The sequence below is a fragment of the Lissotriton vulgaris genome, chromosome 4_1, assembly GCF_964263255.1.
Source record: "Lissotriton vulgaris chromosome 4_1, aLisVul1.2, whole genome shotgun sequence".
Classification (NCBI taxonomy): domain Eukaryota; kingdom Metazoa; phylum Chordata; class Amphibia; order Caudata; family Salamandridae; genus Lissotriton; species Lissotriton vulgaris.
In genome coordinates this window covers 862,977,326-863,121,504 of record NC_141691.1, presented here as the reverse complement: position 1 = coordinate 863,121,504, position 144,179 = coordinate 862,977,326, and positions in this window count along the sequence as shown.

The window sequence follows — 144,179 nt, the reverse complement described above, 5'->3', positions numbered from 1 at the left end:
ACAGACTTCACCCACCAGCTCCCCAAGAGTTCTTTGGAAGTGCCTGCAGTTGTGCTGGGCTTTCTGAGGGACTGCGTGTCGCAAGGAGCTGGAAATGTGACACCCGAAGAAGAAGTGTGTCTCCGCCGCTGCCACTGTTGCTTCACAATGCGAAAGCGCCTCACATCACCAGAGAAGAGGATCGACATTGCACCAGACGCCACTGCATCATCGGAGAAGAGTGTCAACCTCTAGCTGCCGTAGTCTCATCGCTGGGAAAGAGTGTCACTGCTGCAGCTGTTGCATCATTGCTGAAGCGCCTCGCATCACTGCAGAACAGCCACGAACCGTGGAGGGATATACGGTGGGGCAGGAAAGCGGGGCAGGGAAAGGCAGGGTGCGGGTGCTAAAAAAACAGAATATGGATAATTGGAGGTAAGTAAAAATGTAATTAATAAAACGAATTTCATAGCGCACACTGCATCACATTTTGCAGGGCGCGCTACAAAATTAGTTTTCTTTAATAAATTGTTTACTTACCTTCAATTATCCACATTCTGGTAGCCCACTACACGGGCCGCGGCTGCCGGAGAAGAGGATCGGCGTCGCATCAGATGCCGCTGCCTCACCGGGAAGCATGTCACAGGGTCTGTTGCGGCCCAAAAGAAGTGTTGAGTCGCCGCACAGCCGAGCGTGCACGCATCATGTTGCATCAAAGAGAAGATGACATTTTTCTTCATTGCACCGGATCTTCATCGCATCACGGCACTCTTGGTCGCATCGACACAGACGCGAAGTAAGAAACCGACGCATCACCTTCCCACCCTCAGAAGAACCGACACATCCCCTACGCATTAGTAGGGACCCCTATGCATCACTGTTCTTGCATGTAAGGAACCAATGCATCACCTTCCCTGCAACACTTTTGCTGTATAGCATTATGCATCCAAAGGTACATTGAACTCAAAGTATAGCATTTTACATCTTAAGAGAAGTAAGCTAATTCTACCCTTTGTAAAGTATAGTACTGTGGATTATTGTTGTTTGTGGTCTTGTGTTAAGTCTATAGAAAAATACTTATTTTTATACTACAACTTGTGTGGTGTCCATCTGTAGTGTTCTCACTGGGTTACTGTATGTGTTTACAAATGCTTTACACACCGCCTCTGAGATAAGCCTGTCTGCTCATGCCAAGCTACCAAGGGAGTGAGCAGGGGTTATTTTAGGAGTGTACCACCTTACCCTGACTTGACGCAAGGGTCCCTATTTGGTCAAAGGTACCTATCTCCACCAACTAGAGACTCCCAAATCTAACACTCTGTAACCTTTTCAAGTACTGTTTTTGAAGATTTACATAAAGTCCATTACAACTGACCAGTTCGGTGAGAATTAGTGGTGTAATAAATGTTTTCCTTAAGTTGAGGGAAATAAAAGCAAAGATCTTCCTGATAATTCTCAGGGTGTTAAAAATAGAAGAAATAGCTGAGGTAATATGTTTATTAAAATTCAAGTTATCATCTATAAGTATTCCTAGATTTTTCACTTTTTGAACCGGAGTGGGGAGTGTTCCTAGCTCAGAAGGCCAATACGACGGCCTCCAGCAATGTGATCTACTACCGAAAAGAATGACCTTGGTTTTATCAGAGTTGAATTGTAGGCAGTGTTTGTCCATTCAATCGCTGACAACTCTCATACAGTTATGAAACTGGGGGATTGTGTCATTAACATTGTCAGAAGCTGACACAAAGATCTGCGTTTTATCAGCATAAGAGGCGAGGAAAAACCCAAAAGATCTAATCAAGGAAGCCAGTTTGGTGACATAGATATTGAAGAGTAAAGGGCTCAATAAAGATCCATGAGGAACCCAAGAAGGAAGAGAAATCGACCTAGATGAAAATGTCTCCAGCATTACTGAGTATTCAAAAAACACTGAAGTAGAGCAAGATCTTTGTTGGTATTGACAAGTTTTTTGAGCTGAGCAATGAGAGAGGCATGATCATACGTGTTGAAGGCCGCCGACAAGTTGATAAGAATGAGTGCTGGAGAGCCTCCTTTATTCAGGATAGTTATTAACTCATCAGTGGTCATAATTAATGTAGTCTCTTTGCTATGCTTGGCCCTGAAGCCGAATTGTGTAGGGCCCAGTAAATGATTTAAATGAATGAACTGTGTCAGTTGAGTATTTATTCGTTTTTCCACTATTGTTGCAGGAAATGGTAATCTGAAGATGGGACGATAATTTGCTGGATTATCTGGGCTTCTTAAGAAGTGGCCGAAGAGAAGCCTTTTTCCATATTTTAGGAATGATCCCAGTACTGAACATCCCAGTAAAGATGTTGGTCAGATACGAGGCAACAGGAACAGGGTTCTCTTTAAGAATAGAGGTGGCAGGGGTTGTAATGTGACTCAGATTTGGTGGACTTGATCAAATTAAGGACTTCTGATACTGTGTTAAAATTAAAGTGACTGAGTTTAAATAGTTAGCTGCTGACAGGTAGATTAGAGTCACAGCCCACTCCTGGGGTGAAACGGAAGGCAGTACAGAGGGAGCAGGATGGATGTATCCAATCTAATCCATCTGGCATAGAAGTCAGCAGCCCCATAAACATGTCTAGGATTTCCCTTTATAAGCGACTGATGCAGGGCATGGCCAATCTTCTTGCACCCCTGACACAAAAATTGAGCCAGATAGAAGGTAGATTGGGCAAATTAGAACAGGTTTTATTACAACTTTCCCCCATCCTAGCAACAGCTCAGATAGCAGGTGGGTGTGCTGCTTTACATGGGATAGGTGGCAAACAGCCAGCAAGAGGGGTTGTCCCGAAAGAACAAAATATTCCTGATCTAGCCTCTGTTTCTAGTCATCCAGCCCCAGATCCACAGGGGGGGTGTTCTTTAATAGGGCTGCATTCTGCTTCAATGGCTTCCCGTTTATGTCCCTCCATCCCATTGGGTCCTTTTGATGCTCCAAATGAGCCCTCCTTTTTGCACCTTCCCCCGGATGCCACCCCTTATAACATAGTTTTGGGCAATGTCCCCAAGTTGGCGCCGTCGGTAACTGAAGACTGGCCGGCTTTAAGAAATAAGGCCTTACACCTACTGAGTTTAAGGACGGGGCTTAACAACCAACTGTTTAAAGAATTTAAAATGGTTCGTAGAGTACCCTGAGTTGGGAAGGCACCCAAGTCACTTTGGGGTGATTGTGTGGTTCTAAGCTTTGGCTTTCCTGGTTTGGTGCAGCAAGTTCTGGAGAGGGCGGGGCAGCTATTGGCCGAGATGGTATCTCCCTGGGGTATTTTTACTGTCCTAACCCCGTTCCTAGCTATGACGAAAGGCAAAGGCCCTTGCAGCCACCTGGCCAAAGTAACCACGCCATTCCCCTTCATAACCAATTTAATGCCCCAGCTTCACTTGAAGATATAGACTGACTGCCAGGCTCAGATCTTAGTACCCCCACTGGGCACTGTCCTCACAGGGTCACGAAAGGCCCGGGACATGGCCCGTACTCTTGCAAAACACCGAAGCACCCTATTAGATACAGAGAAATCTCTCTAGTGAGGGATGCACCGCCTATTAATTTAAGTTATCAAGGTAGAGACTGTTATTTTCATGAACAACAGAGTAGGGAAGTGCAGGTAAAAAGTGTCACTCAGTATCCACCGGGTCACATACTTATTCAGTCCAATCTGGGATGTGGTACTCAGGTGGAAAAGGAACCAAAGTCCCTCTCCCCCCAGGGTGTACCAGGTCAGACAACCCCTTGTCCGTTATGACAGTTGGTTCCTGGAGCATCGCAGGTTTACAATCCAAAACTGTATCGGAGGAATGGGCTGCGTTTATCGAACAGTTTGATCATCTGGCATTCCAGGAGACTTGGTCTGTAGACCAAGTCCATCGTTCTTAAATTTCTCAAAGGCAGCGATACGGGGTCGGAGGGGTGGACCTTCCGGTGGTCTCATTTGCTGGGTGAGACAGCAAAGTGGGTTAATGATTGAGGAGGTCACCATTGACAGTCTTGATATCCTGGCCCTACGGCTTCGGATAAACCAGGCCCCCATGACCCTGGTTATTAATGTGTACACCAGAGGGAGGGAAGCGATCTGAGACTGTTGATCACTTGGACAGCCTCATAGAGTATCGGAGGGCAGGGTGCAATTTGATAATTATGGGTCACTTTAATTGCACCTTTGAACCATTGGATTCAGAGGATTGTAACTTAAGTGCAGATGAGGACAAGCAGTGAGGAATTCCGTGTTTAGATCTGTGCCCAGTTAAAAAATGGACAGAAGCAGGCCTTCAACTTAAAGGGTTGTGTCTGGAAAGGGGTGTGGGTGCCAATAATGGGAGGACTGACTCAGATAGGATGGGTGCTTCCACTTACAATACCAGTGGGAGGAGTAGTCGTATTGACTCTATTTTCCTAAATGTTGAATCCTGGGGCGTGGTCACGGAGGCAACTAATATGGCCGCCTTTGTTTGAAGCTTCGCCGTCTGGGCGGCCTGAACACGACATCCTGAGGGCCTGAGGCTTCTTTAACTCCACTCTCCACAACCATCCTGCAGCCGCTGCGATTTGCCGCCGTTTGACACCAGACTTGGGCTCGGGGGTGCCCGAAGGGGACACACCGGCGGAGGAGCGGATCACCACCCACCGGCAACTGCTCTCCCTGCGCCTGGATCGCGGGTAAGTTTTGTGCCGGGGCGCTACGCCTGCTGTCCGGGGTCCGCTTTGGGTGCCGGGGGCTTGGGCTTGCTTATTGGGTGCCTGCCTGGGGGTTTGTCCGTGCTGGCTCTGTGGTTCCGGGCCGCGTGAAGTCTCGGGCCTAGTGCGCGGGCCGGAGCCAGGGGCTTGAGTTGCGGCTGCCCCGGGCGGGGATCGGGAGGCGGGCAGGACCCGGATGCCGTGAGGGGATGCCTGGGCGGGGTTGGGCTCCCTTCAGTTCGGAGCTGCCGCGAGGCTGGGCGGCCCCGCCTCCCCACCCAATGGAGGTTCCCCCAGTGCCCGTCAGCAACATGGAGCGGGGCAAAAACCGGACTCTCAGCGGACTACCAGCCCTGATCTGCCATCTTACCTGGAGGTCCCGCCAGAAGCGCTGTGGGCGCTCTACCGCCTAGCAACAACACATTAGCCTTACCGCCAGCGCAGTTGGAAGAGAGCCGTGGCCCAGTTCCATGGCCAGTGGTGGTGAGCTGGAAGACTCATCCCCTGGACGCTGGCTGCCCTGATGACCGCCGGGAACCAGATTTAACAGCCCATTCTTTGTTGCCTAACACGGCCGGCACATTGCGAGAACTCTGAACGCCAAGAGCATTGACAGACAATTGCCACATTACCCTGCTCGCCTAGCACATTCACACTAGGCCTCAGCACTTGTCCCCCGCCTGGCTAGTTAGCTGCCGCACGCGGCAGACGGACCATCGGCCAACATGGGGAAAAGAGACCCTAACCAGCGTAAGCTCAGTTTTGATAAGGCCTCCCTGCTGAGTAATGACACTACGACAGGCTCCACGTTGGAAGCGGTGCCCCCTACTCTGCAGGACAGCACCACTACATTGGTCGCGACAATGATGTCCGAAATGAGATCTGGGTTCAAGGCACTGGACAATAGATTTGATACGCTGGAACAAAAACTCGCAGACATGGGATCTAAAGTACAGGCCCATGATCACCGTCTGGACGTGGCCGAAGCCCGCATTTCTGATATTGAAGACACGGGCTCTAAAACGCTGAAACGTCTTGATAGAGTTGAAAAGATCTTGAAGGAGGTGGCCATAAAAAATGAGGCCTTGGAGGCGCGCAGACGACGCAATAACGTTCGCATTTTGGGTGTTGCGGAATCGACCCAAACCGGCCAAATGGACGTCTTTGTGGAAAAGCTTCTCATTGATCTGTTCGGAAGGGACCAGTTTACTCCGGGGTTTGTGGTGGAGAGGGCCCACCGGTCCCGGGGTCCACGACCACAACCAGCCCTGCCACCACGCCCTATCATCGCCAAGATCATGAACTTCAGGGACCGAGATGCAACCCTGCGTGCCGCCCGGGAGAAGGGGGAAATACGATGGCAAGGTGACTCTCTGTCATTGTACCCTGACTTCACCGCCATGGTCCAGGAGGCACGTCGGAAATACACCGGGGTTAAGGCTACTCTGCGAAATCTGGTCCTCAAATACGGTATGCTTTACCCCGCACGCCTCAGGGTGTAGATAGCCAGCAGGGCTCGCGTCTTTGACTCCCCATTGGAGGTGCAGGAATTTTGTCACACCTATAAATCCAAACGTTCCCAGAGCACAACCAACTCCAGGGCACCGTCACCGGCTCAGGGAGACACTCAACAAAGCGTGGATCTGTTCACGGACACTGGTCATGGCTGACAACTGTACTCTTAAGCTTGCTTATACTTTCATATTTTGGACAATCGGCTTTACTACTGGAGACTCACTGGATTGACTACTACACAATAGTGATTTGATAGCCCGGATGTTGAGGCGTCGCTACCCCCCCTGGCGATTGCCGTTCTGCTTGGGGAATTGCTTGTTTTTTTCATTACGGAGGTTTCAGTTGCAATTGCGCTTCTACTGTTCATAATGTTTCATTTTACCTCCGCGCAGGGTGGGATGTTCCTCTTTGGGGTTTGCAAGAGGTTGGGTGCGGGGTTGGAATGAGGTTTTTTTTTTTTTTTTTTTTTGCAGGTGTCCAGAAGTCTTCGCAATTACAGTTTTGGTACTAAACTGCTCATGCTATAGGTCATTTAGCCCTACCTTGCTCCCATGGCCAGATTAGGATTGCAGTCGGGCCCCTCGGAATTGTCAATGATGACCTGGAATGTTAGGGGACTGAACAACGACAGAAAGTTTAAGCAGGTGTTTAATTATATAGCCAGGCATAAAATAGACATTGTCTTCCTGCAGGAGACTCATTTGACCACCGACTCCGCCACAAGAGTGGCCAGAAGTTGGGGTGCACATCGCTTCTTTGCTCACTACAACAGATACTCCAGGGGGGTGGCAATTTGCATTCACAAGCGACTACCATTTAAACTGCACCACACTGTCATCGACAAGGATGCCAGATATGTCATCATTACGGGAACCCTAATGGGGTGCAGGATCACGCTCGTTGGGATGTACGGCCCTAACACTGATACTCCAACTTTCTTCAATGATCTACAGGTACAATTGTTGAACTCGGAACCAGGCCTAATACTGATTGGCGGTGATTTTAATATGCTTCTCGATCCGTCATTGGACAGCACGGCAGCTACCCCGGACACGAGACCCCAATCACGTCCAGTCCTGCGTGACATCTGTGTACACTTCTCTCTAGTAGACATTGAAGCGTTGTTGCACACTACCACGCCGGCTTATTCCCACTACTCTGGGTTTCACGACACATGGACCAGAATCGACTATTGGCTGATATCCCTGGAGGTGGTTTGGTGGGTAATGGGCCTACTTACACTGCCACGCACGCTATCAGATTATTCTCCCATAGTGCTGAGGTTGAGGGTCCCACGGGAGGGGGGTTATGAAAGAAGGTGGCGCTTGCCTGGGAAGGCTATAATGGATCCAGTTTTCACAGAAGAAATCAGAGAGGCCATTGTAGAATATTTTGACTTAAACACGGGCACAGTGGACACATGGGCTGTCCTCTGGGAGGGATTTAAGGCAACCATTAGGGGAGTGTGCATCGCTAAACATACTGGAATGCTCTCGCATAGAGCGCGACATAGCGGCGCTGGACGCGGAACAGCTTCAACACCACACAGAGGAGAGGGAGCGCAGGCGCTTACAACTGATGGTGGAGTTTAGGGAAGAAGCAGAACGAGAGCTCTGATTCTTGACCAGATCATACACGGCCAGACAACATGGGGAGGGCGAAAGACCTGGCTGGCTATTAGCACACTTACTCCGTCCACCTCACTTCTCTTCATATATCACGGAGCTTAGAGGACCGACGGTAGACATATTATGCACCACGCCTGAGATCTGTGACACTTTTCTATCCAACTACACCAAACTATACACCTCCACATTGACTGACGATGCTTCTGAGCGAGGGGATTACCTGAATGAGATTGCAATGGTGTACTTAGATAAATGAATGATTGACTTTTTGGCGGATCCCATAACATCGGATAGTGTAGAGAAGGCCATTGACTCCATGAAGAGTTCTTCGGCCCCTGGACTGGATGGGTTTTCAGCCGATTTCTACAAGGCTTACAAGGATCTGCTGGTTCCCCATCTGGTAGAAATGTACGCTGAGGCACTTGAATCTGGTTGTCTGCCCCCCACTCTAAGAGAGGCGGTCATCATGCTGTTACCTAAGCCGGGCAAAGACACTGCGCTTTGTGAATCTTACCGCCCTCTGTCCCTACTGAATCTCGATTACAAGATCTTAGCGAAAGTTCTTGCCATTTGCCTCTCACTCCTGATGGAATCCATAGTCTCTCCTGACCAATCAGGCTTTTTCCCACACCGCTCCACATCCCTCAACCTCTGCACCCTTTTCTCCATTCTACACCGGGTAGACCCCGATACACCGGCGGCAGCGATACTGTTGGGTGCCGAAAAGGCGTTTGACTCCTTAGAGTGGCCTTTTCTCATGTCTGTGATGGGCCGCATGGGAATTCCGGAATGCTTGGTCAAAACAGTGGAATTACTGTATACTCTTCCCGTCGCTCGACTGCGCTTAAATGGTACAATCACTGCCCAGTTCCGACTAGTGCGTACGAGGCAGGGCTTCCCCCTGTCCCCACTGTAATATATTCTGGGAATGGACCCATTGGTCCGTCATTTCCAGGAAAGGCATTTGCACCGAGGCCTCCAATTTTGCACTGGCCCACTTTCCGATTTCGCAATATGCGGATGATACCATCCTCTATGTCAGGCAGCCCCAAACCAACCTAGAGCCATTACTCTTGGAAATTACCCGATTTGGCAAATAATCTGGCCTTCGTATTAACTGGCACAAGTCGGTCATATTCCCGCTTACGCCCAGTACTGTCGAATGGCCCAACTCTTTCCCCCTCGCATGGTGCCGGGATTCTGTGAGATACTTAGGCATCCATATACATTTGGAGACAGAATCCATTATCAGATTAAATTATAGAACTGCGCTGACGGCCCTTGAGGGGCAGGTTGAAAGATGGAATAGACTCCCATTGTCCATGGCCGGCCGCGTTGCTATCATCAAAATGATTGTACTGCCAAGGTTTCTATACCTGTTCAATAATATACCTATACCCCTCACCAAAGTTTTCTTCATGCAGCTCGGCTCTTTACTCCTGAAAATGGTGTGGGGCAGCAAGACCCCACGTGTGACTTGGCGCGTACTATCCCTCCCATATGAACGGGGTGGGTTGGGCGTCCCTGATTTTTATCTCTATTTTCTGGTGGCGCAGTGCTCATACGCATATCCATGGTTTCACCCTGACGCCAGGATCCCATACCTGAAACCGGAGGCCGATTTGGTGCTGCCGGGTTCACTGTCTACCACACTCCCGTCGGGCTTCCCTAGAGATCCAAAAGATATCCAAACGGTTTCAGCTATATGCTGGGCATGGGGAAGACTCGGCCGCCTTGTCGGCATTTTGCAGCTGTATTCCCAGGCCCTTCCGTTACCCAACGCCAGTTGGCTCCCGATAACTGGGGAGACTGCGGTGCGACAAAAGTTGACCAAGTTCCACATAACCTTCATCGGGGATTTGTTCCCGGGAGGTCATGCATTCACACTGACAGAGGATCACCGTTTTTCGGAGAGGACGTTCATGAACTCATTTGTTCTTACCAGAATGCGCTCCCTGCTGCGCACTTCTTTCTCTTCGTTCCCTCTCCCCCCCAAGGAGATGACGGCCCTCACTTTTATCATACAACACCCTTTGGGCGCACACTTGGTCTCTAAGTTGTATCAGATGTGCTGCGACCTCCTACCCTCTTGAGATCAGGTAGTGCGTGCTGCTTGGGAGACAGATTTGGGGTACACCATCTCGGATTATCAATGGCAGTGGTGCTGTAGAGCGACCAAAAACGTCTCTATCCAGTTTCTGGGTAGGCTGTACTTCACACCAGCGCGACTCCACAGGATAGACCCATCAAGATCTCACGCCTGTCCCAAATGCGGTGTCCCATTCTCAGATTCCGCTCACCTTTCATGGACCTGCCCTAAGTTGGATGAATATTGGTCCCGAGTACACAGCACACTCAGTGACATGCTACACTTAGCCCTGGCCCCAATCCCGGAGATCGCTCTCCTGGGATACGTGGCTGAATTTCCAAAGTCAGTGCGCAGGCTGGCGGCACTGAGTCTTCTGCTAGCCAAACGAGAAGTTGCACTGAGATGGTGCGACCGACGACCCCTGCTACACAGCTCCTGGCTCCGGAGCATGGCACACTGCAATCTTAACAGTACCGAATACTCAGACATGGTCCCTGCCACATCCAGGCTGGTCGACATTTGGGGCCCTTACCGGGCAAATATATAGCAGGCACCATTGAGAATAGTCAACACAACCCTTTAGCTGCGATGGCCCCCGAGGGTATTGGTTGAGGGATGTGGGGGTACCCCGATATTGACCATTTGATCACTGCACACTTTGTGGGATCTCCCCGCCCCCTTTTGTCCGGGCGCCTCGCTGAACTGGGGAATTGCATTTTGTGCATGCACGGATGAGAATGTTGAGTGGTAATGTTGCCTTAAGTGATTAGGGTAGATATGTTTCCCCACTCTGGGACTTTATCCCTATCTTGGCCGTGCAATTTGAGTATGTTCAGAAGATTGTACAATTAATGATTGTGACTACAGTGACACCTTATGAAACGTCATTGTATATTGAATTTTCATACTTCTCTTAATTTTTGTATTTCTTTTGGAAAATAATTAATAAATTTCAAGTATGTTTATACACGAGAAACTAAAAAATGTTCTACTGTAATGCCATGTCAGATATGTTTTGCACAAGGTACATAATGTGTAACAAATATTAATACCAAACGCCACCGGAACTCTGGGTTGTCGGTAACAAGGCTGTGTCTAACCGTTAAATACATCATTATCGCCACAACTGACATGCTAGCAGCCCCAGAGTTGTAGGTGCAAAAGCGGTGTACCGTATGAAAGATGCAAACCACAGTTTGAACGCTCAAAAAAAAAAAATTTTGAATCCTGGAACTCCTTAATTGACATGGGGGTTCAGGGACGCCCGGAAAGTTACCACGATCCATTGATCCTGCTAATAAAGGCCTTGACATCTTACAACCACCGTATAGAGCAGATAGGCGAACCCCTGCCAGCAATTTCCCTATCTAATGATATGAGGAGAGTAAGATGATCCAGGCTTATTGACAAAGAAGGGGATCTTGCTGCAATGAAGGACCTGGTTGCTAAATCAATCTCCCTCTTCCAAAGCGACCCCACACAGCCGGACATTGATTTCATTTCCCCGCAGGTCCATTGTGACCTATTCTCTAACTTAAATTTTTTTTTTATTAAAACATTTTTTTTAAAGGTAGAGGTTGGGGCTATAAAGGCCTCCTGGTCCCAAAAAAACTGCAGAGAGGCGTATAACACATTGTCCAGGGCCATCAGATCCAAAGACATGGGTGAGGTGAAAGCCACCAGGCCAATTACAAGGCAATCCAACTTAAGGCCAAAAAAAAGTGGGATGAGGATCGTTAACGATATTCTCCAAGCGAGCAAAGAGAAGATAATGACCAACTTCTGGCAGCTGGTGAAACGGGGGAGCGACATGACAGCTTTTAAACCAATTAATTATGTCCCGCCAGATCAGTGGGCCGAGTATTTTACAGCCCAATTCTCCATCACCAATACCAATTTAGACAGATTCAAAATAACCAGTCCAGTTCCAGCTTTGACATTTACCAACTCTGAGGTTGAGACTGTCCTTTCCCTTGTTCCAAGAGGCCGATTGTGTGCCTGAAGATCTATTCATCCATGATAAGGACAACTGGGTGATCTATATTACTTACTTTGCTAACTCCATTTCCAGTGGTGCGTGTATCCCTGACACTTGGACTGGAGCGGTAATTATACGGCATAGAACTATGGGGGCATGAGGACCTAAATCATCTGGCCATAGCCTAAAACAAATTTATGAGGGCCTTAACAGGACTACCGAAATCTTCCCCCTTGGTGCCCTTGATTCTGGACCTGGGCTGTCACCATATCGAGGACTTAGCTAGATTCAGGCCCTTAGCCCTCTTGAGAAGGTTGTGGGCCACCCATGAACTTGATCTTTATACTAGAGCCCTTCTTGATTTCAGGGGGGTTGGGACAACATCGAAGATTAAAAGGCTTCAGTATATTAAAGATACCCTGACTACCATGGGAATGGGTATCTTGTGGGATTATCCAGACTCTACTTCTTTTCCTTCTAAAAAAGGAGTTTAAGGCCACTTATATGGATTTTGTGAAGGTGAAACACTTTTCTTGTATAACAGGTCCTTTTCTAACCAGAGACTTCCTATCCATAAAGCATGAACCTGTGTTTGACACCTACTGGGACCTTATCTTGAAATCACTGGATAGGAAGCTATATCACCTGTTTAGGGTAGACTCCCTGCCTACAGGAGCCTTCACTAGCAGATGGCTGAGGCCCAGCCTCAAGCCTGTTGTGCCAGGCTTACCCTGAAACCATCTCCCATATGTTCTTTGTTTGTCCGGCCTCAGCCTCCCGAGGAGGAAATGGCTTAAACCTATCTGTCTTGCCCTTGGCACAAGGGTTGCCATTGAAGCCCTGAGGATTTTATTGACAAGCCCTAAGGATGCCATTGTTAGCGCCATCGCTAAATTCCTAGGGTGGACGTGGAGGATTCAGAAAAACAAACTCATGGTTTAATGATTTGGTTAATCCACAGTGACTTTAGCCGTGGGGTAGCATGAATTGCTTTTACCTTTCTCTATCTGTACAAAGTGTTAGATGCTGTGTGGTTTTTAATTTACCTATCCTTTGTGCATCAACTTCTGTTTTAAATTAAGAGTCTTGGTTGTGTTTTAATACTCGTTTTAGGGAATCTTGTGTATGTCTTAACTATTGATATTTATGTAAGTTAATGGACTCACTTTATTGTTCGTATCTGTCTTTTATGGTTTTACAATCGAAATAAAAACTCTATGATGATGATGATTAATGAATGAGTGTGCAGTGCTTTACACTTAGAATCACTGTAAACATAACTCATTGTCGTGAAAATGTGTGTGTTTAATTTAGTCAAGGTTTAACTCAAATACCATTATCCTGTCACAACAATTATTTGAGGTTTCTTATTTCAGCAACTCTACATGCCTGAATATAGGTTATAAAGCTATGCAATTATTATTACACTTAATTATGGGAACAAAGTAACTTATTAAAGTTCATCATAGAATATACAGAAGGGAAAAAAGGGGTGATTAGGCAACATAGTAAGTAATGAAATTCCTTTTCTTCATTAAAACCAAATGCATAAGTGTGGAGTTTGAAAATCTAAAAGCTATTTCTTTCTAGTAGTCTTTTTTGATGATCTCCACCTCTTCTTTGTGGTCTAATAGTTTCAATTTAGATACAGAAATCCTACCTTTACTACTACTAAATGCCTTTTGTAAATACCAAAAATCGTAAAGTAAGGTTTTTTTCTCAGTTTAGTAGTAGTAAAATCAGGAATACTAACTTTACTACTGCTAAATGCCTTTTGTAAATACCAACAGTCATAAAGTTAGGATTTTGTCTCAGATTACTTTTGTGAATCGGGTCCATAATCTATAAACCTAAACCATAATAGTCCATTGTTCTTAAAACTGATTGAAGGATCACCCTATCTCATCTTAATTTCGAAATTGCCCATAAACAATGATGCATAGTACGGCGTGAACCTAGAACCCATTGCAGTTCCGCAAGTCTGATGGAACAAAGATTTTTCGCAGAAAAAGTAGTTATTGCATTATACAAAATTAACCATTCCTCCCAACATCCTACTTTGTGGTAATAGATTCCCTCTTCTGCTGCTAAGATAATATTTCTTATTTTTTATGCCACCTCCTATAAAAAACACAAAGAAGACAGCCCCAGCCACCGACATCAAAAACAGCACCAGAAAATGCCTGTTCAACATAGTCAGGAGTTCATTGATCCAGCAGCAATGGCAAACACCATCATACCCTCGTAAGCCCCTCTGCGACACCCTCTTGGACTTTTTCCACAACAAAATCAACACCTTCTACCAAGACTTCACATCTCAACTCCCGACAGAGGACAACATCAACCTCCTCATACCAGCTGACACCTACCCACACCAACTCACCATGTGGAACACCCTCACTTAGAAAGAAATGGCTTTCATTGTGAGATCCATCTACTCTGGAGCTCCAGCAGACCCTGCCCCAGCACAATTTCAACCTCAACAATCAACCCATCAGCAAAGAACTCACCAAGGTCCTCTACTCCTCAATCACCAAGGTCTACTTACCCCAGAAATGGAAGCATGGTGATGTGAAGCTATTGCTGAAGAAACCTACCACGGACCAAGCAGAACTCAAGAACTGCCAACTCATCTCCCTTCTCCCCTTCCCAGCCAAGGTCATCACAAAAGTCATCAACATCCAGCTAACTAGACGGCTGGAAAACCACAACTTTCTGGACCCCTCTCAAGTCAGTTTGAGAGCAAACCACAGCACCAAGAGTGCCTCACCAGACTGCATTACCTAAAAGACTAGACTGCTAAACAGCGGTATGCTGTTGCAGTGTCAGAATTTTGGCAGCCATGTTGGAGTTTCTACAGTGCCAACTAGCGCTCCAGCTAAAGGGATTAACTGTGCTTTGATGAGTTTGCAATGAAAGAATAGTAGCCACAGTGGAGGTTGGGGGCGAAAACCTCCTATGATCCCCGACAGTACCCCCTCACAACGGGGTTTCCTCCTGTCGGGGTTTGGTAGGGAATTTGGCATGGAAAACTTTAATTATTCGGGGGCATGGACATCAGTGCTTTTTTCTCAAGAACGTTTATCAGGTCCATAACCCTTCCAATCAATGAGGTAGAAGAGTTCATTGTGGATGAGTTTGGAATCTAAAATTCGTTTAACTTTGTACTCCGCCTCACCAATAAGGATTAAAGGGTCAGGAGGGAAAGACATACGCAACCCGGGGTGAATTGGTATTAGGAGAGAAAATGAAAGACAGTATGAATTTTGATAGTGCTAGGAAGAGATAGTCGATAGGTGACTGCATTAATGACCTTCTCAATTGGATACAGGCACATAAAACGAGGCTGGAATTTACAAGGACCCTTGAGTCTGAGATTTTTTGTACACAACCAAAATAAATCTCCTACATGAAGCTCAGGTTCTTTTTTACATTTTCGGTCAGCCAAGTGTGTGTAACGAGCCTTCGTGATCGACAAATTCTGGGTTACTGAGTGATGGATCATGGTTAACTGTCGGGCAATATCTTGAACAACAGAGATGTTAGCATTATCAAAATTAACATGAGAATTAGGATGTCTACCTGAGTTTATAAAGAAAGGGGAGCAGCCTGTGGATACATTAAGGGCGTTATTGTAGACATACTCTGCAGTCCATAAATGATCAGGCCAGTCACCCTCCTCATCTAACAAATATAGTCTAAGGTGTTGTTCTAGTTCTTGGTTAATGCGTTCGGTCTGACCATCATTTTCCGGGAGAAAACTAGTAGAGTAACGATGGTCAATGTTAAGACCTTTGATATAAGCCTTTGAAAATCGTGATAGAAACTGGGAGCCCCTGTCTGAAATGAGTGTCTTAGGAATCTCATGAAGGCGAATTATGTGTTGATTGAAAAGTTGTGACAGTTGTTTGGAAGTGGGTGTACCCTTGAAGGGTATAAAGTGCACCATTTTGCTAAAGTGGTCAACAACTACAAGAATGGTGTCATAACCATGGGAAGATTGTAGATCAACAGTTAAATCTAGCGAGACCGTGTGCCAAGGATATGGGGGAGGGGGCATGGGTTGTAAGAGACCTTTTGGGGCCTGCCTGTCTGAGTTCATAATTCAAAACATATTGACGAATATCGCAGTACATTTATGGCCACCAGTAATTTCGTTTAAGTAAATCTTCAGTTTTTAAGATGCCCCTGTACCAGCCAGAGGGTTGTATTGACATTCCTGCATTGTTTTTAACTGAAGTTTCTTGGTGGGTCGATAGAGAGTGGAGCCTTGGTAGGGAAGACTGTTGTGAATGAAACGTTGTGGATCTTTAGTGGCCAAAATCTCCATATCCAGATCCATCATCAAATTCCAAACATGATTCTCAAAGGGTTCCAAAGAAATTGCTCCAATGAATTTGTCATTGGGTATGATTTGCTGATTGTCGTGTCTAGTCCAGAAGGAATATTGGACTATCCGTTCTTAGATCCCGGACGAAAGGTGATAACAAAGTCAAAGTCCGCGAACAACAGAGACAAATTCAAGTGAGTGAGTGTGCGAGCAGATCGCAAACATTGTAAGTTGCGGTGGTCTGTAAACACCATTACAGTCTGTTTATCTCCCATTAAATAATGCCTCCAACCCTTGAACCGTAATGAAAACTGGGTTTGGGCTCACGGGCAATACAGATAAGCCTCACTAATAACCAAAAACCAAAACGAGCACCAATATTGCCAACTACTTTCTACTGGGGCTTCAGGTGGCCACTCGACCTACCGAACTAAACAGTAAGTCTCAGGACACTTTTTTCAGTCCAGAATGAATCAATTATTTTTTATTCTCAAATTTCAGCAAAACATATTTAGAAAAAATTTCACAAAATTAGAAAACATTGCTTACTTCACTCCACAATTACTCATAAACACAATTCTCTCATACAAAAAAAGCATTCATTCACTCAACCATACAATCTATCCAACTCTTGAAGGCATCCTTAATTGCCAAGAGTTCTTTTTCTGTAATAGTATAGTTGCATTCCACAGGGCGTAGTTTGTGTGACCGATAAACCACTATGTTTTTAAGCCTCTGAGAAAGTATTCCTCCGATGGCTAGGTCTAAAGTGTCTGTCTCCAAATAGAAGGGCTCAAAGGGATCCGCATGGAGTAACACTGGTGCCGTGGTGAAACTGTTTTTCATTAAACGAAAGGCTTCTTCCGCCTCTTCAGACCATTGGAATTGATCACCTTTCTTCAGAAGACGAGTCAGAGAGAGTATCTAAGAAGAGAACCCATGAATGAATTGTCTGTAAAAATTGGTGAAGCCGATGAAGCTTTGAACTTCCTTGATAGTGGTAAGAGATTTTCCAGTCCGTTATCGCTTTCACGTTCTGCTCATCCATTTGAACTCCATTAGACAAAAGCACAAAGCTTAGAAATTCCACTGTATCAGTGTTTAACAGGCATTTCTCCAATTTTACATATAGCAAGTTTTCTTGTAGACGTTGTAGAACAGCTCTGACCTGGTCATAATGTTCTTCTGTCGTGTTCGAATAAATCAGGATGTCATCGATGTAGACTCTAGCACACTGATCAATTAATTAACTTAAAACATCATTGATAAAGTACTGGAAGGCCACAGGCACGTTACAAAGACCATACAGCATTACTAGGTACTCATAGAGCCCGAATTTGGTCCTGAACGTGGTCTTCCACTCGTCGCTTTCTCGGAGTCTGATCAAATGGTACGCTCCTCGTAGATCTAGGCTAGTGTAAATCTTTGCTTCCTTCACTTGAGCAAAGAGTACTGAAATGAGGGGTAACGGGTATCGTTTTTTGACAGTTATCCTGTTAATCGCTCTAAAGTCAATACAAGCCCTGAGATCCCTCTTTTTCGGTACAAAAAAAGGGGGGGAAGAGACGGGGACTGGGACGGTCTAATAAAACCATTCTCCAGATTCTTCGTTAGATATTCCTTCAAGTGGATATTTTCCTTCTCAGTTAAGGCGTAAACTCTAATGCAAGGTTGATTAGCTTCAGGTTCCAGGTCAATTACGCAGTCGTAGGGCCAATGGGTAAGGAATGTCTCGGATTTGATTTTGTTAAAAATGTCTGCAAAGTCTTGGTATGGTTCTGGTATCCCAGTTGTTTGAATCTCACATACAGACCTCCATTTGTGCCTAACTGAGTGATCGCACTGGTTACTGTAGTATTTGTCAAACCTTCAAAACAGTGTCTTGTACAGTATTCTGAATTTAATTGAATAGTTCAGGCTCCCCAATCTTTCAACAGGTTGTGTTCAGTCAGCCATAGTAGACCTAAAATTAGTTGAAATTGGGGAGCGTCTATTAAATTAAACTGTAATATTTCTTAATGTCCTTCAATTGTGGTCATATGTACCAATTCCATGTGACTGGCCCTGAAGTTAATTCTGTATCATCCACTGCTCGAACCTTCTCACTTTTCTCCTTTTTGATAGCTTGTAATCCGCGAAGACTCCGGACAAAATTATACCCCTAAACCTTAGTGTTACAATCATTACTAAATGGGGTGAAGAGACTTGTAAGGTGTTTGCCAATTGGTGACCTATTAGAGTTGTTGCTCCATTCACACCCACAGGTCCAGCTTTGCTTACCTGTGGTGCCTCTAGTTTTCTTTCTCCTTTGCTGGCAACTTAAGTTTTTTAAACAGTTCTTGACAAAATGTCCACTTCCTCCACAGTATAAACACAATCTATTTAATCTTCTTTTCTCTTTCTCCTCCTTAGAAAGTGGACCTCTGACTACTCCAATTTGCATGGGTTCTGTTCCTGCAGAATTCTCTGCAGTTTGTGTGGATTCAGTTTTGACTCGGTCGAAGCGAGGAACACTAGCTCCAAAATCTCTTGTACGTTCTCCTTTTCGCTCACTTTGTCGATAATCAATCTCTAAGGTTGAATCCACTAAGGCAGAGATGTTGGTAGGTCGATTCGGGATTTGGTATAGGGTGTCCTTCAGTTCTTCTTGCAATTCCCTGTAAAATACTGCGCTCCTTTATCTTCGGGCTAGTTGGTCTCAACCACTAGTTTATTAAATTTGGCTAGGTAAGCCACAAGTTCTTGGTTACCCTCTTTTAATTCTAACAATTCATTGTCGGACACCTGAGATGCTGTTCTTCGATGGAAAATGTGGAGGAATTCCTTCTTGAAGTCGTCTAAGCTGTATAAAATTGGGTCACCCTTGGACACTAGTGTTATGGACCATGAGGTGGCGTCCCCACTAAGGTAGGATAGGATGATGGCACACAGGATTGAGCATTGGGAAAGATCGTTGGGCGGCACATAAAGTGCAGCGAACACTGGGTCAAAAAAATGTGTGCTTTCTGCAGGTCTCCATTAAATCTCTCTGGAGGGGCAAAAGGAATTACTGGGGATAATAAGTGGATGACTTGAGTGGGAACAAAGGACGGAGTGCTAGTGTTTGGATTCTGAGTTCCGAAGGATGTGGTAGTTTGGCTGGTACCCAGAACTGGTGTTTAAAAGTTATAATCTCTTTTCTTAATATCTTATTTTCCTCTTTCACTGCCTCCAAATCCCTTTGTATGTTACTCAAAATCTTGCCTACATTTTTTAGGTCCGGACCTTCCGCCACCCTGCTCAGGTGCTTGTACCAACTTGGGCTCATCACTCTGTCAACCTGTACCTTAACTAGTTGTACCACACAGGAGCAGAATGATGCTAAGTCCCAATGCCCTGCTCAGAACCCTCCTGCGAGGTATTTTAATATTCCATCGCAGGTAATTATTAAGGGGGGAAAGGGGGTTGGGACAGAGAAGAGACTGCTCCAAAACTCTGCCTGTTCTGCTTTGTCTTTTCTTCTTCTGGTTGATCAGGCTAAAAACATTTACATATGTCAGCTATAACTGTTTCACCTTAAACTTACTTTATTTTAAGCATTAGATTACTGTTCTTACCAGAAAGTAGTTTTGGGCTTGCCTCTCTTCTTACTTCTCTTATGTGTTGTAGTGTTGTATCGTAAGAAGCCTTCACTCTAATCACTTGGTTTTTTCTTTTACAGGTAGTTCTATTTTCAGACTATGCTCTGTGTTGGCATAAGAAAACAAGTAAGTATATATATTTATATCTTTCCCAATTCTATACTCACTAGGACACTTTAAAGAGATTACTCTAACTGGGGCTCTGAATAATTGTACTGTGTCTTTTGTTTTCTCTTCCAAAACCAATCACATTACCAGCCTTTTATTAGTATTTTCTGTTAAGGGTATAGGGTCACATTACTCATATTGTTATTCTTTCAATGAATTAGTGTACGAAACAACTTTATTCAGGAGTGTGCCAAGAATGCTCATCTCATGTATTTATTCTAACGTGGCGCGCTAAGAGACCCGCCCGCGTTTTGTTTACATTGTCCTGGGGAGAGTCAAACAAGGCGTGAAGGAAGTCGTGTGAGCGTTTGAATCTCGGCTTTAATTAAAGTACAAACGCGGCACCGGGAAGGAGAGTGCCCGCGTTTGTTTTCACAAGTTCCAATTCTATCAAGCCTCAGGAATACATTATGAGGCACGAAGTGTCACGTGCGCGCGTCTTTTATTATTAAAGTGTTTAAGTGGTCAAGTGCGGCACGGAAAAAAACGGAGCACATGTTTGACCTACTTATTTTATTTATTTCAGTTTAACTCCAAGGAAACTTTTCTCACAGACGCGGTGTGTTGAAAGGTCACGCCCGCGTCTTCCTAACTCGGGGCTTTTCAGCAACTATTAGTAAGGTTAAGAAAATATTAATTCAATTTAATATTCTTGCTAAATTAACTTGAACCTTTTAACATTGCTAATTCTCTAGTTTGAGCATTGCTTTAAGCCTTGAAGTTTTTTATTAGCAAATATTCAAGAATCTTCTTGCTGACTTTCGGATATTATTAATTGAATTCAGCACTAACCTGAATTCTTTGACTCTATGATGTACCAACAAAACGAACTCCATTAATTCCGCGACTACCCTGACTAACTTCCACGATGCTTGAGAAACAGGTGCTCTTCCAGTAAATTCTTCAGTGAAGTGCGCAGTAGAATTTTACACCAGATTAGATCAGATTCTTCTATTGATCCATTTAAGTCATCTGATTTGGAGGTCAAAGTAGCTCTGTATGTAGATGATATGTTATCACCAGTAGTAGTTTACTTTATTCGATAAAAAATTTCATCATAAAAGTGTACAATTTATACAGTACATTAAGAAAAAATAAAAGAGCAGGGACCCACCAATCCTATGTAAACATACATCATCCCATACTACTCAATTTTGTTTAAAATTACTAGGATATAACTGTACAGTTTATACAGTACATTAAAAGATAAAAATGGGGGGCGTGGCCAAGATGGCAAGGTGAGCGGACGCACTCTATGCAAGCTCCTCCGACCCCAGGGCCCTAGGCCGTAATTTTTCGCAGATCTCCCCCCGAACTGTTGCGGGGCAGTGGCGGAATTGTAGGAGCAGCCGACGATCCATTGATGGGCCTCCGCTCTGCTCGGAGTTCGCAGTCAGAGGACTCTTGGGAGCGGCAGAAGCAGAAGGGCGGCTGTGGCGAAGCTCCAGGCAAAGACGCGCCGGCGAGAGGAGGAATAACGGGTCCGGTGAGGAGTGAAAGTGAAAGTGAATTTTTTTTATTGTTTCAGTTAATTAAAACCACAACAATACATTTTAAAAGAGTCGACTAATATGTTTAAAAATTTCTTGATATATAAGTGCGATCTCTGTTGGTATATTCTAGAGCATTCTCAGTCTAATACCAAGTTTGTTATTTAAAATAGAATAACGTGTAATTGAAATACAGTCTATCTAACTTAGTGCAGAAGTTATTGGTTTTTTTCTCTTTCAATGTTCCAGAGAGCTCTCTCTCCGAGCTACCACAGTTATGTTATCCTTTTGTGGACAGGGTGCCCGGGTGTGCTTTAGCGCTTGGGTGTGGGCTGCAAGGAACTTTAGTAGTAGGCAGTTCAATCGTGTGTCTTCTGGGTTCAAGGTTGCCATAATTGCAGATCTGCAAGTTCTTATGCCTCGCTCGTTCATTGACTTTTTTAAAAGAGAGCTTCGAGCTTGAGCTAGATTCGGGCAGATACAAACAAGATGGATGAAGTCCTCATTACTCCTCCCGCATAGTCTACAGATTTTGGGTCCGTCATACACCCAGATTGGTTGGTCCATAGTTGATGGAAATTTCCCCAGACGGAGTCCCATTAATTTCTGTTTTCTATGAGCTGGAAATGTGATTGTTAGATAGGGGGCTGCCACAAGTGTTTTATAGTTTGATATGACCATCCATGCGTGTTTTCTGGCACTAAACGTAGCTTTATCGAGTAAGAGGGAGTGAAATTTTGTTGACTTATTTATAGCATGTTTGAACGGCGGGTAAGGCAAGTTGAGTTCCCAAAGTTTTTTTGTTCCGGTCTCAGTTATGGCCTTTTCAAGATACTGATTGTATGGGGAATTAGCATCAGATCTTATTTCTTCCCATAGTGCTTGGTGCAATTCCGAGGCTGACGTGTTCTGTTTCAGTGTGTACCAGTACTTAATGCTTGCGTACTTTCTTCCCAGTGTCTCGTTTATTATTCCGAATTCTAACCTCGTCTGAGCTGGTGAGGCTCCCTGATGTATGTGGAAGGTGGATTTGAAGATGGCTGTCTGCATTTTATTAAGCAGATCTGCGTCTTTTCCATGCAATCCTACACTGCCATATGACAGGGTTGGAAGAACTTTTGCTTTTATTGTTGCCAGTAGAGGTTTGTATGACGGCCCGAGAGCTTTTTAGCCAAAGATCGAAAAGCAAATGAGAGTGAGTTTGATCTCTGAGTGATGTACAACATTTGCTGCTGGTGGCTTTGTCGGTTATCAAAGTAGAAGCCCAGGTACTTGAAGTTGGACACAGCCTCTAGCTTTGTTCCCTCCAGGTAGATGTATGCACTGGCTGTCCGCCGCCTGGTGATGAGCATTGTTTTTGTTTTTGTTGTGTTTATCTCCAGGTTGTTGTTTGTTATGAATTCTGCCAGCCCTGCTAATAGCCTTTGGATGCCAATCTTCGTTAGGTTCAACAGTACCACATCGTCCGCATAAGATAGATGAGTTAGCGGGAAGGAGCCAAGTTTAGGTGGATGGGATGGGATCTTATTCAGACTTGGTGTTAGGTCTGCCATAAAAAGATTAAAAAGATGGGGGGCTAGGACACAGCCCTGCTTTAGACCTTTACTGGTATTAATTTTCCTTGAGAGCCGTGTTCCATTCCCCAGTTTAACTGCCATCCAAGTGTTGGAATAAAGGAGTAAGATCCCTCTCAGGATTTTATCCGGGATGTTCCAACTGCGCAATTTCCTCCATAAGATGTTCCGATCTACACTGTCGAATGCTGCCTTTAGGTCAATAAAACACAGGTGAAGGGGCTGTTTTCTTCGAAGATATTTATCGGCTAGCACTGAGAGAGACATGATATTTGTCAGTGTCCCAGTTCCTTTCCTGAAGCCTGTTTGGTTCAACGGTATTCTCTTTGTGTCGTCGGACCAGTTTATTAGATCTTCCAGGACGAGGGATGCAAAGTACTTCGCCTCCACGTCTAGGAGGGCGATCAGTCTGTAATTAGCTGGGGATGTTCTGTCTCCTCCTTTAAAAATTGGTGAGATTATGGAGCCCTGCCAACTTGACGGTATTTTGTTTACAGTTGTTATCTCATCGAATAATCTTTTTAGTTCCCTGCACCAAAAGTCTGGATCAGTTTTGTAGACTATTGGAGGTATCCCATTCGGCCCTGGAGCTCCGTTGCCACGTGACTTCCTTATGATTCTTCTTATGTCCTCTTCACTGTACCTTGCTTGTTTGACCTTGTTTGTTACGTCCTTATTTTCCCGTGGGCTAACCACGTCACGGTAAAGCCTGATTACTAAAAGATCCCCGTCTGGTGATGGATTTTCTCTGCGTTCATCTTTATTGTTTGATGATTGCATGCAAGATGTTCTTATTCCACCGCTGGGAGTGATACTCCCTTTTCTTTCTTGGGCCACTTCATTAGTGGTTTGTTGGATTGCCCCCGAGTTAAGCTGGTCTAGTGTTGTCTCTGAGAACCTCTCTGTTAAAAACGCGACCCAGTCCGCTTCTTGGACATTAGATGATGTTGGATTTGAGGGGTGGTTTAAGCTGTTAATGATCCTCCAAAATGCGTTTGAGTTGGTGTTCTTGGCGGTGCAGAGTAGTTTTGCCCAGAAGTCATCTGTCAGAGATCTTTTGTGTTCCCACATTTTCTTTTTATATTCTTTCTTGAGGTTTTGTCTTTGGACCCAGTCTTTGGATGACGTAGTTGTCTTCTTTAACGCTCTGGCATTTCTCCTTATCTCTATTTTGAGTTTTGCCAAAATCTTTGGCAGAGGAATTTTCTTATTCGGAGGTTGTGCTTTATTTGGAACGGACGTACTTGCTGGTAATTTTTCAGTAAAGCTCTCCCATTTTTGTATTTGGGTACCTGTTGTTCCCTCACCCTCTATTTTTAGTCTCTGCACATTTGCCTGCAGCTCATCAATATTGGCCGTTGTCCAGTTAAGTCGTTTTAAATTGGTGGTCGTGAGGTTATCTCCCTCTGTGTTACAACTGTGATATGTGGTCAATTTTAAGTTGAAATAAATATGCTGATATGAATGATCACTTTTTGAGGTGTGTTCTATTGAAAATTGCTGGACAAATGGCAATAGTGGGAGAGAGACTGCTGTGTAATCGAGCCTTGATGCCGTCGAAGTTCCTAGATGGGTGTACTGTGGTGGATTGTCACCTTTGGTTCTTCCGTTAAGGAACCGCAGCCCTAGGAATTCCAGGCTAGTTACCAGTTTTCGACCAATTGGATCGAATCGCTCTGTTTGCAGCTGAGTTTGAGGTTTGACATTCCAGAATTCGTTGTCAGCTGCTATGATCTCATCGTCCTCGGGCGTATAGATTAAATTTGAATTAAAGTCACCTGTTACTATGATATCCCAGGGTGGATTATTGTTACGAATATCCCTGATTATGGATACTAGCTGATCCAATGTGGCTTGTTTCTCTTTCGCCTTTGGAGGTGCATAGAGGTTAACCAGTAGTGTCGGAGTTGGTCTGCCTGGCATAGTTAGTTTTATCAATTGCATGTTTGGCCCATGTGGGGCTATTTGTTCTGAGTTAATTTTGATGTCCAACGCGATATAAACTGATAATCCCCCTTTCGGTCGACCGTAGAGGAAATTTTTCTTTGCTGGTATATTGAAGTGGGTGTACCCAACAAGAGGTAGCTCCTCCAATGCCCATGTTTCTTGGAGGGCAATGATATCACATGCTGTCCAATTGTGAGGGGGCAAGCCTTCTTCCATCCATTTCCTTGCTCCGGCTATATTCCAGGACAATAGGTGGAAGGTTTCCTGGGTGCTATCCTTTTGAGGTTTTTTGGGAGGTCAATTATTTTTCTGTTTGTTTAATGTATCTGTTAGCCAGCGCCAGTAGGCGGCGTCATCTTTGGAGTTTATTTGATTACCTGTTGTAGTTAGCGGATGGGTTGTTGATGAAGGGCTGTTCCCTCTAGCATTCCGTAGTACTGAAATTGCTTGCTCCTTTCTTTCTATCCGATTTTCTTTTTTCCCTTTTGTCGCCGGACGAGCTTCAAGAGGGCCTGGGTAACGTGGTTTTGCCGGCCTGGAAAGTCTTATACCCCATAGATCGAACCTCTCTCTGAAGGACAGTATTAACTCGGCAGTTTCTACTGTTCGCCATGTTGTTAGTGTTTGTTCTAATGAGCTAGTTGTGTCTTGCTTACAGAATTTGACTGAGAGTAGGTCCGTATTAGTTAGGTGCTGAAGCCCTTCAATATTGGCATAAAGTTTAAACAAATTTCCCCTGTTGAGAATGTCGTGCTGCCCCTGAGTTTCGTATTCCGGGGTGAAAAAGATTTGTTGGAGATGCAAGTTGTCATTGCTAGACCAGTTCTCAGGGTCTTTCCCTAATTCCAGTGTGTTGTCTGGGCTGATTTTACAGAGTGGCACGGTCCCGGCAGATGTTTGTGTTCCGTGCGTATTGATTACTTGTGCGCGCTGGGATGCCGTGGTCATTATGGTCTGGTTATTTTCTTTTGTTGAGCCTCCATTTGTGGCTGTGTTTATCTGGGGGGTTCTGATATAATCAGACTCTGTTCCTCTCCCTGGAGTGACATCCTCGTTGTGGTTCAAGTTTATATGACGGACTCCGTGCCTTAGTAATATTTTTACACCCACGGTGGGGGGTAAATTTTTTCCACCCCAGACCTGGCTTTTACTGTTTACGGTTCTTTCATTTATTTTTGATGGTACCTCCTGGTTGTTATTTACGATAGTAGGTATGCCCTCTGTTGTGGAATCTTGTAACGTGCCCTGAGGCCTACTTTGTCTTAGAGTTATTTCTTCTCTGCCTTGTAGGCAGTGTTTCGTTCCTTCTTGTCGTTTTTCTTGGGAGACGTCGCATCCTTGTCTGGCTGATGTTTGTTTTTTGTTCTCGGCCGCCTCTTGGCGGTGAGGAGTGGCGAAGAGGGCTCCAGACCGCCCGACGACAAGAGATAGGCACTGGCGGAGTCCCAGGTCAGGCCCAGGTGCCGAGCGACGCTCAGCAGCAGCCGACGGCAACGCCGATACCCCCCACCGGCCAGAAGCACTCACGCAAGACCGGAGACGCGGCCTATCGATGGGGCGTCCTGGGCCCCTGCTGCAGCCAGATGGCCGAGGAGCGGCCGACGCCAACGAGAGATGGACACAGGCGGTGCCCCAGGTCAGGCCCAGGCACTGAGAGAAGCCTGGAGGAAGCCGGCAGCCGGCGGCGGCACCGATAGGCCAGGCCGGTAGGAAGCCCCCACGCGAGGCCGGGGACGCGGCCTGTTGACGGAGCATCTCGGGCCCCTGCAGCGGGCCAGACTGCCGAGGAGCAGCCGAACCCAAAAGAGGCGGCTACCAGAGGCGCCCCAGGTCAGTCCCAGGTGAAGTGAGCAGCCCTGAGGCAGTCGGCGGCGGCACCGTTATATCCGGCAGTAGAAAGGCCTCACGCAAGGGCAGGACACGGCCTATGGACCGAGTGTACTAGGCCCCCGCCGCTGACCAGACTGCCGGGGAGCAGCCAGAAGCGGGGTACCTACAGACACAGGGAGCATTGTGGAGGCCGATCCCCAGGGGAGAGGTGGTGCAGCGACCGACGGAGGGGATAGAGCATGACCCGGCCCCCGCCTTACCAGCGGAGCGTCTTGGAATGCTCCCGAAGTTGCAGCCGACCTTGAGCTGAAGGGCACACTCGGACACCAAGCCCTCGCAGACCTGGCCCGGCGCTGGGAGTGGGACGGAGCCAACTGCGGAGGTGACCCCCAGTGGAAAAGACACCTGCGGGAAGAAGCCCTGGGTAAAGATTAGCAGCCCATCCCCCACCTTTTTAGCGGCAGCCAGACCAAGCGGACTGGCTTAGCCCCAAACCACAGGCCTCACCAAAAGACGACCCGCCAAAGTGCTGGGCTGCTGACAACCGCAAACAAGAGACAGCGACCACTCTCTGGAGCCTCCCTGACTGCACGGGTAAGAGGACCACTAAGCCTGCCGGGAGTGAACCCGTTTGGGAGTTGGAGCACAACGCTGCGTACCAGGGGGCTCGGGGCTGCTCACCTCACAGGTGCCCAAGACGGAGGGAACGGTTGGCCAACAACAGTGGCGGGAGGCCTGAAAAAGACCTAGCGGTGCGCCGACCAGAGGTCTCAGACCACGGGTGCGGGAGACTACGAGGTCCCGATTGCACCACCACAGTCTCCCGGAATGACAACCTGCACCTGGGGAGGACTGGTGAACTACTGAAGGAAAGGTCGGTCTACAACGTCAGCCAGGAAGGGCAGGCTGCATAACAGAGCCCGAGGAGGCGGTCCCCCCCCGGTTTGACACTAGCTTGCACACCAGCGCTCCTTACTGCGGCCTGGACACTCCGGCGGTCCCCCCCATGCTCCGCCAACCTTGGCAATGGCTGGCAACAGAGGGAACAAGAAAGGGTAACGGACACTACCCGAAAGGATGAACAGGGGTCCACCGAAAGCTGACAAAGGACAACACTCACCGGGCCCCTCAAGAAGCTTGCTGGAAGCAGAAGGGAGGGAGCCACCAGTCACCAGATCCTTTTTGGAATCTTTCTTCAGTTCCCTACGTGACGACTTCCAGACACTGAAACAGGAGGTAGCAGGAGAAGTCAGAGAAGTACGGAGAGAAGTAGACAGCCTGGGCAAGAGAGTGGCTACTGTGGAAGAAGCCGGACACTCCAGAGATAATGAGATCGTACAACTGCAGCAGGAAGTGCTCTGCTTGCAGGATCAGCAATTGGACCTCCAGGCGCACAATGAGGATCTCGAAAACTGGTCTCGCCGGAACAATATCCGGGTCCGGGGAGTGCCATCCAAGGAAGAAGGAGAGGACATTGCCTTGTATCTCCAAAGCATGTTCAGGGAAATACTGGGGGAATCGGAGGACTTTCCCATCAGGATTGACAGGGCGCATAGAGTGGGCTCGGCGCGAAGGACCTCAGCGCCGCCACCTGATATCCTGGCCTTCCTGCCGGACTACCCGCTTAAGGAGCGAATCCTCCGTGAAGCTAGGAAACAGCAGTTGTTGCATTTTCGAGGACACCCAGTCGCACTCTTCCAGGATTTATCTGTGATTACGCTCCAAAAACGCAAGACATTCAAAATAGCGACTGACTTTCTGAGAAGCCACGGGACACAGTACTCATGGGGGCACTCTTTCAGGCTTATCTTCCAATGGAACGGCAACCTGCACCAGCTCCGATCTCTCCAGGACACGTGCAAGGTACTGGGCATCACCGCGTCGGACGAAGAGCCACACACACTGCGTCGCAGACGCAAAACCAGGGACGGCTGGCAGCGGATCCCGGATCACAGGTCTTCTGTCTCGTCCGCCCAGCCAGATTCGCCTACTATCTGAGCTGGAATGGACAGAGCGGTACAAGAGGCGGCCAGGGACTCAGTCACAAATGAAGTCGCACTGACCACTTAGGACGATTCCGGGGGAGATCATCGCAGCCTTTCTATAACGCAGGTTAGGGGGTTCGGGGGGGGGGGGCGGGGGCGGACGGGAGTGCAGTGGCCGGACGTCCACTTCAGTTTCCAACCACAGTCTTGTCCTTGAGGGACCGGATTGGGACTATGATTCTTTGGAATCCGTTGTGGGGGAGGGGAGAAGGGAGGTGGGGAATGTTGGGGTTGTTTCTGATGTTCTGGGACTTGTTGAAGGTCACGGAGAGGAGAGGGGGGTTGGTTGAGGGTAGAGAAGTTGGGGAAGAGAGGGAAGGGGGGGTACGTCCAGTGCACTATGCAGGTCTTAGCCGTGTTAGCGGCATATGTACATTTTGTCCTGCTCCGGCGGGAGTTATATGCTCTACCTTTTAACACGTTACATGCCTCCTACATCTCTTAAGATAGTGACCCTAAATGTCCGGGGCCTCAACAACCCAGTTAAACGGAGAGCAGTACTATCTTTGTTAGAGAATAGGCAAGCAGATATCTGCCTCCTTCAGGAGACCCACCTACTATCGAGTGATTCCCATAGGCTTCGCTCTCCTAAGTTCCAGACACAATTTTTCTCCTCCAACAATACCAAGACCGCGGGGGTGGCAATCCTAGTAGCATGACATTTCAAGGGGGAGGTCCTTCACAAACATGCAGAACACAAAGGCAGACTGCTTGCTTACAGATTTAAGATTTGGGGACTTCCATTCACAGTTGGATCCCTGTATAGCCCTAATGACCAGCAGGAGCACTTCTTACGGTCGGCGTTGGTGGATATCACTGCCTCACCGGACAGGCATATTGTCATCGGAGGCGATTTGAATATGGTCTTCGATTCAGCCCTAGATAGGTCAGCGCAACGTACCCCACAGACTGGGGAATTCTCAACCGGGTGTAAGGCACAACTATCCAAACTCGACCTTCAAGATCTATGGCGTTGTATACACCGCACCGATAGAGAATACTCATACTACTCCCATGCGCACAAGACATATGCGAGATGGGACCACCTCCTGGTCACGACCCAGGTGAGGACGTTGGCGTCGGCGGTCGAGATGGGAGTAATCTCCATATCGGACCACGCCCCGGTACTCGCTACACTAGCCCTGCCGCCGATGACTTGCCCTCCCAGGGTATGGCACCTTAGGGACACACTACTGCATAGAAAAGAGGTGGTTAAACGCGTAACAGAGGCTACTCAGGAGTATCTGGCCCACAATGACAACCTCGACACCTCATTAGCGACACGGTGGTCTGCCCTGAAGGCAGTACTCAGAGGGGAGTTCATAGCCATCGCATCAGCCAAAAATAGGGAAAGGCAGAGTAAACGGGAGGAACTCACCCAATGGGTCCACGAACTCGAGCAAATACACCGCCGGACCGGGGCCACCAGGGTGTGGAGGCAGTTTAAGGGAGCGCGGAAACTCTTGACGGCTCTAGATATGGATCGCGCGGAATACGCTGCATTACGTCTGCGTCATGCCTACTACACCGGGGGAGACCGTTGTGGCCGCCTATTGGCAAACAGGCTGCGGGTACAACGTCAGCGACACATGGTAAAGGAGGTCTCAGACCCCACCAGGTTGATGGCCATGGAGAACGCCCAAATAGCCGAAACCTTCTGAAGGTTTTACTCTAATCTCTATGCAGGAGATCCACCAAATTAACCTGCAATGATGGCATACCTGGACTCCGTCACCATCCCGTCCTTAGCCCACTCGCAAGCTGCACATTTAGATAGGGATATTCATGTAGAGAAGGTGATCTCTGCTATCGCCAGACTCAAGCATGGCAAGGCCCCAGGTCCGGACGGCTATACGTCCCTATTCTATAAAACATTCTGTGCACAGTTAGCCCCGTTCCTCACGCGCCTATTTAATTCGTTCGCGGCCCCAGGGGCCATCGCCCCCGATCTCCTGCGGGCCTCTCTTACAGTCATCCCCAAACCAGGGAAAGACAGGACGCTATGCGGTTCTTATCGGCCAATATCCCTCCTGAATGTAGGCATTAAATTGTACACTGGGATCCTCGCGGCCCGACTGGCCCCCCACTTGCCGGGACTTATAGACCCAGATCAGGCGGGCTTCGTTCCTGGGAGGCAAACGGTGGACAACACCAAAAGGATTGTCCACCTCATTGAGAAAGCATCCCGGATACCCGGAGAAAGAATGATGTTAGCGGTGGACGCTGAGAAGGCGTTTGACCGGATGCACTGGCCATATTTAGAAAAGGTCCTACTGAAGGTGGGCATTGGAGAGAAATTTCTCTCCCTAGTCCTTAATTGCTACAAACTCCCAACGGCAGTGGTGCGGGTGAACGGCTACAGTTCACGGGACTTTGGCATCGAGAGAGCACTAGACAGGGGTGTCCACTTTCGCCTCTACTCTTCGCTCTTTATATGGAGCCCTTGGCCTAACGGATACGCACAAACCCGTCAGCGAAGGGGATACGGTTTGGAGGTTTTACCCACACCATAAGCCTCTATGCTGACGATATTATTCTGTCGCTGGATACACCCCGGACCGCCCTCCCGGCCTGCATTGAGGAATTAGACACCTTTGCTGCTGTCGCAGGCTTTAAAATGAACATGGGGAAATCGGTGGCATTGGATGTAACCCTTGCACCTGCCACAAGGACGTATCTACATAACAGGTTCCCCATGCTTTCGTCGTTGGAGCTGGTACCTTACCTGGGGATCCAGTTGGCCCCTACTCTGCCGGCCATGGTGACAGCCAACTATGCCGTCCTGGGCAGGAATATCCGGGAGGAGCTCGGGCAATGGAATCGCAGCACCATCTCCTGGTTGGGAAGAATGCTAGCCCTTGAGGCGGGAGGTCTTGGGATTCCGGACCTCCGCAAGTATTTTCAGGCAACACAGTTGCGCTGTCTGGTAGAATGGAGCAGGTGGGAGTCAGATAAGCACTGGCTCTTCCAGGACCAGGCGGAAGCAGGCCGGCCTTTGCAGGAGGTGCCGTTTCTTCGCCGGGCTCACCGGCCCGCGAATCTTTATGCATCATCAGTCACAGAGTGCCCCTGTGGGTGTGGGACGCGACAAACACCACTCACAATCTCACTACGTTTCCTTCGCCACTTACACCGATTGTAGATAATCCAGACTTCACCCCGGGCACTGACAGAGGGGCCTTTACTCATTGGAGAATGGCCGGATGCCGGGCCCTGTGTCATATATACGACTCAGAAGGTGTCGTTCCCTTTCCACGCTTCCGACAGGATTATTCCTTTCAAGAGACCGAGAGGATTCGCTATATGCAAGTACGCCACTGGGCGCTGCACCCACAGGTGCGAGAGGCAGCAGATAGACGGCTCCTCCCTTATGAGAAGTGGCTTCTGACTCGCTCGTTGGATGCAAAACTGATCACGGACCATTACAAACTATTACAATCACCGTCTTCACACCTATATCATCCGGGGAGGGAGCGTTGGGAGCGGGAATTGGGCAGACAATTGAGTCACAAAGAGTGGGAGCAGATTTCATACAGAGCACGGCACTCCGCATACCATATGGGGCTCACCGACACATTGACTAAAGTCTCCACCTATTTGTAGTACACCCCACAACGTATGCATGAGATGGACCGGAATAGGGATAGCGCTTGCTGGAGAGGATGCGGACAGGTGGGCAGGCTGACACATATATTATGGGACTGTCCACTCCTAGAGTCTTATTGGAAAGAGGTGATAGATGAGGTTGACTCCCATTTTGACACAGAACTGCCTCGCTTCCCAGCTTATATCTTGCTGGGCCTCCCAAATGGGTTGATGTATCCCCTTAAGTCTCGTAGGGGCAGACAAATGGCGATTGCACTGGGATCAGCGGTACAAAACATCTTACTACACTGGTGCACTACCACTCTTCCTACCATCACGGGCTGGCTTCACAGAATGTGGCATGTGTTGGGGATGGAGAAACTGTCGCTTACAGTGGCGGGGGACATAGAGCAATTTGATGACCTCTGGCAACCATTCCGGTCTCTGCTGCTCGCCGAATTTAGGGAGATCACATGCCCCAGATACCTACGCCTTTTGAGGCTTACGACACCTGAAGAACCAACCTCTTGATTACCTGTTGAACTAACTCTTTCTCGCAGGAAGGAGACCAGGGCGGAGGACGAAGGGCGGGCCTGCGCACTGGACGGGGGGAGGGAGGGGAGGGGTTTGAGGGGGGGTTTTGTGGGGGTGTTCGGAGAGAGGGACGGTTTGTGTCTGGTGATACCTTATCCCTTAGGGGTGGCTGAAGAGGGGTTTTTCAGTTAAAATGCCTTTTGGACATTTAATGCTGTGTATGCAACCCTGGCCGCAACGATCTGATGTCATAAATGCTATGTATGTCCTGTCTCTTTCTGTTGTGTTGATAATAATAAAAACACTTAAACCTAAAAGATAAAAATGCAAGGACCCACCAATCCTATGTAAACATACAACATCACATACTACTCAATGTATACAATTACTAAAGTATACAATAAAAACCGTTGTCATGAGAACCATTAAAAGACCTTTCCTGCCTTGGGGCCAACTGGCGGTTAGGTTAGATGGGGGGTATACTTAGACCTCCTTGTACGTGTCTGCCACGCACTACCCAAGTACTTAGCTACCCCACACACCATAGCAATAGAGGACGTATCAGTGGAGAGGACCCGTAGGGTCCTTTTGTGACATCTAAGGCCCAACCCCTTGCATAGTGGTTTTAACCATATCTTCCTGGCAACCCTATATGCCGGGCAGGTAAAGATAAAATGAGCCACAGACTCGTTGGGGGCTGCACAACCAGGACAGGCTTTTGGTAGAACACTTGAATCTTTTCACCCAGAAGAGAAGTCATTCACCGGTAAGGTCCCGAGCCTCAGTTTTAGTTAAAGTGATCTGTCCAGTGGTTTGTCTATATAATCAAGGAAGGGTTCAGGTTTTTTTGTCCATTTGATCTCAAGGAAACGTTGGGAGAGTGGGCCCCCTTCACTGCTGCATATGGCCATCTCCTGTACCCAGTCCCAATAGAGCTTCTTGATCACTGCCTTGGGAGGCGGTGTTTGGCTCAACCATACTTCACTTAAGCCCAGTTGCACAACCAACTGTCTCAGGTTGCACAACCACTTGATCTTATTGCCTATGTTGAGAGGGATACGTTCATCTAGAACTGCAGCATAATTGTGGAGTTCCTGGGTCCTTCTCAGACGCACCCAAAAGAGTAGTGGGCGCAGACCCTCTATATCTTTTTTGGGGTGCCTACCTAGGTCTAACCGTAGTGGAATTATTGGGGTGGAAACTGGGAGGGCCACCAGGTCTCTCATAAACTTATTTTCAGACGTGACTAACTCTGTTATATTCTCAAACCCCCACAACTCGGATCCATATGAGGCTGCCGGCAATACTTGACCATCATAAATTGCAAGAGTCGGTGCCACAGGTTTGCTAAACGACTCCCGCTGTTCCCTTAGAACCAGCCCTGAGACTCTTTTGTGGTTTGATAACATTTTGGCCAAGTGGTCTTTCCATTTCATCCGGCTGTTTACCCTGACACCCAAATAGTCAAAGGAATCGACTAACTCCAAGGGGACACCGTTAAGCGAAACATTATTCCTGAATCTCTTAGAAGGTGAAATGGCCATAAACTTTGTTTTAGAGGTGTTGATGGTGAGGCCTCTATCAGTGCAAAACACACTAAAGCGGTCCAAGAGTTTTTGAAGACCTGTGGGTGTTTTAGAGATCAAGATGGTGTCATTCGCGAAGAGTAGAGTAGGTGTTTTTCACCCCGCCAGGGATGGCGCATCTGCCGCTTCCTCCCTCAGATGATCCACCACTCCGTTCACAAAGAGGGAGAATAGGGTCGGTGACATAACACATCCCTGGCGGACTCCACTCCTCACGGGTACCCTTTCTGTCAGTTGTCCCTGGGTGCCCCATCTGATCCTCGCATAATTCCCCTCGTGTAGCTTCACAATAAGACCCAAAAGTGACCCTGGGAAGCCCATCTTCCCCAAAATATCCCACAGCCTTGCACGAGGGACCAGGTCGAACGCTGTCTTGAGATCTATGAATGCCAAATAGAGGCTACCCTTGTTGATGGTCACGGCCTCCCAATAGATCGAAAAAAAGCAGAAGACCTGGTCCATCGTGCCCACCTTCTGGTGAAACCCTGCTTGGAAGTGGGAGAGAACATGCTCCTCTTCTATCCAGACACCCACCCTGTAATGATGACCCTGCCAACCACCTTCTGGATCACGTCAATCAGACTGATCGGTCTGTAATTGGCAGGGTCATCTCTTGCGCCCTTTTTGTACACTGTTACCACCTCTTCTCCCTTCCATGAATCTGGCACAGGATAACCCTTAGATATCAAATTCATTATTAGGGTGATTGTTCTGCCCCAGGCATCTGGATCATTCAAAAGAAGGTCCCCTGGTATCCCGTCCAGGCTAGCTGCCTTCCTAGGGGTTAGGTGTCTAATGGCCACTATTACTTCAGAGGGCAGAAATGGTTCTTCGAGCTCCGCCAGGGATTGGGTCCTGGAATCTGAATCTGCGAGAGGTGAGTCTAATACTTCTCTCCCATCATACAAGGCAGAAAAGTGGGAATGCCATTGTTGTTCCGTTATGTGGTTAGCAATAGATGGTACACTTTGCTGCCTAACCTTGTTAATCAGATCCCAGAACAACATGGCCTTCTTCATGTTGGCAGCGGATTTAAGATCCTGCAAATGTTGTTCCTCCCACTCACGTTTATCCAACACTATCGCCCTTGCATAATCCTTCCTAGCCGCTCTAACTAGTAAGGGATTCTTTTTAAGCAGGGCGACTGTTAACTCCTTCCGTTTCACCTTGTTATGTTATTGTACACAATGAACCTCCAACTTGCAATACTCAGATTAATTGAGTGAGCCGAAGAATTTGGTAAAATATTAGGATATTTGTTATGTTATGTTATGTTATGTTATGTTATGTTATGTTATGTTATGTTATATTTATTTTGTACAGAGGACAGCTACTCGAAAGTGTCCCGGTGCTAACTCGGAAAGGAACAAATGCACAAGATCAGAGACTAGAAAAGCAATGTTTTTAATCTTTCTTAAACAAAAATGGGTCCTGGGTGCCCCAAAGGGCCAAAGATAGCGTATTCCAAACTAAATTAGCTTTGTGCACAAAGGAATTCCCACCAAGTCTTTGGCGCTTAAACCTGGGGGTTTGTATCAAAGGGGGGCCAATGCAAGGAACGCAGGTGGGTGCAAACACTTTGCCTTGAGACCAAGCCCAAAAGAAGTCTAGCCTCCAAGTTTTGGACAACTTGCAGTTTCTTAATAAAAAAGCCTGGAATGCCTACTAAAAGGGCATTGGCATAATCCAATCTGGTCGGAATGAGGGCCCGGACCACAGTCTCTCTGGTACTACCAGGCAGAAGAGTAAGAAACTTCCTCAAGATTTTTAAAGTGACAAAGTAGGTACCAGCCAGCCTCTTCACTTTTGTGGAAAAATTAAGGTTTTTATCGAACCAGACTCCAAGGGTTTTAGTGGCACCTTTGTCCGCAGTTGGTTGGGGAAAACCAAGGGGCCAAAGCCTTTCTTTGAAGTCCGTTATAAGCGAGCCATAGAGAAGCACTTCGGATTTTCCTTCATTAGATTTCAGCTGGCTATTCACCAGCCACTGAAAAACGGAAGACAGACAATGTTGGTTCACCGTCATCGAGTCATTCTCCTTGCTCCAAGAAAACAGAAGCTGGGTATCGTCAGCTTAGACCATCACTTTGGCCCCTAAGGACTCTGCAAGATAAACCAGTGGAGTCAGATAGATGTTAAAGAGCAAGGGGCTAAGTAATGACCCCTGTGGCACACCAGTATCCACCTGCATTGGCACAGAGGCACACGGGGAAGCCAGACCTGCTGTGAACGGCCCTCCAAGAAGGACCTGATCCACTGCAGGGCCGAACTAGTAATACCTATCTCTGATAGACGGTCAATTTTACACCAGATTAGATCAGATTCTTCTATTGATCCATTTAAGTCATCTGATTTGGAGGTCAAAGTAGCTCTGTATGTAGATGATATGTTATTGTACACAATGAACCTCCAACTTGCGAAGAATTTGGTAAAATATTAGGATATTTGTTATGTTATGTTATGTTATGGTATGTTATGTTATGTTATGTTATGTTATGTTATATTTAATTTGTACAGAGGACAGCTACTCGAAAGTGTCCCGGTGTTAACTTCGGAAAGGAATAAATGCACAAGATCAGAGACTAGAAAAGCAATGTTTTTAATCTTTTCTTAAACAGCAATGGGTCCTGGGTGCCCCGAAGGGCCAAAGGTAGCGTATTCCAAACCAAACTAGCTTTGTGCACAAAGGAATTCCCACCAAGTCTTTGGCGCTTGAACCTGGGGGTTTGTATCAACTGGGGGCCAATGCAAGGAACGCAGGTGGGTGCAAACACTATGCCTTGAGGCCAAGCCCAAAAGAAGTCTAGCCGCCAAGTTTTGGACAACTTGCTGTTTCTTAATAGGAAAGCCTTGACTGCCTACTAAAAGGGCATTGGCATAATCCAATCTGGTCAGAATGAGGGCCTGGACCACAGTCTCTCTGGCACTACCAGGCGGAAGAGTAAGAAACTTCCTCAAGATTTTTAAAGTGACAAAGTAGGTACCAGCCAGCCTCTTCACTTGTGTGGAAAAATTAAGGTTTTGATCGAACCAGACTCCAAAGTTTTTAGCGGCACCTTTGTCCACAGTTGGTCGGGGAAAACAAAGGGGCCAAAGCCTTTCTTTGAAGTCCGTTATAAGCGAGCCACAGACAAGCACTTCAGATTTTCCTTCATTAGATTTCAGCTGGATATTCACCAGCCACTGAAAAACGGAAGACAGACAATGTTGTGTTACCGTCACCGTGTCATCCTCCTTGCTCCAAGAAAACATAAGCTGGGTATCGTCAGCTTAGGCCATCACTTTGGCCCCTAAGGACTCTGCAAGATAAACCAGTGGAGTCAGATAGATGTTAAAGAGCAAGGGGCTAAGTGATGACCCCTGCGGCACACCAGTATCCACCTGCATTGGCACAGAGGCACACGGGGGAAGCCAGACCTGCTGTGAACGGCCCTCCAAGAAGGACCTGATTCACTGCAGGGCCGAACTAGTAATACCTATCTCTGATAGACGGTCAAGGAGCAAAGAATGGGGTACCGTGTCAAATGCCGCCGAGAGATCAAGCATAACAAAAGCAGCTCTCCCGCCAGCATCCACACACTCCCAAATCACCTCTCACACCTCTAACAGTGCTGACTCCATGCTATAAGACGCATGGAACCCTAATTGTGCCGAATGAAGCAGGCCTGACACCTTAACATATTTGGTAAGTTGGGAAGTGACCACCTGTTGCATTCTTGCTTTTCCAGTGCTTGTTTATTTACTGTGTTTTACCTCATTGTGCTGGAGCCTGGAATGTATGATGCGTGCCTGCATCTTACATCCTTGGTTCCAGATTCTGTCCCAACTGTTATATCTCCTTGTACTTTCTACTTAACGGATGTGCTGTGCTTCTTTCCATCCAACTTGAAATAAACTACTATTTTTTATATAAAGGAGCCTTTTACTTTTTTACACCACCTTTTCGCAAACCTTGGCCAAACCAGGAAGGAGCTAAATAGGGTGGTAATTTTCAGGTAGTAGAGGATCCAGAGACGACTTTATTAGGAGGGGAAGGATCAATGCCTGCTTCCAAAGTATTGGAACATGCGCGTCTTGAAGCGACTGATTAATCATTAAGTTCACTTCAGAATTGATGGTATCAGCCACATCCAACAGAAGCCTGGATGCACATGTGTTGTTGGGGAGCCCGATTTTAGTGCCTTGAGGATTCTGAGAGACCTGGGCAGATCAACTGATCTAAACATGGAGAAAGAAGAGCCAGATGCAACCAACGGGCACACCAAAGACCCACCTGAAAACTTCCAAGGAGAAGTTGAAAACGTCTCTTATATGCTAGTTATTTTGTCTTTGAAGAATTTCACCAGAATGTTGCACCAAGTCTCTGAAATAGGAGCCCCCACCACCTGTATGCTAGGGGCTAGAAAGTTCTGCACAATAGCAAAAATGTATTTTGAATTATTATTAGCCCGATCAATCCAAGCATAATAATACAGGCCTTTGGCTGCTCCTATAGCCACATAATAGAGACTTTCTACTTAACGGATGTGCTGTGCTTCTTTCCATCCAACTTGAAATAAACTACTATTTTTTATATAAAGGAGCCTCTTACTTTTTTACACTGGCGACGAGGGACTCTCATCAATTTTCTGCCACATTTCTTCGAAGCACAGGAGCAGAAATCAAAAGAATCCACGTTATCAGCCTCAGAAGTCGTTTTGTTTACTTCAGGAGTGAAGCTGAGTATTTCCTACTTATTTTCCTTCAAATCCGGTGAAGCTGCGCTAAGTATTCAGCTTTTTAACTATTTCTTCGTGTTTTCTTTGTTTTCCTTCGTAAAAACGGCAGCGGCCCTACGTCAGCAAACACCTACGCTTGGACCAATCAGCGTCTTCGAGGGTTTGTTACTGCTGATTGGCTGTTGGGAACCAACCTCTGTGAGTCATCACGCGTCATCGCGTATCACCGCGCATTGAATCTCAAGCCATTGCGCATTACGCAGGCCTGCCGTGTTCGTTGCCATAGCAACTAAATCACTGAGTGTGTGCAACACGAAGGATCACTTCAATTTCACAGGGCAAACGCATTTTTATCATTTCGCTCTATCTGAAACGACAAAGGTACTGTTTTACACGCTCTGTCTCATTGCGTGTGTTGTTCCTATATTTATTTATTTTATTGATTTTTTTGGGACATAAACTTGTTATTTACTTCATCAATACTATTTTTTGGAATGTTATTTCAGTGACTTATTTATTATTACTTGGCTCCAGCCTGCTTCTACGTTACAAGTTTCTTTTCTTGAAGTTTTCTGTGGAAATCTTCAGTGGAAGTTTGTTCTCCTTTTATTAGACTACCATCTACTGGATATTTTTAGTATTTATTTTTTTTAATATTATTCTCAGGCAGTTATTTTGACATTTTTCTTCATTCCGCTTCCAACATGCAATTTGATCCACCATCAAAATTTTTACAGTCTAAGGGTGATCCACCTATTCCATGGACAAGATGGAAAGAGGAATTTTTTACATATCTCAAAGCCATGGATGGAGAACGCATGTCTGCGGAGAGAAAAAAGAACATTTTCCTGTACTGCCTCGGCTCAGAAGGGCAATTAGTTTTTAGAACTTTACCACCTGTAAGATCTGGGGGTGATAGCAATGTTTATGATGAAGCAGTTTCTAGAATTGAAGGGAGGTTCAAACCTATCATGAGTGTCGCATTGAATAGATTTAAGTTTTATACCAGAATCCAAGATGAAAAAGAATGTTTCGATGATTTTCTTACAGCTTTACGTGCGTTGTCTTTACATTGTAATTTTGGCCTTATGACAGACGAAATGATCAGAGATCAGATCATTGTACATGTAAAAAGTAAGAAAGTTCAAGAGCAGTTGTGGATCTTAGGCGATCCTAGTTTGGAAATAGCGATCAGTACTGCTAAAGCTCTTGAACAGTCTGATAAATGGATAAAAACTTTAGATAAAGCATCTACTGCTGCCACCTCTTCAGGTGTTTCTACTTCTTCTAGCGAAGTTAGTGTAGTTAAACCTCAGGAACAAAGAAATGTTGTGCCTTCCAACAAGAACGATGGGAAGGTTAGACAATTCTTTTGTTTTAGATGTGGTAATCCTGACCACATTGCTTCTTTTCCACAATGTCCAGCTATTTCTAGACAATGTAATAAGTGTGGACGTTCTGGTCATTTTTCCAAAATGTGTAAAACTCCCGCAAGACCGTTCCAAGACACAAAAAGGTCCTCTTTTTCTTCATCTAAACGTCCTTCTGGTAATGTGTCATATATCAATGACGAAGCTTACAATGATCCAGATATTAAGGAATTTGGTATTGTCATTGCTGTACAGGAGTCAATTGACTTATCTCAAGCGGATACACTTTCATCTCCTAAGAGTCCTGTTACCATTTTGGGTAAAGTGTTAGAACTTATGGTGGACTCCTGTTCTCCTTGGACCATTATCACACATGAGTATTGCATTAAGTCTTTTGGGGATCTAATTGATATTAATTGCTTATCGAAGCCTGATATATGTGGTTACAATTTTGATGGGTCCAAGATCAATATTATTGGATTTAAGGAAGTTATCCTTACTATCAAAAATAGTTCTGCTAATGTGAAACTTTATATTGCATGGAAGGGGGTGAATGTTTTGGGGTGGAGGGACCAAGCGAGACTTGGTGTTTCTTTAAACCCTAGACTTAAAGATCCTGTGTTAGTTTTGGCTATATCTGACGGAGACTCCACTGAATCACCTGAATTCACAGAGATTTCTTGTGCCTTTCCTAAAGTGTTTTCTGACAAGTTAGGCAAATTGAATGGGTTTAGCCATAAGACTAAAGTCAAACCTAACTCTGTCCCTGTGAAACAGAAATTAAGAGGAGTGCCTATTAGCATTAGGGACGAACTAAGAGATATGCTTGACACCATGGTGAAAGATGGTATAATTGAGGAAGTGGAATCGTCCGAATGGTTTTCCCCCATTGTTTTAGCCATTAAACCTGATAAAAGTATTAGGCTATGTGTTGATTTAAGGGCACTCAATAAGAGCTTAGTTATAGACTGTCACCCACTTCCTAAAATTAACGAAATGCTTTGCATGTTAGATGGGGCTAGCGTGTTTTCAACGTTAGACCTGAGATCTGCATATCACCAGATCGAACTCACTGAGGACTCCAAACAATTTACTGCATTCATCACCCCTCATGGGTTATTTCAGTTCAAGAGAATGCCATTCGGTCTAGCTTCGGCTGCTTCAGTGTTTCAGAGAGCTATGTACCATATTTTTAAAGATCTGTCATTCGTCAAATGCTTTCAAGACGATATCCTTGTTTTTTCCAAAGATAACTGTGAACATCATGCTCATCTTAAAGAGGTCTGTTCCAAGTTAGAACAGTTTGGTTTGACCATTAAAGCCAGTAAGTGTACATTTTTCTGTAAATCGGTTGAGTATTTGGGACATACCCTCTCTGGGGATGGTGTGGTACCAAAGAAGAACCTTGTAGATGCCATTATGAATGCACCAGCCCCTGATAGTAAAGAGAAGTTACTCTCCTTTGCGGGGTTGTGCGAATATTACAGTAAATTCATCCAAAATTTCGCCGACAAGATGGAACCTTTAAGAGAGTTGACTAGAAGTTCAGCCAAATTTGTCTGGACTGACAAGCAAGATATTGCTTTCAAGCAAATTAAGAGTGATATTGTTAATGCCCCTACACTCAAATCTTTCTGTATAAGTAAGAAATGTGTCATCACTGTTGATGCTAGTTTGGATGGCATTGGTGCTGTGTTGAGTCAAACTGCGGGTAAGGATGAATGGTGCGTAGCTTTTGCTTCTAGAACCTTATCCTCCACTGAAAGGAGATACTCTGTTATTGAAAAGGAGCTACTAGCATGTATTTGGGCTGTAGAACATTTTAGAAACTATGTGTGGGGGAACAGGTTTGTTTTGAGAACGGACCACAAACCGTTAGTAGGAATTCTGTCCCCTGGTGGTGGTTGGAACTCGACTGCTAGGATTGCTCGTTTGTCCTCTCGTCTTCAGGAATATGACTTCGAGATCATGTATGTTCCTGGAAAAAGCAATGTCACGGCAGATTTTTTGTCCAGATTACCATGCAGTGTTGATAAGGTTTCTACCATTGACAAGGATGTGGATGTAGTTGCTTCCATTGAAGATTGTATATCTCAGGAGTTCTTAACGTTATCTGAGGAGGAATGGTTTAAAGAAATGGCAAAAGATTCTGCATGTCAACAGATCTTAGACTTTGTAAAAGGTGGATGGCCTAATAATAAGTCCGTTCCTTCTGACTTAGTTTCCTTTTCCCAAGTTGCTTCAGAAATTGAAGAGTTTGGTGGCTTTCTGTTCAAGACTGGCAAGTTAATTCCTCCTGCTTCTTTACGAGAGAAGATTTTGTTGTTAGCTCACCAAGGCCATATTGGTATGTCATCCATGAAGCGCCTGGTTAGAGAAAACTTTTGGTGGCCTGGTATTGACAAAATGGTTGATAGAATGGTAAGGGAATGTTCTCAGTGCATTAGCAGCGAGAAAATGCTTCATTTGTCTTCTGCTTCTCTTAAACCTGTAGCTTGGCCCAAATTTCCGTGGCAAAAAGTGGCTTTTGACATCTCAGGCACTTTTAAACAGTTGCCTTCTAATGCCCGTTTTGCTCTTGTTTTGGTTGATTACCATTCGAAATGGCCTGAAGTTAAATTTGTAAATAGTGTTTCTTCTCAGGTTGTTTTATTTTTTTTGAAAGAGACCTTTGCCAGGGAAGGTTTTCCTGAGACCTTTGTTACTGATAACGGTACACAGCTGATTTCCTCTGAAGTAAAACAGTTTCTTGACGGCTGTGGAATTAAACATCATACTGTTTCTTTGTACGAGCCTAGGGAGAATGGTCAGGTGGAACGTTTTAATCGTGTCCTCAAGGATTGCATTTCTGGGATTGGTTCTTCTGATGATTCTTGGTTGGAGGTGGTCAGGAAAAGACTTAGGGTCTACCGCATCACGCCTCACTCTGTCACTGGTGTGAGCCCTTTCAAACTCTTGAAGGGTAGGGAACCCTCTTCTGTCATTTGCCCCTGGTGGGTTAAAAAACTTAACAGGAATGATCCTAAGATTGATATTGAAAGTGTTGCCAAACGTGTTGAAGATAAACAACAGTGTATGAAAGTTGCAATTGATTCAAAAATGAATGTTAAACTTCATGATTTTGTTGTTGGTGAGTGGGTGAGAGTAAAGAAACCTGGATTTTTGGTTAAAGGTTTTTCCAAATTCTTTCCTCCTATTAAAGTGGTCAAAGTGTTCAAAAACTGTGTTGCCACACAAGATGGGAGAGTTTGGAATGTTCGTAGGGTTGCTAGATGTCCTGTTTCTTCTAACTCTCTTCCATCACCATCACGAGCGCAGATCAATACGCCTCCTCATGCACATGTCAATGCTTCTCCTCATGTGCAAGTTAATGTACCTCTCCAGAGTTTTATTCATAAAGATTTGTCTGTTGCTTCTAGGGTTAAATCTAATGTTAGACCCAAGAAAACACCTAGTAGGTATCTGTGTTGATTTTTCTTTTATTGGGGTAAGATGTGTTGCATTCTTGCTTTTCCAGTGCTTGTTTATTTACTGTGTTTCACCTCATTGTGCTGGAGCCTGGAATGTATGATGCGTGCCTGCATCTTACATCCTTGGTTCCAGATTCTGTCCCAACTGTTATATCTCCTTGTACTTTCTACTTAAAGGATGTGCTGTGCTTCTTTCCATCCAACTTGAAATAAACTACTATTTTTTATATAAAGGAGCCTCTTACTTTTTTACACCACCTTTTCGCAAACCTTGGCCAAACCAGGAAGGAGCTAAATAGGGTGGTAATTTTCAGGTAGTAGAGGATCCAGAGACGACTTTATTAGGAGGGGAAGGATCAATGCCTGCTTCCAAAGTATTGGAACATGCGCGTCTTGAAGCGACTGATTAATCATTAAGTTCACTTCAGGATTGATGGTATCAGCCACATCCAACAGAAGCCTGGATGCACATGTGTTGTTGGGGAGCCCGATTTTAGTGCCTTGAGGATTCTGAGAGACCTGGGCAGATCAACTGATCTAAACATGGAGAAAGAAGAGCCAGATGCAACCAACGGGCACACCAAAGACCCACCTGAAAAGTTCCAAGGAGAAGTTGAAAACGTCTCTTATATGCTAGTTATTTTGTCTTTGAAGAATTTCACCAGAATGTTGCACCAAGTCTCTGAAATAGGAGCCCCCACCACCTGTATGCTAGGGGCTAGAAAGTTCTGCACAATAGCAAAAATGTATTTTGAATTATTATTAGCCCGATCAATCCGAGCATAATAATACAGGCCTTTGGCTGCTCCTATAGCCACATAATAGAGACTTTGTTTGGCTCGCAGGGCCTGTTTTTCAATGGAGCCATAGCCCCCAAAGCGCCAAGTTCTATCCAAAACTTTGCACGCATGTTTCAAAGTCCTCAGTTCAGGAGTGAACCAAGGCTTAGAGGGGGACTCTCTTTTCAGCCTAGGCAGACATGGTGCCAACAGCGTGGCAGCTGAGCTAGAAATCCAGTTAGCAAACTGTGCCAGATTCTCCTCCAGGTCCCCCAAAAGGGAGGGCCAGGAGGCCGACAGAGAGCTACTAAGCTGCCTGGGGTATTTGGTCAATCCTGATAAAACCAAGGTTACGGCACGGAACTCGGACACGATTAATCAGGAGGTGGAATTGCAGATGAGATATCTGGGAGTTTTAATAACTCAGAAAGTTGAGGAAATCCCTCGGGTAAATTGGGAAAAAAAGAGTCAAGATATAAAGAAACATTTAGAGAGATGGACCAATTTGTCTTAAAACAACTATTGTAGAGTTAATTTGGTGAAGATGATTGTTCTCCCAAAAGTTACTTTTTTTTAACTCTAAACCTCTTACATTTCCCAAAGAATCTATCACAAAATTTGCAGGGAAAAATTGGTAGCTTTAATTGGACCTCAAAAGGGAACAGGATTGCATGGAAAAAACTTAGAAGAAAGTTGTTGGCTGGAGGGCTGGCTTTGCCTGATCTCCAGATATATTGTTATGCATTCCATTTTTAAAAAGTTCAGTTGTCGGCCAACACATCGGATCAATTTTCAATGGGAAAACTATATGAAGCAATGCTTAGCAGATTGGGGCAGAGTCACTCCTTGTTTAAATATGGGGATCAGAAATACTTTAAAAATTCCAGGCTGAAAGTTTTAAAAACAGCGTTATGAAATTGGGTACACTTTAGATGGAACTTTAGTATTACATATTATAGGTTTTTTAGCCCCAAATCTGGGATTCCCCGGGTACACTAAACTGTTTTGAGGACCAGTTAATTCGTCCGTTAAGGCAAACTGCTCTGAACTTTTGGGTAGGTCTGAAATTAGGATATAGATTAGTGGAGTGGCAAGATTTAAATGCATGCACTAATTCCTCGCTAACAAGATTGAAATATTATCAACTACGATCATGGTGAGTAACTCAAGAGTAGGTAGAGGAAGAGGAGAAGGAGGAGGGATGATTTGAATCGGGAATGAAGACTGGTCCATTAAAGAAGGAAGTATCTGTATGGTATTTGGACTTTCTGGAGGCTGATGACAAGAAATATCTCTGATCTATCCTCAATCTAAGAAGAGGAAACCATAGAGGGAAATATGAGGCAGATGCAGTAAATATCTTATACTACATTATATGCAGTAGTGGCACCTGCCTCACTTAAGAGAAATCATCTGTTCACAACCCACAGGGCCTATTACACTCGGAGTAAGCTCTCAGGAATGGCTGGGCAAGACATCGGATGTGCAAAATACAAGGCCGTAAAGTCAGATGATATATACATGTCCATGCACTGTTCATTCTTCCCCTCCATTCGGGATACCCTATGTATTTTCATCAGCAATATAAGAGGGCAGCAAATACCAGTAATCCGTCACCTTGCATATTTGGATTCAGTCTTGAAGGCTATTTTGGTTTGAACTCTGCCAAAATGAAGTTTGTTTTTTATGTGGTACTGCTGGCGAGACAAGACATATGTTGGCTTTGGAAATCATCAAATGCACCACTTTTTAAAGATTTTTCCCTAAAAATTAAGTTAACAAGTCAGATGAACATAACCTGTGATCCCCAGAGCCTTGAGAGGGTCTGGCAATACTATATTGATTGGGAAATAAATAGGGGGTCCGATGATTAAACCATGCTTGCTTGGTTTTTCGGCCATTAATTATAATGGGGTAAGCCAGTAACCCTCAGAACCTGAGTATTGAAGCTAAACAAAAACAGTGGTTCTGTGGGGAATCACGAATACTTAGTTTTACTGTACCTAATATTTTTATGCCTGGGGAGGCCATTTTGAAACATCAATAATTTTTTGTGACTGGTCTCTCCCCACAATAGCAAGAAAGAGATGATGTGATGAGGAAAAAAAATTGAATGCATTCATGATCAATCAACTAATTTATAACGATTAAGTTTCACTTATTAAGCATTAGACCGCAAAAGCAATCAGTGTTTGAATACCATTCATAGGTCCTCTGATAAAGTTTCAGTACTTTTTTATACCTTTTATAGTCACTTTTATTAACCTCACATATACCTTTTCAATCCATTTTATTTTCTGAAATTTCAATGTAATTCACATACCTGAAAATTGAGTTCATTGATTAAATAGTTTTGCTCTTATTAGAGAGAGTCAATACTCTCAGGAAATGTAAAAAACAAGCATAAGAAGTGCACACCACTCTCACACAAAGCAACCATTAATGGCTACCTTGTCAACTTTGCACCCTCTGATACTACAGAAGGCAGCAAATAGAAACAAATGTGTTATATTTTACTTTTGTATCTCCACTTCTGAATGGTTAGTATGTGTTAACCCTTTTGTTTACTTTAATAAAGAAGCACAACATGGTAGGGTACTTATTCAAATTGCAACTTATGTGTGTGCATCGCAACAAGTTCGCGAACAACTGCAGGTCTCCAAAAACATATTTAGCTTGTTTATGACTTTAAAACTGAAGTACACCTTATTAGTAAGCCCTCATTAGAAAATCAAACTCTTATTAAGCAACGAGTTTAAACACCTCTAATTTCTAAAAACAGACAGCTCTCACTTAAAAACCTTTTCCCAATACACTCTAAGTACAGTCTCCATAGCAACCCACTACAACCAGTATCTCACAAGTTCACAGCACATTCTAGAAGGAGCATAATAGTTACAAAATCAACTGCAGCAGCTGTGGTTGACTATTCAGAATTAAAAGCATATCCATGGTTGCATTACACTTTTACTTTTTTTTACCAGAGCCTATAAGAAATCTAGTAACTTATCATCTAAAGACACAACCTAATTTTATTAACTTGCATATTTACAGCCACCAATCAAATTTAGTTTTTTTTTAATCAGGACCTGACATCCATTTCAACTTCATTTAAAAAAAGTGTCTCATTTAGCCCCAGCCTTCTCCTGTCGCTGCTGCTTCACTTCAAAAATTTTAGAGTGTGAATTGTAGCTACAGCTATGTTTTATGGGCCAGAAAGTGCACTAGAAAGAGTGGTATTGACAGGGATGTGGGTTTGACTAAAGTAGATATTACTTAGATTATCCAGAGAGGGTTAAACTGGCATCAATTACAGCCTTTGGCTGAAAGCATTGTGGATTGCCAATCCCCTGGCCCTGGGATTGTGCATTATTGTGGCAATGCCAAGCACTCCCAACCGAGACAATCTTCAATTGGGTCCATGATTCGACATATTTTACCACTGGATGTCAAACAATTACCTTAAATTGAATCATGATTCTGGGGAATATGCCCATCCCCAGGCCACCGAATAACTGGCCTTCATGCTTGGGAAATCCACCTACTCCCACACCAGTCGTAAAAAACCTTGGGCTCTGGCTGGATAGTTCCCTTGCAATGAATCCACAGGTTATCAAACTGTCTGGCACATGTTTTGGGTTTCTAAGAATGCACAGAAAGATACTGGCTCTTATCCCAGAGCAGCTAAGAAAAACAGTCCTACAAGCCCCTGTAGTCTCTCGACTGGACTATGGGAATTCTCTATACCTAGGATCTCCTGAGTACATGATTAAAAGGCTGCAGATGGTGCGGATTGCATCTGCAAGGCTCCTACTTAAGCTTCCTAGGCACTTGCCGGTAAGAGAGTCCTTCACACAGCTCCACTAGCTACCAATCAATGCTAGGGCAAAGTTTAAATCCCTATGCATTGCTCACAAGGTCTTGAATAATAAATGTCCGGACAAATTCAAAACCCTGATAACCGCGCACGAGCCCTCTAGACTACTTAGGTCGTCCCATCTGCACCTTTTACGTTCCACCAGAATTAGAAAATCTAGGTGTGGGGCAGATCCTTCGCCCATCTGATTCCTACATTGTGGAACAATCTTCCCCTTGAACTGAGAGTATTGCAAAATGTACTGGCCTTCAGAAAGAAGCTGTAGAGGTGGCTGTTTCTCCACTCTCATTAAGTGGACTACACTCCCACCACATACTTTTGATCAGCATGGGGAAGCCTTCGGGTAGCCAGGCGCTCTATAAATCTTAAATCAAATCAAATGACCTAGGCACACTGACTGGGGTAGGACTGGGAATCCAAATGAAGGATTTCTTTGCGCAATTAATGACACTTTTCCCTCACACTGTCTTGGTGTACTCCAACATATGCCAGAGGCAGAAATGGAAGTGGTCAAATCAGTTCTTTTTTGTTTTCAAATTATTTTTATTGGGTTTTCAAGTAAACAAACATTATAAATGATCCTATATTATTTGGGAGAAAGGTAATTAGGAACTGGTTTTGAGTAGAGGACAAAGACAGACAATTGACAGCAAGGACTCTAGGAGCACAGGGTGTGTGATACAAAATTATAACTTTTATTTTATTCAAATATTATTCTGATAAAAAACGTGCCTCCACCTGATTAGACGCCGGCAGACTCCATCATTGGAAAGCGAACTGGAGACAACCACAAGACTGTCCTCGCACCGCCTCCAACATGACGGCACCGGCCAGCTAAAACCCAGAAGTTTACAGACTCCCAACGTAAACTCAGTGGACTTAACCTAAAGATTGTCAGCGTTGTTAGAAGTCCACAGACCCCCAGTGCATACACAGTGGACGCATGCTAAAGATTGTCAGCACCTAAAGAAACGTCCAGAGACCCCTCCCAGAGAACCTAAAGAAACGTCCAGAGACCCCTCCCAGAGAATCTATGAACCTACATTACAGGTTACCTGCATACCATCGTTCCTGCGCCCGGAACACGTAACTCTGCCATTATACAAACCTACTTCTACAGCTTAAGAACTTGAAGCGCCCCCATATTTAACAAAACCACCACGGAAAAGGAAAATAATTATTCAGCGCTCCAGCTATACAGACAAAGCATTTCGTAGGTTTAATCATCACTACCCTTTCCCCCCTGTGAGAATCGGCGCCATCTACTTACTCAGGTCCATTTGGATACTCACATGGCTCCCTGATGAAGGCCCTCAGCCGAAACGCGCGTAGATGTCATATCTAGCCATGTTTTTATGTACAGTGTGCTGAAATATTCTTCCACATAACTTTCAAGTTTAAATGAAATACTTCAATATATGTATAGGATGCAACAATATGTGTATATATATGTAGATTGAAAGTCACATGTATAGTGGAGATATGCACATGAGAACTACTTGCAATAAAATAATCATGTTTTTTATCAGAATAATATTTGAATAAAATAAAAGTTATAATTTTGTATCACACACCCTGTGCTCCTAGAGTCCTTGCTGTCAATTGTCTGTCTTTGTCCTCTACTCAAAACCAGTTCCTAATTACCTTTCTCCCAAATACTATATCTATCCCGAATTAGGAACTCTAGTCGGGGATACCCCTCCTTTCTTACACACAAATGATCCTATATTAACATAATATTAGCAATAATACTGACAAATAAAACAAAATAGAAAGCAAGGAAGAATTACAAAAGAAGAAGAACATGTCAGGAGCTTACCAATCATATGGCAGTTGGAGTTGCAGTTATGTTAGAGAGATATACAGGTGGTCTATAAATATCACATTCTTCAGTCGTTCTATGAAAAAATTATGTTGAAGGCGTACAATAGAGGACATAACAGTTTATATATGATAAGTTAAAGGAAATCATGAGACAAATCCTATAGGGAATGATATTTATACGGGGGGCAAGCAAGAGGACTCATGGTAGAGGTTGAGATCCCTAGGGAGGTGTTTATGTACTGGTAGTCATCGAGAGGTTAGTTGAGTGTATGTGATAGTTTGTTGACGCTCATGAGTTTCACTGTGGGTCTAATCAGTTCTGTACACAGATTGATAAAGCCAGAGTTTCTGCATAAATCAGAGACCCTAACATGGCCTTTAGCTCTAACAACAACCTGTGTTTTGACATGCATGAAATCTATAGAAGTGATAAAGTTCACTTTGCAGATGAAGGCAACAGGCTGTCCCTCAGCAACGTAGAACTCTGTATCCTGTGTAATTTGTAGCCATCATATACTCACAATGACCACAAATGCTCTTCTCAGAGCCACCCTATAGCCCAATATAAATATTGTTTTCTATTTATTTTTAAATATTCGCAACGATATACCATATACACAAAACAAAAACAGACATTCAATAAAAACCAGCACATTCAAAATGCATAGCTTCATGTGAATATGTGCATCACACTGGGTACATCACTATCTAAATATGTTCTATAAAAGCATGTATGGCTCTCTGAGTGTGTCTGTGAGTGTGTATATAAGTGTTTGAGTATTTCTGTCGTGGGTGTATAACTGTCTTAGAAGCTCTTTCAGAGGCTGTGTGAGAGTCTGAGTGAGTCTGTTAGTGGTTGTTTGAGTCTGTGAGTAAATATGAGTGGGAGCTTGAGTCTGTGAGTGGATGCATGGGTCTCTGAGTTGTACTCTGGGTGCATGGGTTTCTGAGTGGGACTGTGAGTGGGTGTGTGAGTCTCTGAGTGGGTCTGTGAGTGGTGGTGTAAGTGTGTCACTGGGTCTGTGAGTAGATGATTGAGTCTCTGGATCCGTGAGTGGGTGAGTGGGTGTCTAAGTTGGTCTGTAAGTGGGTGCCTGAGTGGGTTTGTAAGTAGGTGAGTGACTCTCTGACTGGTTCTATGATTGGGTGTGTGAGTGTCATAGTATATGTGAGAGTGGCTGTATGAGCATCTCATTGGGTCTGTGAGTAGATGCATGAGAGTCTCAGTGGATCTCTGAGTGGGTGTGTGAGTGTGAGTTGGTCTGTCAGTGGGTGCATGAGACTCTGAGTGGATCTGTGAGTCAGTGCTTGAGTCTCTAAGACAGTCTTTGTATTAAACTGGCCTTCTTTGCAGATGCTGCCCTACTTTTTTCCCCCATTGTGGACTACTAGATGCTGTATTTTTACTCTGATAGTGCACTTGGACTTGCTAACCAGGCCCCAGTGCCCATGCTATTTCCCCTTAAAGGGATGTGAATTTGTGCACCCAATTGGCAAGTTACTTTGCCCCCTTTGAAGTCCGTAGTATATGGTACCAGTGGTAGCCAGGGTAAGGGTGACAAAGGGGTCACCAGGATTGCTGCGCAGATTGTGCCTCCCTGTGTGAGCCATGTGAAAGTATGTCTGAAGAGCTGCTATTGCAGCCCTGAACAAACAGCATGTCTGCCTGACAGTGACTCTGAACACCCGATGTGCTACAGAGCCACACCCCTGTCTTAATGTAAATAAGTCACTTTAAAGGTTGTCATTCTGAACCCAGGAGTTAGAGCGCATTATATTAAATGTTTGTATATCTTTATGTTTACAAATATATATCTCTACAGTAACCCTGTAAAGGAAGGTTTTACAGTAAGTCAGCACTGGTTCATAGAGTAACATTGGCTTGCTACCAAGAAAGCTTGAGATAGCCAGCTCCATTATGTAACAACTGAATTGTGTCATGTTTTGTCTCAAACACCGTGCCATTGCACCCCGAACATGATTCTCATGTTGAGGATGAGCTGGTATGCATGTAGGTACCCCCAGAATCGTTCCTCACCTAAGGTTTAGTGCTCTAGTGTCTTAGCGGTCTTTCCTGAGCTGTTTGCTGCCAAGACAAGATTCTTGCCTTCCTGGTTCGATGTGCTAGCACTTCCCCAGCATGGATACCAAGGCCCGGACAAGAAGGAGGTCACACTTCCCCCCTCCCAGGATGGCTAGTGTTTACAGTCATCATGGCGTTGAGCCTCAACAATTTTTACCACCCTTCATGTGTAATTACTTGTCAACCACTCATAAACAAAGCCCTTCCAGCCTGACACACGCAAAAAAAGTTTTGTTCTGGAGGTGAACACCTCCAAAAGTCTATCCACACCTTTAGGGTGGAATAGGAGATATGTACAGGCAAGGACCAGTTCTGCCATGTTGGACCCTGAATACAAAAGTGGCGTGCTCTGCCAGGATGTTGTCACCTCAGGGGTGGGTGCGCCACAGGGACCAGTAGCCCAATGGCCACTGTCCCTCATGCCTTTAATGACCCCTAAACTAGGATAACAGGTGCTCCTCTGGCACCAGAACCTCAGTTCTGGCTTTGAATCCGAGAAGAGGCACAAAGAAGACACCATCACCAACAACAGGACTTTGAACTCTGCTGCAGTGCGAAGAGAAGACACATAAGTACCCTGAAGAGACCATATACTGGAACCAAGTGATCGATTTGTATCCATGGCAAACTGTGTTACTCCCAGCAAGAGGGACTCCAGTGGACACCAGAAACCGAGGGATACTCCCTTGGAATGGTGGAACCAGTTCCCCGCAAGCTGCATGAAAATTGGTGTGCTGTGTGACAAGAATTACAATCTGTTCAGCCTGTCAAGAGTGAGCCCAATGGGAAGGGGTGTTCTGAAAGCCTGTAGTGGTGGCTAAGCCTTCACCAATTATCAAGCTGCTACTCCACACATGTGGACCTCTAGCCACCAAAGTAACCTTGTACTACACTTGATGGTGCCACGGCATGGTGATGGGCAATTGGTTGATCGTCCCCTTGAACAACATTTCCAGCCTGAGAGGACCTCACAGCGACAGTGAAGGACATCGGCAATGACCCAATGCTGTTTTCCTGCATCCTAAAGGTGGAGTCATTGAGTGTTTGGTAAAGCATATTTAGTGAGACCTGTCCTGGTGACTGACTGTTGTCAGCAATCTACCATTGAGAAGGTAGAAATCCAGCTGTTGAGCCCGGGTCCAAGGACCCAAAATGCCACTACTCTCTTTGGGTAAAGTGGAACTCCATCTCCAAGTGTGGTTTTGTCAAGTGCTGTACGTTTGACAGCTCCTGTGGATCCAGTTCACTACCTAGTACAGCCATGTCCCCTTTGTACGGGACTCCCTGGGAAAGGTTATTAACTAACCTCTGTTGCAATTTGGTCCAGGGACACCCATGAATTTATGTACAATAGGGTTCATTTGAACTCACACTGCAAAAGACTGAGTGTCATCTGTGTTTTCCCCCAATAATTTCAAGGGGAACTGTATGACAGATTTACTGCAATTATTTTTTGAACGCTTTAAGAATCTACAACACCGGTTGCATGTATGATACAAAGTTTGTTTTGGTGTGTATATTTATTTCAAAATAAGCTCTATTTCTATAAATTGGTGTTGGATTTCTTTTCGAGTCGTATCAATTACTTTTGTACCATCATGGTACTGTAAAATGCTTTACACATGTTACTCCAGTAATACCTGACTGCTCTTTGACAACATTACCAGGATTGAACTATGAATTATTGTTGTTGAATCCATGGATCATCTCTGTGTATTGTGAGGATATTGCCTGTTAAGGTCTTGCTTCCATACCACATAATATTCTGCCTTGCAACAGTCTGTGAGTGCATGTATAACACTCTAAGTGGGCCTGTGAGTGAATGTTTGGGTCTGTAAGTATGTCCATGACTGTCTGAGTGGGCCTGTGAGTGAGGTCAAAAGTGTCTAGGTGGGTCTGTAAGTGGGTGCATGACTCTCTGAGTGGGTCTTTGAGTGACTGCATGAGTCTCTGAGTGGGTCTATCATTGTCTGAGTGGGTCTTTGAGTGACCACATGAGTCTCTGAGTGGGTCTATCATTGTCTGAGGGGGTATGTGAGTGGCTGCATAAGTCTCTAAGTGGGTCTGCAAGTGGGTGCATGAGTCTCTGAATGGGTCTCCAAGTGGGTGTCTGAGTGGGCCTGTAAATAAGTGTATACGTGACTACATGGGCCTGTATGTAGATATGTGGGTCTCAGAGGTGGTCTGTGACTGAGTGCATGAGTCTCTGAGTGCATCTGTAAGTGTGTGCATGAGTGCCTGAATGGGTGTGTGAGTGTCTGGGCAGATCTGTAAGTGGGTGAGGGAGTTTCTGAGTGGGTCTGTGAGTAGGTGCATGTGTGCCTGAATAAGTCTGTGAGTTGGTACATTATTGTCTGAGTGGGTCTGTGAGGGGATGTGTGAATCTATGAGTGTGTGGGTGGGTGCATGAGTCTCTAAGTGGGCCTGTGACAGGGCATGATCTATTAGTGAGGGTGTGAGTGGGTGTGTGAGTCTTTGAGTGGGTCTGTGAGTGGGTGGATAACTCTCTGATTGAATGCTTGTATGTTGGTGCATGTGTTTTTGAGTGGGTATGTGGGTGGGGACATGAGTATCTGAGTAGGTTGTGAGTGGCTGCATAAATGTCTAAGTGAGTATGTGAGTGTCTGCATGTGTCTCTGAGTGGGCCTATGAGTAGGTGTGTGAGTCTCTGAGTTAGTCTGTGAGTGAGTGCACAAGTGTCTCAGTGGTTGTGTGAGTGGGTGCATGAGCCAATGAGTGGGTCTTTGAGTAGCTGTGGGAGTGTCTAAGTGGGTTTGTTAGTGGGTGTGTGATTCTCTGAGTGGGTGTGAATCTGTGAGTAGATGTATGAGTATCTGAATGGGTGTGTGAGTGGGGATTTGAATCTCTTAATTGGTCTGTGAGTAAGTTCATGAGTTTCTGAGTGAGTATGTGTGTGGTGCATGGATGCCTCAGTAGGTGTCTGAATGGGTACACTCATCCCTGAGTGCATCTATGAGTAAATGGATTAGTGTCTGAATACGTCTGTGATTGTACTTTGTTTTTTTATCAGCTATATCCGTGAATTCATTGCAATGTTGCACGGGGATGTACTGACAGTCCCAGCGCATTTCCGGATATCTAGTGTGGAAAAAACATAATATTATGCACATCGTGAAAACTATGGTGGTAAAAAAAACTGAGGGGCTGCACAGGGGTCTGGGGATGCATGTAGGGGGGACATGGTGTGCTCTCCTGTCTGCATGTACCCCCAGTTCCTGCACAGCATAGACTTCACAGTCCAGCCGTGCAGGAACTTGCTTAGATGCACCCATTGCGGTGCCTTTCTAACAGGCACTTCTGTGGGACTGCCAAGGTACCACTCACCAGACACATATTAACTCGTGAACTGGTGGGCAGTGTACAGACCATATTGGCTGTGTGGGAGTGGGGAGTTGGTATGGCAACCCACTCCCACACCACCAAACTCATAATCAGGACCTTAGGCTTTAGGGTGTTGCCCATAGAGTAATATAGGGGTGGGCGGAATTTGCGTAATCGCGGTATACAACTTTTCGCAAAAATGTCAAAAATTTCCGCAAACATGCAGAAATATCTCGAAGATGCGGAAGTGCTTTTCCCGCTTGTTCGCAATATTTTCTGCGTGATTGCGTTGGAAATGTCTCGCCAACTTGCCCATGCGGTCGCTTATGGGCGCGGCCATTTTGTTTTCACTTGTCCCGCCCATGATGCTTATTTCTTTTTCTGGGTCGCGCAATGCATGCTGGAGCCCGTTCGCGATGCGTATTTCTTGTTCGGGAACGCTATTATGTGTTCGCTACGCTTTTTGTGTGTTTGGGAGAAAATATCATGTAAACTTGCCCACGCGGTCGCAATGGGCGCAGCCATCTTGTTTTTCACTCAATTGATATGTTTCTAGGGCCTGGTTTTCAATCCTCTCTGTATCTTTTCAATCCTTTGTTTTATTGGAAACTTTTTTTCAATCTTTTTTATTTATTATCTCTAAGACTATTTTCCTGATTCTATATTTTTAGTTTTTGCCTACTTTTTCTGTGTTTATTTAACTACTTTTTCACTCTTTTTCTATTACCAGCTATTTTAATTTCTATTACTAACTTTTTTAATTTTTACCTTTTCTTTCCTGTCCCCCGCCAACCCCAGAACCATGTCAAAAGGCCACAGGGCTCGACTATGTAGCCAGAGCCACAACCGCCTTCCTTGCAGAAGGTGGCACCCACAAGGGTTGCAGGCACAGGCCTTATTTGAGGAGGTGGAGTTGGCTGGACTGGTTTTCTTTGTGCAGTGCTATCTCCCCTTAAATTTGGCAGCAGACGGCAGGCCTGGGTCCAGGTACGGGCTCCGGGAGTGTCAGCAGCTGTGTGGAAAGTTGCGCTGGGCAGTGTTTCGCTGCTCTGGTGTCCGGCACACATAGAAACATCTAACGCACCGGTGGTCCGATATCCTGGACCGGGAGCAGGACCTGCTGGACCTGCTAGGAGTGGAGGTCCCGGGTCTTGGTGAGTAACTATTTAATTATCACTACTTTGTGTCTGTTCTTCTGCTCTGTGTTGTATATTGCAAATATCTTTTTTTTTTAACCAGATAGAATGCTGCTGCTTATATTACAGGTAAATTACGGGTGGATTGATACTTAAGTTTAGTTACTTATTAGTATGAGTTTATAATTATTTAGTGGTATGTGTGATGCCCCCTCTGTTACGTCATGTGCTGCTAGTGCTTACCCCAGTCCTTAGTAGATCCTTTTGCAGTTTGTTCAATGAGTGGTAATAGGCTTAGCACTAGCAGAACATCAGCATCAACCAACCAACAATGTGGTGTATACAAACATGTAGTCATGTGTCCTCCATTTATGCATTTTTTAAAGACTAAAGAAGTGGAAATGCATACTTAATGTACAATTGACATGCCTGGAGTAGGTTGGCTAGGTCAGGTGGTACGTACTACTTAGGCTTAGTTAGTATTCTGGAATCAGAAGGGAACACTGTATTAGTGTTGATAAATAATATACAGTTGATACGCGAATCTCCCGATACTACTTGTCGACCAGATAAGATAGGTCAATTTTATTGCAATTGTTGTTTACATAAATGTTTTTTTGACCGTCCTTTAAAAATATTTTATTTGTTTCACACCAATCATCAATGTTTGTCTCTTTCTTATATCTTTCATGATCAGCACCCAGGGGCAAGAAGACGAGGTCTGAGTTGGCGGGAGCACTTGAACAACACCAGGGACAGGAGGACCAGGATGAGGGTTCTTCTGCTGGCCCTAGTAAGACTTCCTGTTTTTAATGTTAATAATTTGTATTCCCTAACATTTACTGCACCATATTTTTTCTGAACTATTGTTACCGTTTCCTAATGCTATTTTTTACCAACGATTATCCTTCGATCTGGATTATCTGTTTTCAAATTCTCGTTATCCCTGCCTCTAACTTCCCCTGCTATGATGACTCTCTGTACTACTAATATTAATTTGTCTGTAGCTAAACTTGCCCAGTTGGCCACTCTTTTTATATATTTTTTAAAATAAAACTCAGATCCACCAGAAGCTCTAGCCAATGAGTCCCGTCCTTTGGGTTGTCCTCTTGTAATACTTCTAGTCTTATTGATCTTGAGTCTTTGTCAATCTTGAGGCTTTTCGACAATTCCCACCAACAAAATGCCTAACCAGATTTTACTATTTTGATAGGATAGAACATACTACTACTGTTGTAGGGATTTTGCACATACAGAACTTTGCACAGGAAAGTAGGCTGTTGGTGATGGGAGGTTGGACCTTCCTCACACCTCAATCAGAACCCACCACAATCCCCTGCCCGACTAGTTATAGTAGTGTTTCGTCATAACTATTAGCTCTCTGAACCCCCACCAAGATGCCCAACAAGTAGACATCCCAGAACATAACACTCCTGACCTCTCAGTCGTGGAAGCAATGCACATGCACACTCTTCCTCGTGTAAGCCCACACCAATTACCACCAAGTCTATGTAAGTTCAGAAGTTTTATTTTCAATTGAAAAGCTCTGTACATTGTTCTATAATGCATCACCACAGAAAAATGCATAACAATAAAATAATAAACATTGCTACATTTAGTTACACACACAACAACTACAAGTCCATAGAACAAAGATAAAAAAAAAATGGGAAATCATGATAACTGAACAGTGGTGGAAGCACCACCATCCCCTTGGTAGGAATATAGTTTATAAAAAATTATAAATTATAAATGAAGATATCTGAGAAAATTCTGGGGACCCCTCACCTTAGAAGAACCTAGTACTGGTTACATCATGAGCTCTGCAAAGCTCTGGTTCGTACAAGGGAAACTTCCATTTGTTTTGAGAAAAAAATGGCGCACGTTAGTATATTGCAAGCATTTCTCAGCCGTGCCAAAAAGTGTAGCATTTTTATGGATAAGCAATATGGACTAACACCAGAACTCCATAAAAAAGTCGCTTGTTAATGTTTTGGTTGACCTTGTACACAGCGCTTAGACAGTAGCAGTATGAGGTCATGTGCCTTCAAAGGTGTCTTATACAACAAGCTGCGAGGTAACGTCAGGTGTGCAAAAATAAAAGACACAAAGGTAAAATGGTTGCATGGCTCGGGCTAACTAAGAAAAGACTAGAATGATCCTAGGGTCCATATATAACTACTAGTGTCTACTCTACTACTACCTGATTTGTACTAGTGATGTATGTTGTATATGTATGTATTATAATCAACTCATTTTTCAATCTTGCTACTTAAAAATAGGAGGAGGTGTATATGACACCTAGAAAATGTGTAATGTTTTTTAGCCGCACTACCGACCACCAGTTCTGGGGCCAGCGGTAAAAGCAATGTGGCTGGAGAGGATGCAGCAGTTGCAGGGGTAGCTGCAGGGGATGAGCCAGCAGCAATGGCAAGCGGTGGTAAGTTAGATTCCTAATCCTTACTTATTGACATAACACTGCAAGGGTGTACTGTATACTGCACTGTTGAGACTTAGTAAGTAAGAAGTTGTTGTGATTGGTTGAAGAGGGAAGACACCCTTTAATTGGCATTAGTAAAGGCATTAGCGGCAGGAGTGTTGAGTAACCAATGGCCTCTTCTATCTGATTTCAACTCTGTGTGAAAGTTTTATGGAGAAGACTAAAAGTCCGATCAGATCACCTTGATGAATGGTGTTGAACTAAAAGGGAAAGACAGGTGGAAGGAAGAAGGGCTGGCGAGATTTAATATTTATGACTGACAGCGTAGGTTTCGTGGTATGCATTTATGCATGCATGCATAGGTGGCTGATAGGAATCAGATGCATGGTTGATTGAATGCCTGAAAAACTCCCACAAATGTTTAAAGCCCAAGGAAGTGGGAGGATAGATACATAACACAAATGTTATGTACTATGCTTGATAGTGCTACCATGCCACTATGTGTAGAATTAACTTGTCTTACTGCTATTCTAAGATTATATTTTACAATAGTCTTGTTTTTGATATTTAGCTACTCCTTCCACGGAGAAACCTGACAGGAAGGAGTTGGCCGCCAAGGCCCGGCGCTGAAAACTGGAGGCCATCCAGTGTGAAAACCATCGGCTGGTGGTCCTGGAAGAGGAGGAGGAGGAGGCGGCAGCAGCTGCAGCCTCCTCCAATGCCCCGGGCCCCAGCCACTGCCCTCCAGTGGTACCCTCCACCGTCTGGCAGCCCCCGCCGCCGCCCTTCCATTAGCATCACTGGTACCCCCCACTATGGCTGCAACTGCCACGCTTTGAAGCGCTGTGTCGCCATTCTTGAGGAGCAGGTACGTGTCCTCCAGAGTCGAGTCCGCCGAACCTAAAAACCCTGTTCATTGCCCCTTTTTATTTATTCTTTTGGTGGGTGGGAATCGTTCGTTTGGGTTTCTTGTTTTGGACAATTGGACAATTAGGTTGGACTTTTTCTTTACGGACATTGGTTGGGGTTGGTGAGAGGGGTGGGTCAAGAGTTGTGTTTTTTTTACATAGTTTATTATTGTTAGGGTATCAAATCAATATTTCTACATTACATAAAATGTTGTTAATGTTTTGTGGGTGGGGTTACTGTTTTACCTCACACTGTTTCCTTGCTGGTGCAGGTCCGCCCATAGCCAGTGTTTGATTGAAATAATTGGCTGACTTTGAAAGACACAAACAGATAGATGCGGCACCCCTCACTGATTGGGTTGTCCTACTAGTACTGTTAGTCTCTTCTAGTCTATGCATTCTTAAACTGGACTCAAAGGGGTGTGTGAATTAAATTAATGAAAACATGTCCATTATTAATTATGCCTCCCCCAAACTTCTCTTACCTTTGCTTGATGTTTATCTTAGGCACAGCGATGACTGCATGGTGATGACGGTTTCCCTTCCTAACATGCCATGGTTGTGGTGGTAGTAGTAGTAGTAGTAGTAGTAGTAGTAGTAGTAGTAGTAGTAGTAGCAGTAGACACTGTCAGCAGCTTTTGCAAAAAAAGAAAATGTGACAGTCAGTCGCCTGAGAGAGACTGTTCGAGAAGTAGTAGAATGAAGTACAGTACAGAACTTACTGCAAAGCAATAATATGCAAAAAAATATTTTCCAACAAGACATAATGGTGGTGGGGCTAGCCTAATACAAAGAGTTATAAACTATAGTTGTGTCGAGTCCCTTGACTAGGCCTACAGTACACTGGACACAAGCGCAACCGTTAGTGCTACGTAGGAGAAGGACAACAAATCCAATCGATGCCGGCAATTAATGCCGATGTATAGGTTTCTTTGGTAAAAAAAAATCACCTCACAAATTTACTGCTCATGGCTGGGCAAGCAGAAGAAGATCCTTGCCCTGCCTTGAAATTGAAGTACTGTTGCTTTTGCCAAATCCGCTCCAGCAAGCGTGTGATAAAATATTGGTGTACATTTAATTTATATCAAAACAAATTGACAAATGCTTGAGTGAATGAATCTCAATTCAGCAGAAACATGTTGACCCTATTTATATTTATCTTTACAAAGGACACCAGGTTTTAATTGTTACTACCTACCAATGTCCGTTGTTGCACTTGTTTTTAATGGACGTTGGCTATCCCTTTATTAAATTGATGTCAGGGAACTGCAATACCTCCTTTTAACTTGCACTTTTTTGCTGTGGGCTGAATGTTTATGCCCTTTCCTTTCTTAAAAAAGAGCCCAATGATGAGAGCAAACACCTACATGTTTGGTGTATGAGGGTTCATTTTTTCCAGCTTTCCCCCACCTCTACCTGTCCCACTGTCTTTCCAACTGTTCTTTTCCTCGCCTTGTTTCCCCACGGTTCAGACTTTTGACTGCAGGTTACGGGGTTTATTTTTCGTGTGTTCTGACGCTCTTAATTTGTTTTGATATAATTGATATTGGGGGTCCAAGAGTGTTCTTGCTTCAGCTCTTTCTCTCTGATTGTTTGGATTATTATTAGTACATTTAATTTAGTCACATCTCAATAAGCACACAGCCCGGGGGAAGAGGGTTAGGGTTTGTTGAATGGATGGGAAGGGGCATTTGGGAAAAGGTTTGAAAATGAAAAACAGTACGCATGGACAAACAACAAATGACAAACTCTGTATACTACCATAACCATATGAATTTGTTAATGGAGAAAAAGGAAATGTATGCATGATGATAATTGATAAGGAGACCCGGATTGCATACAGTTTGTGTTCAGTTGGTCCGGGCTTACTTTTAGAGATAGCAAAGAAAATGGTTAAATATCTGTAGGGATGAATTATAAATATAGAGCAAACATAATGACAATAATAACAACAAGAAGAACACACTGTTGTAAAGATTGTAGACAAAAAAATGAATCAAATTATTTAAAAGATGATGAAGGTTGATACTTTTACTGTGTTATCAGGTCAAAAATGTGGATTTGCATCTCAGCATCCCTCTTGGTCCTCTCGTCCATCAATCTTGGGTGTCGCCACTGCCTGCCAGGCAGATGTAGATTCATTGCTAAGGTAAGTGTGCATTGTTTTCCTAAGTATAGCACAGGGTAAGTTCTGGCTTATAATTGTAGATGGAAAAACAAAAAGGATATTGAGAAACAAAGTTGAAAGAAATGCACAAGTTATGGTGTAGTGCAACAAGAACACTTCCCGAGGCAGCATGTATGAATCATCTCTACTCTAGTCTGTTTCCAGCATTGACCTACAACAACAACAGGACAGCGCAGGCCCACAGTGACGGCACGCTTAGCACATCCTCTGTTTAGTGTACATTTTTTGAAAGAGTTGGACAAAGCACATATCCAGCAACATAGCATTTTTACAATTTAAGTGACTAAATCAATGCACCGCAGTCATACCACCACTACACTCAACTCCACTGCTACACAGACATTTAGGTCTGCTGTGGTTGTTGTTGACTTGTTTACCTTTTATGCCACTCATGAAACGTCCCGACTTATTATTCCATCAATCATCTCCGATACTTGTACTGAGTGACTTTGAAAATCTGCTTGCAGTAGAAGTTCAATTTTGTTATTAAACAACAAGAGTGGAAATATTATTGATTTGAGTCACTCTTTAGTGTGTCGAGTAATACTAGTACACTTTGACTTCACTCCATGCACAAGAAACAACAAAAACACAAACACCAATCACTCAGAGTCGGTGTCCAATACATGCCATTTATTTTCATTACCTGTTCCTTCTCATCTTAAGTTAAGGTGCCGTCTCTCTCGCCATCATCATCATGGTGCTGTTATCCTACTCAGTGTGCAGTGTACAGATAGAGTCCCCTTCCTGTATTCAAAAGCAATGTATCAGGCAGCAGTATAAGTACAAATTTCTTGTTAAAAATAGTTGCAAGAAAGGAAAAATTGCCTTGAATTACTTTTAGTGTGTAGAATGGTTATTACATATAGTACACAATGAAATAACTTCATGCACAACAAACAACAACAAAATCACTCAGTCTGCACCCAATGCATGGCATCATTCATTACCTGTTCCATCTCATCTTTAGTTAATGGGCAGCCTCTCTCGGATCAGAAAGAAGGATAGCTATAGTAGTCAACATCATGTTCCACTTCTTTTGGAGGGACTAGGAAAGATTTAATTTTTTCTTCTTTTTTGCATCATCCAATCATAAAACTGTCTTGAGAGCAATGGATTTAGGGAGATTCAGGAGGATGGAGGAGCAGGATTCGGAGGACTGCACTGTGAAATGCAGACAGCTGAAACTCATATATTGAAATAAAAAGAGTAGAAGACGGTGGTGATAGATTTGTTGTGATTTAAAGTTTGTAACGGGAAAGACAGACACACAAATAAAGAACAATAAGGGAGGAAGACAGTAAGTGCAAGCCTAGTTGCCAGGGAAGTATAGCTCGTCCTCAAACTCTGGGGGTTTAACCAGAAGTAGGTAATCATCATGTAGCACACTATTTGTGTCACCTGAGCCGCTATCCTCATCTTTCTCCCTTGATTCATGCATTGTGTAATTCGGTGGTATGAAGTGCTGATTCATTTTGATCATTGTTAACCTCTCCACGTTTTTGGGCGAGAGACTGGTCCTTCTCACTGTTACAATGGAACCAGCAGCACTGAAAACACATTCAGAAGAGACACTTGCAACAGGGCAAACCAGATAGCTTATCGCCAGCCTGCTGAGCAGTGGCCATTGGGCCCTTTTCCCATACCAATACCGCAATGTGTTTTGATCAATGTACACCTCTGTTGTGTATGCCAGATAGGCCTGGACCATCCGCTTAATGTTCAGGGGTGCTAAACTTTGTTTGGGCTCTTTTCTCTTTGAATAAACACTGGTTTTACCAATGCCTAAATGTAAATACCAATTGTGTAACAATGTTACTGGGCCTAATGATCCAGTTATTGCTGTTGTCAATAGTGATGGTGAGTGTTCTGAGCCAAACGCACTGCCCTCAGCCTTCATGCCGGATGCCTTGCTGCAGTACTTGTTGTGGGTTGATCTAGCGGGCTTTTACTTAGCAGCTGTTTATTTTACAACTTACTCGCTGACTCAGCTATCCAAGTTTTCTAGCGGGCAACATCCATCTCTGAAAAAGGAATTAATGTCTTCAGTGCCAATTTTGCCTATGGATCCAGGATTGTGGCACAAAGGTAATGTTCTTGTGACAAAATCTAATTTTGCACCCTTGTATTGTCATCTAAGCGATGGGCTAAGCTCTCCACCAACTCATAGACATCTTTTTTTCCTCTACACCTTTGTTTGATTTAGACACTGCCTTCAGCTGATGTTCTAGCATTTGCTATAATGGGATAGCTAGGCCCATAGAACAGTCCTCCTTGCTGACTTCATGTGTGAAGACCTCAAAAGGAAGAAGCATCTCAGTCAGGCATTTAACTAGGCACCATTGGTCCATCTGAAGGGTCATGCCTTTCACAGTAGCATCCCCTCTTCACATGAAATATTCATTGAGTGACCTGTACTCCTCAAACAGACGGTCAAGCATGTAATAAGTTGAATTCCAACGTGTTGCCACCTCCTGGATGAGTCCTTTGACTGGCATTCTATAGTCACGTTAAATGATCCTCAGCTGCTACCGAGCTTTAAAAGAATGGCTGAAATGAGTGCATATTCTTCGGCAGGTGGTCAGTAACTTGCTGACTATGGCTTCTTTTTTCAGAAAGTCTTGAACTGCAAAGTTAATGCAGTGCGCCAAACATGGAACCCTGAAATAGGAACCAAGCTCCATGGCCTTAAGTACATTACTGCCATTATCTATGGAAACAAAACCAATATTAAGCCCTCTTGGGCGTAGCCATTCAAAAACCTTGCTGTGAAACTCTTCCAAAATGTTTACAGCAGTATGAGATTTCTCCATGGCGAACATGGCTGCAGTTGCATGTTTCCGAGTAGCTTTAAAAATCTCAGCTGTGTCAACAGCACCTACTTCAGATAGCTTATCTCTAACCCCTACAAATGAGACCCAGTGTGCAGTGATGCACATGTAATCAGTGGCTTGGCAACTGGTCCACATGTCTGTTGTCAGGTGGATATTGTGAACAGCACTCTGCTGCAAAGCTTGTCCAACTAATTCTAGCATATCATGATGTAGTGCCGGAACAGCAATTCTTGCGAAATAAGACCGGCTGGGAACCTTCCATTTAGCGCAGATGGCTGACACAAATTCAAGGAAACCCACCCCTTCCACAAATCAAAAAAGGGAGAAGGTCCAGCACTAACAATTTCGCACGCTTGGCATTTTACAACCGTGCCATTGGGCGGTTGCGTTGGAACTGCCCCTCCAACATAAGCATGGTTTCAATGGTAGGCTGGATTACTTTCCTTTGTGGTGCTGTTGTTTATTTTAACCCACTTAGGCTCAACAAGGCACTTTGCTTCATTGCAGTACTCGGTCGCCTTGGTGTCTCAGCATGACTCTGAGTATGGCTCTTACTGTGGTGCCACTGCGATGTTGCTGAGGAGGATGGGGCGGTACCACTACACTACTGGAGACAGTGCTAGAAATGCCTCCCTCTTGTTCACCTTCCACCGCAATAATATTGTCCCCTGATTCTTCATGCCCAACATCAATGGGTTGAGTTTTACTTCGTTCTAAGCGAAGTAGGTGAGCCTCCCTCACGAAAGTGTAGTGTATTTTGAGAGGACTTGTTTGGCCTCCGGTATCATGGTTTGCCCCAAGCATACCCCGCGGAACAGCATGTCGACAAATTGGGCATATAGCAACATTCTCCTCCTTACTGCTAACCGAAAAGAAGTCCCACACTGGGGAGGAGAACTTTCTGGTGCTGCTGGATGTGCCACTTTCAATACCATAGGAACTGGAGGGTGTGCTTGGAATGTGACCCTGTGCAGCTACACTGTAACTTCTACCACTACCTACTGAGATGGTGGTTGAGCTAGATGTGGGTCCCTGCCAGGCCTTTGCAAATATGAAAGCTGGAGGTCGTGGTGGTGTAACCTGTGTTGGTGATATCCATGCTACATCCCGCTCAGCAGCCTTTTTGGATAGGGTAATAATGTTGGTCTCCATCCCCTTTGGGGCAAGAGTGGTGCTTGTGATGACTGCCTCATCATCATCCCCCTCTTGTACATCTACCTCCATAACTCTAAGTCTTTCTGGAACCTTACTTTTCACTAGCCTTGTCTTGTGGCGTGCATCACTCTCAGACTGAGCTGGTGGCTTCCAAGTGGCATCACTGTCATCAGAAGCGGGGATTGAAGAAGAAGATGATGGACTAACCCTCCTTTTCCTTGCTGGTGATCTGGAAGACAATAGATCTTCTGAAACAGTGATTTGTTCCACTTTGTCCACCTGAAGCTCGATTTCCTGAAATACCCCTACTTTAGGAGCAACAACTACTATTGTGGGCTGTTCTTGCGACTGCTACTGTTCTTGTGCTGCTCCTGTTCTTGCGGCTGCTGCGGCTGCTGCTGGTCTTGCAGTTGCTGCTGTTCTTGCGGCTGCTGCTGCACACTTATCTGCTGAGTTTCAGCCTGCGTTGATTGTTTACTACTTTGCGATAATGACATTTCAACATCGCTGCTCGTTAGTAGACTGGCTACCTCTGTGACACTCAAAGGCTTGGGCCTAGGTTGGTGGGGTTGGCCCGCTGGCGCAGAGGTGCTGCTCCCAGCTTGGTTCCTGGATATCGCTGCAGCAGGCATAATTTTTTTGGTCCCAAAAAACACATTGGTCGGCACACCAGTCGTGGTAAGTGATACTTCCTTTTTCTTTTCCTTCTTCTCACCGGCAACTTTCTTGGTACTGGAGGACCTGGTACCTTTCTTTGGGGCCATCTTCTTCAGATGTCAGGCAGGACGCAGGTGTACAAGTTGCAAAGATGTCTGTGGTCACACATGGACGTGATGTGATGCGCAGCAGGACTTCTGTCTGGCAGTACAACGGGTGATGATGATGACACCTCCTCCTCTGTCTTTTTGTACACCTAAAAGCAAATAAGCCAGGAGAAGAACATCAGTGAAATGTTGCATTTGTTGCTGTGGTTCAATTACTACTGTACCAGTCCAAACAAACAAACCAACAAATAAAAGATGTAGTCTAGCCATTTCTGATACTTTGTCAACAAGGGCTATGGTACACTACTGTGTACACACTACACTCTCAGGAAGGATAGGAAACAGAATAAGAACAACAACCGAAATACAAATGTAATGGAAGTGGGGTGGATCCTGTTTGGCATTACATTATTTGAGCATAACATAATTCAGGGAGCTGCTGTTGGCAAAGGGGATGAATGGATGAAAGAAGTGAGCTGGAGTTCTGGACTTTTTGGTTCCGTCCAGAGGTGTCAGGGAACAACACCCAAAGACCCCGGAGTTCCACCTGCCTTGGTGCACAAATGAACAGAAACACGGGCTTCTCGATGGTGGCGTCAAAGACCAAAGGTTTATTACTGCAGGGACACAGAAGTCACAGAAACTACGCATGGGCAGTAACTAGGAGCCTGTTCAAATTGTACAAAGAGGGTTGCTCCTTATATACTAAATTTTGGCCTTCAGGCGAATTCTTCACATGTTAGTACATTCCCAAACCTTTGTGTCCTAAACAATAAATATTTGGCGTACACAGGAATCGTCGACAATATCTGATGTCAAAACATTACGAACGAGGGGTTCCCACTTTTCCATCATAATCTCATGTCAACTTTTCATTCAAGACCCGGACCGCCTCATCGTAAATTTCGTTACCTCCCCCTAATAAAGGCCCAGAAGGAAAGGAGCAGAGCCAGGTGCAGAAGATAGGAAAGCAGGATAAGGGATGTTTGTGGGTTGTAAATGGGCAAGGCTACCGGCTTCGGCCGCCTAATCATGATCAGGACAATGGACACGAAGACCAGTTTAGCAGGACTGGCCTCGGGCAGAGGAGGCAGCCTTTGTCGAGTCATGCAGCTACAGCGTGATCTGGTTTAAGGTGCACGTGTCATGAAAGAGGTGAATCTCCGGCTAAGGCTGCGTGTCCTTAATCGAAATGAAGTGATCAGAGGTTATTGCGTATGTGAGGGCAAGAAACACAAAATGGCGGCCATGATCTAAGATGGATGCAGTGAGTAGATCAGAAATGTGTTTATAAAAGGAGTGCTCTTGCTCGTAGCGTAGCGAAAACACCAGGATATGCTAAATGGATCATTTGCGGTTCGCTGATACCAATATTATGTATTTCCGACAATATTGAAAACACGGGTTCAAATCGTCACGGAACCTCAGCCCCTCCTTTTGCCCTTACATAGGCAATTACTCAGTCTATGTCAGAGTCTAATTCTATGCTCATCAGGTCAGTGACATGCTGTTGTATCATCATCCTTTCTCGTGCCTTTTCTCCAAACGCAGGTGGTTTTCTAAGACAAGTTGCAGCACAAAGACTACACAGAGCAGGACCACACTGGATAATCAGGCAGCATGAGAATAGGAATACTAAGATGACACCAATGACCATTAGAACCTTCCATCCCCACGCTGAGATCAGAGTCCAAAACCACTCCATGAAGGACCAGTTTCCCTTGTCTACGTGAATAGAGTCGGAAATCTTGTGTAGCTTAGAGATCGCCTCATAGACTGTTGGAGCATTATTAGGAATAAAGACACAGCAGCTCGATTGGATCATTCTGCATACCCCACCTCGATCTGCAAGGATAACGTCTAGAACCATACGGTTCTGCAACGTCATGAGTCTATCCGCCTGAAGCTCAGCTGTCAAATTGCTAAGGGCACCAGCAGTTTCGGTAATAGTAGATTCAACTACCCGTGTTAGCTGACGTATGTTTCTACTATTGGCCATAGGCCCCCAGAACGGAAGGAAGCCTTTGAAGAAGTCTCCAGCTTCCTGACCAGCAGTATCTTCCTTGCTGAAGACACCTCTCGCTACTCTGGTTCTGTGGTAATCAGATGAAGCAGTGTATGTCGGAGGCAAAAATCGAGCAATATAGCATGATCCTGAAAAGTCGGCAGGCAACCATGTATAAGCTCTATCTCGACAGATGAAGTAGGTACCCCTGGCAGTAAGAAAGGCAGGGGAAGAGTTAGCCGGAAACACATAAGTCTCTACGCACTCACTCCTCCCTAGCTGAGCTCTCGGATTCCTCCCATTACCTTGCAAACAGACCTGACCTCGGTGAGGTACGACCCAGATTGGAGTTGAGCTTTTACGCTTGCTTTCCCCTAAACTAAGGCGATACTCTGAAGTATTCCAACTTAAATATACTCGCAATTCGTCTCTAGGGTAAGATGGAGTATTATTGACGTCCTTGATCATGTCAATAATTCCCTGGACTAAAGCTTTGTTGGCAGAGTTATATTTAGTGGAACGTGGTGGACGCGGAGGATAGGTTTCAAGGGCATAAGCAAAGATGGTTTGAAGGGCCTGAAATGATCCATTGTAGCTGAAAGGCAAAACCAGATAGGGAATACCTTTATCCATAGTGTGGGGTATCAAGCCACACACCCAGCAGTCTGTAGTGTTAACTACCAGTTGGTGTTGGTGCAAGAGCTGTACAAAAGTGTTGTTAATGAACTCTGAGCGTCGAGCTTGCTCATGTTCGGGAAACGAATGAAAAGAGTGTATAGAAGAAACAGTAGAAATAGCAGGATCAAGGGGAGGTACTGTAGTAACTGGCACAAAAATCAAATTTATACTGAAAACGATTCCACCCACCAACGTTATCAAAACAATCAAGAATGTAATGGCACATTGCATCAAAAAGCATTTGCTGTGAAGGATTCTGCAAAGTCTGTTTCTGCGAACATAAATCACATTTTCTCGTTGCAGCGCAGGAAGCTCCATCTTCTACAATCCGCTCGCGACCACTGATGATGTGTACGTAGATGAAAATGCCTCTATCAGCCCTGGGAGTTCCCAGAACCAACAGAAAGATCGACCTTGTGTCAGACCCCTGCAGATTCAACTAGGCACACAGCCACGACCCTACGGCTACCCAGACGGCAAGGCAATTTTAAAACAACAAAATAATAGCAAACTTCCTGGCTGAAGGCAAAAGTTCAAAATTTCAAAATATTACAATGGGCAGTTGCCTGCTTTATTTGTCCATTCTACGGTTTCGTAAATTATATCTTTGCTTCGCAGGTACTGTCTGATCGGCAAATAGCGTTTCACTGGTAGCTGTTGCAGTGTTCAAGTTCGCAGATGACAGAGTTTTTTCTGATGCAGGGGACAAATGTTCGAAGTTCAAAGGAGTATTTTCTGAAGGAGAGTCAGAGCTTGGAGTGTCCGTGATCAATTCGGCATCGCTGAAAGGGATGAATTTTGGCGTGCTTTCAAATTCGGAGGAACCAATTCCCTTCTTCACCCAGTCGTCGAAAGGAAGTGGCAAAGGTACACGCTTTACGTGGGATGCATGCACCCAATGCTTGCGGCCAGCCACACGAACTGCTGTTCTTGTTACGAGCAGGACTTGGAAGGGGCCGACAAATCTCGGCTGAAGGTTCTTCGTCCTCGCGAAATTCCTGATGACCACAAGATCTCCTGGTTTCAGCTGATGCCCTGGACTCTCCGGAGGCTTTGGTAAAGCATCGAAAACCTGTTGGTGAATAAGACTCAATTTAGCAGTCAAGTCGTAAAGGTAGTCTATCAACATAGGATATTCTAGAGAACAAAACTCCTTAGGCCTTGGCACACCCCAAATATTTGCTGGGCGGCCAAAAACTATTTCGTAAGGGCTAAGCCCCACTCTAGAATGTACAGTTGCTCTCGTTGATAACAAAGCCAAAGGAAGTGCGTCTGGCCAGGCTAAACCTGTGGATGCTTGTATTTTAGCTAGTTTCAGCTTAAGGGTGCCATTGTAACCCTCCACTAAACCAGCAGACTGGGGATGGTTCGCACTGTGGAACTTTTGTTTCAGACCTAGGCCGGCACACACACTCAGCATAACTTTCCCTATAAACTCACTTCCGTTATCTGACCATACAATCCGTGGCATACCGAATCTAGGGAAATATTCTTTGAGAAGAATCTTGGCAGTTGATAGGGCAGTATTGTCCTTTAGTGGGTATGCTTCAATCCACCTGGAAAAAGCACAGACTACCACCAGGACATATTTCAAATTATTACAGCGATCCATGTGAGTAAAATCTAACTGAATCACTTCAAAGGGGCAGGAGGGAGGAGCGAAGTGACCAGCTGGAGTTGGAGTTCCCTTGCCAGGATTATGCATCAGGCATACCATACAATTTTTCACCACTCTCTCTGCACACTTACTGATTCCATCATTATTCCAGACCGGAGCCAACATTTTACAGATTCCTTTAGAACTTATATGCGCTACTCCATGCGCCATTGTCACCACTGCAAGCACATACGCATCAGGCAACATCCAACGCTGCTGTTCGGTCAAATCAATCCAACACCCATTCGAATCCAACTTGCCCGTACTTTCTTTCCATACACGTTTTTCCTCCTCAGTTGCTTCTTTCTGAATCTCTTTCACACTTTCCATTGTATCCTCACACATTCCAGAGTCAGCAATCCATCTTGCAGACGTAGCAACATACATTCTGCTCATCATGTCTCTAGCTGTCTGTTTAGCAGTCTCATCAGCAAAAGCATTCCCGCGACCAACATCATCCGTGATTGCTTTATGAGCACTGCACTTTACAATCGCAACTTCAGTCGGCAAGGTTAGAGATTCCAACAAGTCGTTAACTAACTGACCATGCTGAATCTTAGTCCCATGGGACGTAATGAAACCTCTTTCTCTCCACAAACGGCCAAAACTATGGGCCACGCCAAATGCGTACTGACTATCTGTAAAGACATTCACTCTCTTTCCCTTAGCTAAAACACACGTTCTTGTTAGAGCTATTAATTCTGCAGCTTGGGCAGAATTCTGACTCACTCTTGCAGTCTCCACAATCGTCTTCAAAGTCGTTACTGCGTAAGCAGCAGTCACATCACCATTCTCCAACTTAAAACATGACCCGTCCACATACAGCGTGCCATCTGGATCGGATAACGGAGTATCCTTTAAGTCAATGCGTCCTTTTGTCTCTTCCTCCGTTTTAAAACAACAATCATGTGGCTCGGAATCACTCGACTCTTGATCAGTCGGCAACAGCGTTGCTGGATTCAATACATTACATCTTTTGATCTGAATATGACTCGCTAGTAACGTCAGCTCGTAACCAGATAATCTCGCACTGGTAAGGTGTTGTGTCTTCGTTCGATTCATGAGTGTATCCACCGCATGAGGAACCATGACCACTAGCATGTTGTTCATCACCAAACCAGCAGATTGTCGAATGGAAGCCGCAGCTGCCGCTGTAGCTCTCAAACAACTAGGCAACGCTCTAGCTACCGGATCTAATGTTGATGAAAAATACGCACAAGGGCGTTGTTTATCACCAAACTTCTGTGTCAGAACACTCAACGCGCAACCTTCTCTCTCGTGAACGTAGAGCGTGAATGGCTTACTGTAATCAGGTGTACCCAATACAGGAGCTGAACACAATGCTTTTCGTAATTCAATAAAACTTTCTTGACATTCATCAGACCATGGCACCGGACTCGGAACATTTTTCCCAGTCAAAGCTACCAATGGTTTTGCTAAAAGAGAAAAATTTGGGATCCACTGCCTACAGTAAGAGGTAATACCTAGGAAGGCACGTACTTCTCTCTGTGTGCGTGGAACACTCATCTGCGTAATTGCTTTTATTCTCTCTGGGGTCAACTTCCTTCCCTCCTTTGACAAGAGATGACCTAGGTAGGTCACTTCTTGGCAGCAGTATTGCATTTTCGAAGGTGACACCTTGTGATTCAAATTAGACAAATGATGCAATAACGAGATCGTTGCTGCTTTGCAAGTTTCCTTATCATCAGCAGCCACTAGAAGATCATCTACATACTGTACTAGAGCAGAACCTGGAGGAAGGACAAAGGAATCTAACTGGCTTTTTAATGCTTGACTGTAAATAGATGGGCTCTCACAATAGCCTTGTGGAGCGCGTTTAAATCTGAAACTTCGACCTCCTAGACAGAAGCCGAAAATATCTCTGCTTTCCTCGGCTATCGGAATGCTGAAAAAGGCATTCTTCAAGTCAATGACTGAGAACCAAGTGGCTGTAGCAGGAATCAGTGTTAACAAGGCAGTAATGTCTGGGACCACAGGAAACTGCGGAACTACAATCTTATTAACTTCTCTAAGGTCGATAACAAACCTATACACTGGAGGCTTTGTAGGATCAGTTCGTTTCAAAATCGGTAGTACAGGACTGTTACAGACATTTCCTCTCATTTCTTCAACCACACCTTTCTTAATCAAATCTTGCACAATCAATAAAAGTGCACGCTCACCTTCACTAGATATTTTGTATTGAGGAATTCTTGGGAATTTTACATTCGCTTTCAAAGTTACTACATATGGTGGTATTTCTAAAAGGCCTACATCGTTAGGACCAGTCGCCCAAAGAGAATCAGGGAGTGAACGCAGCTCTGGCGGGAGTGCATCCATTGACAAGTACATCGGAGAAGTGATATTTTTACCCAATGTAAGCTGTACTCCTTCCGGAGAACAGTACAATGTCGCATATAGTCGTTTTAACAAATCTAAACCAAGCAGATTTTCATTACAACCTGTCGTCAAAATCAGAGGTGCTTTTAATTGACACGGTCCAACAGAAATAGACAAAGGACCAGATATCGGGTTGTAAACAGGGGCGCCTGAAAAACCTACAGAAACATTTGTTGAGCCGGACAAAGGTGTGCCAGGGAGTTTCACATGAATGATAGAACTTTTTGCGGCACCAGTATCCAACAGAAACGGTTCGACTACACCTGATGTTGCTACTGCGACATAAGGCCCACTCTGATCCACTGGAACTGATACTACTCCCTCTCTCTGTCCATGGCTGTCCTAGTACCCATTTTGCTGAAATCCCTCATCCACTTCACAATAGTCTTCAACAAGATATTGTTGAGATCTATTTTGCTGAGTAGACTGTCCATTTCGTTGATCAAAGTGATTGGAAGGACGATCATTCGTTTGTGGAGGCATAGCACCTCGCCCTCGACCTCTAGAACTTTGCACAAAACCACCACGACCTCTCTGAGCTGCTGCTGCATTATTTTGCGCTAAGATCGGACATTCATTCTTATAGTGACCCTCTTTCTTACAGTATGCACACTGGTTCCACTGATATTGAGGTCTCGATGTACTATAATCTGTCCTTTGATACGAACCCTGTTGCGTATTAGTCTGATTCATGCGAGGCGGATACGCCTGCTGCAAAAGAACTTTAGTTTTTAAATCCTTCGTTTTCTTATCTGATTTTTCCTTTTCCTCTTTATCCCTATTTTCGTAGTACTGTGCAGTCGCAAGTATTTGCGCAGTTGTGGAAACAGCCCACGCACTCTCTGAATCCTTTAATTTATTGCATAATTCAGGTAACAAATTATGCACAAATTTATCGACAAACAGTCTTTGTCCTCCTTCTGTGCTCATGTCCTGACCACTATGATCTACAAAAGTCTCTTCGAACCTCGTGAAAAAGTCGGAGACACTTTCGTCTTTCTTTTGCCTGCATGCGGACAACTTGTCCCAATTAACACGCAATGCGGGCATCAGAGTCTTCATTAGATCAATTATCCTACCTGGAAGATTAGCAATTAGGGGTTCAGGCTTTGCACCACCTACTTGCTGACCATCCGCTGCAGTGATAGCTGCCCAATCACCACCTAAGGCAACTTGATGATCCTCTCTACGAATTTTAGCCCACACTGGTTGCGGAACTACGTTCCCAAATAACATATCGATGTCTGCTAAGTTCATTATACAAGCCTCAACTGTCTGTGTTAATTCCTTATAGTATCCAGCAGGATTCTTACGCGGATCTGGCAGGGCCTGCTTCACTGCTAGCACTTCAGCTCGCTTCCACGGAATGTGTATCCACACCCTTTGGAATTGCGCTGGAGCAGCTACAATACCATTATTCTGATCGGCTTGCACAGCTTCGCGCCAAATTGGAGGAACCTCCCTCATTGGATATTGGCGACTTAGCTTCGTCTTGCTTTTCTCTAAATCTCTTGGTGAACGAAGTGATGGGTCATTCCTATAACTTAAAATCAGTTCCATCGCTTCTTCTATATTATCACCCACTATCATTCCAGCAGCAAACTCTTTCTGAACCTTAATTAAATCTTCTAGATTTGATTCAACATCATCTTCTTCTATTTCCTCACGTAACAACGAGCACATCTCATCAAAGACGTACCGTTGCGTTGGTTCTTTCCACTGCATAAACGTTTCTAGCACATCTCTCGTACTATATCTCCTACTCTTCGAAATCCATCTGAGAGCCGTGGAATCTAAAATTCCCCGTTCCTCAGTACTTGGAAGCTGACTACGTCTCTGAACAGAGTCAGAAGTAGGAGTCTTGATTAAAGTTTTATAGAAAGGAGACAGAATGTTAGACACAGAATCAGTGATTCTTCGACGAACAGAAAGTGGAGTCAACACACTCGCAGATGCAGAAAACACACTAGAGGTAGGAACAGATAACGGAACAGTAGAAGTATCGAGAAAGATAGTTTGTGGAACAGTAGGTGTAAGCGAGACAGATACAGGTATAGAAGTCGGCAACCCAGGAGGAGGAGGAGCCGTAGGAACATTTACATTGACCACAGGAGGTACGGGAGCTTGATTCTGAGGGGCAGGAGCAGGAACACCAGGTTGTCCAGCAACCGGCAATTGTACATTCGGTAAAGGTGGAGCCGTAGCACCTTGTGCATACGGTGGAGGTGACCGTAACAAATAAGATAGCAGAGGATCGTTCTCAGAATCCTCCAGTATCTTAGCCGTTTTCGATGGCAAGGCAGGATAGCACTTGTCAATCGCTAAATTGTGCTCTCTAATGGCCACCTCTATGGCTTTCTCTGACTCGTTAACTTGCAGCTGCTTAGCCGCTTGCTCCAGAGTCAACTCTTCTTGCTCTTTTTGTTCTTTCTTTAACCTTTTCATTTCTCTCTGTTTGGATTCTTTTCGCCAGTAACGGAAAGAATCAAACATTGCCGGCCGGGCTTTCTTCTTAAACAATTTCGCTTCTAAATTGTCGAGAATTTCGGGTTCAAAACTACCATGCAGTGGCCAACTAAGGACACCATCTTTCTCAGTGTATCGGACCCACACCTCATTATAAGATATAGGACCCACACCATATTTACAATACAAGTCATATAGGGGAGTCCCAATCGGAGGAACCAGACATGAGTCCTCCAATCGTGAGTCACTGTTGCAACCGAAACAAGACAACATACAGTTTCTCCGACTTACCATTTTTCAGTTCGGAACACAAAACAAACAAAACACGAAACAGATATGTGCACTTGAACCAAGAACTTAGGCCTACCAAAACGAACTGATGTATCGATACCCAAACTAAACCAAATAGATTATCGTAACCAGAACAACCAGTGATAATCTTACGAAACCAAAACCAAACCAAGAACCAAAAAGGATTTTAACAACCCTCACAAAGTAACCAGCTAGCTATCACTAAATACTTAACTGAGGCACTGAAGACGTCACCAAGGAGAAACCCGTCACGTTTCGCTGTACTAAGGACTGCACCTCGGGTCCAAGACAGGGCGACGGTCAAGGCAACGGCCCACTGCAGCCGTCCTGAACGGGAACCCTCGTGGAAGAGAACGTCGGGCCACTTTTGCGATATGCCTGGATCGATGAAGTGGGGCGCCTCCCTCAGGAATCTTCACACGAAGCTTCTCGAACTCTTCAGGCTTTTGGACCGGTACCGAATGACGTCGCCCACGTTGGGCGCCAATTGGAGTTCTGGACTTTTTGGTTCCGTCCAGAGGTGTCAGGGAACAACACCCAAAGACCCCGGAGTTCCACCTGCCTTGGTGCACAAATGAACAGAAACACGGGCTTCTCGATGGTGGCGTCAAAGACCAAAGGTTTATTACTGCAGGGACACAGAAGTCACAGAAACTATGCATGGGCAGTAACTAGGAGCCTGTTCAAATTGTACAAAGAGGGTTGCTCCTTATATACTAAATTTTGGCCTTCAGGCGAATTCTTCACATGTTAGTACATTCCCAAACCTTTGTGTCCTAAACAATAAATATTTGGCGTACACAGGAATCGTCGACAATATCTGATGTCAAAACATTACGAACAAGGGGTTCCCACTTTTCCATCATAATCTCATGTCAACTTTTCATTCAAGACCCGGACCGCCTAATCGTAAATATCGTTACCTCCCCCTAATAAAGGCCCAGAAGGAAAGGAGCAGAGCCAGGTGCAGAAGATAGGAAAGCAGGATAAGGGATGTTTGTGGGTTGTAAATAGGCAAGGCTACCGGCTTCGGCCGCCTAATCGTGATCAGGACAATGGACACGAAGACCAGTTTAGCAGGACTGGCTTCGGGCAGAGGAGGCAGCCTTTGTCGAGTCATGCAGCTACAGCGTGATCTGGTTTAAGGTGCACGTGTCATGAAAGAGGTGAATCTCCGGCTAAGGCTGCGTGTCCTTAATCGAAATGAAGTGATCAGAGGTTATTGCGTATGTGAGGGCAAGAAACACAAAATGGCGGCCATGATCTAAGATGGATGCCGTGAGTAGATCAGAAATGTGTTTATAAAAGGAGTGCTCTTGCTCGTAGCGTAGCGAAAACACCAGGATATGCTAAATGGATCATTTGCGGTTCGCTGATACCAATATTATGTATTTCCGACAATATTGAAAACACGGGTTCAAATCGTCACGGAACCTCAGAGCCAATAGGAAAACTATGCAGGCCTTCATGGCAAAAGCAGCACACTAAATAACTCCCAACACAAAAGGCCACCCGCCACATGGGCACTCACAAATAACGAGCAACAAGCAGGAGGCCTGGGAAACGCAATGAACTGACAAAAGGCCTATAAAAGCCAAGCAAAAGATGCATGCTAAAGCACACTGCTTTGCCATTTTAAATGCAATAAAATGCAAAAACGAAAATACACAGGCCAAAAAAAGGACTGCAGGGTGCATGCACACCAACACACCAGACACACACAACAAAGGCATTTCTTTAAGACACTGAAAAACAGAAATACACCCCCCAAAACACATTTCCCAACTCAATCCAATGCCATCCATGCCCTAAATGATGTTTAAATTCAACAGACCACACAGAAACACTTGTTTAATGCACCTGTGGCTACCTGCTCTGAGCCTACTGGATAAAAGTAGGCCTGTTGGCAGACAAGGCCACACAAGCTTGCCGGCCTAGGCTTCAGAATTGCCACCAGCCACATGGCCAAGCCCACCCAACTACAAGAAACAGTAGACAGACAATGCAGGCCCATAGCAAAGAGCACACTGCCAGCCGTCAAAATGGCCACAAGCCTTATGGCCAGGCCCACAACAAGAAGTTTAGGCCACAAAGGAATAGTATGCAGGCCTATATGGCAAAAGCAGCACATTAATAACTCCCACCACAAAAGGCCATTAGCCACATGGACACTCACAAATCACAAGCAACACGCAGGAGCCCTGGGAAACACAATGAACTGACAAAAGGCATATAAAGCCAGGCAAAGGATGCATGCTAAAGCACACAGCTTTGCCTTTTTTATGCAATAAAATGCAAAAACGAAAATACACAGGCCAAAAAATGGTCTGCAGTGTGCATGCACACCAACACACCAGATACACACAACAAAGGCATTTCTTTAAGACAACCAAAAACAGAAATACCCCCCAAAAATACATTTCCCAACTCAATCCAATGCCATCCATGCCCTAAATGATGCTTGAAATACATTCAACACACATCAAAGGAACTTCATCATGCATCCACCCATGACTAGCTCTGGGCCTACTGCCTACTACTAACCAAAACAATTAAAAAAAAAGGAATGATAAGTTCCAAAATTGTAGTTGCAGCAACTGCAATGCCCCAATCAAACAGACACAACACCAACTTACTTGTTAAATATCAAATTCAATAGTCCTCAAATCCAATGATAATGATGCAGCAGACACAAAGAGTGATCCTTCCTACTCAAAATTCAAAGGCAGAATGAACAGGAGATCGACAAAGCACTGGGAGGAGCCTGCTAGACAGGAACAGGAAGTTGGAGATTCTGTGGCACTTCCTCCCTCTCCCCTCATTTTTAAAAAGGATTCCTTGCCCATAAAAAGGACAGCCAAATAACAATCTGAGGAGTTTTTTTATCCAAATCATCATTTACAGAAGGTTTTATGCTGCTAGAGATAATATTCTTCTCTAGATTGAAAATTTTACGTGTTTGAGTTCTCAAGCTTCACCACACTTCCGCCGGATATCTATGGTGCGTCCAAAATGACATGTTCGCGTTCTCACGCTCTCTGTCGCGTTGAATATTGACGTGTTTGCGTCCTCAGGCTTTTGCTCACGGTGGATAGTGACGTGTTCAAGATCTCATACTCTCGCGGTGTCTGATGGCGAGATGAATTACGGGATCGCAGTCGCGAACTCTCGCGAGATAGCGCGACCGGCTACCAACATCTTGTGGAGCAGGCGAACGGATCGGAAAACTCGACGACGAACGCGCGGGATCCTGGTAAGGCGATCGCATGTGCGAGAACACATTTTCAAAGCGCGAGCATGGAAAAAATCTCCGCTACGCTGCGGATCGCAGAAATGTTGCCAATTTCGCGCTCTCTGCGGAAAGCGAAAATGTCAAAATATTGCAATTTCCGCAAGCGGAAAAGAATTTGACACCCACCCCTGGTGAAATATATATTGTGTGTGAAATATCAAGGGCTGTTTTGTTTAAATCAATCTATATAGGATCAGCTGTAATTTGATATGAAGAGGATGAATGCTGGTTTCTAAAGAATACGCTCCAGCACTGAGACATTTGATTGGGACAGGCCTGGTAGTTAGATGACTACATCTTGAAGAGACTCTAACAGTCACACAGGGTTAAAAATTTGACACACCCTCCCTTTTGGTTGTTATGCATAATTTAACTTCAAGGGATTCCAGACCGGCATATGCAAACCCTGTTATAAATCTTATCAATCAATTCATACATCCATTGGGAATCATACAGTGTCTTTTATCTATGTTCTTTGTATAGATAATCACCATTGGATCACCTCATTGTCTGCACTATGATCACTCATTTTGCTGAATATTACACTTAATTGGAGTTGAAACATTACAAGATGCAAAGTATATTACTCCTCTATTTTGACTTCTTTGTAATTATTGTTTCCCATATTGATAAGTCAGAAGTACTCTGAGTTCCTTCTGAGACATATAAGATGATACCAATTTCGAAGGAATACCAAGGGACAATTTATATATAAATAATGCTTCAAAATCCCTGCTGGAAGCCAACCCCATGCTGCATGCAGAAATGGCCATGCAGAACTGGGTGTTGACCACAGGGATTGCACTGAAGCTGGCTCTATGACCAAACCCTCAGCAGGCTGCTATCACCACACGGCAGACAGCCTTTAGCGTGTGCTGTGTAGGGTTGGCCTTTGGACCATGGCGACCTCCTACCCTGGGGCAAAACATATATATTAAGGGGATGAAAGCTTGCAGCCCCCTCTCTGACCCTTAATTGGCATGGGGACCCCATCTCCTGGGCCAGTTCCCAATAAAAAACATTGAGGGGCCTTGTGGCCTCCCTCCACAAGCCTTAAGATGCCACCGGTGCCCTACACCAATTGCCAAATACAAATAACAGTGGAGGAGGGCGTGCTGCTAAATACAATAAACATGGAGAGGTAGCCATTTGGCCCCATGCTGGAGTTTTTTGTGCCCCGGGGTCTCAAATCCAGGACCAAAAACTGAAGGGCTTGGGGTATAGCCCCCTTCCCTGTGCCCTAACTGGCTCTGGTCCTCCATCCCCTGGGCCAAATAAAAAAAAAGTGAAGAGAGCCTCATGGCCCCCTCCCTGAGTGCAAATATGCATGGGAACCCCATCCACTGGCACCAAATATAATAAAAAAGCGGAGTAGGGCTTCCTGGCTCCCTGCCCAAGCCTTCTCAGACCCTGAGGACCCCATCTCCTGGGGCTGTATGTTTTTTATGCGGCACGCCTCCCAAGCCTCTTCTGGAAATGAGGAACCCCTCCCCCTTTTGGAACATTTATTCAAAAGGGGAGGGATACTGTGCACTCTCCTCCCCCTATTAATTAAATTGGACCTCGGGGATGGGGTCCCAATGGCCAAAAATGGCTTGGGAGTGGGGGGCATGCATACACCTCCCCTTAATTAAACAAGTTCAAGTTCAAGTTCAGGGATTTATATAGCGCACTACTCACCCAGAGGGTCTCAAGGCGCTTGGGCAGGGGGGGTCATTTTTTGTCGAATAGCCAGGTTTTGAGTACTTTTCTGAAGGAGATGTGGTTCTGTGTAAGGCGGAGGTGAGTGGGGAGTGAGTTCCAGGTCTTGGCCGCCAAGTAGGAGAAGGATCTACCTCCCATGGTGGATCTTCGGATACGCGGGACTGCGGCGAGGGCTTGATTGGAGGATCTTAGTTGGCAGGTGGGTGTGTAGAAGGACAGTCGAGGTTGAGGCATTCGGGTCCTAGTTTGTAGAGGGCCTTGTGTGCGTGGGTGAGGAGACGGAACGTTATTCTCTTGTTGACGGGAAGCCAGTGGAGGTCTTTCAGGTGTCCGGTAATGTGATCTTGGCGAGGGATGTCCAAAATGAGTCTCGCTGATGCGTTTTGGATGCGTTGGAGTTGTTTCTGTAATTTGGCTGTGATTCCGGCATATAGAGTGTTTCCGTAGTCCAGCCGACTCGTGACCAGTGTGTGGGTGACAGTCTTTCTTGTCTCGGGGGGGGATCCAACAGAAGATTTTTTTGAGCATACGAAGTACGTTGAAGAAGGAGGATGAGACGGCGTTGACTTGTCTGGACATCGAGAGTGAGGAGTCTAGGATGAAGCCAAGATTACGTGCGTGGTCTGTGGGTGTGGGTGTTGTGCCCAGATCCGAAGGCCACCATGAGTCGTCCCATGCAGAGGGGGAGGATCAGAGGATGAGCACTTCCGTTTTGTCTGAGTTAAGTTTTAGGCGGCTGTGTTTCATCCATTCGGCTACTTCTTTCATGCCTTCGTGAAGGTTCGTTTTGGCGGTGTTAGGGTCTATGGTGAGGGAGAGGATTAACTGGGTGTCGGCAGCGTAGGAGATGATGTTGAGGTTGTGTTGGCGCGCGATGGATGCGAGTGGGCTCATGTAAACTTTGAAGAGGGTGGGACTGAGTGATGATCCTTGTGGCACGCCGCAGATGACTTCGGTGGCCTCTTATTTGAATGGGGGAAGTCGGACTCTTTGAGTTCTCCCCGCGAGGAACGAGATGATCCAGTCCAAGGCTTTTCCTTATATGCCGATGTTGCTGAGGCGTTGTGTAAGGGTGGTGTGACAAACTGTCGAAAGCGGCGGAGAGGTCGAGAAGAATGAGGGCCACTGTTTCTCCGTTGTCCAGTAGTGTTCGGATCTCGTCTGTCGCTGCAATGAGGGCGGTTTTGGTGCTATGTTTGGCTCGAAATCCTGACTGAGAGGGATCGAGGGAGTTGTTGGATTCAAGGAAGGCGGCGAGCTGGCTGTTGACGGCTTTCTCAATGACTTTGTCAGGGAATGGGAGGAGGGATATGGGGCAATAGTTTTTAAGTTCAGAGGGGTCTGCTGTGGGTTTCTTCAGGAGGGCGCTGACTTCGGCGTGTTTCCTGCTTTCTGGGAAGGTAGCAGAGTTGAATGAGCAGTTGATGACATCGCGGAGATGGGGTGCGATGATGGAGTCTGCTTTGTTGAAGATGTGGTCGGGACAGGGGTCGGTTGGCGATCTGGAGTGGATTGAGTTCATTAGGCGGATGGTGTCTTCAGTGGTGATTGGGTTCCAGGCGCTGAGGTTGTTGGATGGCGGTGAAGGTTCTGATGGGGGTGGGGAGGATTGTTCGTGGGGAATGTTCTCGAAGCTGTTGTGAATGTCGACAATTTTGTTGTAGAAGAAGGAGGATAACGAGTCGCAAAGGTCTTGGGAGGGAGTAATGTCGTTTGAGGCTGCGGTGGGGTTGGTGAATTCTTTGACGATGTTGAAAAGTTCCTTGCTGTTGTGGGCGTTGTTGTCGAGTCGATTCTTGAATGCTGATTTCTTGGTGGATCGAATCAGCTGGTGGTGTTTGCGGGTGGCTGCCTTGAAGGTGGTCATGTTGTCGGTGGTTGGGTTTTTTCTCCATGTTTTCTCTAGGGTGCAGCATAGCTTCTTGGATTTCTTAAGGTCATCATTGAACCAGGGAGCCTTTTGTTACCTGAGTTAATCTGGTGGTTTTTCAGGGCTGTGAGTGATACATTGCTTGAGTTTGGTGGCAGCTTGGTTTGGGTCCAATGAGAGGGTGGGAGGGTTTTGGTTGAGTGATGTGAGGAGTTGGTCGTGGTGATTTTGTGCCAGTTCCTTCGAGGAATAGGTTGTGGGTGGTTGTGGGTCGTGGTCTTTTTGTAGCTGAAGTGAACACAACTGTGGTCCGTCCAATGGAGAGCTGTGGTGTGATCGAAGGAAATGTGTTTGCAGGAGGTGAAGATAGGGTCAAGCGTATGTACAGCTGCATGGGTGGGGGAGTCAACCAGTTGTTTGAGTCCAAGATTGGCCAGGTTGTCCAGAAGGGTGGTGGTGCTGCTGTCGTTTTTATTTTCCAGGTGGAAGTTGAGGTCTCCTAGTAGAATGTAGTTCTCGGAGGCGAGGGCATGTGAGCTGATGAAGTCAGTGATGTCATCGCTGAATTGTTTACAGGTTCCTGGAGGTCTGTAGATGAGGGTGCCTCTAAGTGGGGTCCTGGGGTCGGTGTGGATCTGGAAGTGGAGGTGTTCGGCAGTTGCAAGGATATCGTCGGAGCTGGTCGTGATTTTGATGGTGTTCTTATGGACGATGGCAATGCCTCCTCCTGTTTGATTGGTGCGGTCTTTTCAGATGATCTTGTAAGCGTCCGGGATGGCTATGGCGATGTCGGGTGCTGATGATGCGTGCATCCAGGTTTCTGTAAGGAAGGCGATGTCCGGCGACGCAGTGTCGAGTAAGTTCAGTGGCGTGTCTGTGGACTGATCGGGTGTTCAGCAGGATGCACTTCAGGTAGTTAGAGTCGGAGCTGTGTTTGGAGGAAGTGGATTTGGTGTGGGTTTTGATGCAGGCGTACTTGCAGAAGTGGCAGGCGAATGGACCGTGGGTACGTCCTGGGGCAGCCTGTAGCATTGGGTGTGCGTCCGGGGTTAAGGGCTAGGAGGGTGGCGGCGGCGTACGATATGCGGGAGGGGTACGATTTGCGGGGGCCAGGCGGTCTGGCGCTGGGCGTGGTCCAGGCGCGGACGGGCGTAGACGGGCTTACCTTTGGCGCACCATCGGCAATGCAGTCCTAGGCCTCCATTTTTGTTGCGATCCTGCTGGAGTTGCGCTGGAATGCAAAAAACCCTCAGATTTCGTTTTTTAATTTTGGCCTGGCGGTGTTCTCTGGGTTGCCACCGTCGGAATTAGGAAGGCAGGGGATCTCACTCTACCAAATTATATCTTTTATTTTCTAAACGTTCTCTCATGTTCCTGGCAGTGAATCAGAGCAAAAAGGAAAAAAAGCTCCTTGGGCAATCAGAAGGCTCCATTCTTTAAAATTGGGTTGGAGGGACTCTTGAGACTGTCTCTCAAACCCCACTGTCCAGATATACAAATATTTTTAAAACTTAATATCACAAAAAATGATAAACATATTCACACCAATTTTTAAAAAGCATAACCTGCATACCAAGATCTAGGTTCCTGCCACATTTTGTGCAATTACATTCAGCTGTGTTTGCAATAGCCCTGCTCAAGCCTATGGAATTTGCATGTGGATTTTGGATTGTGGGACCCTTCTTTTTTTCTTAGTCCCTGCTTGACAGATCACTTCAAAATTTTCCGGTTGCAAATTAGGCAAAAAAGAGCACTTTTTGGGAAGGCTTTGTGGAGATTCGTCAAACTAGCAGTATTGATTCTTCATATTATTAGGAGTTATGTTACCCTTACTTTCATAGCTATATTTCCATTTATAGAGCAATGTGTACAAATGAAGCTTGGGTGATGTTATTTGAGATGTCATCAGTGATGTAAAAAAAATTATGTCGTAGAACATGTCATGAGTGATGTAATATGTGAGATCTTAAGCAGTGCATGGCAAGGGCGCAAGCTATAGTTAGCTCTTGTGAATTTCTGTGTTTTGTTTACATTTCAAAATGTTAACGTTGTCACTGACATATTCACCTAACTATACCATTACTTTAACCTTTTATTTATTTATCAGTGAAATTCTAAGGTTTTTTTCAAACAAAAATATATCTTATTGTCACACCACTCTGTAACGTTACTTTGTTTTTTAAGTGAATACACACAGATATGTAATTTATACACACATATATAATATCTATACTCGCATACACACACATATAAAGCTTACCAAACCAAACACATTTCATCCACTTAAGCTCCTTCCTGGAAAAGAGTGGTCTTATCTGGCAAGCGCAGGCCAAGAAAAAAAGGATTTTTCACATGCATTTTACTGAAAATTAAACACTCAACTGGATCCCACCACTGTCACAACTCAACCTCCCATCATGGCTAATGAACATACCCTAACCGTGTTGCCTGCCATCACCATCTGACCCTTGCCCCTGCCACACATTCATTAAAGGACTCTTATCAACCAGAAAAAGCCCCAAAACCCATCCTCAACATCACCATTGACTCAGCCACATTCCCAGACACCTGTAAAAATTCCACCATCATGCCTCTGCTTAAGAAACGTCAGCTCACTCAACAACACTGTCAAGCTACGGACCCATCTACTTTCCACCATATAAGGTAGAGGCCTTAGAGAAGCTAATCAACTTATACCTCACTGACCACCTCAGCAATCACCTGCTCCTTGTCACTGTGCAGTTGAAGACTTTGCTTTTCAATTAACAAACTACCACAGACATGTCTGGGCACACACACCTGCTCAGCGCTATAACATAACAGAACATAACATAACATAGCGTAACATAACATAATGTAACGTAATGTAACGTAACATAACATAACATAACATAAATTAACTGTCATGATATCATTCCTATATCAAGACTGTTTTATCCTTATAAAAAAGAAAATAAGGTGCTATTGAGTTTACAAAGCTAACCCGTGGAACCACTGCAACAAGAAACATTGGATTCCTGGCTGTTGCAGGCTTCCCTCCTCTCTACCTTCTGTGGAGCACCTGATGTGGACAGGCCCATAAAGTGAAAGAGAGGGAACTTTGGGCCTTATCAGACAGGGTGTGTCATCAGTTGGGTTAACAGTGGGTATCCATAAACATACAACAATCAGCACACTTGCAGGCACAAATATGTAAAGCCCAAAAGATATATAGGTATAAATGTATGCATGTACAAAAACACATATCCAAGTACCCATGCACTCACATTTCAACAACCACAAATGGACCTATGCACACCCAAACATGCACATGATCTTTCTCTTCTTGTTCATGAGCAGAGCGAAGAGCAATATTCCGACAGGCATCCAACAATCACAAATAATCACACACTACACAAGTCCATATGCAAGCACAGGCAATAATAGTCACTCAAAAAGCAACACCTATAAGCAGTCAGTCACAAAAGCACATAATAACTACATAAAATGTAAATTGATCCTTGTATAGCGCACTACTCACCTGCAAGTATCTCAAGGCGCTTGTATGAATACCGCTGTGGAACCCATCCTGGCTTTCCCTGTGAGGCGTCCACTCCTGGGCACCCCCAAGGTGGAGGGCAGGCATCCTTAGCGTTGTGGAGGCTGTTGTGGAGATTAGGCAAGCTTTTGCCCAGAGTTGCAGAGTAGGACTCTATGATTGGAATAGGAACGAGGCGAGAATTATCAGGTCCATAGAATTTTAAGCCCAAGACCCGCCGAGGCGGGGAATTGAACCCTGGTCCCGTGCTAGACCTCTGCATCAGGGTCTGCCACTCTAATCATTGAGCCACACTGACATACATCATTGTTTCTAAAAGTAAATATCATAGATGGGCATATAGACAACATACATGCAAGAACACATACAGCTAAATAGATGCATACATGTGAGTTGAAACATGGATGACAAGATGAATGCCTCAGATTGGGTTGATAAATGGACACTTGTATGGGTAGGTGGTAAAATGCAAATGTTTTGCGACTGCATTTCAGTTGCAAAAGGTTCACACATATCACTGTAATTTGATATTACAAAGGGAAGCCCTAAATGACCCTTCCTAATACTGAGTCGCAAACCAAATTTGCTATTCGGAAAAAGGTTACTGAATTGCAAACTGGGCCTTAGTACATTAAAAAATGCCTTATTCATTTGAAAATGGCCCAATTCAGTGAATCGGTCCTTTTGCAAATGAAAATAATGGTTTGTACTTCTGGCCCTAAGTCCTTCATCCATCATCCAGCCCTTCACACGCTTACTCAATCTTCCATCCATATCACCCACCTAGGGCTCCATGGCAACCAGAAGTTATTGAATCCCAAATGTAACAACTGGGGTGTTTCACTTCTAGTGCGCTGGGAATCCCATACAGCAGCGCCTCAATCTCAGAACCAAGTACACTTTTTAGCACATTACTCGCAGAGTAGTGAACCAGAACATTCCAAGGATTACTCAGGGAGATGCTGTGGGCTAGAAAATCAGACTTCAGAAACAAAATAAATAACAATCAGTAAATCAATTTCAAGTCATGTTTTTTTGCTTTCACAAGTACAATAATAAATGGAAATCTTAATACTCCAAACAAAATTACAAATATATATATACAATTAAAATTAAAATACAACACTAATACTCGCAGATAGACTTGCAATCTACATTGAGAGTGCAGTAAGGGAAGTTCAGAGAATTCAAGCAACACACTTAATGTGAACTAGACCTCAAAGGTCTGAGGCACCTTGAAAGTCTGCGCTCCCTAGAATGAGAACATCTCCACAAATGCCTACAGCAACTTATGTGGTATGCAATCATAAAATATCAGCCTGCCAGATTCTAATGGCTTGTAGGATTGCTTTGATAAACGTTTGTGGGCTTAACAAAGTGAATAAAAGACTTAGAGTGGCTGCACTACTTAAAACACTTCACTTAGATCTGGTTTGCCTGCAGGAAACTCACATAGAGAGAGCAAAGGCATACCTTTTGGATCAACTGGGGTTTGTAGTATTAGCAAATTCCAAACAGGGGACAAGAACCAAAGGGGTAGAAGTACTGGGGAGAAGCAGGGATGTGGTTGTGAGAAGGAAGAACGAGGACCAATGGGGTCGGTGGGTGCTACTGGAAATAGATTTTAAAGGAGGGAAACTAACGCTGGTCACAAAAACATCAGGGTCATCCTCCGTGGTTCCACGGAGGATGACCCTGATATTTTCCAGTTTTTGGATGCAGAGTTGGCTCAGTGGCCTGAGCCTATTGTTTGCTGCGGTAATATACATGACCTTGGTAGCTCTTTTGCAACACCAGGGGGACAGTACTCAGGGAGGAAAAAGAAAACTTACAGAGCACTCTCAGATATGGTATCACACAATTCCTTGGGGGATCCGTAGGTCAAGTTACATCCGCACCTAGATGGCAGCACATTTTTTTCAGCTCCCCAGTTATGGTTAGACTGGATTATTTTTTAATTTCCAATTCATTGATTCCTGGTTCAAGGATTGAGAGGCAGCCCACGATTATCTCAGATCACAATCCATTGGTACTAACAATAAATCTGGGCCAGGTCCAAAGAAGAGATGTGCAGTGGACTTTCGAACAAGCATTATTGAAGGATGTGGCATATCGGGAATATATGGAAGTATGGATCAAGCACTTCTGGGACATTAATAGAGGGACAGCACCCCCGGGGGGTGATATGGGATGCTTTAAGGCTGGGGTCAGGGGTGAGACATTGAGTTTTGTATTGTTCAGGCAAAAGAAGGAGAAAGCAAAAGCACAGGAATTATGTCAAAATCTTCTTAAAGTGGAAGAAGATCTAGCTGCAGCTATACAGCATCATTCCCCCCTTGAGCAACACCTGCTTAAAATCATAGCGTTCAGAGCAGAAGCCTTAGAAGGTATTGGCAAGAAAGCAGCAGAGAACCATCTGGTCAAAAAGGAAAATGCATATGAACTAAGCAAGGGAGTGGGCCACATTTTATCTATACGGACCAGGCAGAGATTAGCTACTTCTGACATTAAGGAGATCATGGACGCTCAGGGTATTTCTGTCATTGATGCTGCCTTGGTGAGGGAAGTCTTTAGGCAATTCTATACAGACCTATATGCTTCTGATAATGTAGGGGGATTGGCGGAGATAGAAAGTTACCTTAGGGATACCCTTCCCCATCCATGCCCAAGGAAGAAAAGGAGGTGTTAGACGCTCCATTTCACCTAGAGGAACTCATTTCAGCTTTAGGCAGCCTCCCCTTGGGTAAGGCTTAATGATTGCTAACATTGTGGTGGGAGCGTGTTGTGTGCAGCTCTGCTTTTTAATTTGTGAATTGTAATGCTGGTTTAGAACCGGTTTGCTCAGTACTCGTATTTTTAAAAAAACGCTGTTTTTAAATTACTGTATACATTTGCACTTTTGCACTTTCAAGCACGTTGTTTTAAAACGGTTAGCTTTGCATTTAGCATTTACCTTTGAGGCGCGCTGACTCGCCAGGCCACCACAGCTTTCATTGCTGATTGATGTGGAGGGAGGAATAGCGCTGGCACTTCCTGGTCGTTCCACGACGGGCAGCCATTTTGTCAGGGTGTCGGTCTAGTCTCCCAGCCCTCCCTGACTACAAAAGAGCCTATCCTCCTCGCGCCCCCTTAATGATTGCTAACATTGTGGTGGGAGCGTGTTGTGTGCAGCTCTGCTTTTTAATTTGTGAATTGTAATGCTGGTTTAGAACCGGTTTGCTCAGTACTCGTATTTTTAAAAAACGCTGTTTTTAAATTACTGTATACATTTGCACTTTTGCACTTTCAAGCACGTTGTTTTAAAACGGTTAGCTTTGCATTTAGCATTTACCTTTGAGGCGCGCTGACTCCCCGGTCCACCACAGCTTTCATTGCTGATTGATGTGGAGTGAGGAATAGCGCTGGCACTTCGTGGTCGTTCCACGACGGGCAGCCATTTTGTCAGGGTGTCGGTCTAGTCTCCCAACCCTCCTAATCTACAAAGACCCTGGTTTCTAGCGCAGCGGAAACGCGCAGCGGGAGCGCCTTTGACGCGCCGAAGAGGCGCCAAAGAGAAGCCAGTCTGTGCCAGTCCGTGACAGGACGGGGCTAGGGACCTAGGATCAGGATGGTGATCCCTGCACCTGTAAGTGATAACTGTATGCGTAAGATTACATACACTGCTGCCGCACTACGCCACGTAGAAACTTCCTTTCGTGGAGACTGTGTGTGCAACCAAGTTCTATTTTTAGAAGGACCCTTCTCATGTAAAAATTGCAGCTTTCAGAGTATGAATGCATCGCTCCGGCTGGAGCCATTAGCTATGCCCGCTTCCCCTGCCCCTATCAACACCGGTTCCCTTAATAAATGCCTGCTATGTAACATTAGATCACTGCCTAAACATCACATGCAGATCTGGGATCTTATCTCGGAGGCGGAACCTGACCTATGTTTCTTTACTGAAACCTGGTTAAAACCCCACACTGCACCTACTATTACCTTGGGAATACCGGTGGGATATAAAATCATCTGTCAGGACAGACCCATAAAAAAGGGAGGTGGCCTTGCCATCGTGCATAAAGATAATATCATGGTCTCCACTCTCGAGCAATATTGCTCAGCAGAGATGGAGGTGTTGGTTTTTAAAATCAGTACCTCGCTGAAATGTTTTATGAACGGTGCTTTGGTCTATCGGCCTCCTGGACCTATGAACAATTTTTCCAACACGTTAATGGAATTATTGGCCCCCATGTTAATGGCGAGAAAGACTTTATATTATTGGGGGATTTTAATATACACGCAGAGCTAAAGGAGGAAAAAGAGACCCAGAATTTCCTAAATGATCTCTTTTCACTGGGATTTTTGCTACGCAATAAAGGACCCACCCATAGGGCCGGACATACTTTGGACCTCATCTTGTCCAAGCTCCCTGGAATTGAGTGTTCTGCCCCTATTGCAAATCTATGGACGGACCATTTTACGATTGAATTTTATATCCCTGAGATAGGACCAACCCCTAAGAGATCTATTCAGATCCCTATGAAACGGAGACAATGGCACAAGATAACCAATGAATCCTTTAGGGATGCCTTCTCTATCCAAGATCACGCCACAACCAGCGATATTGATGTGGCGCTAGAGAGATATGAAAAGGCAGTAACCATTGCCATTGAGCATATAGCTCCAATGAAAACATTTAATACCCGCCCGACGAAAAATCAGGAGGTGTGGTTTTCAGAGGACCTGAGGTCCATGAAGCGTAGAACTAGAAAATTAGAGAAAACCTGGCGCACATCCCATTTGGAGTCAGATAAATTGGAGTATCAGAGGGCGTTAAAATTATATCACAAAGCTATTCAAACAGCTCGTAAACATCATATTACCTCACAGTTAGAGGCGGTAGGAAATGCACCGAGGATGCTTTACCAAATACTGAACACCTTCCTGAAGCCGGCAGCATGTGAGAGTGTTGACACTTCATCTCAACAACTTTGTAATGATATTTCTTACTTCTTTACGAACAAGATTGAAACCATCTATGAGAAGATTCATGCCTCCATTGCTTCCATTGGATATGTTACTTTCCCCACTGTGGTCCCAGCGAGTAAAAAGATCATCACTTCCACTTTGGCTAATTTTCCTAACATCACCTTGGCTGAAGTGGAGGGACTCATTACAACTATAAAGAGTGGGAGTCCTATGGATCAGCTTCCACCGAGAGTGATGGTTTCAGTAAGGAGCACATTAGCACCAGAAATCCAAAGTTTGGTCAACCTCTCTCTGGACACAGGCCGTGTCCCACTAGAGTGGAAGAGAGCCCAAGTGCGACCCATCCGCAAGAACACCGCCACTGCGTGGGCTGACATGACCAATCTGAGACCCATTTCCCTTTTACCATTCATGGGAAAGCTCATAGAAAAGCACGTCAATAAGCACTTGTCTAATCACCTGGAACACACTGGTGCCCTAGATCCATCTCAGTCGGGCTTTTGACCAAAATACAGCACGGAAACAGCATTGCTGTCGATTACCGATGATCTACGCATGCTCCAGGACAAAGGAACATCAGCTGTCCTGGTGCTGCTAGATTTATCGGCAGCTTTTGATACCATCTCACATGAGATTTTGGTTGAGCGTCTGACTGGGAGTGGACTAGGGGGCATGGCACTGGCTTGGCTAAAGAGCTTTCTTTCGGATCGGATCCAATGTGTCACCATGGGCGATTTCCGATCCGAGGAGACCAGGATTACTAAGGGGGGGCCACAGGGCTCCTGTTTGAGCCCTACATTATTCAACATCTATGTGGCCCCCCTGGCTAATATCCTGAGAGCCTTTGGTTTTTGTCCAGTGTCATATGCTGACGATACCCAGCTGCTCTTTCCCTTTGACCATCTAACTCCAGAGGTATTACATTCTTTCTCTGAGGGGATGAGAGCAGTTTCCCAGTGGATGTCTTTGAATATGTTGCAGTGCAATGTCTCAAAGACAGAGGTCATGCTCTTCGGTGAGGCTAAGATCTGCTGGGCTCCTGACTGGTGGCCTTTAGATCTAGGCCCAGTCCCCGAGCCTAAGCAGATAGTCAAGAACCTAGGGGTCCGTCTGGAACAAGAACTCAGCTTGAAGCAGCCTGTTACCAACCTTGTTGGGTCTTGCTTTCGGACCATTGGATTGCTGCGCAGAGTTTTTCCATTGCTTCCAGACACCATCAGAAAGACCCTGGTCCAGGCGTTGGTTATCAGCCGTCTCGACTATTGTAATGGTCTCTTGCTGTCAGCTAATGAGGAGGATCTGGATAGGTTACAGGTCGTGCAGAACACAGCAGCCAGGCTGGTTCTAAATGCCCCTCCGAGAACATCTTCAAAACCTCTTCTTGCCAGGCTTCATTGGCTTTCCATCCGCCAGAGAGTTGTTTTTAAGATCTGTTGTACGGTCCACAAAGGACTTCATGGTTTGGGTCCCTCCTATCTGGCTGACAAGTTTGTGCCGTATGTTCCTTCCCGTGCTCTACGGTCCAGTGACCAAATGCTTCTCACGATTCCTAGGATCAAGCGGGTAAGGCAAGGGGGTAAGGCTCTGTCTGTGAGGGGACCGAGGATATGGAATGGTCTCCCTCTCCAGCTTAGGCAGCTTGAAAATCATCTGGCCTTCAGGAAAAAGCTGAAGACGTTCTTGTTCCAGGTCTAACCATACAGTTTAAGAACTAGATTGCAGCCATGTAATTCGATCTCCTGCAGGTTCAGCAGTCAGCTAGCGCGGAGATACTCCTCTGGGAGTTTATTCAAGCGCTCTATAAACACGCAAAATAAAAATAAATAAATAAATAAGGCAGCGGGCCCGGATCAGATTCCGGTGGAGTTTTTCAAAGTATTTCAAGGAGTGCTGCTATTGGATATGTTTAATACTATGTTACAGGCTTAAAAGGGGAAATCGATTCCTGATTCATGGGGTGGCTGCGGATATTATCGTGACAGTAAAAAAAAGGAACCCCCCGACTGAACCAGGTTCATACAGGCCATTCACATTAATGAATGATGATGCAAAAATATATTCAAAAATGTTAGCAAAGAGACTATCTGGGATCATCGAGTGCTTGGTAAGCCCCTCACAAAAAGGGTTTATCCCTGATAAAGGTACTACGCAGCATGTTAGGCAGGTGGTTACAATGTTTGATGCGGCAGGTACTCTCGTAGACCCTATGGCAGCGCTGTTCCTAGACGCTAAAAAGGCGTTCAATAGGGTCTCCTGGGACTACTTATGGTTAGTTATGAGGTGGAGCTGCATAGGAGAAGGCTTCATAAAGGCTATGCAGACTCTATATAAAGAACCAACAGCTAAGATCAGAGTCAATAGGGGGTATTCCTCATCGGTTAAGATCTGTAGGGGGACTAGGCAAGGTTGCCCCTCACCTCCCCTGCTGTTTGCGCTTTATTTGGACCCGCTTCTACGTAGGCTAGAAAGGAATCCCGATATCCCACCAATGAGGGTAAATGGCTGCATGGTAAAAACTCTGGCTTACGCTGATGACGTGGTCATTTTGACACCCAATCCGTCACTGGCTATTAGGGAGGTGGAAGCTCAGGCTCAGTTATTCGAGCAGGCCTCTGGTTATAGTATGAACAGATCCAAGACCCAGATAGTGGAAAATAGGTATTCTAGTTCCAACGATTTAAGGATCGTTTGTTCGGCAGTATATCTGGGAGTGGCAATTTTGGAAGATCTTGATAGGGTGGTAGAGAATAACATGGCTCCATTAATGACTAGGGTAAAGACAGATCTGAAGAGGATGAATAATTTGCATCTTTCACTCGTGGGTTGCACTAATATTATAAAGATGCTGATTCTGCCCAAATTTCTTTATTTCTTTAGGTCCATCCCTTTAAACTTTGAAGTTAGCTGGTTTAATGCATTGGAGGTAATCTTGAATAGATTTATCTGGGCTCACGGTAAGACTCGGATGGCCTATAGGTTCATTTCCCTCCCAAGAGAGAGGGGCGGCTGGGGTGCCCCTGATTTTAGACTTTATTACTGGGCAGCAGCTATACAATATATGCAGGGACTGATTGGAGGTGGTGGTTTTGATCAAAGAGTTACTAGCATTTCCACTGAAGTCTATACAGCGGTTTTAGGGGCAGAGACAGAAAACTGTTTTCTAAATTGCACTGATTTTGGATATTTTAAGAGGACGAGGCTCAAGACGGTCAGCGCAGCCATCAGGATTTGGAATGCTTTTTTGAAAAAAAGTTGGATTAGGGAGATATAACAGATACACTAGGATGTATAAAAACAGGTCCTTCCCAGCGGCAGTCTTTGCAGACTCAACAATGGCGGGGTGGGCGGATAAGGAGATTGCACAGGTTGGGGATCTGATGGATTCATAGGGGGTGATACAGTTTACAGAGTTAATGACAAAATATGGCATTGACAGAAGGTGCTTCTTTGAATATTTGCAGGTTAGGAGCTTTTTGGGTAAAAAGCAGGGAGGGCCAGCAGGATTCGATAGGAATGAAATCCTGGAGAAAATAAAGATTTGTGGGGACCGTACGATCCAATCTATTTATGCAAGTTTGGTAATAGGGAAAATTGATGATATAGATAAATATAGCAATAAATGGCCTGAGAAATTGCGCGGTGAATTATGCTGGTTTCAGGAATCGCTGGATCTGGGCGGCACAATCCTTTGCTCGGCCCCCTTACAGTCTCAACACTATAAAACCCTATATTCACTGTACTTTACCCCAGCCAGGATAGCAAGGTGGGGTGGTACTATGGGTATCTCCTGTCCGCGCTGCAATTCTCTAGAAGCAGATATAGTTCATATCTTTGCTACCTGCCCCCAATTACATACCTTTATTAGAGATATAGATATTTTTCTAGGTAGATCATTAGGTATACACACATCGCTTACTCCTACCTGGATACTGTTAGGGATCGGTCGAGAAGTTGATAACCCGCAGAGGGAATTTATATTTATTGCCATGCCATGGCAGTGTATAGGTTAACCATAGCTAGGGCTTGGTTGGATAAAAAACCCGCGCTAATGCAAATATGGTTGGCTAATTTGCTGGCACCGTATAATTTGGAAAAACCCATTTATGCACGGAAAGGTAGGAGAGTGAGGCTGCTTGGTATGAGAATATGGGAGCCCATTACTAGCTTGAAGGAGGGTCTGGATTTACATTGAATTTGCTGGTAATTATATAAATTACTACACGTTTAGACTATTATTATATTCTATGGTATGTTTGCTAGGCTATCCAGAATATTTTTTCTTGTTTGCTTTGAGTTTTGTTTCATCTTTAGCCTAGAAGGATTGCTGCGTCATAATACACTGTAATGAAATTTAATTGCAAGGAATTCGTACTGTATATGTATCACGGTTATGGTTCGATGCCCTATGATTAACGGCACAAAGATGTACAATGTGTGCAAAACAGAAAATAAAAATATATATATAAAAAAAAAGAATCCCAAATGTAATAACAGGGGTATTTCACTTCTAGTGTGCTGGGGCTCCCATACAGCAGCACCTCAATCTCAGAACCAAGTACACTTTTTAGCACATTACTCGCAGAGTAGTGAACCAGATCATTCCAAGGATTACTCAGGGAGATGCTGTGGGCTAGAAACTCAGACTTCAGAAACAAAATAAATGACAATCAGTAAATCAATTTCCAGTCATGTTTTTTTGCTTTCACAAGGAAAAGTACAATAATAAATGGAAATTGCGATTCTCCTATTACCATGACTAGAGAATCTGGATTTCATTAAAGACACGGAGGCTCACATTATGCATACAACTTTTAATGCGTCTTCAAGCAGCCGCATACATCACAATTAAAAGGTTCCATAAAGAACATTCATAACAAATAAAGGGCATGAGCCAACAAGAGACTGCCTCTTTTAAATGTGGGAATACAGAGAAGTCCATAAAGAAACAATAAATTCCAAAATATTCGAGAAAACTTCAGAAGAGTTCATCTTGATCCGATCCGACGAAGCCAAAAGGGAGGAAGGATCCAAACATCTTAAATTAAGAAGGATTATCTGAAAAGAAGAAAAAGTGGATAAATTTGGAGCAATCCAAATTAAAATATTACAAAGAATACAAATGCAACATTTTAGATGTAAAACATTAGAAAGGTAATATATAATTGTAAACCAAGAAATATCACATCCCAGGGAGGGATGGGTGGGATAATGTGAGCCTCCGTGTCTTTAATGAAATCCAGATTCTCTAGTCATGGTAATAGGAGAATCGCAATTTCATTACAAGAACGGAGGCTACATTATGCATGTTGGTAGCCTTGTAACACAACATCAGACATATGTTCTATTGGTTTACAGTAATGTCGAGCAAATGTGCTAGCATTTGACCAATCAGCAGCTTTAAGAATATCGTCAAGCTTACCCCCAGACCAGAGGGATTTGCTGGCCATAGCACCCCTAAGGGAGTGAGCCTGAAACTTACGTAAATCAACACCTGCTAGGCTCATAGCTGTTTTAACCCACCTAGCAATGGAAGTAGAGGAAATAGCTTTATGAGGTCTAACAAAGGAAATAAGTAATTGATTGACATCAGATGGTCGAAGAAGAGACATTCTCCGCTCATACTCCTTTAAACAATCAACAACACAAAGTTTAGGACAGGAGTCAAAACGTGGATAGAAAATAGAATCAGACATAGTCTTAGTTCTTCTATGAATTTCAAACTTCACACCAAACATGTTGTAGGACCTAAAGGAAATGTCTAAAGCTTTAACATCAGAGACTCTTCTACATGAAATAAGGCAAAGAAGAGTGGCAAGTTTGATAGGGAGGAGTTTTCTGTTAAGGAAAGTGTTATCAGGCCAGTTGGTAAAGAGGTCTAAAATCAAATTAACATCCCAAAGAGAATCATACTTAGGTTTTGGAGGTCTTCTTAGACGGATGCTCTTCATAACTCTACAAATGATAACATTTTTACCTACCGTTTTACCATTCACGAGGGTATGACCAGCGGAAATAGCGGATCTATAGCAATTGATGGTTCTGTAGCTAAGACCCCTATCAAATTGTTCACAGAGAAAATTAACTATGTCAACAATAGGTGCTTCAAGGGAATCCAGGTTCCTTTCCAAGCACCAACGAACCCAAGTTCTCCAGATGTTGTTATATCTGTAGTGGGTGCCTGGTGACCATGATTCTGAGAGGAGAGTTGAAGCTGTAGACGAAAGTCCTGAGACTTCATTAGATCTCCTGACACTCTCCAAAAAAGAAGGTTCAAACTCCCTGTTTGTATTAGAGGATGAATTTCGTCATCTACGTTTGTTAGGAGATGATCTAGGCAAGGGATTAGAAAGGGAGTGTCGTAAGCCAGTTCCAGAGCTGTTGGGAACCAACCTGAGAGGGCCAGAAGGGAGTCACTAGAACAAGGGAGCATTGATCGATTCTCACTTTCTGCAAGACTCTCTGAATCATGGCAATGGGGGGAAAGGCATAAGCCTTCAGATTCTTCCATGGTTGAAGGAAGGCGTTCACTGCTAGAGCGCCGGGATCGGGCATCCAACTGAAGTATTTTTTCAGTTGAAACGTTAGTCTGCGAAAAGGTCTATTTCCAAGGGTCCCGAAACCATATTCAGACGATTGAAGATGGAAATGTTGAGTTTCCAATCGCTGTGATCTTTGAGGAATCTGGAGTTCCAGTCTGCAGAGATGTTCGCTTTCCCTGGAAGGTATTCCGCTTTCAGAGCAATTTTGTGTTTTAAGCAGAACATCCAAAGTTTCTTGGCCAGGTTTGAAAGGTCCGCAGATTTGGTGCCACCTAGGCGGTTTATATAAGCTACTGCGGACATGTTGTCCATCTTTAAAATGACCGATCTTCCTTGCAGTGAGTGTTTGAAACTCATCAAAGCGTAAAGACCAGCTGTAAGTTCTAAATAATTTATATGTTGGGAAGACTCCTCTAGGGACCATGTTCCACCGGTATTCTGGTTGAGAAGGCAAGCTCCCCAACCATGCATGCTGGCATCTGATTCCAAAACGAATTCGGGTTTCGTACCGAAAATCGCTTTGCCGTTCCAAGCATCCAGGTTTTCTAACCACCAGTTCAGTTCCTGTTTGGCATCCAGGTCTAGGGAGATGAAATCCTCGTACCAAAGACCGGACCTTAGGGCTCTCGCTTTCACTCTCTGGAGGGCTCGATAATTCAGAGGGCCAGGAAAAATTGCTTGGATAGAGGAAGCAAGAAGACCGAGTAGTCTTGCAAGTTCTCTGAGGGGAAACTCTTGGAGTTTCAAGACACGACGAATTTCTTTTTTGATTTTTGTAATTTTTTTGGTAGGGAGAAGAAGGAGACACTTCGATGTGTCTACAGTGAACCCCAAAAATTCCATTGACCTTGAAGGAGTCAAGACTGATTTTTCCTTGTTGACGATGAAGCCCAAACTTTCTAGGAGGTCCATAATTGTTTTTAGATCTTGAGAGATTTGAGAAAGATCTTGAGACATAATTAGTATGTCGTCTAGATAGATGATCAAACGAATTCCTCTTTCTCTTAGAAAGGAGGCAATTGGTCTCATAACCTTGGTAAAGCACCAAGGGGCTGAAGAAAGACCGAAAGGAAGGGCTTTGAACTGATACAATCGATCCTTCCAAAGAAATTGGAGGAAGGGTTGATGAATTTTTGCCATAGGAATGGTGAAGTAAGCGTCTTTCAGGTCTAGTTTTACTAGCCAATCCCCTTCTAAAAGAAGATCCCTCAAAAGGTGAATCCCTTCCATTTTGAAGTGTCTGTATACTAAAAATTTGTTGAGGTGTTTTAAATTTATAACAGGTCTCCAACCTTTGTCTTTTTTCTCTACGAGGAAAAGGGTGCTTATAAACTTGAGTTCTTCTAGGGAGACTTGTAAGATCGCACCTTTCTTGAGCATTGAAGAGATCTCTTCCTCTATTATTTTTTGCTGGTCTAAGGGGATTTGGAAATTTTTTGGAGGAGAAGCCTGAGTGGGAATCTCTGTAAAATCTATTTTGAAACCTCTGACTGTGTTCAGGACCCAGGGATCTTGAGTAATCTTTCTCCAGTTCTGTAAAAAGAACTTGAGTCTTCCTCCCACCTCTGAGGGGAGAGAAAGAGGGGAAGGAGGGGTGATAGTACTCACTTGTGGTAGTGTCGGTGGAGGGTTGGCCACGTGATCTATATCCTCTTGAGCGCATGCCGCGTCCTCTCTGAGGGAAGAATTGTGAACTGCTGAATTGCTGATAACCTCTTCCGAAGCCTCTAGATCTTGAGGGGGGCCGTTGGTTAAACCGGCCGAAAGATTGGCCCCTTCTTCCGGCCCTACTGAAAAGGTTATTGTTAAAGACCTTGCGCATATTTTGTTGGGCTCTATCCAAGGCCGTAAAAGTAGAGACATATTTGCCGAGAGTTTTGATGAGATCTTCACCAAAGAGAAGGCCTTTAGGATTTTGAGAGGTCTCTTTGTCGGCCATGTCTGAAAGTTTTGGGTTTATTTTGGTAAGGACAACTCTACGTCTTTCAGCATTCAAGCTGGCATTAGCGTTCCCAAGGAGGATTAAAGCTCTTTGACTCCAGCCTCTGATCAAGTCAATGTTAAGGGGAGTACCATTGAGATGGCTCTCCTCCGCTGCGTCAATAATTCTAGCCAAGGGACCTAGAATGTCTAGGACACGGTCTTGACAACCCTTAAGGGACCTCTCCATACCTTTGTGTGGATCCCGTCCAAGCTTAAAAAGAAATTTTATCAATTCAGGGTCCAAATTAGGAGTTTGGCAGACTTTTTCATCAATGGAAGGCCTTGAACACTCAGCCCGCAGGATGTTGCGAGTGTTGGGTTCAAGAGGAAATCTCAACCATTTATCAATAAATTTTGCCACATGTTCATGAGGCCACCATTCTGAACTCCTAGGGTGTTTAAGGTTAAGGGGAGAAAACATTTCTTCCCCGAGAGGATCAAGAATAATATCTTTTGGACCAGAGGATGATTCTGGAGGGTTAAAAAGGTCTTCATCGTAGTCATCGTTTAAATCAAGGACATATTCGTCGGGTGTGTCCGAGGAATTGTCATCTCTGAGATCATTATCAAGTATGTGGTCATGAGCACTTGGATATTGTGTGCCGCTAAGGACACCAGGATATTTTGTGCCGCGAGGGGCACCATAATAAGTTGTGCCGCGATGGACACCATGATGAGTTGTGCCGCGAAGGACACCAAGAGGTTTTGAGGTGCGGGGACCTCCCAGATAAAGCGAGGTGCTAGGACCTCCAACAGCGCTCTTAGGGGCAAATTGTTCAATGTTTTTAACTTTTCTTACTTTTTTGCCCCTTAAATTATCAAATTCAATTGAATGACCTTCATAAAAATCGTCCTCATCAGGAGAAATAGATCTCTTGGAAGACATCACCCTTCTTAGAGAACCACGTATGGAGGACTGTACTTCCTGATCCAAAACACTTTTAAAATGTTCACCCACAACATTGGGAGTAGGGGCAGAAGCACCTTCAGACTCCGATTCAGACATGTTTCATTAACTAGTAATGTAGTTAGTTTAGTTGAAGATATTAAGGTCTTGTGGCGTTTTTTTTTTTTTTTTGGTTAAGAGGCGGAGTTTCGCTGATAACTTGTAAAATAAATATTAAGGCCTTTTGTCGCGTTTTCGTAATTGTAGGATAGCTAAACGGTAATGTTGGGCGTTCCTAACGAGGTACAGCCGATCGCGAAGGTCGAGTAACGAACTCGGAACCGCTCGCGATCAGTTGTGCCCTCGGTATCCATGGGAACCGGCATTGCGTGTCGGTGACTTCAACAATGCCCGTATCTAGGCAGAAGAAAGCACCCAGGCAACGCGCCTACGTGGCGCCGTTGTTGCCGAGGTCTTTTCCTCTGCAACAGTAATGGGCTGCGCCTCCGAGCGCGATATTTACTCGCGCTTCGAGCGCGATGTATATTTACAAATAAATTATTGGCAAAACGATCAAACCAGCTTTTAAAAGCGTACAAGGGCAGTAAAAGGGAGATGACGAAGAAGAAGGCAAGTGGCAATTTAAAACGTTAAACGTTTAAACAATGAAGAAATACAGTAAATACTTACGTGCCTGAAATAAAAAAAAACATTAGGAGAAAGGAATACACACACATACAAGTGGCTTATAAGCATGAAAGCATATAAGCATGAACTAAATCAGGTCAAAAAGACCAAGGGGATAAGAAGGAGGGGATTTCCATAAATTGGAAATCGGTGTGGTAAATAGGTAAGAGAGGGGAAAAACAATAGCCCAAACTACAAAATCAAGTAAAAGGTATTAGTAGTAGTATAAGAGCAATAGCAATATTGAGATAAGGTAACAAGTAAAGGCAACTTATCTGCTCAGAGCCGCATTTAAAAGAGGCAGTCTCTTGTTGGCTCATGCCCTTTATTTGTTATGAATGTTCTTTATGGAACCTTTTAATTGTGATGTATGTGGCTGCTTGGAGACGCATTAAAAGTTGTATGCATAATGTAGCCTCCGTTCTTGTAATGAAATCTTAATACTCCAAACAAAATTACAAATATATATATACCATTAAAATTAAAATACAACACTAATACTCGCGGATGGACTTGCAATCTACATTGAGAGTGCAGTAAAGGAAGCTCAGAGAATTCAAGCAACACACTTAATGTGAACTAGACCTCAAAGGTCTGAGGCACCTTGAAAGTCTGCGCTCCAGCAGACCATAATCCCTAGAATGAGATCATCTCCCCAAATGCCTACAGCAATTTATGTGGTATGCAATCATAAAATATCAGCCTTACTGGATTTGTCGTAGGGGGCACTGTATATTTAGCAATGAACTATGAACCTTACCATGCTAATAGATATTTCAAGATGTTACCAATATTATGCACATATTTCGCCTTTCACTATTCAAAAGCCATATCTATGGGTGTTGTCACACTTTCAACAGCAAAAGGGACCAAACAGGGATCATTACAAATTCGTATTTCTACAACTAAGCCTAGCAACCACTGAGGACCCAAAATTTTAATGTGTACACTTGAAGGAAACCCCGTTTTAAAAAAAAATGGGGAGGGCACCAGTGGGGTGGGGTTTGCAAAGCTTCTGGCACTCCTCCAACACAATTCCACCACTTGTGTAGTTCCCCTGCCTTTCAGGGTCTCCCCAGACATCCAATTGTGCTCTCTGTCTTGTTGTTTTCCCTTAGAAGGATCCAATTGGCCACAGGGTCCCTCAGGGTAAAACAAAGATTACACTTGGGATGAGATGATGCAGCAGATGTCACTTGGCCCTATGGCACTGTTGCAATATTTTACAGTGCTGGACAGGGGCAGGTGAGGTTTTTATAAGACAACTGCAGCTGTGGTGGACACCATCAATGGGGCTGGTGTAGTTCTGTTCATTTTTGAGTGTTTACAGCACCCAGTAGAATTGATGCGGGGTCTCTTGTCCTTCAAACATTTGTTGGTGTTTCTGCATTCTTACAGGTGCTTCTTGTAGCTGCTTTGCACCGCTGCTTCCTTGTTTTTAATATCAGCTAGCTTGGAAGAGTATTTGCCCTCCTGTTCCGACATTGGTAGTCTCCTGACCAAGGGCCTTTTTTGAAACCGTACCCCATGAACCTCAAAGCAGACCAAGATCCCTTCCTGCACTTCCCAAACACCCAAGTTCTTCTTCCATAATATTTTTAAAAAAATGGGCATTGGAGTTACAGCTCAAGCACATTTTTTACATAAGTTTACCGTGGATGAGACTTTTTAAGGTGCCTATTACAGCAGAGGTCCAACAACCAAGGAAATGGTCTAGAATCCACCTCTTTAGTGTGCCATACACAAATGCTCCTCTACTAGCCTCTTATCATGTTTCAGCTATCCTCTGGAGATATTACACTCCGTTTATTTTCATAAATTCAAAAAAACTTTATTTCGGTTAGTTTTAACCATAAAAGCACATAGAAATACATGTACAGTTTTTAAACAGTTCATTGGTATTAATATATTCTAAAATACATTGTCTAAAACATCAGAGGGGAGAGGACAATATATTAAAACTATAAAACTTTAAATTATCTCCAGATATTAAAAAAAATATTTAAAAAATAACATTTGCTGATCCACTTGGTTCCCTTGTCTCTATGGATATATACATTTGTGCCATCCTTAGCTAAGCAGTTTCCTTCGGGTAAGCCACATAGAAAACAAAAACTTAGTTACAGCAGATACTATCACTGGATTTGTATTAGACTTCAAAATCCTAAAGAAAGCAACATAGTTCCTGATGCCCAAGTTGTTACACAACTGTATTATCCACTTTCTCCGTCTGGATGAGTAGGCCTGACAAAAGAAAATAATGTGAAGAATCGTTTCATCTTCTGTTCTACAGCCTGGGCATAAATGTACAGGACCCCCCGTCCACCTGTCGGTCATAGAGTAAAGGGGCAGTGCTCCATATCTAAACTGTAGGTACAGCTTCTTCGCTAGGGTGGGTTGAATTACATCAATTTCCTGTTCAAAGCTGTAAAGTGACTTATAATTCAGGAAGGCACCAGTCAAGCTCGTTGGTATAGCTGAACAGAATGTCTTCCTGAGATTAAAGCTCTTTATAGTGTTGGACAATATTTTCTTAGAAATAGCTGAGCAGGATACCTCAGGGTTTGACCATAGATTCTCATGTCCGATCGAAGCAAATGACTGCCTTACAAAACACAGCCATGGAATCCTGCCAGCTCCTAGGGAGGCCAGCACCACCTTCATTTCCTCCTTGTAGCATTCCAGCTCGGGAGTGCTCCACAACCTCCTCCAATAAAGGAGTAGGCGAGAGGCGATGGCTTCAGCAATAGGGCTAATGTTCAAGTCCAACCTGATTGGAACAAGTGGGGTATTTCTGGGCAAAGTTAACATTTGCCTGATGAATTTTTTTTCAGTAGTGGTTAACTCAGGTGAGGGGACGTGCCCACAAAGTTCCGCCCCATAAAGGGATGATGACCTTGCTTGATCCCGTATCCGGCTATACCCTCCGCGTGACCGAACGGCATACCACAGTGCGTTGCATTACTATAGGCAGTACCCGCCTATGCTCTAATTCGAGCTTCTGATCCTTCATGCCGGTTTTTGTTTGTGCGGACCCTTGCACACTACAGGCTTGAACACCCGATCAGGACCGGGTTGGAATTATCACCGGTCCCCCGATATCACCTCATCTCCACATTTTGCAGCCCTGAATAGTCATTGGGTTAAACATCCTTACTGACAAAACATGTGTCGGCTGGTTTCTTTCTTTATGGGTCTCCTTTGATAGGAGACCATCTACACACCCATTAAAAAAGAATAGAAAGAACACTTGTTTGAGATCTTATCCTGGAACAACTTTACCTTGATTGCCCATACCGTTACAATTGTTGTGTGCGCTTGACTGGTCAGTTAAATGACCTTGCTTGAACTTTGAAAATTTTGAGTGGGGCACTAATTATTTTGTGAGCCCTTTTTTTTGGACTTTTAAGAACCTCCAGTAGTCTGAGTTAATTTTAAAGTGGCCTTAGCCATTTGTGCGCCCCACCCCATTCTGTCATTTAGGGTTAAACCTAAATAGTCAAAAGTTGTGACTCTTTCTTATGGTCTACCTTCCATCATAGGATGGGGACAGTTAGTGGTACTGGAGTTAAATACCATGTACTTGGTCTTATCAATGTTAACTACCAGGTTTCTTTGGTTGCAAAATTTAATGAACGGATTTAAGACCCTCTGCATGCCCATGGGGGATTTTGAGAGCAACAGGGTGTCGGCCGAAAACATTAATGCGGGAAATCTCTGGGAGGCCAATTTCGGGGAGTCAATGTGTTTGGTAGATAGTAGATCTTCTATAAGCCCGTTGAGGAAGAGGGAAAAGAGGGTTGGGGCGAGCACACAGCCCTGCCTGACCCCCTTCTCAACCGGGAAGGGCCCCGTTAGTTGGCCATGCTTTCCATGAAGTACTCTGGCAAAAGTGCCATCGTGGAGGAGTTTAAATTGGTAGCATAGGTATGGTGGAACCCCCATGGATAATAGAGTAGACCAAAGTTGGTTTCGATCCCCCAAGTCAAATGCTGACTTTAGGTCCACGAACGTTAGGTATAGGCTTTCCCGGCCCTCCCGGTCCAACACAACGTGTGTCCAGTAAAGAACTTGGAGCCGAAATAATTGGTCAGTTGTGGACGTTTTGGCCCTAAACCCTTCCTGAAGGGGGGGTCAAGATGTTGTTGTCATTAACCCAGTCCAGCAAACGTTGTAGGAGTAACCTTACATAGATTTTCTGGCTTACATCGATAAGGCTGATCGGCCTATAATTTGAAGGTTCAAGCAGAGAACCCTTCTTGTAAATGGGTATTATCTCCGCCCCCAGCCAAGTACATGGGAGAGGTAGGCCCCGCAGAATTGCGTTATATAGTAGTAGTAAATAAGGGGCCCAAACTACTAGTTCCTCTTTAAAAAGGTCGTATGGAATCCTATCTAGCCCGGGGGCTTTGTTGGATTGCAGGCTGTGCACAGCAATAAGTACCTCATCCAAAGTGAAAAGCGGTGTAGACCACATAGGATCCACACCTGCAGGGTTAAGGGGGCTGCACTTTTTAGCGTTGGGGGGGATGGAGTAAAGTTCTTTAAAATGCAGAGACCAAGATTCTTCGGGAATATTTGGATCAATTGAGGTCCTGCATTCTGGTTTCCCCGTATGAACGAGATTCCAGAAGGTCCGAGTATCTTTAGCCTCGAGGGCAGATCTGATGGCAAGCCATCGTTCTTCTTTCCACTCTGTTTGTTTTTGCGTTAAAAAGCATTTGCTGATCTGCGCCCCTGACTTCAGTCACTCTGGTGGGTGTACCTTGTTTCAGTGCCCTGAGCAGTGCGTGCTTCGATTCTCTACAACCCCTATTAAACCAAGGGTGTTTAAAAGCCTGAGTCTTAGGTTTAATGGGGGCTATTTTATAAAAGGAATTCGCCAATAGTGCGATGATTTCCTCGTGTAATCCTGACAGGAGCCTTTGCGCACTATTTTCAAATGGGAGAGCCATAATAGAGTTTGTTCTTTCTAGCAGAGGAATTATATCTTCAGTAGACTTCTTCATGTTTGCCCATCGGATTCTCCTCCCACCTTGGATTATTCTAAGGTCGCTGTTTTCGTGCGTTTCACTACCCCCAGTAGCAAAGTTAAAATTCATCTCAATTGACAAAGGGTTATGGTCGCTTTCCGTGCGACTAGAAATGTGGAAGTTAAGAATCTTAGGCCAAAGGGACGTACTAATCATAAAGTAATCAATTACAGAAGTTCGCCCCATTCCACTATAGGTTGAGTGCCCTGGGCTATCCCCCTGGAATCGCCCGTTACACGCTCTTATAGAAAAGGAATAAGTAATGGAGATTAACTGGAGTACCAGGGCTGAGAAATGCTTTACTGGATATATATTCGGGTGGGGGACTAACCATGCTTCATCCTCTTCGGTTGAGATCTGAGAAACACCAGTGAGTGGTTCATAGTGACAATTGAATTCACCACCAGTCATCAGTGCGACATCTCCCGGAAGAGAGTGAAGAAGAGTGGTCAAACCATCTAGGGTCTGGGAGGTGCCTCCCAGTCCAGCTGGCCACGAGTAGATATTAATAAGTGCCAGTTTGGGTGTTTTAGTATGTGACAGTAAAATACATGTCAGATCGGAGCTATTGGTGTCTATTCTTTTCATTGTAAACCCAAGGTAAGCACCTACCCATATACACAGTACCCCCGATGGTCTGCCTCTGGGTCCCTTCGTGGCTGGCTCCATGCAGGTGACATAACCCAATTTATGTATGGGATTAATGGCCCATGTTTCCTGGCATAAGCATATCCCATAGAGGTCTACAAAAGCACACCAATCGGTAATTTTCAGATTGGCAGCGAGACCCGCCACGTTCCAGGATAGGATTTTTAGAGTTGCAATTTGATTGGTTTTCCTAGATGTCGAGTTGCCACGGATAGCCAAGCTATTTGAGTCCCCAGGTGCCTTAAAAAACCCATGTTGTGCTGGTGTGAGTTGTAAAAGCGGACTTTGGGCAGATAGTGCGAGGGATTGTTGAAGTAACCACTGTGCCCCTCATCGATACTCCCCATCAAAGGGAAGTTCTTCATTGGATAATAACAGGTCGGTAGGTCCTTCTACCCCCTTCTGTCCTGCCCTCCCATGGTCTCCTGAAAATAGCTGGCTAGTAGCTTGATCTGCCCGCCTTTCTTTGTCCACCCCTTTTCCTAAGGTTATATTATTCTGGACTGGTCTTTGGGGCACATACCGTCAGTCACAGTCCCCCAGTCCTGACAGAGCATCAAATCTATTGAACAACCTGATGTTCCCCAAAGGACATGGGTTCAGGTCTTCTCCCAATGGAAATGTTCCCTTGGTATGGAATGCGGGGGTCCATAAAAGTAGGACAAGGGCAATGTATGGATTCCGGGCAACAGATCATTTTGGGGCCAATTACAGATAAATTCGACACACCTCCAGTCTCTAAAGTTAACTTTGACACAGTCCCCCACCATAGATTTAGTACTCCTACCTATCCAGTTCACTCTCCTGGCAAACAAAATTTCTGCTCGTATATTTGTTGGCAGTGCTCGATGCTCATTAAGCCAGAAGGTGCATCTATTTTTTAGATCTGTATACGTCTCCCTTTTCCACTGAGCAAATGGGGGAACCCCCGCCAAAACTACCACGTAGGGGGCTGATTCAGGTGGGAGATCAATAGTGGACAGGGTAGCTACACTGTGTACTTGAGACATCACAGGCGATTTTTTTAAAGTAGCAGCTGATCTACTAGCAACTGCTTGATGTGGCCTATCACTTGGAGCTATATTTTCACCCCCTGGCAAATTAGAGATCAGAGTAATGTCAGTAGACAACGTGGGGGCTTTTTGGATAGAGGCAGTACACCCATTTGATGCTTCAACATTATTGGAATCGGCAGAGATTTGTCCTGTAGTTTTTGTCTGCCTGCAAGTTAGATCACTTTTCCTAGTTCCCCCCAGCTTCTGGACTGTGCGAGTGGGAGTTCAAGACCCACCAATCTATTCTCGATTGAGTCCAGCCGGGCGGAAAGTGGATTACAAAACTTTTTAAGGGTACTTTCCAGTCTCTTCCAAAACGAAGGGCCCAAGTCAGCTTGTACATCTTCCCCCAGAGTAGAATTGTGCCTACTATGCCCCCCTGTAGAATTTACTATAGGATGTGCAGGACTTGGAGGAGGCCTATCAGCTAGATCTTCGTTAGGCACAACCGTTTTGCCAATTTAAGCCTTTTTACCCCCTGCAAGTATTTGAGCCCCTGTACGCTTTCTTTTGTCTGTTACTCCCACCTCCCGCTGGGCAGTACCTGTTTTTGCATGAACCGCTGAGCGGGTTTTAATATTAGGAGAGGGAACTCTCCATACAACATTAAGTGCGTCCATCCCATTGGGGAAGTTCGAACTTGTTTCGAGGGTGACAGCTGACTGTGACAAGAGGCTTCTCTCCTCCACTCCCGAAGGGAGCAGCGTGTCCTGGGAATCAACCTGGTGATAGATTGGTGATCTAACCCTAGCCGGGCTTCCCAATGAAGATCTCTTATCAAATCGGGTTTCCAAGGATAGTTTCTACTCAGTAAGTTCAATATCCTTGGCCAGTGCTGATGTTACCCTGATGAGGAAATTGTCCAGGGTGCCCATTAGTGATCCTCCAGTAGACTTCCTAGCATTCACTCCTTCAGTTACTACAGTAGACATGTTTGCTATGTGGAGCCTGTTTCTTATACTCCTCTGTAGCGGATTATAGCACAGCCAAACAATAAGGAATGTCACTAACCTTTTTACGTTGTGGCTGATATTAGGGGGTGGCCCATCCCGTCCTGAACCAGTCTTGAACGGGCTTAAACGGGCCCACCCTTGGCCCGGGCTTCTCCCGGCTCGTCCCGCGCGCCTCCCGAGACACCAGGGGCTGTCCCGGGTAAATGCGCCACCTGGCGCGACGCTGTTGCGTCTGTTGTGCCGCACTGCCTGTTGTGACTTTCGGCAGTGGCGACAGAATCAGCAAACTCCCCCACTCCTCAGTGGGCCGTCCCGGTTAAATTCGCCACCTGACGCGATGCTGTAGCGTCAGTTGCGCCGCACCGCTGGGGCTGCTGGGATGTGTAGTCCCAGCGCGGCTGCGGCGGTGTCTTTGGCGGTTTTCACCATGCCCATTTTGGCGTCCAGATAGAAGGTGTCCCCGCTCCTACCTTGCTGCCTGTTGTGACTCTCGGCAGTGGTGACAGAATCAGCAAACTCCCCCGCTCCTCAGCGGCCTGTTCCGGTTAAATACGCCACCTGGCGCGATGCTGTGGCGTCAGTTGTGCCAGACGACTGGGGCTGCTGAGATATGTAGTCCCAGTGCAGCATCGGGGGTGTCTTTCGGCGTTTTTCATCTTTCCCGTAATGGCGTCCAGATAGACAGTGTCCCTGCTCCTACCTTGCTGCCTGTTGTGACTCTCGGCAGTGGCGGCAGAATCAGCAAACTCTCCCGCTCCTCAGCGGGCTATCCCGGTTAAATGCGCCACCTGGTGCAATGCTGTGGCGTCAGTTGCGCTGCGCCGCTGGGGCTGCTGCGATATGTAGTCCCGTAGTAATAAGAAACAAGGGTACCCCTTTAGTCAATGACCTGGGGTCAACATACGGTTAAGCTAAACAATGGTCATAAATGGCCTGATAAGGTCCAGGTTGAAAGATTATTTCTAGGTTGGCTAACAAAGTCCAAGAAGGTGGAATTTATTTCTGGTAGATAAGTTAAACTTGGGAGACAGTTTGGTAAGGTTACAAACACAGGGCTTTATTTAAGACTTACACAGTTAGGTTTTCTTTGTATCAGGTGCTCACATATGTGACAAAAAGTGCTTATAGTGACTGAGTGAAGTATTAAACAAACTATATACAAAGTGTCACAAGCAAGGGTAGGTCCCCAAAAAAATATGTACAGTAGGGAAGGGGAGTTTTCCTTGCAAGGGTCGACGGCGTTTCGATCTAACATTACTTTAGATCATCATCAGGACGTGAGCTTTCCTGAAACAATTAAATTAGAATTTTTACTGTTGTATCCTTACAAAAAACACATTACTTCATGACTGAGAAGTGAAGGGTGCTCCCAGTGGCATATATTCCATGCACATTTCTTACTCGTAATGGAATAGGGCAACCGTGAATAAGGCGCGCTTTTATTTTAAAAGAGGAAAAACTTTTTTTGGGTTGAGGATTATTTTTACGCGCTGCTTGATACTAAGTGGTATATCTTACTTTTCGCGTTGTGATAGCTATATTTAGCTCAATGGTTGGGAACTTGGTGCTCCGATTTAATTGGAGATATGCGGTCCAACTACGTAAAGCAGGTGGAGAAAAGAATTAATTATAGCATACATATCGAGTTTATTATTTATCGTGAGTTGTAGGCTAAAAGACTTACTTATGTTTAAGGTGCCAAGAATTAAATGATTATTCATAATTCTAGTTTAAGTTAGGTTCAAGAAGGGTGGGTTCCTTAGAGTCTTGAAAGTAAGATCTAGGAATGAAAACAAATTACAGTTTGCTTATACGTTTGAGGGGAAGATAAAATTAAAATTAAAAAAAGTTAAAGGAAGGGACATTACCAGTAGCGGTCCTTTTATTTGTATTGCAGAGGGAGTAAGTTCAATTAGGGGCGGGAGTATATCTGTTGACAAAAAATGGGGGTAAGGATTAAAACCACCGATAACGTTTTGTCCATGCGTGTCCTATCAACAAAATCGAAAGGAAGGTTCTTTACAATACCCGGTAAATTTCGCTGTCCTACGTTCCGGCGGGAACTGTAAGGAACAAAAAAGAACGGGAAGCATTTAAGACATATGGTCCTAGAGAGACCTACTCGGTGCATAGACACGGGGTGTAGGAGGCGTATTCACTTACTTAATCGCCGCGGTCCGTGGCGCAACTGCCTCTGCTTCAGTGCTCCGGCGAATGCGAGCGCTGCTACAGTTACTTCCTGGTTACGATTTAAAAGGGCGCGCCAATTCGTTCATACTAGCGTCACCCTAATTGGAGCAGCCAGTGGCAGCCAGTGCGCATGCCTAGAGATCTAGTGTTTGTATTGTATTACGCGCATGCTCATTGGGGATTACATATTAGAGAGTGCGGTAGCCCTGTCTATTACGCGCATGCTTATTCGGGGATACACATTCGGAATTGCGGTTGCCCTTAGCTTCAATAAATTGCACATGTAAAATTACAGGAGCTTCATGTTCAAAACATTTTTGTGTTACATACACATGTGAGTAAGCGTCTGTAATTAGGTATAGCTGTTCCATTCGTCCAGAGTGTTAAGTCCTTTTTCAATGCTTTTGCAGAGAAAAATCCATTTGCACTCGAGGCGATTCAGGATTGTCTGTTGGTTTCCTCCTCTGGGATTGGGCAAAAGTTGGTCCACCACTTGCCATTGTAGATCATTCTCTGAGTGTCCTTTTTCAACATAGTGTTCCACCAGGGGTGCAGTTAAGACTTTACATCTTATTCTGCTCCTGTGTTGCGAGATCCTATTTTTGATCTGTTGGGTGGTTTGGCCAATGTACACTTGTTGGCAGGGGCATTTTACACAGTATATGACATTCTTAGAATTACAATTAGTGAAAGTTCTTAGTGTATGTGTACAATTCTCATATTCAAACACCTTAGTATTTATCGTGAATTCACATGCAGTGCAGTTGTTGCATTTGTGGTGCCCTATAATAGGAGGTAGATTAAAGCAAGTCTCTATAGTTGTGTTTTTCTTGGAGGCGGTGGCTGCTCGTACTAAATGATCCTTTAAATTACGCCCTCTTTTAAATGAAAAGAGGGGTAGTCCTGTGTTAAGTTCTAGAGGAGACAGTACAGGCCAATGTTTCTTGATCGCTTTACATAGTTTGTTGCTGATTGTGCCAAAGGTTGTCACACAGGTTATTCTTTTTAGTGCTTCTCTCTTTTTTGGCTGTAGAAGGTGTTCTCTGTGGGCGTACCAGGCTCGTTTCATAGACCTTCTCACCAGCTTTCTAGGGTAACCTCTGGTCATGAGTTTTGAACAAAGAGTTTCTGCCTCTAGAAAAAAGTCTTGTTTGAACTTACAGTTACGCCTGATTCTAAGGAATTGGCCGTATGGAAGCCCGTCCCTGAGAGCTCTAGGGTGTGAACTGTGGTATTCTAGGAGCGTATTGCGCTCCGTCGGCTTTCTGAAAAGGGTGGTATATAATTCGTCCTCATGGCATTTGATGGTGACATCTAAGTAATCAATCTGGTTTTTATCAAAATTGAAAGTGAATCTTAAGTCTGGTTGGCTGTTGTTCAGCCATTCACAGTATTTTTTAAGGGTATCTTCATCCCCTTTCCAGATCATGAGCACATCGTCTATGTACCTTCGCCAGCTAAGTATATTATCTCTGTACGGGTTGTTCCTATTTAGAATGATGTTGGACTCTAGATCATCCACAAAAAGTATGGCAAAGTTGGGGGCAAAAATAGCCCCCATGGAAGTCCCTTTACATTGTCTGTAGTATGAATCTTTGAAGAGGAAGTAATTTTTAGTGAGGGCAATCTCAAGTAGGTTCATAATGAAGTCTGTGGGCACTTGGTGTGGTGCTGGGCGTTTATTCAGGTGTTTACGAATCACATCCATTCCCTTTTGTTGCGGAATATTTGTATATAGTGACTCGATGTCAAGGGTTACAAGTAGTTCTGACTCAGGATGGTAAGGGTGAGATTCAATGAGGTTTATTAGATGTGTGGTGTCTTTGATGTATGTGGTTGTGTCTTTAACCAAGTCTTTTATGAAGAAGTCTATATACTTCCCTAGTGGTTCTAGGATAGAGCCACATCCGGAAAGGATGGGTCTCCCTGGTGGTTTATTCAGGTCTTTGTGTAGTTTTGGGAGGGTATATAGTACTGGGATGCGTGGTTCTTTATTGTTTAAGAAGAGGTATTCATTCTTACTAATGTATCCCTCTTCAAAAGCATTCTTGGTGATCTGTTCGATCTTTTCACTTATCTCTTTCGTTGGGTTTTGTCTCAGTTTTTCGTAGTGTAATGGGTTTTTTATCTGACGCTCAATTTCGGCCTCATAGTTAGTTCGGTCCTGAATTGCAATTCCACCGCCCTTGTCACAGGGTTTGATCACAATAGTGTCATTCATTTTTAGTTCAATGAGACTATTTCTTTCTTCTTTGCTGATATTATATGGGGTGTATCTGTAGTCCTTCTTTAAAGTGTCTAGTTCACGTAGGATTAGATGTTCAAAGGTGATCACTTCAGGGGGCATGACACTGGTTGCTGGATTAAAGGTGGAGCTCGGGCGTAGACCTGTTGTGTCATATTTTTGAGCTGCCTCTCTGTCTTTAAAAAAGGTTTGTAGTCTAATTTTTCTGAAAAATTGGAGCATTTCCGACTGAATGTTAAACCAGTTAGGCTTTTCTGATGGAACAAAGGATAGACCTCTACTTAGTAGGGAGATATCAGTGGGATTTAGCTGGTGACTGGAGAGGTTGAATATGGGAATAATTTCCATATTTGGATTGGGTTGTTGGGGAACTTCAATGTTTAATATTGGTTGCCCCACTGGTAGAAGCGGTTCCTGGTTTGTCGCTCTCCCGGGGGGAAGTTGTATCTCGGTCTGGGTCTGTTTACCCCTCTCCCTCTCCCCCTGCCTCTGGGGTTGTCTGTGTTCCTCTGTTGGCCCCTGTCTAAAAAACGGGGAGGGAGTGGTTGGTTGGCGTGGGATGAGGTGCTAGGGCCCTCTGCTGTCTCTGCGCCGTCTGATTCGGCTGAGGAAACTGAGAAAGTTACGGGCGCTCTGTTTCGGAAGCGACCCCAGGTGCCAGCAGGGAATTGATGTTGTTCCTGGTGATTACCAGAAAAGAAATCTTCCTGAAGGTAGGGGTAAGTTTTTTCTTTGTTATAGTTCTTAATGTCTTTTGTCACCTTGGTCGTTTTTTTATGGACCTCAAAGGCTTCAAAATCCTGGATAGTTCGTTCAATTTTTTCAAGACAGGTTTTTGCGTCTGCTAGGGTGTCTAGATTTTTGATAGCTTCTTCTAGAGCTTTGATCTCTTCTAGTTCCTGTTTGCTATGTTCTATTGCTGTGTCTATACCGAGCACCATCCAGTGGCGTGAGCATGTGGTGCCGATATGGGCAAAGCCTGTTTTGAATTTTGGGTCTTGGATGAAAATCGCCGGAACGTTTCTCACCTGTAGACCAACTGGAATGATTTCCGCTCTTAAGTAATCAGTTAACATACGGGCATGCAATTCTGTCCTTACATGTTTCTTTTTCAGACGCTCAAGCTCAGATAGTTTGTCACTAGCTGGGTCTAAAGTTGTTCGTGTATTTAGAGCAGGGCCCTGAAGTAGAGATGGCCCGGTCAGTTTACTTGCTATGTATTCTTCTGTGTAGGTAGTGCCTACTTGTATAGACATTTCCAGATTAGTTGGTGTCTATATTGTGCGATTTGATCATGAACACCACTCAGTGAGCGGAACCCTTGCAGTGCAGCCACTGCGCATAGAGTAGTAATAAGAAACAAGGGTACCCCTTTAGTCAATGACCTGGGGTCAACATACGGTTAAGCTAAACAATGGTCATAAATGGCCTGATAAGGTCCAGGTTGAAAGATTATTTCTAGGTTGGCTAACAAAGTCCAAGAAGGTGGAATTTATTTCTGGTAGATAAGTTAAACTTGGGAGACAGTTTGGTAAGGTTACAAACACAGGGCTTTATTTAAGACTTACACAGTTAGGTTTTCTTTGTATCAGGTGCTCACATATGTGACAAAAAGTGCTTATAGTGACTGAGTGAAGTATTAAACAAACTATATACAAAGTGTCACAAGCAAGGGTAGGTCCCCAAAAAAATATGTACAGTAGGGAAGGGGAGTTTTCCTTGCAAGGGTCGACGGCGTTTCGATCTAACATTACTTTAGATCATCATCAGGACGTGAGCTTTCCTGAAACAATTAAATTAGAATTTTTACTGTTGTATCCTTACAAAAAACACATTACTTCATGACTGAGAAGTGAAGGGTGCTCCCAGTGGCATATATTCCATGCACATTTCTTACTCGTAATGGAATAGGGCAACCGTGAATAAGGCGCGCTTTTATTTTAAAAGAGGAAAAACTTTTTTTGGGTTGAGGATTATTTTTACGCGCTGCTTGATACTAAGTGGTATATCTTACTTTTCGCGTTGTGATAGCTATATTTAGCTCAATGGTTGGGAACTTGGTGCTCCGATTTAATTGGAGATATGCGGTCCAACTACGTAAAGCAGGTGGAGAAAAGAATTAATTATAGCATACATATCGAGTTTATTATTTATCGTGAGTTGTAGGCTAAAAGACTTACTTATGTTTAAGGTGCCAAGAATTAAATGATTATTCATAATTCTAGTTTAAGTTAGGTTCAAGAAGGGTGGGTTCCTTAGAGTCTTGAAAGTAAGATCTAGGAATGAAAACAAATTACAGTTTGCTTATACGTTTGAGGGGAAGATAAAATTAAAATTAAAAAAAGTTAAAGGAAGGGACATTACCAGTAGCGGTCCTTTTATTTGTATTGCAGAGGGAGTAAGTTCAATTAGGGGCGGGAGTATATCTGTTGACAAAAAATGGGGGTAAGGATTAAAACCACCGATAACGTTTTGTCCATGCGTGTCCTATCAACAAAATCGAAAGGAAGGTTCTTTACAATACCCGGTAAATTTCGCTGTCCTACGTTCCGGCGGGAACTGTAAGGAACAAAAAAGAACGGGAAGCATTTAAGACATATGGTCCTAGAGAGACCTACTCGGTGCATAGACACGGGGTGTAGGAGGCGTATTCACTTACTTAATCGCCGCGGTCCGTGGCGCAACTGCCTCTGCTTCAGTGCTCCGGCGAATGCGAGCGCTGCTACAGTTACTTCCTGGTTACGATTTAAAAGGGCGCGCCAATTCGTTCATACTAGCGTCACCCTAATTGGAGCAGCCAGTGGCAGCCAGTGCGCATGCCTAGAGATCTAGTGTTTGTATTGTATTACGCGCATGCTCATTGGGGATTACATATTAGAGAGTGCGGTAGCCCTGTCTATTACGCGCATGCTTATTCGGGGATACACATTCGGAATTGCGGTTGCCCTTAGCTTCAATAAATTGCACATGTAAAATTACAGGAGCTTCATGTTCAAAACATTTTTGTGTTACATACACATGTGAGTAAGCGTCTGTAATTAGGTATAGCTGTTCCATTCGTCCAGAGTGTTAAGTCCTTTTTCAATGCTTTTGCAGAGAAAAATCCATTTGCACTCGAGGCGATTCAGGATTGTCTGTTGGTTTCCTCCTCTGGGATTGGGCAAAAGTTGGTCCACCACTTGCCATTGTAGATCATTCTCTGAGTGTCCTTTTTCAACATAGTGTTCCACCAGGGGTGCAGTTAAGACTTTACATCTTATTCTGCTCCTGTGTTGCGAGATCCTATTTTTGATCTGTTGGGTGGTTTGGCCAATGTACACTTGTTGGCAGGGGCATTTTACACAGTATATGACATTCTTAGAATTACAATTAGTGAAAGTTCTTAGTGTATGTGTACAATTCTCATATTCAAACACCTTAGTATTTATCGTGAATTCACATGCAGTGCAGTTGTTGCATTTGTGGTGCCCTATAATAGGAGGTAGATTAAAGCAAGTCTCTATAGTTGTGTTTTTCTTGGAGGCGGTGGCTGCTCGTACTAAATGATCCTTTAAATTACGCCCTCTTTTAAATGAAAAGAGGGGTAGTCCTGTGTTAAGTTCTAGAGGAGACAGTACAGGCCAATGTTTCTTGATCGCTTTACATAGTTTGTTGCTGATTGTGCCAAAGGTTGTCACACAGGTTATTCTTTTTAGTGCTTCTCTCTTTTTTGGCTGTAGAAGGTGTTCTCTGTGGGCGTACCAGGCTCGTTTCATAGACCTTCTCACCAGCTTTCTAGGGTAACCTCTGGTCATGAGTTTTGAACAAAGAGTTTCTGCCTCTAGAAAAAAGTCTTGTTTGAACTTACAGTTACGCCTGATTCTAAGGAATTGGCCGTATGGAAGCCCGTCCCTGAGAGCTCTAGGGTGTGAACTGTGGTATTCTAGGAGCGTATTGCGCTCCGTCGGCTTTCTGAAAAGGGTGGTATATAATTCGTCCTCATGGCATTTGATGGTGACATCTAAGTAATCAATCTGGTTTTTATCAAAATTGAAAGTGAATCTTAAGTCTGGTTGGCTGTTGTTCAGCCATTCACAGTATTTTTTAAGGGTATCTTCATCCCCTTTCCAGATCATGAGCACATCGTCTATGTACCTTCGCCAGCTAAGTATATTATCTCTGTACGGGTTGTTCCTATTTAGAATGATGTTGGACTCTAGATCATCCACAAAAAGTATGGCAAAGTTGGGGGCAAAAATAGCCCCCATGGAAGTCCCTTTACATTGTCTGTAGTATGAATCTTTGAAGAGGAAGTAATTTTTAGTGAGGGCAATCTCAAGTAGGTTCATAATGAAGTCTGTGGGCACTTGGTGTGGTGCTGGGCGTTTATTCAGGTGTTTACGAATCACATCCATTCCCTTTTGTTGCGGAATATTTGTATATAGTGACTCGATGTCAAGGGTTACAAGTAGTTCTGACTCAGGATGGTAAGGGTGAGATTCAATGAGGTTTATTAGATGTGTGGTGTCTTTGATGTATGTGGTTGTGTCTTTAACCAAGTCTTTTATGAAGAAGTCTATATACTTCCCTAGTGGTTCTAGGATAGAGCCACATCCGGAAAGGATGGGTCTCCCTGGTGGTTTATTCAGGTCTTTGTGTAGTTTTGGGAGGGTATATAGTACTGGGATGCGTGGTTCTTTATTGTTTAAGAAGAGGTATTCATTCTTACTAATGTATCCCTCTTCAAAAGCATTCTTGGTGATCTGTTCGATCTTTTCACTTATCTCTTTCGTTGGGTTTTGTCTCAGTTTTTCGTAGTGTAATGGGTTTTTTATCTGACGCTCAATTTCGGCCTCATAGTTAGTTCGGTCCTGAATTGCAATTCCACCGCCCTTGTCACAGGGTTTGATCACAATAGTGTCATTCATTTTTAGTTCAATGAGACTATTTCTTTCTTCTTTGCTGATATTATATGGGGTGTATCTGTAGTCCTTCTTTAAAGTGTCTAGTTCACGTAGGATTAGATGTTCAAAGGTGATCACTTCAGGGGGCATGACACTGGTTGCTGGATTAAAGGTGGAGCTCGGGCGTAGACCTGTTGTGTCATATTTTTGAGCTGCCTCTCTGTCTTTAAAAAAGGTTTGTAGTCTAATTTTTCTGAAAAATTGGAGCATTTCCGACTGAATGTTAAACCAGTTAGGCTTTTCTGATGGAACAAAGGATAGACCTCTACTTAGTAGGGAGATATCAGTGGGATTTAGCTGGTGACTGGAGAGGTTGAATATGGGAATAATTTCCATATTTGGATTGGGTTGTTGGGGAACTTCAATGTTTAATATTGGTTGCCCCACTGGTAGAAGCGGTTCCTGGTTTGTCGCTCTCCCGGGGGGAAGTTGTATCTCGGTCTGGGTCTGTTTACCCCTCTCCCTCTCCCCCTGCCTCTGGGGTTGTCTGTGTTCCTCTGTTGGCCCCTGTCTAAAAAACGGGGAGGGAGTGGTTGGTTGGCGTGGGATGAGGTGCTAGGGCCCTCTGCTGTCTCTGCGCCGTCTGATTCGGCTGAGGAAACTGAGAAAGTTACGGGCGCTCTGTTTCGGAAGCGACCCCAGGTGCCAGCAGGGAATTGATGTTGTTCCTGGTGATTACCAGAAAAGAAATCTTCCTGAAGGTAGGGGTAAGTTTTTTCTTTGTTATAGTTCTTAATGTCTTTTGAATTCGACCTCCCGTGTGGCTTTGCGCTGGTCGTATCCTTCTTTCCTCACCTTCATGGCTTGTTCATGCTTCCTCAGGCTATCCTTTTCTTTGGTTCGGTCCGACCACCCCTTGTGCCATTCCATCCACCCTGGGGTAAGCTTAGTGTTGGGTGTCCTTGCGCGGAGCAATTCGAACGGGGTGACGCCCGTCGTCTGATGCGGCGTGAACCTGTATGCTTCCAAACACCTCCACACCTCTTCTTTCCAGCTTATGCCACTGGCTTTGGCCAGCTGGATGCTCTCCTTGAGGGTTTTGTTAAAACGTTCGACCATGCCATTGGTTTCTGGGTGGTATAATGCGCATCGTTTGTGTCTGATGCCTCTTTCTTCTAGGAAGTCTTCCATCTCTTTCGAGCATAGTTGTACTCCGTTGTCAGTGAGGATGTTGCTGGGGAGCCCCTCTCGGATAAACACCTCCTGTAAGAATCCGATGACAGTCTTTGTCGTGACTTCACTGACGAGTTTTATCTCTGGCCACCGAGAATACAAATCCACGAGCACCAAGATGTAAGGCGTCCGCAGTTCCCTAGACATCGGGCCCACGATGTCTAAAGCCAACTCATCCTATGGTCCTGACGGGGGCGGTCTACACACCATGGGTGGTGTCTGTTGCTTCAGGACCTTGTCGCTATTGCTGCATGGGATGCACTCCCTGATTCTCCTTTCGGGGACCAGGTCCATGTTCGGCCACCAATAACTCTCCCTGAGTCTTTGCTTGGTTTTGGTGATACCCAAGTGCCCTTCGTGAGCTATCTCGACTAGGTTGTCTCTCACGGTTGCTGGTGGCACAAGCCTTGTTCCCCTGAACAGGCATCCATCAACAATGGTTAACTCATCCTTAACAGCCTGGAAAGGCCGTAGGTCTTCATCTCGTTTGTTGCCGTGCTTCCATCCATCCCTCACTCTTCTGCAAATTTTCTCCAGTATCTCGTCCTCATCCTGTGCCTTTCTCCACGTTTCTTCTCCCAACGCCTTCTGGATGGTGCAGATATTCTCTACCATGTACCCCTCTTCTTCTTCATCACTTTTTTCTCGCATTTCCCCTGCTTCTACTTCACTGACGAGTCTGGATAGGCAGTCAGCTGCAAGGTTTTGCGTTCCTGGGACGTACTCGACGTTGAACGTGTACTCCTGGAGACTGACCACCCAACGCCTTATCCTGCTGGAGATGGCATCCAAACCTTTTTTGCTGAATACTTCTACCAACGGCTTGTGGTCGGTTCGGAGGGTGAACTGCGTACCCCACAGGAAGTCTCTGAATTTTCCTACTGCCCATGATACCGCCAATGCCTACTTGTAACCCTTGACATCGAGTCACTATATACAAATATTCCGCAACAAAAGGGAATGGATGTGATTCGTAAACACCTGAATAAACGCCCAGCACCACACCAAGTGCCCACAGACTTCATTATGAACCTACTTGAGATTGCCCTCACTAAAAATTACTTCCTCTTCAAAGATTCATACTACAGACAATGTAAAGGGACTTCCATGGGGGCTATTTTTGCCCCCAACTTTGCCATACTTTTTGTGGATGATCTAGAGTCCAACATCATTCTAAATAGGAACAACCCGTACAGAGATAATATACTTAGCTGGCGAAGGTACATAGACGATGTGCTCATGATCTGGAAAGGGGATGAAGATACCCTTAAAAAATACTGTGAATGGCTGAACAACAGCCAACCAGACTTAAGATTCACTTTCAATTTTGATAAAAACCAGATTGATTACTTAGATGTCACCATCAAATGCCATGAGGACGAATTATATACCACCCTTTTCAGAAAGCCGACGGAGCGCAATACGCTCCTAGAATACCACAGTTCACACCCTAGAGCTCTCAGGGACGGGCTTCCATACGGCCAATTCCTTAGAATCAGGCGTAACTGTAAGTTCAAACAAGACTTTTTTCTAGAGGCAGAAACTCTTTGTTCAAAACTCATGACCAGAGGTTACCCTAGAAAGCTGGTGAGAAGGTCTATGAAACGAGCCTGGTACGCCCACAGAGAACACCTTCTACAGCCAAAAAAGAGAGAAGCACTAAAAAGAATAACCTGTGTGACAACCTTTGGCACAATCAGCAACAAACTATGTAAAGCGATCAAGAAACATTGGCCTGTACTGTCTCCTCTAGAACTTAACACAGGACTACCCCTCTTTTCATTTAAAAGAGGGCGTAATTTAAAGGATCATTTAGTACGAGCAGCCACCGCCTCCAAGAAAAACACAACTATAGAGACTTGCTTTAATCTACCTCCTATTATAGGGCACCACAAATGCAACAACTGCACTGCATGTGAATTCACGATAAATACTAAGGTGTTTGAATATGAGAATTGTACACATACACTAAGAACTTTCACTAATTGTAATTCTAAGAATGTCATATACTGTGTAAAATGCCCCTGCCAACAAGTGTACATTGGCCAAACCACCCAACAGATCAAAAATAGGATCTCGCAACACAGGAGCAGAATAAGATGTAAAGTCTTAACTGCACCCCTGGTGGAACACTATGTTGAAAAAGGACACTCAGAGAATGATCTACAATGGCAAGTGGTGGACCAACTTTTGCCCAATCCCAGAGGAGGAAACCAACAGACAATCCTGAATCGCCTCGAGTGCAAATGGATTTTTCTCTGCAAAAGCATTGAAAAAGGACTTAACACTCTGGACGAATGGAACAGCTATACCTAATTACAGACGCTTACTCACATGTGTATGTAACACAAAAATGTTTTGAACATGAAGCTCCTGTAATTTTACATGTGCAATTTATTGAAGCTAAGGGCAACCGCAATTCCGAATGTGTATCCCCGAATAAGCATGCGCGTAATAGACAGGGCTACCGCACTCTCTAATATGTAATCCCCAATGAGCATGCGCGTAATACAATACAAACACTAGATCTCTAGGCATGCGCACTGGCTGCCACTGGCTGCTCCAATTAGGGTGACGCTAGTATGAACGAATTGGCGCGCCCTTTTAAATCGTAACCAGGAAGTAACTGTAGCAGCGCTCGCATTCGCCGGAGCACTGAAGCAGAGGCAGTTGCGCCACGGACCGCGGCGATTAAGTAAGTGAATACGCCTCCTACACCCCGTGTCTATGCACCGAGTAGGTCTCTCTAGGACCATATGTCTTAAATGCTTCCCGTTCTTTTTTGTTCCTTACAGTTCCCGCCGGAACGTAGGACAGCGAAATTTACCGGGTATTGTAAAGAACCTTCCTTTCGATTTTGTTGATAGGACACGCATGGACAAAACGTTATCGGTGGTTTTAATCCTTACCCCCATTTTTTGTCAACAGATATACTCCCGCCCCTAATTGAACTTACTCCCTCTGCAATACAAATAAAAGGACCGCTACTGGTAATGTCCCTTCCTTTAACTTTTTTTAATTTTAATTTTATCTTCCCCTCAAACGTATAAGCAAACTGTAATTTGTTTTCATTCCTAGATCTTACTTTCAAGACTCTAAGGAACCCACCCTTCTTGAACCTAACTTAAACTAGAATTATGAATAATCATTTAATTCTTGGCACCTTAAACATAAGTAAGTCTTTTAGCCTACAACTCACGATAAATAATAAACTCGATATGTATGCTATAATTAATTCTTTTCTCCACCTGCTTTACGTAGTTGGACCGCATATCTCCAATTAAATCGGAGCACCAAGTTCCCAACCATTGAGCTAAATATAGCTATCACAACGCGAAAAGTAAGATATACCACTTAGTATCAAGCAGCGCGTAAAAATAATCCTCAACCCAAAAAAAGTTTTTCCTCTTTTAAAATAAAAGCGCGCCTTATTCACGGTTGCCCTATTCCATTACGAGTAAGAAATGTGCATGGAATATATGCCACTGGGAGCACCCTTCACTTCTCAGTCATGAAGTAATGTGTTTTTTGTAAGGATACAACAGTAAAAATTCTAATTTAATTGTTTCAGGAAAGCTCACGTCCTGATGATGATCTAAAGTAATGTTAGATCGAAACGCCGTCGACCCTTGCAAGGAAAACTCCCCTTCCCTACTGTACATATTTTTTTGGGGACCTACCCTTGCTTGTGACACTTTGTATATAGTTTGTTTAATACTTCACTCAGTCACTATAAGCACTTTTTGTCACATATGTGAGCACCTGATACAAAGAAAACCTAACTGTGTAAGTCTTAAATAAAGCCCTGTGTTTGTAACCTTACCAAACTGTCTCCCAAGTTTAACTTATCTACCAGAAATAAATTCCACCTTCTTGGACTTTGTTAGCCAACCTAGAAATAATCTTTCAACCTGGACCTTATCAGGCCATTTATGACCATTGTTTAGCTTAAGCGATATGTAGTCCCAGCGTGGCTGCGGCGGTGTCTTTGGCATTTTTCACCTTGCCCGTAATGGCGTCCAGACAGAAGGTGTCCCCGCTCCTTCCTTGCTGCCTGTTGTAACTCTCGGCAGTGGCGGCAGAATCAGCAAACTCCGTTTATAACAGCATGTTACATCCCTTGGCTTGGCTCTGGCTCGACTCTCCTTTTGAATTTCTTGGCTCGACCACCACTAGCTGTACGTTTCTTCTGCAGCGGTGCTTTAATGCCACCAGCATGCCTGTTCGCTCTTTAAACCCTAGCTCTAAATAAAAATATTTAAAATATTTATTTTATCAATGAACAGATATATCAGCTGAATTCTGCGGTCACACAAAACCTTAAAGTGGCAACTTTTTAGAGAAAGGTGGAGTTTAGTGTGGTTGTTTGCTTTCCTGCTCATTCCCCAGACTTCCCTTAAATGTTCAGTATTCTTGCAGTTGAATCTGTCTCCAATTTTAATCCTAGGGCTGAGACTATAAAGTAAATAAGGCTTTCCCGAAAGCTGTCTGACAATAAGTGTCATTCCCTGTGCTATTTAATGCGCTTGGCTATAAAAGAGAATTGGCGAGGATATTGGGTATGATTAAAATGCAGAAGCAAAAAGGGTATCTTTAAAAAAAGATACATGAAATGCTGAAATTACTGAACAAGTAGTCATTTTCATATTTTAAATTATTGTTTTCTTTAGAGCTCATGCAAGGCATTTGAAAGGAGATATAATGTTGATTAAAGGCCATGCATTTTCAGAAAATAAGATAATTATGGCTTTCCCAAACAAGATGTCAAATTCTGTGAAGAGATATGAAGCAGGGTAAAAGTAGAAATTATTTGGGGGGGTTCCAAAGTCGGTTTTTTGGATGCAAAACGCTCTCAGTCACAATATTTCTCCACAATGTAAAATGCTTTGATCTGGAGAATAGCAATTTAAAAAGAGGGCCTTCTTGAAAGCCTGCGAAATGGCTCTGCGAGTTTCAGGCGTATGCTGGTTTCTACCATGGCTTTCTTAAGTCAGTATTTTGAGTACTACTATTGTGAGCTATAACATCATCTGTCCATTTTTTGTACCGTGACAAAGTTGCTTTTGTATAATAATTATATTTGAATAGCTCTGCGTTTTTATGGGACAAATGCACAATTTAGCACATAACATTGTGTCATGATAACTTGTTTTTGTGCATCATCATATAGTACATTTATGCCATTTCAAACTACGATAAATGATAGATGTAAACTTTTCACTATGTCAGATGCCATTTCAAACTACGATAAATGATAGATGTAAACTTTTCACTATGTCAGATGCCAGCAGCGAGGTTTACATCTTGCCAGAAGTGCTCAGGTTAGTTACATGTAATCTTCATAACTCCAAGTCTTACTCCTCCTCATTACAGATATTACCTATGAAGTCAAGCATAATAAATGCTGGTGTCTAGGAAGCTAAACCTTTTCTACTATTTGCTTCACACTCAAGTGGGTATCACACCTATGAGTAGCTAACAAAAGAAAACAACATCCTCCATCAGAACCAGGTAATCCCAAACAGAAAAATACCAAGTTCACTTGACACAATAGAGAGGGTAACGGGGTGCCGCACTGTGACAAGGAAGAGAAGCATACACACTAATTAAGTTCACAGATAATTAATCCAAGCATCATTAACTCAATATTGATTCCAATTTCAACAGTCATTTCATATGATGAAGTTGCGAGCACACACAAGGTGACAAGCAGAAAGACACACAGTATCCTTGATGTGCATACATATGATACAGGAGATTAACGAAGGACAAAGAAAAGACCAGACAAATGCAACCACTGATGGTGCAGACAGACGCAGGGCCGGACTGGCTACCGGTGTTTAGGTGTGCCAACCTGTGGGCTGATTTCAGCAACAACAGAGTCAACTCAAAACTTTAATCTTAACAAAAAACACAGAAAGAAATGTTAATCCCAGTTGAGCAGATGTGCCACCAGTTCAGAATGAGCCTCTTCAACTAACACGACTAAACCCTGTTGCCAAAAGGACGGGGCCACTCAAAATTCCTACTTATCCCCCAAATGATTTGCCATCTGTCTTGAGCTACACACTGCTCAAACCAGAGTATATTTCAAAAGGACCTCACGATATGCTAAACAGGGGCAACATTTTGAAATTACTTCGGGCCATACCCACTTTAGCAGACCTGAACACAACAGACCTACTCGCAATAGAGTTTCTCACTCCAGAAAACCCAGCTACGCTGGAAATAACAAGGGCATCGTGGAAAACAGCTGCAATAGCCCAAAGAGTATTACAACAGCACCTTACCTTTGAAGACTGGGGCATTCAAGTCAGCCCCTATCATCCTCCAGCCTACCCAGAGCTGCTAGCAAGATCGAACCCAAGGTCAGGTATCATGGAAGGCTCGAGGCTTTCATCTTCAGTTTTAAGAGGGGCACTGGACCATTCAGTGCCACAAAGGTGTTTTAATAGAGGTGCACAACACGGATCTCCTAGGACTGAAACATCACGCGGACGCAACGCTTGGTGTGATGATCCAATTATAAGAACTATAAACCTTTCTGCAGCAACTCAATGACATCATAGCCATTCTGACCCCGGTAACAATAGACAAAAAGAACCCGCATTACGTCTCTTCTCATGGAATGTTAACAGCTTAGCTTCAAAAATTCAAACCCCTGAATTCCTGCAATATCTTAACAACTTTGATATTATTATGCTACACGAAACATGGCTTAAAGAACCACTACACATACACAGGTTTCTTTGCTTTGATCGTCCAGCTGTTAGAGGCAGAAAAACAGGACATTCTTAAGGGGGGGCCTGGCAACCTACATCTCGACAATCTCCATACCAACAGCTGTGGAAACCGGCCCAGAAACAGATGTAGCTTTAGCGATTAAACTTACTCTTTCTCTGTCAGGGGTACTAAATGAAGTGACTTTCTTTAACGTGTATATCTACCCAAAACGGACAGTAAGCGATTCGCTGAAGTTGACCGATCAAATACCTACTCATCTAGATTCCAAACCTTATATTATCTGGGGACTTGAATCAATATGTAATGAGAACATCCAAAGAAAATGAAGTTTGCCTCCAATCGTAAATTTATGATATACCAATACAGGAAAAACAGATTCCTCTTGGAAGAATTAGAACTTCTAAATCTTAGGGCCCTTAATGGAAGATCAACCAGCGATACCCCTGCAGTGGCAAGCTACTACACTGAACCAACAAGCTCGCTTTTAGATTATAAGTTTGTTAGTCTATTGCTGTTTTCATACGTTACTGGCTTCAGAATGGGCGACAAGGGGGACGGCGATCACCACCCACTAGAGGTTATCTTAGCGGCAACCCCTCAGTCTGACATTCATCCTGCTCCACATCTAGGCTCAAGCTACATGATAAATTATAAGAGGATCAGGTATACGGCAGAAAAAATAGAGTCCTTAACAGACACAGCAATCAATCTTTTACTCATACAACCATCGGGAAAAAAACTGATACAAACCTGGGAATGCTTCACCTCTAACCTCAGCAATCTAAAGGCTACGGAAATAAAAACAAGGGGTTTTCCGGTTCCTGCACAAGAGAAAAAGATAATTAAGGTTCAAAGAGCACAAATAAGAGCTCTTAAGAGAATGATACATGGCTCTATAAGATCTCTGCGACACAATCCAGGGAATATACTGCTCCTTTCATCGCTGCGGCAACAACAAACTCAACTAAAGAAGTTGAAATGGAACATTAACAACAACTATGAGCAGGACCTCTGGGCAAAACATTTATATAATAAGCATAATGCCAGTGATCGCTTCTGGAAATCAGTAAATACAATCATCCACCAGCACCATGGGGAACTTACTTCCTATATTTTGGAGGAAACCTGGTCAAGTTACTTAAACATCCATTTTAATAGCGAAACCAATAGTCTGCCTAAACTAGAGCAGTGCAGAGCAGACTCAGACAAACATTATGCCAATATCGGAAGAGGGGTAAAAGGCATCAATAATTTCCCAGACTGCTCCGTTATTTCCCAACCAATGGGAAGAGATATTCCTAAATCTCCTGTTATAATGTATCATCAGGAGGAAGGGCAACTTGCCATGGAGCATCTAACAATCAGGAAACAGTGTAGGAAGGGAAGAAAGGAAGGAGCGCCTGGCCGAAACAGACAAAAATACTCCATCCTTTATTTCTGGAAGTAAGACTACTGGGCATCATTCTAGATTCTTGGAAAGGTTCGACAATTATTCTGATTCATAAAAGTGGCAGTAAGGCCTTGCGAGCCAATTATCGGTTAGTGGCATTGCTCGATAATGCGGCCAAATATTTTACGGGAACACTGTTAGATGAATTTACAATCTGGCCAGAAAATAAAGAAATAATCCTGCTAAATCAGACAGGTTTCTGAAAAAACTCTAGCATGATATCCAACATCCTGGAAATCGTGCTAATAACGGACACAAGAAAAATTAGGAAAACACAGCTGCATGTCTGCTTTATCGACTTTTTCGCCGCATTCGATAATGTGGAGAGGATGAAACTGTGGACTAAGCTAGCCAGATGGGGCATTCCAAACACTCTTTTATCAATGCTAATGCTTTTACATATCAACACCTGGGTACAGGAGAAATTAGGATCAGGGTCTCACCTCTCAAGCAAAGTAAAAACAACAAAAGGTCTTAAACTGGGCTGCTTGCTGGCCCCTATTATATTTAATGTATTTATGGCAGACTTACCACACACACTTGACATCTGTAACTTTCACGCGCCCAGACTGGGGGGAACAACTTTGTCCAACTTACTATATGCGGACGACGTAGTCCTGCTTAGCCATACGGTAGTTGGCTTGCAACATCTCCTTAACGGTTTGCAGGACTACGCAGAAGATAACAGCCTTTCAATAAACTTAGACAAAACCAGGACTATGTCAATTAACAACAAATGAAGAAAAAGGCATCTCTGGCATCTGGGCGGCACACATATTAAACCAGCAGTATCTTACAAGTATCTGGGTGTCTGCTTAGATAAAGAAGGATCATTTACCGACCAACAAGAAGAGATCAAAAGAAAAGGGATGATCCTTGCCGTAACCATGAAAAGCTTATCAGCCAAACTGCTGGGTCCAACGCTGAGCCCTCTCTTAATGGTAGCACAGGTTAAAATTCTACCTACAATCACCTATGGTAGTGAAGCTTTGCGAGGGAGAGATGCCAATCATTTGGACAAAACACTTGTAAAAGCATACAGAACTATGTTCAGCCTCCCGAACTATACCTCTCCGGCGCAACTTAGACTGGAGTTTGGCCTGTTAAAGCAAACTTGGGCCAGATATGGAGCATACATTAACTGCTGGAATAAAATTAGAACATCAACCCCTAATTCATTAAACCACCTTCTGTGGCTAGATCTCCAACAGAGGGAGAATTCACCCGCAAGAACGTATCTTCAGGAGGCACTGGCAAACACAGGCTTCTCCCCCTTATGGAATACACAGAGCCACCAATCATCTCTGAAGAAACTAGCCTGGAAGTCTCTGAAAAAACAGTCATTGGTGGAGGATAAAGCAGACTTTTCATCTAGAGCGCACGCCTGGATGACTCTGAATTCTTATAAGATCCTAGCCCCGCAACAATATTTCAACCTGGGCTATCCAAAAGCACAGAAATTAAAATTCCTAAAGCTATGACTCAAAGTGATACCATGCACACAGCATCTTCCAACCTGGAAAACGGTGCAGACCTTTACAGTATGCAGTTTGTGCAAAAATGGCAAGGGCGACATCATCCATACTGTTTGTTCCTGTACGGAGATGCTTCAGGAAAGGAGGCAATTGCTAAAAAAACATTTAATCAAAGGGGAATTCGGACAAGGAGGCAAGCATTTCTGGCTCGCTTCAACACAGAATCACCATAATTGAACTCCAGACTAGTTAGATCTCTTGAAGGGGCCAGGGCAAAAATGCCAAACTGGCACTAAAGCATTTTTGGGGCAAGGAGCCATTGGATAATCAATTTTAATTTCCTATTGGGAGTAACAAATCGCTGTATTGACTGGGCCGCTTATAGTGACTGATCTCGTATGTTTAATTGGTATTTCTTTTAACTTTTAAGTAACGGTTTTACAGTTTAATCATGAAATTTTTATTATTGTGAATTAATCTTGTATATATGGTTTTAAATCTTGCATGCATCACAATGGTTTTAAGTAACTCTGCAAAATAAAATAAAATAAAATAGACTGGGGGCTGATTTTGTTGATGTTTTTAAAGTATGCTTTAATAACACTCATTTTGCTTTGTTTTTATTCCAAAGCAAACGCAGGTCCCCATCAACGAAATCGGCCCCCACCGCAATAAATTTATCCCCCAGCTTGGCAGCACACCAAAATGCCCGGTAGCCAGTCCAGCCATGAACGGCTTACCACCAAATCACTTGCCCAAAGGAAACAAACATGTTAATAGATTTTTGGAAAGTGTCATTAGAGGTTAAAAATTGTGGGCCAACCACCTCACATCAAGAGGCTAGGCATCTCAATAAATCAAGGAGAATCATCAAGATGCAGGATAGTAAGCACATCATACTAAAACAACTGAAAATGTGAAACCAGAACTCAAGGGAGGAACATGTAGTAGGGTTCCCATGGAGACAATTTGCCTTTGAGCTGCATCAATGGTGCTGAGACATTCCATCTTCAAGGATAAAAATGTCAAAGGAACCTGAATTTTCACTTTTTAGTTTCCTTTCGAATGTCCATCTAGATGTTTTCCTCTGTACATTAGGGACCTTATACGTCAGAATTACAGGATTGTGATCGGAAATTATACTCGGTAATCTGTCAATATTTACCTTGCCGATTTCGCCCATTGTGACAAAGAAGTAATCCAGTTTGGAATACTTCTGTGCCGGGTGAGAGAAATATGTATACCCACGGTCTCCGGGAACTTTTTCTCCCCATACCTCCACCAAACCATGAGACTGGATCAAAGAGCTTAAAGCCCTATTAACTTTACGTTTGCGGCCTGTATAGACACTGCCCCTCTGCCAGTCTGTCGAAATGTTCATATCACCACACACTATCATCGGGGCAGTCCAATTGGCCAACTCCTCTTCTAATTTGTCATATACCCCTGGGTCATCCTCATTCGGACCATATATTGCACACAGCGTGAACCCCAGATTCAGCTCCACCAGCACCCATCTCCCAGAACCATCTGTTTTACTGCGTTTCACTCCACCCAAGTTATTTTTAGCTAAAATAGCCACCCCTCTAATCATTGATGATTGCGATGAACATCCAATCAAGGTATACCCATACATCTCCAACATCTTTCTTTTATTCCAGGGGATATGGGTTTCCTGAATGCAGACTATGTCTATATTATTTGATCTAATCAGGTGACTCAATCTCTGCCGCTTCTTCCAATTATTTAACCCCCCAGCATTAATAGTACAAATCCCAATGTCTGACATTGTTAAAGTATTTGCATTTCCTACCTTGACTAATTACCATGTGTCTGATATCTGCCCAATTCCACTACCTTTCCATCTCATAGTTTTTCAAAAAATGTTCCCCCCTTACCCTCCCCTCCCCCACCCCTCCCTCCCTCTGCTCTCTCTCCCTCCCCTTGACCAGCTCCAAAATGGAGCTCCCCCTCACCCAACCCCCTATTTCTGAGGCGCTCAGACCGATGGTCTGTGCACGTGATGGTTTGCAGCTCAGATTGAGGAGAAGAGCCTGTGGCCAGTTTTCACCCAAAAAAAAATTCTTTTTTTTTTCCCCAATTTTATTTTAGTACTGTGACCCCCTACCTGATACATTTCACTCCACCCCACTATCTGTGTTCCTGCTTTGTACTTTTTCCGTAAACTGACCGGATAGAGTTACATATAGGTTACAGCCACTATTTCAAACACATTTTAACATTTTGACCACTTAACACCGTTTCTAAGCTACCTACGACAACAGGAATTCTTTTGCCTTAATTTCAGAAGAAAAATATAGTGTTTTCCCATCTTTGATTATCTTCAGCTGGGCGGGATTAATCAGGTAGGCCTGCATACCCTTGTCCTGGAACGGTTTGATCAGCTGCCTTAATCTCCAGCGCCTCTCAACCGTAATATGACAAAAGACAGGGCGAACAAAGAAAGTATAGCCATCAACTGTCTTTTTTTTATCTGGTCTCGCCCTCTCAGAAATAGCTTGCCTCAGATTAAAGTTGCCCAGGAAAATTAATATCGCTCTAGGCTTGTCGGCCTCTTTCGTGTTCTTATGGAGATTGGCAGGGGTACGATGCGCTCTCTGAACCTCTCTGTCAAAATCCCAATCTTTCAAGTCCGTAAAGGCATGTTCAAAGAGTTTTACAAAAAATGATTTCATATCTGTACCCTCTGATCCTTCAGGGATTCCCAGAATGCGTAGATTGTTCTGACGCGATCTATTTTCCAAAGATTCAAGTTTCCACTGTATATCAGTTAGCTGCTTAGCTTGCACATCCACCTTATTGGAGGCGGCCTCTGATTCCGCTTCAGTAGAAACAATTCTGTCTTCCAGATTGGTGACCCGCTCCCCCAGGTTCACGCATGCCTTGGTCAACTTCCTGACCGCCCCTTGTATTTTTCTGACAGCTGCCTGAGATTTGCGACTCTCCTGTCTTGCTTCCTCACGATGCGCTAAAATCTCCTGATGAATAACTTCAAGAAGGGACATTTGTGCAGATTCCCCAGCTGGGCTAACTGAGGCAGTATTAGTCAGTGGCTGCTCTCTCTTTTGACCATGCATTTTCGTTCTCAGCATAGTTTTCACCGCTGTGCTCGGGGGACTGCCTTCATCCTGTTCCAGATCGCTACCAGTATCTAAGTCACTGCCTTCTTGCTCCAAGCTGTCCTCCTCATCTTCTGACCATTCTCCACCCTCTGATACTGAGAAGAATGCCTCGCTTGGGGCTTCCTTTTTACCACCGGGGTTCCCCCCAGTATCTTCCTCCAGGATCTCTTCTAATGCTTGAGGTATTAACAAGACATTGGCCATGGGATCCACTTCAGGAGCCTCTCCCTGCTGTTCTACCCCCTCTATATTTCCAACAGTATCAGGCTGCCCCTCTTCCGTGTTATCCGGGGGCCCCTCATCCACCTTTAATATAGTCTGCGACTGGATCTGGATAACATCATCCTTACTATCCTTGGAGTCTTTGTTCTTACTCACTTTTTGGAAAATGTCAGAGATTGGGGTGGTACCCTGGGAATCAGAATTCAGTTTGCCGCCCCCTTGCTGTTGTACAGATGTTTTAAGTGAAGGAGAACCTTGTTTCTTCCTCTTGTTGCCCTCTAAATCTACCAATGATTCCGCTAATTCAGCAGCTGCCTTCCTCCTCGCGGCAGCTTTAGCGCTAGCGCTCATTTTAGGGGCCATTATTTCCCTCCTCCTCTCCATGAGTCCAAACTGCTCGTTCCTGGGCTTCTACAACTGTCAGTAACCTCCACTTTCCAGACCAACGGAACCTCCAGGGCGTAAGGCTTCAATACCGCCTCACCTTGTAAAGAGCTCGCTTGTCCGTGCGGTCGGGTATTAGCTTGTCGGGTTTCAGCTTAGCGGGGCTTTCTGCTCCGCTGCAAACTCCGTTTGATCAGGAGACTCCGCACCGCTTGTCTGGTAAAGGCAGACTCCGCGAACTCCGCTGCCTCCGCCTCTCCTAACAGCCCGACAGCCGCCCCGCCTCTCAGCCTCCTCGTCACCTGCAATACGTCCAGCAACAGCCGCTTCAGCTGACGGCAGGTAAGTTTCATGCAGCGGATTTTTTTTTTTCTCGGCGCCGAGCAATTCCTGCTTGCGTTTCTGCCTCGGATCGAATCTTCAGTTTCCAGCCATTATCGATATCGCTTTCCAGGCATTAAGGCAGTAAGGCAGTAAGGGGTTACGAGGTTATCATTTCTTCATAATTTTCTTTGTGCACCTCCTCAATCGAGCTGCTTTCCCGGCCGTCTACACAGCCGCCATCTTACTAAATGACGAAAGGTTTGTTAAACATCTTAAAAACTGGGCAAAGGAATTTTTCGAGTGTAACAGATATAGTGCTTCCAGAAATGGAGTGTGGGAATCCATTAAGGCCGCATTAAGGGGTGAGACGATTAGTTGTGCAGCAAAACTAAGGAAAGAGGATAAAAGTAAGGTGGGGAAACTCACTTCAGACCAAGCAGGAATAGAGAGGTGTCATATCGAGGAAATAGCTTCAGGTAGAGATAGTGGGGAGACTGTTAGGAACATGGCTCGGGTTAAGGGTGAAATCTTAAAAATAATCACACAGAAGGAGATTTGTGAATACCAAACGCAAAGAGCAAGGAGATACGAGACTGGAGAACAAGCTGGTAGAGTATTAGCGCTCCGCATTAGGCAAGATTCAAATCGTAATAAAATTGGGAGGATTAAATATAATGGGAGTGAATATACTGACCCAAAATCTATAATGGATGTGTTTCATAAATTCTATCAAAAGCTGTATGATCAGGAGCCAGGGGTGGTACCATTTATGCAAGATCAGTCTCCCCTAATTCCAAGGTTGGAGGAGGAAGATAGGGCCCGATTAGAAATGGATATAACATCAGAGGAGATTAAAAATTGCTTTGAATGAACTGGCAGCGGGTAAAGCGGCGGGCCCAAACGGTCTTCCAATTGAGGTGTATAGGGCCTTGGGGGACGAGATTCTCCCCTTGCTCGAAGACCTTTTTAATGGAATAATCTGTTCAGGTAATATTCCGGATACATGGAAACAGACCAATATCGTTATATTCCATAAGAAGGGAAAACCAGAGGAGAACCCAGGGTCATATCGCCCTATCTCGTTAATAAATACAGACGCTAAATTATACTCTAAAGTATGGGTGAAAAGGTTAGCAAGGATCATTGGCCAACTTGTCTCACCCTGGCAGCATGGGTTTGTCCCAGGGAGAGGTACTACCGAGCATACAGCAAGGGCAATCTCATTATTCGATGCGGCTGCTGCAACGGGTGGAGATATGGCCATGATTCTTTTGGACGCCGAGAAGGCTTTCGACCGTTTGGTTTGGGACTTCATGTGGGAGGTATTGGTTAGAAGGGGTTTCGGAGAAAAATGCAGGAGAGCTATCAAAGCATTGTATATGGATCCAGTAGCCAGAATTACCACAATGGGTTTTCAATCAGATGAGGTAGCGATTAGGAGAGGTACACGCCAGGGATGCCCCTGCTCACCTATACTCTTCTCGTTATATATAGACCCACTAATCAGGAAGATTCTCGCATCGGATAGAATATCTCTGGTGATATCTCATGGGCATACTACTAAGTTATTGGCGTACGCGGACGACCTGGCAATTGTTACCACCAATCCGCAAGCGGCAATGCAGGAACTAAGCAGTCTGGCTAAGGAGTTTGGGAACTATTCGGGATATAAACTCAATTCAGATAAAACAATAATAATCTATACTAAGAACATTCAGAAAAGGGATCAAAGGTATGTGGACTCCGCGGTCTATTTAGGTGTAAAAATTAATTCAAATGTAGATAAAATTATTCAGGAAAATTACGGCCCTCTACTCGCCACAATCGATAAAGATTTGAGGAGGATTGATGTACTACAGTTGTCTTTGATTGGGAGGGTGAATGTTCTGAAAATGTCGATGTTCCCAAAAATATTGTATCTATTTCGTGCCATACCGTTATTAATTGATGAAGGCTTGATGAAAAAAATGGAAGCAGTGTTTTCACAATTTGTATGGCAATATGGCAAAGTTAGAAGATCATTAGCTCGACTTTCTACACCATTGGAGGGAGGCGGATTATCTGCACCTAATTTAAGGCTATACCACTGGGTTTGCTTATTGTTGCATATGAACCATCTACTGTATTATGATGCTCCTGAAGTACCGTTTGTTACCCACAGAATCCCCACAATTTATGAATTAGTAATGGGTGAAAAAGCTATGGGGTCCTAATACGGGAAATTAATGTTTTGCATTTTAAGAGGAGTAAAAGTAAAGTAATGTTAAGCGCGTGGGGTGCATGGAAGGCGCTGTTGAAATTTCTTAAGATCCCTAAAATCAATGGTACAATAGATCTCTGGAACTCAAGTCCGTTGCAACATCTTGGACAGAATAGGAATAGTGGCGTGTAGAGGAGCTTGGGCATTCGATCTTTGGGGGATGTTATGTGTAAGGATGATCTCTTAGGGTTTGAGGTGTTGCAACAAAAATGTGGTATTCCATCTAATCATTGGCTGTTATACAATCAACTAGAACAAACAGTGAAGGCACTAAGACCTAGGGTTTCTATCCAGGAGTTAAATCCGATTGTGCATTACATAATGAATGGGGGTAAGAAGATTAAAATAGGCTATAACTATCTTTTACAAGGTTTGGAAGAGGATATTGGAAAAATAGAAAGCGCATGGGCTGTAAAAATAGGGGACCCAGACGTGGATGTGGACTATGCGCTGGCATTAAACAAGAAAGTACTAAGAGCGACCAATTTGAAAGCACAACATTATAAGATGGTTTTTAATCTTTATTATACCCCCGCTAAGCTGTATCAATGGGGTAAAAGGGATACAGATAGATGTCCAAGATGCAGCCAAGGCCCAGCAGATGTTATGCATATGTTTTACTCCTGCCAGAATCTCAAACCTGTTTTAACAGAAATTGAGAAGTTTTTATCGGGGCTGCTAGAGTGTCAAATTCCTCTATCCCCAACCACTGTTTTGATTGGCAGGGATGGAAACCATAGAGTTGGACCGGAAGCCGAAGCTTTTATTTTTCTGTCCGTCGCTGTTTTTAGAATTTTAATTGCGGCGGCCTGGAAAGATCCGGTAGCTCCTACATTCCAGATGTGGCTTTCGAGATTGCTCGGGACACATAACATTGAAGAATGTCTATATAATTTTAAGGGTAAAAAGAAGAAAGACTATGGTAAAAAGATATGGGCTCCCCTTAGTAACTGGAGGAAAATAACTGGTTGATAGATCTTAAAGGGTCCCTGCATTGTCTTTTATTTTGGTAAGGTAATGTGTTCCAACGATGTTAATCTAGTTTTTTTTAAAGCTATTTGGATTTTGACAACCATTGGAAGTTGTATAAAAACTATTTATATTTGCATACTTGTTTTAATCCTTATGTCTAAACTGTAATCATGTCTTTATCTGGCTGATATCTGTAAATATGTATGTGTGTTTTATTGAAATTCTGATCCATCTCAATAAAAAAAAAAAAAAAAAAAAAAAAAAGGAACCTGAATTTCACAATGTAGGATGGGCATAGGCAAAGTTAGGAGGCCATCAAGGAAGAGAACACTCACCTAAGAGCATCTTCGTGAATATTCTGCATGCCTGGATGATATGAGGACCGGACGGAGTCCAGATGAATCTTAACAACAGGTAATGAGCTAATAAATTTAAGGATCACATTAATTTGCTCCTATGAGTTAATTTATGCCCTGGCTATCTGGTTGCCCTTCCACATAAGCAAAAGGACCTCCTAAAAATGTGTACTGAAGACTTCTGTGCTGTCATTCACAAAGCCCTATATTCTACTCCGATATGAAGACATAGAATGCTCGATGGATTCTGGGCATTTGCCTGATTAGACAAGGCACACATCGTTGCACACCAACCACTGTTGATGGTGGCCATAATCAGGAGCAAAGGTGGTAGATGATGACGCTTGATGCCCCTGCTGATGTTCTCCTCAATCATGCACCAATACAGAAAAACATTGAGATGGGAGGCTCTGCGATGAGTACATGATAAATCCTGACTAATAGTCCCTGCAATAAAAAATGTGATGAACTAGAATCATCCCATGTAACTTGGCCCAAACTATCACAAAACTGCTTGTGGCTTAGTCCCACCGGTGTCCCATCAGCAGTGAAGTCAGTGCCATCTCCCAACTCAAAAGATCATTTATTTGAAACGTAATATCACAGCAATGCCAGGAGACAGTAACACTTTCCCTATCGAGTAACCACATATGAACTCCCTCTGCTGGGAAGGATTTACACTGGATTTAGAATGAATTATAATGCCTCAAATAAGGATCCTTTATTATTGGTGTGATATCTATCACACATGACAAATAATGACACTCTGGGGTTCATTCTTTATCAGATGTGATAACTAATGCGAGTTACGAGATGTACCGTGAAAATGGACATAACAGGAGAATTTTGATACTAATCTCGTAAAAATTGGCATTATTTGGAATTTTCACCTAGTCATTTTCTGCTGGTTTTGCCTGCCAAAATGTATCATGGGAAAAATTTGACTGCAGGATTTTGATGGACAACTTGTAATCCCGACACCCGTGTAAACATAGGTTTGCACGGATGGTGGAATTTAATGAGGTACTCATATTCAAGCCCTAAATTATGTGAAACTGCTTGAATCCAGCTCGATGTCCATGCTCCATCAGAGGTATTTGTTAAAGCCAAATGAGCCTATGTCAGCACAGTGGGCAGAAGTTAAAACCACTGGCAGTTAGCTGTTATAAAATATGGTGAAGCGTGATGGCACAAAGCTCACCATAAATGCAACACTTCTACCCTGCATGGCACTTCTCCCCTGCACCCACAAGCAGGCATGGAAGGGCCTCCTTCCCGCTCAGTGAAACGTGAAACCAACCAACCGTGGAGTTGCTTGCATGCTATTTTCAACATGAGAGTAGCTCTAGGATTGGTGGAAGCAGGATAACCCACCTCTAATTTTGAGGCTGGGGATCTGTGCCAACAAACCTCCAGCTTTTTCACAGCCTGGGGATTGCTGGATCTACAGTGTGCATGTGTGTCTGGCTGTGGTTAGGCAGAGGGCAAAACCAACATGTGCACTGAAAGGGCCAGCAGTAATCATGAAATAGCAGCCCCTCCACCTGCCTCAAAGTCAGTACACAGCGCAAGCTGGTACTGACTTTGAGGCAATGAAATTTCATTATTATGTCATTTTATATATGTTTGTTTGGCGGCTGCACTCACAGCAGGCAAGGCAACATTCCTCCCCTCTTTTCTTGGAGGAGCAGCCCCTGGTTAAAATTTAAATTGGCCCAAGGAGCCCACAAAACAAACGAAGAACTGATAGTGAGAAGCCACAGGAATATAAACATATGAGCTCCTATTGTTTGGAGGTTAAAGGAGGGTCTTTGGAACTACCACTGGAACAATATTTTGTGATACACCGTTGAAACGGAAATATTCTTCATTTAAAGAGAGACACCTTACAGATTGAGAATCGGGTAGACTGCCTCTACAATTTTAGGCCCCAGAAAGAGGCTGGAACAAAAACCCAAGCTCAACGTCTTCAGAGCCACTGGCACAACAGCCTTTTCCCTCAAGAGATTCATAATCCCTTGCTGCAGAGCCAACATCTTGTCATCAATGGAAAGATAGAATGTCAGATATACAAGTGAATCTATAAGAATGGTAAAAATGTTATGGGTGGTACTGCCCAACACTCAAGCTTCTGTAACAAAGTCCCCCCATGTTGGAATGTAGGCAGTGAGATGATCCGATTTGGGTGACTTTTATAAAATCCTTCCCAGTAATCTGTCTACAAGAAACATGCCTGGTAGGAAATAATGTATTCATATAAGGGTATAAAAGTTTCTTTGTGCCCGAGGAGCCACCCAGGAGCGGCAGAGCTAAAGGGGGTTTGGCTGTGTACATTGACTTAGCACTAACATGTTCTGTTCAAAGATTTCCCTTCTGTGATAATGATATTCAAATATTGACGGTCAAAAACGGGAAAGATTCTTTAACTTTGATTAATTTTTACAATGCTGTTAATTAAAAAGGGGATTGTAAGATTGCTGAACTAGGCAGTTTTCTCAGGGATAACATAGAGAGATTCCCACTTCAGATCGTCATTGCAGGGGATTTTAATGCACATCCCTGTGCGAACCCAGCAAATACCGTAATCGGTTCAGTGGGTTGCAACAGACTAGAAGGCTTCCATTTTGATCATACCCACCGGGGCAATTTGCTGAACGATCTCATGGATGAATTTGATTTAATTACTGCCATGTCCCAGGTGGATGATCATATTCTTCAAGAAGTCCCCACATGTAAAGGCAGCGCTGGGGGTTCCTATATTGATCACATACTTCTCTCTAGTGCCCTTAGCACCCATATATTAGGCTTTAAAATCTTTGAGAATTCACTTAGTGACCATAATCCAGTCTGCATTCATCTAGGAGGAAAGATCTTAAACGTGCAGGAAAAAAGGTTAGACGGTGGCGCCTTAAAATGCACGGATGGTAAAAGACGCTTAAAGTGGGTAATGGTGAAGTCGGCCCCATTGTATGAAAAGATTAATATTACGTGCAACATCGAGTTATCAACCTTCGTTTCCCCAGCACCCTCAGCCCAGGAAATCCTCTTAGCCTTTGATGGTATTGTTTCAAAAGTTGGGGCAATATTAACCGTACCCTCCACAGGTCGGATCTGTAGTGACCCTAAGTGGTTCGATCACTCTTGCTCTAAGGCAAGTCATGATTTAAAGACGACTCTAAAGGTCAGACCGAGGGACCTGCTAAGTATCAGGGCAGCTCGCCTTAGTTACAAAAAGGCTCTGGCTACACGTAAAGCAGAAGTGAAAGCTTCCACTTGGGAAAATCTGTTGGATTCCATAACTCTTGGAAAAAGTGCAAAATTTTGGGGAATTATAAACAAACCCTTGATTGAATCCCAAGGTGATTCTTCTGTAGGCACCCATATATTAGAAGAAGAGTGCATCTTCCATTTTAGTTCTATTTTTAACAGTGATATGCCACAGCCAGAACATAAAAAAGGTGATCCAGGAGATAACCCTCTGCGATTTTCTATTCGGGACGTGGAGAAGGGTATTATGGGCCTATCTAGTAATAAAGCACCCGGGCCTGATGGCCTGCCCCCAGACCTTTTTAAATCAAGGGTATTATTGTGGGCGCCTGTTCTTTCTGCTGTATTTAATGCAGTTGCTGATCATGGATGCCCAAAGTCCTGGGGGGTATCCACAATAGTCCCAGTTTTTAAAAAAGGGGACCGTAATATGACGGCCTGTTACAGGCCAATATCCTTAATTGACTCGGTGGTCAAAGTAGTGGGAGGTGTAATCTTGAACAGGTTAACGCCTGGGCTGAAGAAAACAATATAATTTCTCCAATTCAGTATGGCTTTAGACCAGGTCACTCCACCATTTCACAGTGCCTCAACCTGTACATGGTGTTGGGAAAATACACCTTGGCATGCCAGGGCACAATTCATACGGCCTTTATGGACCTCTCCTCAGCCTTTGACTGTGTCAACCGGGCCAAGTTATGGGAGGCTATGGGTAACATGGGGGTGGAACAGAACCTTGTTAAATCTTTTGGCGGATTTACACTAGGACACCCGGGCCAATGTACGATATTCGCAGGACTTGAAGGTAACCAGGGAATTTGGAGTACACCGGGGTGTAAGACAGGGCTGTATCTTGGCCCCGTTTCTTTTTAACTTATACATTAAAAATCTGGAAAACAATCTTTTAAATACAGGCGCCGATTACCCTTATGTTGGGCGCAAACGGTTACCTGTCCTACTTTATGCAGACAACGCCGTGTTGTTGGCTAGGACTGCAAAAGGGCTCCAATCGCTGCTCGATGCCTTTTTCAGTTTTATGAAATCCCGGGATCTTGCCATTAACAACTCAAAGGTTCAGAAAAGGGGGTGGTGATGAACAGAGTGTCTGAATTAAGCAGACCACTCTTACCCAGTCCAAAGATCAGGGCTTGATCCAACACCGTTATTTATCTCACTGCACCATCCCAGCTCAGAACCTGGCTATATGCAAATCAGTCTGTCCCTGGCCCAGTGCATCATGGGAACAGGGCAGACTAAACTACCAAGCCAATTCTTCACCAGAAAGGAGACAAGCTACCGGGGACCGGTTTCTGGCATTTCAGCCGTCTTCGGCCCGGCTTGCTTGAATCCTGATGGTGCAGTGAGAAAGGGACTCATGTCTGAGTATACCCTGCCACACCTATAGTGGCCAAAAAAGATTCAGAAAAGGGGGTGGTGATGAACAGAGTGTCTGAATTAAGCAGACCACTCTTACCCAGTCCAAAGATCAGGGCTTGATCCATCACCGTTATTTATCTCACTGCACCATCCCAGCTCAGAACCTGGCTATATGCAAATCAGTCTGTCCCTGGCCCAGTGCATCATGGGAACAGGGCAGACTAAACTACCAAGCCAATTCTTCACCATAAAGGAGACAAGCTACCGGGGACCGGTTTCTGGCATTTCAGCCGTCTTCGGCCCGGCTTGCTTGAATCCTGATGGTGCTGTGAGAAAGGGACTCATGTCACGCTGCTCGATACCTTTTTCAGTTTTATGAAATCCCGGGATCTTGCCATTAACAACTCAAAATCATTTGTAATGAATGTAGGCAAAGGACATAATAAGACGTATTCATTTTATGTAAACGGGGAGAAGATTCCTACAACTAAAACTTTTTCATACCTGGGTGTCCTGTTCGATAACCAGCTGAAACGGGGACCCGCCGTACAGAGGAAAAAGGCGGAGATAACCCGGGCTAACGCGGCCATTTTTAACTTCACGGGGAAAATGGGCAAACGGACGATTGCCGCGCTGTTAAAAATCTACCAGGCCAAGAGCCTGGGGATAGGCTGTTATGGAAGCGAGTTATGGGGTCATGCAGCTGTTAATGACCTGGTGGTAACTGAAAATAAATTCCTGAAACAGCTTTTGGGGGTCCCGAGGGAAACTGCTAATTTTATAGTGCACAAAGAACTAGGTTCTCCCTATTTAAGTGATATCATAGCACTACGACCTTTAACATGCTGGTTGAAATGCTGGCTTAATAAGGATCTACCGTTAAACCACCAGCTCTTGAGAGAAGCTTTATCATGGGATAATATGTTAAAAATCCCGTGGCTAAAATATTTGAAAAACTGCTTCCTTGCATTGGGGCGCCCTGAACTTTTCTCGTCCCCTGACTCTATCACCGTAGCTGACGTAGAGTTCGTGAAGAATACCTTTTCTCTTTCGCAGATTCTACAGTGTGAGGAGGCAGAACTAAACAAAAGCAGTGTCCGAAAATATGTTGTTTTACAAACTACATTCAGCTTGGAACCTTATTTGTCCTGGCCAATGTCGAGCTTTGACGGTTTTTTGTTAATTAGGTTCCGATTGGGACTTTTTCATTTACTGGTAGCTGTTCCAAAAGGTAGCCACCAAGTGCTACCGTCCTGCGGCTGCGACCATGTGTCTCCACAGGACTTGGTGCACTTTTTATTTATCTGTCCGTTTTATGATATACCCCGGAGGGTTTATCTTAAGCCTCTTCCCAAAAAATTGAACTTTACCCAGGTTAGACCTGCACTTTGTTATTTACAGCTGCTAAATCACGAATGCACTTTATTTGTAATCAGCTTTTTAAAATTAGCCCTAAAATTTAGAAACAGTATGGAGGGTTAAAATGCCTAGA